The following is a 121,191-nucleotide window of genomic DNA, read 5'->3' as shown; positions in this document are numbered from 1 at the left end:
GTCACAACACCCACTCGCGTGACAGCAACATCACAGTCAGCAATTGACAATGTGATCACCAACTTACCAAGTGTCGCAGTTGAGGTGGTTAACACACAGCAATATCAGACCACTATGGCCAAGAGGCTAAAAATCAGTGGAGAAAAAATTTTAAGGGAGCCCAAAATCTCAAAAACAATAAGAGACACTAGGGCCACAAAATATCGCTCTCCTCAACGCATCTCTTTCCAAAGAAAAGTGGGAATTCTTGAATTGGTCTCAACCTCTAGAACAGAACTTTAAAGTTTTCACGGAATGTTTTAACTATCATTTAAAATGTGTGCTGTCCTCAAAAATCAATTAAATGTTGTCCCAAAAGGACTAACAATAAATGGATCACTAAAGGAATTTTGGTTTCGAGAGAGAAATTAAAATTTTTTCTCCGAAATTCAGAAAACACTTCAAATGAAGATTTTAAATTTTTTTTCCGAAATTACAAAAGAATTTACAGAAAGGTGATCAAAGCCGCGAAAGCATATGAATGTCTCAAAATCAATCACCTCGTCAAAAAATATTTCTAAAACAGTTTGGGGCATCATAAACAATAAAAACAAAACACAGAAAACAATCAAAATTAAAAATTGGGGATATGCTTGTGGAGGATGCGACTGAGGTTGCGAACGAGTTTAACAGATTTTTCGCATCTGTTGCTTGTGAGCAAAATCCTTGTCCACCACCTCCTCAAGTAAACCCACGCGTATACAGGGACCAGTTTCCTCACTGGCACTGGCTCCTGTAGTTGAGGAAGAGATCGTGAAAAATCATTCAGCAGCTCCCACCCAAAAAAACAAACGACATTAATTTGATGTCGGCGTGGCTTATAAAGAAATTGCTCCAAGCATATTGCCAAGCCACTAGTCCAATTAGTAAATCAGTCATTCGAAGAAGGAGTTTTTCCCTCTCTCCTAAAAATTGCAAAGGTGAGCCCAATCTTCAAAAAAGACGACCATGCTCTGCAAATAATTATCGGCCTGTCTCTATTTTGCCTGTTCTGAGCAAAATTTTTGAAAAAAATCTTTTTACAAAGAATGCTTCAGTTTTGAATAATCACAACCTTCTTTCTGAACACCAATTCGGATTTCAGAAGGGGCAAGTCGACAATTGATGCAATTGTGAGTCTTGTTGAAATGGTGGTTGAGGGATTAGAAAGTCGAAATCTCACTTTAAGTGTATTTCTCGACTTAACTAAAGCATTCGACTGTGTCGACCACGTGAAGCTGCTTGACAAACTTGAATCCCATGGCATCAGAGGCGTGCCTCTTCAGTGGCTTAGCTCATTTCTAAGCCGCAGAAAAACAGCTTGTTCAAATCTCAAACAAATTTTCCCGAGCCGTTGCAGCTGAGATATGGAGTCCCTCAAGGATCAATTCTCAGTCCAATTCTTTTTCTCATCTATGTCAATGACATAGACTCATCACTACTGCACGGGAAACTTGTGCAGTATGCTGATGACACAACACTTTGTTTTTTTACCAGCAAATCCAAAATGATTCTGGAACAACAAAGCTTTCTCGACGTCAACAGTTGTGTCCAGCACTTCAATAGCCTCAACCTCAAAGCAAATTCTTCAAAGTCAAACGTCCTGACTTTCGCACTGCGATCAGGAAATCTCAATGACGGTGCAGCCGTATTATTGGAAGACACAGTGCTGGATGAAGTCGAATGTTCAAAGTTTCTGGGAATATTCCTTGATCGAAGATTGACTTGGAATGCTCACATTGACCACGTTTTGTTCCAGACTGTCCTCAGGCATTTATGTCTTGAGGTCTTTAGCCAAGTACTGCCCTACTCAGGTACTGATGACGGCGTATTATGGCTTGATCTACCCCCACCTCACTTACGGTCTGGTGTTATGGGGAGCCTGCGCAAACAACCATTTCTTCCGAGCATTCAAAATTCAGAAGCAAGCGATTCGCATAATCGCAAAAATGAAAATTCCGAGAATCGTGCAAAGAAGCCTTCCAAAACGTTGCAACTGTTGACTCTGCCTTGTCTCTTACATTCTTGAGACAAGCTCATTTTGTTTGTCCAAATGTGCATTAACCCGGGGGCCGTGACATACACGAGTATGAGACAAGAGGCAGAGATGCCTACCGAACTGGAAGACACAGGACGGGGGTTTACGAACACTTGCCCTCCCAGGCAGGTATTCGGTGTTCATCAACAAGTTGCCAGATCAGTTAAGAAATGCCCCAACGCCTAAGGTGTTAAAAACTCGTTTGAGACGCTTTTTAGTGTCGCAAGCATTTTACAGTGCTGACGAGTTTATGGCATTCGACTGGGTGACCGCACAATTAGCCAAAACTGACTACCGGCGCTGGAAATGGGAATTATTGGCTGGATGAATGTGGAGTTGGCTGAAAAATTTGTACGTTTGAATGTGGTTTGAGGCGATGTGAAAGTTTTAAATTTTAGATATTAATTTTAGAATATCTTGACTATTGCTATACATGTGATTATGTCCTGGCAATAAAAATTGATTTGATTTGATTTGAAAAAAGTACTACCTAACTTTTACAATAAATTTAAAAACTGTTTCAAAACCTGTCTTAGTTGTCATTTCACAGAAGTATACTTCCTAGACTTGTGTATGTACTGTATACATATTTCCATAGTCGGGGAAACGAGGTAAAATCAACTAAGAAACAAAAGATATTTAATTCAGGCGTCGGAAATTTAATTTACACGTAAAAATGTGCTCAAACACATTCAAAGCCTGCGAAATTGTATGTGAAATCGTGGATGTTTACACCCTAGCCCCAAGTCAAGATTCAAGGGGTGCATGTGGTTTCCGGTAACAAATTTTTTAATATTTAAAAAAAAGTGTTGGTCACATCCCTTAAAATACCATTGCTGACGATAAAATAACGCGTTCTTATTCCAGGAATGTTAAAGTATCTTTTAGTCAGATCTCATAAGTGAAATAAATATGAACGATTTCGCTTCCAATACCTTTCAGATCTTCATCTATTTATTATAGGCTTGTATACAGTTATATTAAAATATTACCTATTCCGCACTCTATATAAACGTTTAGGATCTTTCTTTGGTACAAATACAGATAGAAAACTAATTTATCCTAATTTTCATTTTTAATTAACGCTATTAATACTCATTAAGTATATAAAGTATGTTTTCTACTTAAGATATTCTTGCAGTAAACCAGGTCTCGATCACTGCGTGGTACAATTCCAAGAAGTGACTACGACATTGAGATTAACCTTTCTAACTGTATACAATATTGCATATTTTAATAGTATAACTTAGATAAGTAATGTTTGACCCCTGAAGACAGTCGTTAAAGCTCTAACATAAAATAAAAGTCCTGCGACCATAAAAAGGTATCTCAGCACAGAGCGCGTACACCATCTCTGCATTGCAAATCAAGGATATTCTCTCAGCCTTTGATGACGCATCTTTATTGTCTTCGCAGTTACAAATTTGCAAACTTCATGAATAAAGAAGTGAAGGAAAAATAATTTTTCAATGAGGAAGTAAAAACCCCTTTTGATGGCCTTCTAGAGACTGTATTTTTATTCACTCTAAGCAAATATATCTTAAAGCGTCATCACTATATTTAGCTGTAATTAAGTAGATGGTTTTTTTTTTAGGAATAATACTAAATTTTATTTTAATATCATGACAATTTTTAATTATTTCATAAAATGTTCAAAAGTTAATAAAATTGGTGCCACAGAAATAAAAGTGACTGAAGATAGATACTGGTTTAATCAATCAGCTTTGGTTTCGTCATTTTTAGAATTGCATCTTTAGTTTAGCTTAAACGAGCATTTATTACAAAGTCCTGATAAATGAACGATAGGTTTGTGCAATATTTTCTTCAAAAAAAAAGTAAACTCGATTTGTTTCTTCTTTACAGAGTATATTGATCCACTGATTCATTTTCTGAGTAAAGTACGTAATATTTAGGTTAATTTCAAAACTCTTAAGGAGTTTTCTTCAAGGGAGCTGGATGGTAAATATTAAAAGATATTTTATTGCAGTTTGGGATTTTTGATTTTTTAATAATAAAATTATTCAAACATGCTAACAGTAAATACGCAACTGAGCTCCATTGTCGAGTTGCAGTTGTTGTCTCTGTCTCTACATTCAACCGATCTGTGTGAAGAGGTTTGTCCGATTTTATATGTTGAGTACATTTATGTAAAAATATAGGTAAACACTTTTTATAGAGGCTTTACACGACATAAAATTAAACTACAAAAAATATAAAACATGATTATTTAAAAAAATACTTTTTGACAGTTATCAGCTGATAAAATCATATAAAACAAAGTTCATATCAAAATTTTAAAAAGTGCCGTAATACTTATTTTTTTCGTCTAGGAGTATTATAAATTTTTAATAAGGGTTTATCAAAAACTTTATCCTAAATTTCTTGCAACTTTGATCATTTTTACTGTTATTTTACTCACCTCCGAGCTTTTTAATCGGGTTTTTTATTTTACGGTTGGCATTTCTTGTCTAGTTTTAGAGACATTAAGGTTTTAATTCTTTTTCTGTTTTGTAACTTTAAATGGTTAAGTAAAACAACCGTGTTTACCAGATCGGAAACTTTCTTTATTCAGCATTAAGTTCCAGAGTGCGGGTATTGTAAAACACGACCAATGTAAATCTATAGACACGAGGCAGAGGGCAAGTTTGATGAGGTTAGCCAAACTCTGCCCTCAGACTGCTGAAACTTTTATTATGAAACAAACTTGCTTTTAGTTGCGGTCAGTAAGATATGGTCTGAGTTCTGTTTCATATTGTTGTAAATTCAAAACGTTGAAAACTTCATTTCTATAATATAACAAATATTGTGTTTAAAAATGAATACATATTCCGTGTTTTTGTTTTACTTACATGTTTTTATGAATAACATTTGTTAAATCTTTAAGTAATGCTAAAAAGTGTAAATAAGGCAATTAAAACTGGTACATTAAAGGATATTTATTTGATACAATGATAGTTGTATTGTTTATATATATATATATATATATATATATATATATATATATATATATATATATATATAGTTTAGTATACTTACCTTATTTAGTAGTTATCTTTAACTACACATGTTAAATTATCCTCTATAATCAGTAACGTATTGGCCTTCATTACAACACTAGTGTCTTAATTATATCATTAAAGCACTAGTGTAGTAATGGTCTCATTACAACACCAGTGCCTCGATTTTATCGTTAAAACACTTGAGTATTACTGGTCAAATTAGATATTTTAGTGCCTTAATAATATTACTGATTCAATCTTGTGGTAGTGAATGTATGTGATATTAGTAACATTGTGCTTCAATAAACTTCAATAATAATTTAATATTAATGATATGATACCCGTAACTTAATATATTAGTAAGTTCAGAATTAATTGATTTTTATTTTATGTATATTTTTACCTTGTGATTTTAAATTTATAGGTTTTTTTACTAACCATTTATTGATGTAAAATTTAAAATTATTCTTTTTACGGTAGTGCATATGTTACAAATTTAGGTACGTTCTATTCAGTTACAAAATACTTATTCTATTCAGTAATATAGTGAAAGTACTTGAAAACTTGGAACCTTTACTTTTTGTCTGTTTGAAGCAGGTTTGTACCGTGGGATGGTCTGCTGCCCAATCTGCAGGATTTTTACATTCAAGAAACATGTTGTGGTAATACTGTACACACGAAAGTATCTTATCAGGTCATTGATATGCTTGAAAAGTTCCAAACTTGTCAGGTTCTCTGTAGGGTCTTGTGAGTGAAAGCATGTCTTGCAGCTAAGACATCAACAGCTCTTAACTTTAATCTTCTTTGAAATCCTCTTTGAGAACTTGAGGGGGAATTACCGTTATCTGAGACTTAACAAACTTGTCAGGTTCTCTGTAGGGTGTTGCGAGTGAAAGCATGTCTTGCAGCTAAGACATCAACAGCTCTTAACTTTAATCTTCTTTGAAATCCTCTTTGAGAACTTGAGAGGGAATTACCGTTATCTGAGACTTAACAAACTTGTCAGGTTCTCTGTAGGGTGTTGCGAGTGAAAGCATGTCTTGCAGCTAAGACATCAACAGCTCTTAACTTTAATCTTCTTTGAAATCCTCTTTGAGAACTTGAGGGGGAATTACCGTTATCTGAGACTTAACAAACTTGTCAGGTTCTCTGTAGGGTGTTGCGAGTGAAAGCATGTCTTGCAGCTAAGACATCAACAGCTCTTAACTTTAATCTTCTTTGAAATCCTCTTTGAGAACTTGAGGGGGAATTACCGTTATCTGAGACTTAACAAACTTGTCAGGTTCTCTGTAGGGTCTTGTGAGTGAAAGCATGTCTTGCAGCTAAGACATCAACAGCTCTTAACTTTAATCTTCTTTGAAATCCTCTTTGAGAACTTGAGGGGGAATTACCGTTATCTGAGACTTAACAAACTTGTCAGGTTCTCTGTAGGGTGTTGCGAGTGAAAGCATGTCTTGCAGCTAAGACATCAACAGCTCTTAACTTTAATCTTCTTTGAAATCCTCTTTGAGAACTTGAAGGGGGGAATTACCGTTATCTGAGACTTAACAAACTTGTCAGGTTCTCTGTAGAGTCTTGCTAGTGAAAGCATGTCTTGCAGCTAAGACATCAACAGCTCTTAACTTTAATCTTCTTTGAAATCCTCTTTGAGAACTTGAGGGGGAATTACCGTTATCTGAGACTTAACAAACTTGTCAGGTTCTCTGTAGGGTGTTGTGAGTGAAAGCATGTCTTGCAGCTAAGACATCAACAGCTCTTAACTTTAATCTTCTTTGAAATCCTCTTTGAGAACTTGAGGGGGAATTACCGTTATCTGAGACTTAACAAACTTGTCAGGTTCTCTGTAGGGTCTTGCTAGTGAAAGCATGTCTTGCAGCTAAGACATCAACAGCTCTTAACTTTAATCTTCTTTGAAATCCTCTTTGAGAACTTGAGGGGGAATTACCGTTATCTGAGACTTAACAAACTTGTCAGGTTCTCTGTAGGGTGTTGCGAGTGAAAGCATGTCTTGCAGCTAAGACATCAACAGCTCTTAACTTTAATCTTCTTTGAAATCCTCTTTGAGAACTTGAGAGGGAATTACCGTTATCTGAGACTTAACAAACTTGTCAGGTTCTCTGTAGAGTCTTGCGAGTGAAAAGCATGTCTTGCAGCTAAGACATCAACAGCTCTTAACTTTAATCTTCTTTGAAATCCTCTTTGAGAACTTGAGGGGGAATTACCGTTATCTGAGACTTAACAAACTTGTCAGGTTCTCTGTAGGGTCTTGTGAGTGAAAGCATGTCTTGCAGCTAAGACATCAACAGCTCTTAACTTTAATCTTCTTTGAAATCCTCTTTGAGAACTTGAGAGGGAATTACCGTTATCTGAGACTTAACAAACTTGTCAGGTTCTCTGTAGGGTGTTGCGAGTGAAAGCATGTCTTGCAGCTAAGACATCAACAGCTCTTAACTTTAATCTTCTTTGAAATCCTCTTTGAGAACTTGAGAGGGAATTACCGTTATCTGAGACTTAACAAACTTGTCAGGTTCTCTGTAGGGTGTTGCGAGTGAAAGCATGTCTTGCAGCTAAGACATCAACAGCTCTTAACTTTAATCTTCTTTGAAATCCTCTTTGAGAACTTGAGAGGGAATTACCGTTATCTGAGACTTAACAAAACTCTATTTTCTGATTAAACTGCCTCACCCTTTTGCCTCGTTCTTAAATGTTTTCTGCCAGCTTATATGGAATTTTAATAAAACATTGTTTAAAACTCTAATTGGGGTGGTACATACATTATTGTTCTCACAAAAAATGACTTAGCTGCTTTTTTACTGTAACACCTGGTCTCTAGAATTTTACAATTAATTTTCACGTCTATATCCTCTTTTTGGAGCTTTTCTTATCTTCAGTATGTGTAAAGGTGTGTCTTTCTCTTTTTAAATGGATTTCAATATACCATCTCTTGTTAGAGATTTTGAGATTAAGCACAAAAATTTAAATAACTAAGTTTCAACTAATATTTATTTCTCTAAACAATTGTTTTGATTTCCTTTTGAGTTCATGATATTATCTGCTTCTTTCTCCTTTGCTTATATTTACGATTTATGTTTAATAATTGTCAATGAATGGTAGTGAAGTAAAAGTTATTTTTAATTTCACCAATGCATAAGTCTATCCTTCTCATACAATAAAATACGTTCTGGCTAAATTCTTAACAAAGCCATAGCGCGTATCAATATAGATACTTTAACTACCAAAATATACATGGAATACATGACGGAATACAAATGACGAATACATCCGGGACTCGAACCCGGATCTTGCCGGGTGAATGTGCTACCAAAAAATGAAAAAAATGATGTTACACCACAGAGCCCTTGCTTTTTACGATTCAATTATTTTGTATTTGGCCGTTTCTTTCACATATTTGTTTAAATAACCATACTAACATATGATCGGAAGACCAAATACCTGTCAAATGACTTATATTTTCTCATTAAATGTGTATAAGTGGCAATAGCCTAATTTAATTTCAATAAATTTATATATTATATATATATATTTATATATTATATTATATATATATATATATATATATATATATATATATATATATATATATATACTATCAATGTGGATACTTTAATATAGAATAGATACTTTAACTACCAATATAGATACTTTCCTCATAAAATTCTATCATCTAGCAAGCGTTCTATATTTCATCTTTCTTCAACTGGAAAGATCATCCAAATAATTAGCAGACCCAAGCAAAATGAAAGCCAAACCGACAATCAGTAAATCATTTACAAAAAGCTAATCCACTATCACTCTATAGTTTTAATGTACAGCAGAAGTAAGGTGGTGTTTTTAATCTGAAGATTTTAAAAAGTTACTCCTTATATTAATATTAAACTGTACGCGCGAAACGCGAGGGAAATGTTGCAAGACGTTTGTGGGTGAAACAAGAAAGACCGAGTTGTTCCAAGTTAGACAAGAGTTGTTTCTTATTTAATAAAGCATCTGAGTCTTAATTGAGCCGCCTAAAGCCTCCAGTTGTCTGTTACTGCTAAACATAGATTACTGTTCCGACGTGTGGACTGTTAATGCAATTCAAGACGTTTCTTCTATTAATATTAACTCATTAACAGAGTAAACATTTACCGAATAGAAGAGGAAGTACTAAACAAAAAATTATATCAGCTAGCGTTTTCCTTAATATTGTTTATTTTTGTTATTTAAACAGCATAGTTCATTGCATATAATCAATCTTGCACTATGCAAAATATATAAATAACAGTTAAGTAAGAAAAATAACAACAAGCAGTAACATAGCCTACTAATTACGAATAACTTGACTTCAGATTTCAGGAGTCAAGTCGGCAAAGTATCAGATCTCAGATGCTGCACCTAAGAGGAAGGTGAACTGGAGCTATAACCCAACATTGGCATTTAAATTTTGATTGCACCAATGATCAGTGTAAACCATCTAGTGCAATGGAAATACTATTTAAACGCTGTTAGAAAAAACTACCTTATTGAACAAAGCTGTGAATGTTTGCAGATAAGGTAAAAAATCTGGTTAGTAACAATTTCATACACAATGTCAAGTGTGCTATAGTTAATGAGAAAAAAATGGATAATACACTCTTTCCCCTATACCAGAAGCATATACATACATATTTCTTGAACCATCAAAAAATCAAAATCACTTCAGTACCAGAAATGAATATACGAGTTCGATTCTAAAACGACATATGTGATCATTTCCTCGGCAAGTGCAACGGCATAATTCAATTGTGGGAACGTAAATAAATTAGGCCGGGAGTACATTTAAACGACCGGAACAGACTCATATTGACCACAGTAACATTTTATTTGTACGATATACTTTTGTCATTGGGACCGAAAGACAAACTCTATAACACTTGAAATGTCTTAGACCGGAGACAGGTTACAAGTGTCGGTAGTAGACGCTTGTTGACACAATGAGGTCTTGAAAACCAACATATGTATATATTGTATACATCAAGTAAATAAATTAGACCGGGAGTACATTTAAACGGCCGGAACACTCTTTTTAACCACAGTAACTTTTAAGTAGTTCGCAAGTTATATATTTTCTTCATCAAAACAAAGAAGCAAACTATAACTATGTCACCTGAAAAATCTTAGATCGAAAGTAAATTCAAATAGCCGAAAGACGTTTTTATGATCGAAGTTGGTTTTTGTTAGTACATATTTCCTTGACCGGGGCACAAGGGAAACTCTACAATGGTACTGAGAATATCTTGGGCAGAAAATGAATTTAAACAGACGGAATTTGATTCTTTATAACCAAATTACATTATCGAAACTTATCTAAATAAAGAAGTGTCCTGAATAATTTATCAACGCCTAGCAAAAACCATCAAAGATAGAGGCATGACATTGAATGAATGAATGAATTTTCTCTACTACGTCAGGACTGGTGTGAAAATTTAGATAACAAATTCATTGTAGCAAAGACATTTTATTTATTAAATAACCTGCCGCCAAACAGTAATCTTCCATGTAAACATTATAATATTACAACACAATCGTATATTCAATTAATTTAAGTACCATTTTAAATGCACTGATACTTATAGGCTTTAATTGAATTATAATTATTGTCAAGTATTTAGCTGTATGTTTAATACATTTTCTTTAAAAAACACAATAACTTATTATCTACTATAACGCGGGACCTATCATTTGTAATATCCTACTATTACTATTATACACTTTAAATAAATGGTTAAACTTAATTTGTATTCTGATTATAGTTAGAAATAACAAATAACTCAGTATGATATAAATGTGAAATTTAATGATGATAAATTAAATTGACATACAAGTTTGAATTTTGAAACAAGATGGAGGATACAATAATGGTAAATTTTTAAATACAATTCTTAATTTTTAGGGCAGGGTGGTCGTGCTGGCTTAACGAAATAGAAATATTGGGTATTTTATTTTATAAAAGATATTGTAATTTTGAAAAATAATTGTTTAAATTTTAATTATATTAAAATTGAATTATTAGCCAAATCGAATGTTCCTGGGTTTTATGTTCTTCCAATGAATCACTAGTAAACTTAAAAGGAATTTTCTCACCCAATGTCTGTCTTCTGCTTCTTTGTACTTCAGTGATAATAAGAATTTAATAAAGTAAACCTTTCAAATACTGCTGAATAAATGTAACCAGTTTCTTTATAATAATAATCTTGCTTCACTTCTTCCAGATCCCTCTCTCCTCTTCACCTTTCAAATATCTGCTCTCCTCACTCTTCAACAATCATCCCTGCACACTGTAATCACTGACTTTAGTTCACTTTATAACTTTTGAGTTTTATATGTAATAAGGTGAATTTTGATTAATTTTGATATATTTAATTGTGTATTTATTATTGTTTGTATTAAAATTTGAGACAATTTATAAATAATTATTCCTTAATTATTATTACTAATAAATTTCTAAATTAAATTAGGCCTAAGTATTGAAATGGATGTGAGATGGGTGTATGAAATGAGTCATTACAATATCCCCTCAGAAAATCATGTGAAATAAATGAACATGGTTTCGATACAATGACGAATGAATAGCAAATGATACATATAGATGTGTGATACTTAAAGAGAAGGATGAACCACATTAAATGAGTGAATTAATTGATGATCTTACATACTATTTTAATAAATTTAATTAACAAACAAACAATAGGGAAAAAAGAGAACAAAATTAACATTAGGGTTTAGGTAGTATTTAAGCTAAGCCAACGAACAAAGTTACAAGTTTTCTTAGTATACAATAAACAAACAATAGAGAAACATTAGATCAATGGCAAATATTAACTCAATGTCAAAGGGACATAGTTTTATTTTTGGAAATACACATTTAATGAATTGTGTACCGAATAGCGGTATACTTTCCACTAACAAATTATTATCCCTCCTGATAGGAAAATGTTTATATAGTATTGATTAAAAGTGTCTATGTCACTGGGTGTATAGTTGCACTGTTTATTTGGGAAATAGTATTAATTTCAACACAGGCCCCAACGCGTCAACTTCAGTATCTTCTGTAGCGTTGTTGACCGAGTTTTTATATGGCTTCAAAGAGGATATATGATAAGGTCCATATACATGCTCTTGGGATAAATCAGAAATTTGGGTAGGTCGATTTCCCGAGGATTTCTTGAATTATGAATGGTCCTTCGTACACTTCAAATAATTTTGATGTTTCACCAGCTATAGCTTTAGAAAGGTGATGGGACTTTACCAATACTTGGTCATTAATTTGGAGAGAAACTGGTTTTCTCTTTTCATTTATTCTTATCAGATCTCTTCTTTCTACTTTCTTCAAGTTTACGCCTTGCAATCAGTAGTTTGTGTTCGATTGGTACTTCTTCAGCTAGAGGTTTGATACATATTTTTCCCAAAATCTGATATTTCTTGTTCCAAACTGTAGTTCGTTTGGTGTGAATCCAGTTGATTCATGGTAAATTTCATTAAGACATTCATTTATAACAGGTACATATTTCACCCATCTCTTATGATTCTGTGAACAATATGTTCTGAGACAGCGCTTTATTTTCTCTAATTGGCCGTTCTGCCAAATTAAAACTGGGGTGATACACTGGACTGTATATTAATTGTATGCTGTGGGATTCAAATTTCCTGATCCATTCGTTACTTTAAATTGGGTTCCGTTATCTGATTGAATTCGTTTAGGAAAAACCGTAATTAGGAAAGTGATGGTGAAATAATTTATGTAATATACTTCTGGTTGTTGCTCTTTGCAGTGGATAAAGTTTAACGAATTTGGTAAATATGTCAATAACAATTAACATGTATTTTGTATTTCCTACACTAGTCGGTAAGGGACCTATGATGTCAACTGCTAACTGGTCATTCTTCTCTCTGCATTTAAACTCCTTTGGCTTGACTGTTGAGTGGATGGTTGTTGATTTTGCAGCGCTGACATTTATCACATGATGATAACAGTTGCCCTGATTGTTCGATGCATATTCTTGAAAATAAAATTTTCACGCAGTAACAGGAAACATTTTTTTGCACCACAGTGTAGATAATAGAGATGGCATTCTAGTATTAGTGGTTTAATTACTGATTCTGGGATGACTATAAGCCATTTGCCCTTACATTTTTGTAGTAAAGTGTTGTCATATAAACGATAATTAGTATATAATTGTTGAAATTCATTTGTTTCCATAGGTGACTGTAAAGATTTCTATAAGTGGTTGTAGTTTAGGGTCTTGATGTTGAAGCTGAGGTAAGTTTCGGAGTTGATCTTGTAGATGTTGGTCGGGAATTCTCTCGATGTAATGAATAGATAACTCAGTGAGGTTGTTTGCATCGCTTGACATGTGTTGTGGGGATATACGACTGAGAGTGTCAGCAGTAATGTTGTCCGTCCCTTTGCAATGGATTATTTTAAAGTCGTACTCTTGTATAGCCAATATCCATCTTGCTAATCTATTGTTTAGCAAACGGCAGGTTTTCAAAAAGGTTAAGGCGTGGTTATCTGTAATTACTGTTAACTTAACGCCATAACAATGTATCGACACTTCTGTAGGCAGTGGATTATAGCCAATAATTCCTTTTCGGTTGTGGTGAAACGCTGTTCTGCTGGTTGTAATGTGCGTGATATGAACATAATTGCAGCTTTTTCGTTATTGTCTTTTATTTGATATAGATGTCCGCCAATTGCAAATTCAGACGCATCGGTCTGTAAGTAGAATTCTTTAGATGGATCGGGGGGTGTGTTAGAGTGTTAGTTTTTATGAACAGCTGTTTAATTTTGTTGAATGTTGTATCATCATCTCTAGTCCAATGAAATTTAACCTTCTTTGACGTTAGCCGTAATAGTGGCTGGACTGTTTCAGAGAATTTATGAATAAATTTATTGTAATAATTTATACATCCGAGAATGCTTTTAATTGTGTACGACTTCTGGGAGTTGGGAAGTTTAGAATTGGATCAATCTTACTGTTATCCAAACAAGACCTTCAATTTGTTAGAGTAAAACCTAGGAATGGTACTGAATCTTTACAGAATTGAGATTTTCAAAGTTTATTGTCATGTTGGCTTCAGCTAGCTTTTTGAATATGTATTCTAGGTGTTGTAGATGTGTATTGAAATCGGGGGAAATGATACATATGTCATCAACGTAAATTGCTGTGAAAGCTTCTATCTCATCATCAAAACACGTTATCAAGAGCTCTTACTAGTGCAGCTTGGGAAGTAGAAATTCCAAATGGTGTGACTTTGTACTGGTAGGTCTTGCCTCTAAATTGGAATGCGGTGTATTGACGCGAAGTTTTAGTAAGTGGGATTTGCCAATATGAAGCCGTTAAGTCTACACTGCTTATGAATTTCGCGTTTCTACATTTACTCAGAATTTACGCTAACACTGCGGTTACATTCGAAATCTGGTTTAATTATTGCGTTTACTTTGGCGGGCATCTAAACACAATCGAATTTCTCCAGACTTTTTAATTACTGGGATGATAGCATTTACGTAGGTACTTTTGCTTCTCTCGATTATGTTAAGGTTCTCCATGCGTTGAATCTCAGCTTGTACAGCGTCTTGGTACGCTTGAGGTACTGGATAGGTTAATGATTTAAAATTTTTAGGATTTTCTATATTTAATTCGTGTTCATATTTAGTGCAACATCCGGGTTTGTCTGAGAAAACGTCCCTATATCGGTATAGTAGATTGATCAAACATTGTTTTTGTTCTTCATTTATGTAGTTATTAGGGATTAGAGTTTTCATTATATCTTCCACCGACATATTATCTTTGGATGATATATTGTGTTGTGTATCAATGTAATCATTATTCTCATTATTAATCTTGTTATCTTCCCATTGTTTATCATAGTGCCATTACTCATTAAATGTTGACATTGAGTCATTAAAATCTTCATAAGCATAACGCCTTGTTGAGTGGTGATTTCACGTAAGTGCTCTTCATTTATTGCCATTACAAACTTCATTACAACATGTGTATTGTTTATTTTCATATTTATTGTATTATTATTAAAGTTTAGCTCTGCTTTCCATAATACTAGCATATCCATTCCTAAAATCACTGGTTTGACAAGATGCGGTACTATAAGGAATTGTATGTGAGTAGTCTCGTCAGCTACTTGTCACAGGTACATATATTACTCTGTTGATTCGTTTTGAAATGTTTCCAATAGCAGTTTTAATGGTAGTATTGGCTAGAGGCAGTTCTTCAAATGGCTTTAATGATTGTTGGTTATCCATAAACCAAGACTCTGACAAACAAGTAATAGATGATCCGGAATCAATTAAGGCATTAGTTTCTACATTATTAATTTTGATGTAATTTCTGGACATCTTATTTGTATAGGATTAGTTATTAGTGGATGTTCTATTTTTTCATCAAAAAGGAAATCTTTATCACATATTATGTTGTTAACTTGAAATTCACTACTAGGGTTATAGTTTGAAGAATAATTCTGATTTAAATATCCGAGGTCGTTATTTTCTAGCGCTTGTAGTTTCGTATTTTATTTCTGGTGCGATGTTTCCTCGGTTCCGTTCTACAGCGCGCATCCGTTTCCCGCCGCTGGAACGTCTTCGCTGCGGTCGTTGCCGGTACTAGAAGGTGGATTTCGAGCATTTTCTCCCTGCCGCACGATAGTGCATACTTGTGCCTGTTCTGTGGTGGGGTAATGTCTATCGTTTCCTGGGTAGTAGTGAGTATTCTGTCGATTTTGGTAGTGGTCTTTGTATGGTTGTGTCTTACTCTTGAATTCATTATCATTACGACTGTTGTATGGGTGGGTAATAGTTTTTGTTATGTTGGTTTCGATCATTATAATGTTGATTTTGTCCGTGATATTGATTCCTTGGCTGATATGCTCTTTGTTCAATGTTATTATGTGGTGTGTGACTGGGGATTGGTGAGGTTTCTGGTGTATTGGCTTTATAACCAGATGAATTGTGATTTTGGGATGAAATTATTTTGTTCCGTTTTGGGCCGTCTCGGATGTCTTCTCGTTGAAGTAATCGTTCGAACTCTTTAATGGTGTTAATGTTTTGAACGCTCCGGCTATCCTGAATAATTTGTTCAAACCGTTCCGATAAAATGGTGACGATTTCTTCTTCGGTTATTGGTGGGGTAATCGATTGTAGTGTGATAACACGCTCGGTGAAGTATTCAGCACGAGTCAATGTTCCATTATTCCTTGTAATGTTCTGATTCTATTTTTGCACGTATGCCGCGTTTGCACATCACGACTCCAATATTTCGTAGTAAATTCTTGTGCAAAATCCTCCCAGTTTTTTAATATCGTGTTTTATTAATTGGAACCATCGTGACGCGTGACCTTCGAGACTACTTTCTAATATGTCAATGAGATGTTCAGTGTTAGATGTGTGTGTGAGTTTGCACACGACCTATATTTTTTTCGTAATACCTTCTAATTTTTTGTAAAAATTCCATTGGACTGGTAGAACGTCCGTTGAATTTTGGCACTTGTCTGTCTACAGAATCTCCTCCGGTACAAATGACTTGCAATGGTTCACATGGTTTCGTCTCAATTTGAGATTTAGATTTTTATATTTTCTAATTCACATTCATATTTATTAATACACTCGGGCTAGATTGTTTATTCTATCATGATTGTTTTGGGATTTGTGGTTGAATTTCATTTATAATGGTTTTGATTTGTATTTTTATTTGTTTCCGCGTTTTCATGTCGTACTTGGTCTATAGCATTTTTTATTTCAAAAGCAATTTTATTTTCTAGAGTTTGATTTTTGTTTTGTACCGATTCTAATATCTTGAACTGTTGGTTATTCATCTGTTGGTTTACAAATGCCTTATGTTCTTCAAAACTATGATTTAATTCTCCTCTAATGCTGTCAGTGGATTCTTTAATTTTCAGGTCTATTTTTTCACGGAATTGATCTTGATTGTCCCTTTATAGCGTTCAATTCATTTCGGAATTCAGTTTGATTATCCCGCAGTTCATTAATTTGTGTCTTGAGTGTCTCCCTACAAGATTTGATTTCATAGCTAAGTTCGATTTTAGTTTTAGAAATACAATCACTTATTTCGTTTATTTTTGCGTTTAGGTTTTCGTTTAACTCAGATTTAGTGTTAATCAAATTTTCATTAAGTTGTTTTAAAACCGTTCATGATAGCATGAAGAGCTGTCGATTGGGATTCGTCAGCGGTTTGTTTATTTGACCTGTCACTGCCAATGGCATCAACTGATTGAGTATAATGAGAATGTTCAACTACAACGTTTAGTGTGGGAGGCGCAGTAGCTCCATCTTCACGTCTCTGCAGGGAATCAGGGGAAATTTGCCGCGTAGGGTGTTGGTAGCACTGTTTTCATTCATCCGTGATTGGTTGTCGACCGCTGTGAGAATGTTGACTTGGTTTAGCGCGAGGAATTGTGGGAGTTTGTTCTGCTTCTTCACTCTGTTCGCTTTCGTCTTCGATACCGGGGATTAATGGCGTCTTTGTTTACGTTTAGCACTTGGTTATTTTCCATATTATCTGTTGGGAATGGGTACCGTTTAGGGTATCTTAAATTAAAATCACGGGACATTAATTGCGATAAAAAGATAGAATAATATTACAGGACTAATGTATTGTTAATTAAATCTTTATATAGTGAGTTATTAAATAACCTATAGCCTATTGACAGACAATATGAATAAATGACAACTAACTACGTACAGTACTTATGTCTAGGCTATTGTTACGATCTAGAAAATTGTCTCAAATCAAAGATTATAAATTTTTCATTAATCCACTACGTTGGACGCCAATTTTGTAATATCCTACTATTACTATTATACACTTTAAATAAATGGTTAAACTTAATTTGTATTCTGATTATAGTTAGAAATAAACAAATAACTCAGTAATGATATAAATGTGAAATTTAATGATGATAAATTAATTGACATACAAGTTTGAAATTTTGAAAACAAGATGGAGGATACAATAATGGTAAATTTTTAAATACAATTCTTAATTTTTTAGGGCAGGGTGGTCGTGCTGGCTTAACGAAATAGAAATATTGGGTATTTTATTTTATAAAAGATATTGTAATTTTGAAAAATAATTGTTAAATTTTAATTATATTAAAATTGAATTATTAGCCAAATCGAATGTTCCTCTGGGTTTTATGTTCTTCCAATGAATCACTAGTAAACTTAAAAGGAATTTTCTCACCCAATGTCTGTCTTCTGCTTCTTTTGTACTTCAGTGATAATAAGAATTTAATAAAGTAACCTTTCAAATACTGCTGAATAAATGTAAACCAGTTTCTTTATAATAATAATCTTGCTTCACTTCTTCCAGATCCCTCTCTCCTCTTCACCTTTCAAATATCTGCTCTCCTCACTCTTCAACAATCATCCCTGCACACTGTATCACTGACTTTAGTTCACTTTATAACTTTTGAGTTTTATATGTAATAAGGTGAATTTTGATTAATTTTGATATATTTAATTGTGTATTTATTATTGTTTGTATTAAAATTTGAGACAATTTATAAATAATTATTCCTTAATTATTATTACTAATAAATTTCTAAATTAAATTTAGGCCTAAGTATTGAAATGGATGTGAGATGGGTGTATGAAATGAGTCATTACACATTGCATGCCAGGATCATAAAAAATATCATTCACTCCGACTAGAAGTGCTCATTTATTTACGTGCAAAGACTAAGATAATAGCCATTACCAACTTTGTTTGACATCTGAAGCTGTTAACCATGAACACTGACATAATACATACCTAACCTACTTATGCTTCTAAAGTACATAGAGCCATATAATTTATTACACCATTTGTTAACGGAAAAGCTAAGGACTTCATCTCTAAGATTCATTCACACTGGCTTATAAAATTTGTCAGCTTGAACAATTCAGTAAAATACGATGGAGTGTTGGAGAGAATTCAAGTTATTTAACAGATAGTTGTAAAATCTTTTTCACTCTTCGACTTCAGGGTTTCAAAAATTGTTTTTAAAATTAAATCTAAACTGGATCAGGATTGGAATATTTTTCAGTGACTATCAAAAAAAATAAGCCCATAGTGTTCCTGTGTTCGCAGTTGCGTGTGAAACCGCGGGTAACTATTAGTTATGTAATAAAACTGAAATAAAACGTTTAAGTTTGTTCCCTGTATAATGTTAAACACTGTTCACCACTGAGAGAAAATTTGTTAGTAGGCGCTTAATTGCATTTCTGATCTCGGCTTTAGCTCTATTCTTAAAAAACGATTGCGGACTGAAAAAAAAACTTTTGCTCTTAGTGATGAAGAGTACTATTCTATAAAAGTACAATTATTTACAGTTAGGAAGAATTTATAGGATTTGTTACTTTGTGACATTTTCAGTTTAGGGCTGTATTGCTTTATTTGATCAATTCAATTCCCCCTCCTCCTTAGTGATGAAGAGTACTACTATTTCTATAAAAGTATAATTATTTACAGTTAGGAAAAATTTATAGGATTTGTTACTTTGTGACATTTTCAGTTTAGGGCTGTATTGCTTTATTTGATCAATTCAATTCCCCCTCCTCCTTAGTGATGAAGAGTACTACTATTCTACAAAAGTATAATTATTTACAGTTAGGAAGAATTTATAGGATTTGTTACTTTGTGACATTTTCAGTTTAGGGCTGTATTGCTTTATTTGATCAATTCAATTCCCCCTCCTCCTTAGTGATGAAGAGTACTACTATTCTATAAAAGTATAATTATTTACAGTTAGGAAAAATTTATAGGATTTGTTACTTTGTGACATTTTCAGTTTAGGGCTGTATTGCTTTATTTGATCAATTCAATTCCCCCTCCTCCTTAGTGATGAAGAGTACTACTATTCTATAAAAGTACAATTATTTACAGTTAGGAAGAATTTATAGGATTTGTTACTTTGTGACATTTTCAGTTTAGGGCTGTATTGCTTTATTTGATCAATTCAATTCCCCCTCCTCCTTAGTGATGAAGAGTACTACTATTCTATAAAAGTACAATTATTTACAGTTAGGAAGAATTTATAGGATTTGTTACTTTGTGACATTTTCAGTTTAGGGCTGTATTGCTTTATTTGATCAATTCAATTCCCCCTCCTCCTTAGTGATGAAGAGTACTACTATTCTATAAAAGTATAATTATTTACAGTTAGGAAGAATTTATAGGATTTGTTACTTTGTGACATTTTCAGTTTAGGGCTGTATTGCTTTATTTGATCAATTCAATTCCCCCTCCTCCTTAGTGATGAAGAGTACTACTATTCTATAAAAGTACAATTATTTACAGTTAGGAAGAATTTATAGGATTTGTTACTTTGTGACATTTTCAGTTTAGGGCTGTATTGCTTTATTTGATCAATTCAATTCCCCCTCCTCTCCTTAGTGATGAAGAGTACTACTATTCTATAAAAGTACAATTATTTACAGTTAGGAAGAATTTATAGGATTTGTTACTTTGTGACATTTTCAGTTTAGGGCTGTATTGCTTTATTTGATCAATTCAATTCCCCCTCCTCCTTAGTGATGAAGAGTACTACTATTCTATAAAAGTACAATTATTTACAGTTAGGAAGAATTTATAGGATTTGTTACTTTGTGACATTTTCAGTTTAGGGCTGTATTGCTTTATTTGATCAATTCAATTCCCCCTCCTCCTTAGTGATGAAGAGTACTACTATTCTATAAAAGTATAATTATTTACAGTTAGGAAAAATTTATAGGATTTGTTACTTTGTGACATTTTCAGTTTAGAGCCGTATTGCTTTATTTGATCAATTCAATTCCTCCTCCTCCTTTTAGCAATAAATTATATAACAGTTCCTTAAATAGGCACTCAGCTACTAAATATACATAAATTAAAACATTTAACACTTTCCAGGAAAAATAAGGATACCAGTTTCTGTAATAAACCAGATTACAGGACTAAATTGATCTGTAAGAAAATAAACTCTGTATACAGCAGTGCAGTACATATTTAACTAAACAGCTGTACATGTTGTAGTTATTTCGCCAACGAGAACCAAATTAATGTAGCTGTTCCACTGTGAGATCTACATCCTGTCCTAGTAATTAGGAATGTCCCTTTCCCATTGTTAAATGTGTACGCAAACACAACCCCCCCCCCCAACCGCTTCTCCACCGCCCACCACAAGATCGCATGTACGCGATTCTAACACGTAAACTGTTCAACTTGTAAACTCTAATTCCCTTTATCAAGTTTATAGTTGAATTTAATATGCTTTCAGATTATCTCTTAAACAGTAAATTATTACTTTCAAATCTCTGAGAGTTAACTTTTAATTCACAATACATTAACTCTTAGTATGCCAATATTAATAACGCTATAGCAGACCCAAGAATATCAAATTTAAAAAAAAAACTCAATCTATATCTAAGAAATTCAAAACTTTAAAATTACAAACATTCGCAAAGTTCTTTAAAAATTTTCAAAATTACACATCATGATTTCATAAAGGAAACAATTTACGTATTTCAAATGCAATATTTCACAATATTTATGAAGTCGCGTCACTCTAATAGAATTGATCACATAGAAGGCGGCAGGTGGTGATCAGAATGGGGCACATCACGCAACTGAAAGGTGTATGTTATAATTATTGTTCCAATCACACCATCTGATTCGACCTTGAGTGCTGATGATACGACCTTTGACACTGGTGATTCAAACTTGGGCTCTGGTGATTCAACCTTGGGTGCTCATGATTCAACCTTGGGCGCTGGTGATTCACCCTTGGGCGCTGGTGATTCGACCTTGGGTGCTCATGATTCAACCTTGGGCGCTGGCGATTCAACCTTGGGTGCTCATGATTCAACCTTGGGCGCTGGTGATTCACCCTTGGGCGCTGGTTATTCGACCTTGGGTGCTCATGATTCAACCTTGGGCGCTGGTAATTCACCCTTGGGCGCTGGTGATTCACCCTTGGGCGCTGGTGATTCGACCTTGGGTTCTCATGATTCAACCTTGGGCGCTGGTGATTCGACCTTGGGTTCTCATGATTCAACCTTGGGCGCTGGTGATTCACCCTGGGGCGCTGGTGATTCACCCTTGGGCTCTAGTGATTCAACCTTGGGCTCTAGTGATTCAACCTTGGGCGCTGGTGATTCAACCTTGGGCGCTGGGGCATTAGCACAGTGCACTAAGCATAAGGTGAAGTAGAGCTAAACTCAACATTCAAAATTGTCAACCCTCCTAAACCGTAGAAAACTACGTTATGTGTAGAAAACACAGTTGCTCCACCATATACTGGGATTGTGCCTAAAACACCGTAGCACACTCTATTATACAAACTGATGAAACCATGAGAACATCTCTTCATCTAGAACACTTAATTTTGTAGTCTAGGTGTCAAGGGTACAGAAAAGATGCAATGAGTTCGTTTTTAGCTTCTTCGTCACCTATTTTTTATCTCTTCAGACGGATGTGGACTCCAGATTGCAAGAGTGGTCTGTGGTACTCTTAGATTTTCCCACGCGCACTTAGTGGAAAGTGGCTGTAATAACCATGGTAAGTTTGTTGCATTCTTATTCATGCCCAAGTTCCACACCTGTTATCTAATACCTTTAAACGAGCACACAGCGTGTAGCTATTGAAAATGACGAGCAACGAGAGCGATGTCTGCAAGATTTGCGGCAGTGTGCGACACATCGTGTGGCTACTGAAAATGACGAGCAACGAGAGCGATGTCTGCAAGATTTGCGGCAGTGTGCGACATATCGTGTGGCTACTGACTGCAAGCGCAGTGTACACATGACTGACGAGCAACGAGAGCGATGTCTGCAAGATTTGCGGCAGTGTGCGACATATCGTGTAGCTACTGAAAATAACGAGCAAGAGCGATGTCTGCAAGATTTGCGGCAGTGTGCGACACATCGTGTAGCTACTGAAAATAACGAGCAACGAGAGCGATGTCTGCAAGATTTGCGGCAGTGTGCGACATATCGTGTAGCTACTGAAAATAACGAGCAACGAGAGCGATGTCTGCAAGATTTGCGGCAGTGTGCGACATATCGTGTGCTACTGAAAATGACGAGCAACGAGAGCGATGTCTGCAAGATTTGCGGCAGTGTGCGACACATCGTGTGGCTACTGAAAATAACGAGCAACGAGAGCGATGTCTGCAAGATTTGCGGCAGTGTGCGACATATCGTGTAGCTACTGAAAATAACGAGCAACGAGAGCGATGTCTGCAAGATTTGCGGCAGTGTGCGACACATCGTGTAGCTACTGAAAATAACGAGCAACGAGAGCGATGTCTGCAAGATTTGCGGCAGTGTGCGACATATCGTGTAGCTACTGAAAATAACGAGCAACGAGAGCGATGTCTGCAAGATTTGCGGCAGTGTGCGACATATCGTGTAGCTACTGAAAATGACGAGCAACGAGAGCGATGTCTGCAAGATTTGCGGCAGTGTGCGACATATCGTGTAGCTACTGAAAATAACGAGCAACGAGAGCGATGTCTGCAAGATGTGCGGCAGTGTACGACATAACGTGTAGCTACTGAAAATGACGAGCAACGAGAGCGATGTCTGCAAGATGTGCGGCAGTGTACGACATAACGTGTAGCTACTGAAAATGACGAGCAACGAGAGCGATGTCTGCAAGATGTGCGGCAGTGTGCGACATATCGTGTAGCTACTGAAAATGACGAGCAACGAGAGCGATGTCTGCAAGATGTGCGGCAGTGTACGACATATCGTGTGGCTACTGAAAATGACGAGCAACGAGAGCGATGTCTGCAAGATTTGCGGCAGTGTGCGACATATCGTGTAGCTACTGAAAATGACGAGCAACGAGAGCGATGTCTGCAAGATGTGCGGCAGTGTACGACATATCGTGTAGCTACTGAAAATGACGAGCAACGAGAGCGATGTCTGCAAGATTTGCGGCAGTGTGTGACATATCGTGTAGCTACTGAAAATAACGAGCAACGAGAGCGATGTCTGCAAGATGTGCGGCAGTGTACGACATATCGTGTGGCTACTGAAAATGACGAGCAACGAGAGCGATGTCTGCAAGATGTGCGGCAGTGTACGACATAACGTGTAGCTACTGAAAATGACGAGCAACGAGAGCGATGTCTGCAAGATGTGCGGCAGTGTGCGACATAACGTGTAGCTACTGAAAATGACGAGCAACGAGAGCGATGTCTGCAAGATGTGCGGCAGTGTACGACATAACGTGTTGCTACTGAAAATGACGAGCAACGAGAGCGATGTCTGCAAGATGTGCGGCAGTGTGCGACATAACGTGTAGCTACTGAAAATGACGAGCAACGAGAGCGATGTCTGCAAGATGTGAGGCAGTGTACGACATATCGTGTAGCTACTGAAAATGACGAGCAACGAGAGCGATGTCTGCAAGATGTGCGGCAGTGTGCGACATAACGTGTAGCTACTGAAAATGACGAGCAACGAGAGCGATGTCTGCAAGATGTGCGGCAGTGTACGACATATCGTGTAGCTACTGAAAATGACGAGCAACGAGAGCGATGTCTGCAAGATTTGCGGCAGTGTGCGACATAACGTGTAGCTACTGAAAATGACGAGCAACGAGAGCGATGTCTGCAAGATTTGCGGCAGTGTGCGACATAACGTGTAGCTACTGAAAATGACGAGCAACGAGAGCGATGTCTGCAAGATTTGCGGCAGTAATTACCAACATATAAATGTCCCGTTACTGCAGCTGTGCAATATCACGCCTTAGGACCATTTGAAATTTTGTGTATTCATTGCGGTGCATTGCATTTCCTGAGGAACGGGGAAATGCTAATCGCATAGATAAAAATTCTTTTGGTGACTGTTGTTTGCATGGACAAATTTTTCTTAGAGCAACCAAAATGTTCAAATGAATTAGTACGTCTCTTTTTAACCATCACCCATATTCGGAAGTTTCATAAAAAAAATAAGAAACAAACTTTTCTTGCTCTATCATCCTTTAATGCAGAACAACAAATAGCCATGGCAATTACAGTTTTATCGTTTGCGGACAAGTATATCATAAAATGAATCCCAAAACACGATTTACCACAAAAAATACCAAGCAAATCTCGGTTCCTTGATATTTATGTTACTATTTCAATTCAAAAATATTTATTCAAAGCCTACCTGAATGTGAAAGATTGATATTAAAAAGTTGGATAATTTAAGCTTGTTGCTCCTAATGTCTTCATCACTGAATGCAAAGCATCAGATAACAAGGGAAATTAAAAATAATCTATCGAGTTAGTCTTTACACACAAAAGAACTGATACTAAATATACCTACATACAAAGATAGTAAAAAAGGGATATTTTGCGAAAAGATTCCAAAACTCCATAAATAGATCAAATTGCCTACCACACAAGTTAGTATTAAACGGCTCATATAGTAAACATTTTACTAAAAAGTATTAACGTCAGCTGAAGACTTGTTAATGGTACAATGATAATATACAGGCTCCTTCAATTTTACTTTTGTAGCAGGAGTAATAAAACTTTGGAAATGGTTCAATACAAAAAAGTGACACCTTTTGATAACCTGCTGTATTTAATACTTGTACCCAAGAGATGGCAGATTTTATATCAAATTCACATTTCAGTAGTCTCCAGCCTTTTGTAACCTTAATTTCCTGTCACCAGGCCACAGCTTAGAATGTTAAAACAAGCTGATCATAGAGACATACATCTACTGTAATACAAGTCTTGGCTTTAATCCCCAAAACAATTAAGCAATTATCAGATATCTCACTTCAGAACATTGGCATATATAAAAGATTATTTTGGAGGGAGGTGACACACTGGGGGTTTAGGAGATACTAAATACCCCCCAATAACAGTAGCTTGGGAATCTTCTCCAAGGAAATCATTAACCTTTAAGACATCATAAATGTGTTCTGGAACTGTATTTGGACGTTCTTATGTTTGCTAAGGAGTTGCACCGTGATATGCACCAATCTTGCACATTACAATGATATGTAATAAATTTATTACATAGTTATCAATATTAGGGAAAAAGCTTTTCAAAAACCTCCATGAAAATCTGCCATGACTAAGGTATTCACCAGAGACCGCATTTATGAAATTGCATTTGCTCCAATAGAACTTATCACATAGGCAGGTGATAATCAGAATGGGGCAAATCACACAACTGGAAAATGGTTGTTCCAATTGTTTCCAATTGTACCAACTGATTCGACCTTGGGAATGGTGATTTGACCTTGGGCACAAGTGATTTGACCTTGGGCACTGGTGATTCGACCTTGGGCGCTGGCATTAGCACAGTGCAAATGAGCATTTTCAAGAAGCTAAACAACTCCATGACAAACACGTTTTTCACTACTGTTTGACTTTATTGAATTGCCACAAATTTCAGATTGTCAATGAATGTCAGCTAATTCCTAACTTTTTTGCTCAGAAATCTAGTGGCTAATCTGATCCCACAGTCAGCGGGAGAGTCAATGGACATTTTTAATTATACAAACAAATAAATGCAATACCTGGTCATGTAAACGCATCTGTGCAGAGTCAAGGGTATAGTTCGCAAGGGAGTGACACACTACCATGGCAGCAGAGTGAAACACTGTTTACTTCACAAACAAACCATATCCGGAAAAATCCTGTTTCCTTCACACCATGCAGCTCTTGGAATTAACAAGAAGAGAAGTACTAAACTGCAGAGACTTTTAATATTACAAAGGTTAAATCAGCCTTAACTCCAAAGTACTAATTTTATTAGTTTGATCGTAACAGGAGCATTAGGCTCCTTTTTTGAGATAGGGACATCAGAAGGTGACTTAGTTTTGTTTATATAATCTAAGTTTCCTGTTATTGAAACTAGTTAAATGTTATGCATCCAGGCAGTCAGTGGTGTGATTCGCATAAGCATTTATCAAAGATCAAAGGCTTACACTTTCTATGTAGTTTCTCTTGTCTAACTTTCAACAATAGATCTTTCCTCTTGAACTTCGATCCTCCAAAAAGTTACCTAACCCCTCATCTCCCTTCCTTTCTTTAACATTTTTTTCATAGGATTTGAGCAATTGCTACATGTTAGTTGCTCTTCGAGGATCCTATAATCTACCTTTTAAAGAATGGAAATCCAATGGATGCCAAAGATCATAAGTTCGGCCTCTGAACGTCACCCCATATTCATGCCATATTCAAAAAAGATTTCTTTATTCATAAACATTATTATCTGTTAAAAATGGTGATTGATAAAGTTTTATACATTATTCCTTATTCTATAACTGGTTTTTATTTTAACCTTCAATCATTATCTTCCAGATTCTGAGGGATGTTTATTCTACAAAAAATTAAGTACATTTTAATTGCCAAAATAAAAAAAATTTGGCCAAGATTTTAAAATTAAAAGTCTATGAGCACAAATGGACAGTTCACTTGTTACAAAGTTAAGAAAGGTAAAAATAACTAGTTTAGTTTATTTTTATATCATTTCAAAGAACTTATATTTTATTTCAAAGTTTTAGAAGGTAGAACCTGTTGGTTGAAGAGAATAGTAGTTGTGCAAAAGTGATACTACATGAATCAATAAATAACATTTATAAAAACTTATACTTTTAGCAAAAACGATAATGAAAATTAAATTAACTGTTATAAATATACTTTTTTATTACTCATTTTGAAGTCAGATTGATAAGTGTAGGCAGAATAGTACTTGATAGATTATAATTACTCTAACCATGATAGCAGAAATTAAAGTAACAAGTACAGTTTATAGAAAAAGTAGAGTTACTAGGAACACGTGGACTAGTAGATCTACTATAATCCAATCACTACTGTCAAATACTCAACTTGCCCACTTTCTATATATGTAAACACACTTTTTGTGCAGATTTTTAAATTTTATAAAGTTTCCACAACTTACCTTGTATGTGCATTTGAGAATTAGCTACACATTTCCCAGGTAATTTCCTCTTTTTTTAAAAAATAGGAACACACGTAAAATTATACTGTGCAATTCTACTACCAGTACTTTCCCATTTTGTAAATTCTTCCATGCTCATGATTTTTTTTATGTGTATTGTACCAGATAAAATTAGAATACATTTTTTTGCAAACTTTCTCTTCTAAACCTATTTTGCTTGAATCTTCAATTTCTTTTACCCTAATAGTACACTTTTATGAATCAAAGAAGCACTATAAGGCACTATATTCTCTCATGACCACATCAATATTTCAAAAATTAATGGAAATACTAATTGTGTCTGAATAAGTTGGAGAAACCTGACTCTGTGATTGTGTACCCCCAACACTGCTGTAACCTAAAAAGAATCTGACCTTCTCTCACTAAGTAGATCGGTGCCTTCTCGGGTTATGGGTCTGATTATGGTCACCTGAGGAAGCATCTTCACAGAGTTGGTATCCTTCGGGAGGGTCCGCTCTGTAGAATGTGTGACGAGCAGGAGGAAACTGCTGAACACCTGCTCTTTGACAGCCCTGCAATAGCAAGGGAGCGGTACGCCATCTTTAGTAGTTTGGACAAGGGTGGTGAATTTCTCCAGGAGGACCTGATCAGTTGTTTACAGTGGTTTGTACAACTGCTGAAAACGTAGACGGGTCGGCTTCATGGTGTGCTTCCAGAGTACGGAAAAGGCCTTTGAGGTTTAAGTGCATGGCAATAGGCCGCCCCATAAAAGAAGAACCTAAAAAGCATTATCTACCATCCAGTGCTCTATAGAATAACAACACACAAACAGGATATTAAATAAAAGTCCACTGATAGTCTTGCTTTTATTGACTTTGAATCAAATGCTAAGAACCTATACTTGATATAAAATTGTATGACTAAATATAACAAATTCATGAATTAAAAACAAAACACTTGAGTGTTTAGAATGTTTAGTTCAGAGAACTAGAAACTTAGGTGTGAAATCATTACTGAATTGGCGTGAATGAATTCTCAACAACTATTGTATGCTCTATCGAGAATAAATTACTATGCAATGAATTAATTACGTAAATATTCAAGCTCTAACAGTTCCAATCAGAATACAAAATAAAATAAAATAGCATTTAAATTAAGGAAACAAATTACCTTATTCCCAAACAATACCGTATTTAACAGTGAATATTGTCTGGCCAAATTATTAAGTCGATAATTGAAAGTTGGACAAGAGTTCAGACAGAGATACAAAACCTTCCCCTCACTATATACTGTAAATCTATTAAAGCATTAGATTGGGCTAGTATGGCGTGAACTTAACACCTAAAAAGTGTGAATAGACAATCAGAACAAATAAGATAAGAAGCTAAGAGCAATTTGCATTGTATAAGTCACAAACTAGTTGTCCGCAAAATCAACAGGAATTTCTCTTACAAAAGAAATTAGTCATAAACCACAACAAGTTTAGATGGGAGGGCCGAAATGGGAAAGAAGATGGATAAGGTTCAAAAATATCAAACGATAATTTATCTCAATCATATTTATTTTAGCTTGACACACTTTCAACTAATCATTAAACAGTACAGTGTGTCGACAAAGCCATGTTACACTTTTAATTGTTTATAAGTACTTTATTATTGATTACTTGTACGTGAAACAGATGTGAATTAAGACACCAGTTTATAAAGTTTTGTTTTTATTGATTTAGTTGTCATCTCGAAATGTCTGGTTAACGTCTTTTGTAACATCATCGTGATTCGCCTAAAATAAACGTTCGGTGTGCTCTTTCCCGAGACTGTTTATTGGTCCATTTTTCTTTGCTAAAAACACTAGTAACAGATTAATTTATTTTGATATGTTAGAACATTATGCTCATCAAATGGAAATTTGATTTTTTTAATATGATGGAGATTTTCCCACTATTACAGAATTGTTCGTGATTTTTTGAACGAGAAGTTGCCTGGAAGTTGGATTGGTCGAGTTGAGTGGAAGACTTGTCCATCACATTCACTTGACTTCAATAATTTATGGGGCTTTGTTAAAGTGAATAGTGAACAAATTCAAAATATTGATGCTGAAAGCAACGATTCCGAGCTGCGATTGAATCAGTTACCCAGAAATTCTGATCTGATCAAGGCATGGGAGGAGATCAAAGTTCGCTTGGACTTCTTCAGGTCTATTCATGGCTAAGTTAAAATGACTTAAACCATTTAAAGTACTCTTTGATCAAATGTTCATCTTATTCTTTTACTGTTACTTCTGTAAATAAAGTGTGACATGACTTTGTAGACAAACTGTACTATAAAAGTTAAACCAGCTTCAGCTAACCATATAAGGACCAATTGTTTGGCTGAAAATTAGGGCTTTCAGCCTATTCATAACATTGGCTGATAGTGACATAAACATTATTTACGTGTCAGATCACTGGTTATAAACATGAACAGCTAAAAACACAATGTGTGAAAATATTTATTACTTAGTCTTTTTAATCTTATTTAAACGAACCCATTTCGACCCCATCAAAAATTGTGCACCTGATGATAAATTTCTTTCTTAGAAGAATCCTCATATTGTGTGAAAAAACCTAAAATTGGACTGGAAATACCTTAGCATAATTCCTATATTTATTTATATCACTAATTTTGCATAGTAAGTTATAACTTAATGCGTAGTTTAAAACCTGAAATCTTGTTAATACTAAGAGAGTAATATTTTTTGGCAGTTTTTGTTTACACTTAAATTATGACTAATTACTTAAAACGAAACAAAATTAAACACTACAACTTAGTATAATATGCTTCCACAAATCACAAACTTCATAATAACCCTCGTGTACGTTAAAGTAATTTATGATGTAGTATTTGTCTCAGGTTATAAAATTGTAAAGATAAACTCATAAATTTTACAGTAATCGGGAACTAAAATATTTTTAACTTACATAAAAACGTACGCTTACAGAAAAATGTAATTTCAATCACACCCAAACAATCATTGAACCTGTCTATCCTACACTTTGTGGAAAGAGGATAATCATAATCTAGGTACACTTTAAACTCAGCCAATTCACTCCATGTCTTCTTATCTCTAATATATACACAGATGTCCATCACACGTGAGGTTGCGGGACTCACAGTCCGTACAGTTTCAGTGTCCGGTCCATGCTGGAGGAGGCGATGTACTGGGCGTTCCGGCCGAACCTCACTCCGGTCGCCATGGCCGTGTGATCGTTGAACACCTTCAGTTCCTGCCACTGTTTGCAGAGGTACACCCTGGAACATCGTTATTATATGTCACCTGTGTAACGGACCAGTAATATCACAAAATAATACTTGTAAGTAAGTATTGGCTGGGAATATCAGCAATCGGAAATCACAACCGCATCATCCAATCTGAATAAATTTAAAAAAATTAAAATAAACAAATTAATTAAAAAAACTGATATAAACTAAATCTGCATCTATAATAATGTAAATTAGGTCTTCATCAGAATGACAGGAAGTAGCGAGGGGTATGTAAGTCATGTAAGTAGGCCAAGAAGGCAAGTTAAGAACAAAATCACGAGGATAAAAGATAAATATACTCAGCTTGGTTTAGAATTGTGTGCTTTCAAAATGAAACGTTAACAAATCAAATTGGGATGAGAGTTTAAATTTGTATTTGATCATAACATGTCTGAGTTGTATTTTAAGTTGCGTTTATATTTTAATTGCAATAACATGTTGAAATCTTAGGAACATAAAGAATTTTTAATCAAAATTTAATAAGTGAATCAGTTATTTCTCTTCAAAGTAAATTAAAGTAAAATTTAAAGTGTTATTTCAAAAAATTCACATTGAAGAAAAGAGTTAAATCATTGAACTTAAAAAATTACTATAAGTATAATTTTATCTTGCTACATTATTATACACTATACGAGTATATGACGCACAGGTGAGCAAATATTAATAATTTTATCACACAATGATGCATCCACAGCAACTACTTGAAGACATTTTGATTACAAGATGTATTATATATATAAAAATAAAATTTGAACATTTAAAATTAATTGAACTTTAATTTGGAACTGCAACATCAACACTAATATTAAAACTTCAAGACATTGATGCATACAACAAGGGGCTTCCACATCCAGAACAACAACAAATTCGTCTATAAAAACTAATCTACATCACCTGAACATTTAGTTACCGAATAAAAAACTGTTGATATCAGATAAAAGTTGGTTTTCACATGATGTAGCACATGAAACCATATCGTGTGGATGTACAACTTCAATAGAGGTAATGTTAATAAAGATATAGTGTAATGACCTTGAGATTTACCCCATAAGAACAATGGCCTTTCGTGGGCTTTGATTTTTTTTGTTTTTTTTAGAGGAGAGACCGATCCCCTTTTAAGCCTTATTCTGTTCCTCCCTCATGGACTACTGGCCTGTGCGAGGATCTTATCAAACAGAATAAGGGGGAGAGTCGATACAGTACAAGGTTAATTGTACTGATAAAAAGTGCAACGATCACAGACAGGATTTGAACACACGCTAGCTCTAACTCAGACCCAAAGTCCAATGACTTAGAGCTCCCATGGGCACTCCCTAATTAATTAATTATCCCTCATTTTAAAGCTATAAATATATACATCCAAACACTTTTTCCTTTTTCTAGTAAACTGTATATTTTTTTTTATTTAAACAATAAAAATTTAAAAAGTTAGACTTTATAAAATTTAAAAATATATACGGCAAGGGTAAATTTTAGCAAACCCCTTTGCATAGGAATATTGAATTTGCTTTAGATATTATTGAATGATGTATTTAATATTAACCTTTTGAAGATTAAATACTGTTAAATACTGAATCTTTCCTACTTTGACTGTCAATAAATCTTTATCCATCTTTTTCATAGTCTAATCCCAATCAATTATGAGACAAATTCAATCTTGAATAACTTCCTTAATATTCTATAAAGTTTCAGCTATAAATGGCACATGCTTTTTGCAGTTTCTGAGTAAATTTTGAAATGCCAAGTTATTTACCGTCTTTACATAAAACCTTTTTTCACAGGTTTTGTTTATCTATATTTACCATCCATGCTGGACTATTGGTCAAGTTATAAACAATCTTGGCCCCTATGTAACTTTATGAGTATTCAATAACATTTAGAATTGAGGTCCTTTAAAAGTAATCAGAGACAAACTATTTTTAAATGTTAGTAGTTTAACATAGTGACAACTCCCATACTAAATCATCACTACAATCTTTGCCATGGTTGTTTGTTAAAACCTACGTTAGACCCCTCCACCAGTGTGGCCAGTTATTTAGCCACTGTATGGTTTGGCCTCCAGGGTGCGAGTCACACAGTCCAGTTGACTAATGAGCCTCCACTGAAGGGTCATTCATTACAAATTTAGCTTGGTTACACGCGTGATTTAGTGTGGAAACAGCGCATGAATTGAATAATAACCACTGTGTTTCAAAATACAAGTAACGACGAACATTTTCCCTTCATTCCCTCACTTAAGTTTTCATAAGTTTTGGAAGGGAAAATTGTAATCGTGCAATAATAATGCAATTACACGTCATGATAAATATCTGCACATAATTATAAGATATAAAAACTCTTTTTATTTTACTATTGGTGGTTCTGCAACACCTCACAACACATTGCATGATGTTTAGGTGGAAATCTTAAATAAAAACAAAATCAAGTTTTATATAAAAAATGAGATGAATACAGTGATGCAAAAAAATAAAATTTGGACAACCACAAAAAAGTTGTGGTTATTTACCATTTTTACAATAATCAATAAGCCACTTCATTTTATACATGTGTGTTTTATTCAAAAATTGACTCATAAATTAATTCAGAATCAGCAGGGCTTAAAAATCGTGGCTTAAAAAAACTTTATATGACGACCTTTTTTTTAAAAATGACCTTTTTAATCCTAAAGCATCCACTTTCCCTATTTAACGTAATCACATTGTATACTACTGTCAAGACTATGGGGGGTTTCTGAGACTGAACTTGCAAATGAAACTCGTGAGTAAAGAATTTTTGCGCAAGCAAGAGCTCGCTTTCATGTTTGTTTTCATGTTTATCTACAATCAATTCCATTGATTTTCTGACCATCACCAGGTCAGGTCGTCAGTTGACTTAAAATTATGTTAATCACTTTTATATGCAGGCAACTTATACAAAAACTGTGCCTCTATGCTGACAACCTGTTTGTTACTTTTTATTTTTAGTCATGACACGACTATTCATGTTTGTGTTCACCGGAAAACCTAGATGGTAGTCGGTAGAGTAACATGTTTTACTGAATTTATAAATATATGAAGTTCATTATTAACAAGCAAAATCAAAATATAACAATTTCAACACACTTATCACAATGTGCTGTCAAAACACATAGCCTTAGCTCTTGAGCACTGAAGCAATATTATATTTTGATATGTATTGTGGCCACATTAATTTTTTTTTTAATTTTGACAGTAGCCACCAGCTTTTTGATGTGGCAACCACATGCTACTCTGTAACTGGCTATTACTCAAGACTCCTGAGGTTGCACTTGATAGTCTTTATAAACACAAGGCTATACACGTAATTTAAATGTTTGTGGATTAATATTCCTATATAACCAATCACATGTATTTGGTTTGATCCATTATTCTGTATGGCTCTATCTTATAGCATAATAACTTGAAGACTGAATGTTTACCTACTTTTGCGGTAAGTACTTTGCAGTAATTTTCAACAAGTTTTGTTTTCATTTGCTCACACCACAAATCATTTACTAAATATTTCAAGGAAAAAGTATACTCCTACAAAACGTCAAAATGAAATTTACAAATTTACTACTGAATTCTGCTGGCAATCAAAACAATTACGGTGAATAGTTTCTAAATGTTGTAGATGTCCACTACATGTTTCTGAACTATTGTTCAATCCTAAGGTGGTTATTCGTTATTTTCTTTTTTAATTTTTGAACTTTGACAAACGCATGTGGAGCACTTATAACTTTTTAACCACTTGAGGAAGGAACGGTAGTTCCAAAACATGGAATTGTTTGAGAAGGAAGTTAGTACCATATTTTAGTTAATTACAAAGTTTCAGGGCAATAGACTATGAATTTGGAATTCTGGTGAACCATTACTAACTCCTAGCATAATCTATTGACTACTGCTACTCGCCTGACCAGCTCTTAGTTTATAAAACCATACTCACATACATTGGAAATACTCCAACCAAAAAAAAAGGTATCTAGACACATTCCAACCAAAACCACCATTACCTAGCGCTTAAAAATGGCTACCAAGACGTTCATTCACTTCCTTTGTAAATACATTCTTGAAGCTCTTTTCTTACTGGAAATTATATATTAATTTAAACAAACTCTCCAATAATATAAAGTTTTTATTTTTGTGAGGCCTTTCGTACTCAATGAGAACATCTTCGGACTCACACAACTGAATATAAGTAATAATAACAATAGTAACATAAACAATTTTGTACTAATTAAAAACATATGTCATTAAAAATACAAAGAGATAATATTCTATGACAGCACAGCATATATAAAAATAAAGTTGATATTTAGTTAAATCAAATAAAGTAACGGTGAATTTTGAAAAGGCCCAGGTTCGTTGTTTATAGAATATTATCTCTTTGTATTTTTAATGACATATGATTTTAATTAGTACAAAATTGTTTATGTTACTATTGTTATTATTACTTTTATTCAGTTGTGTGAGTCCGAAGTTGTTCTCATTGAGTACGAAAGGCCTCACAAAAATAAAAACTTTATATTATTGGAGAGTTTGTTTAAATTAATTCCTATGTAAAGTTTTCGAGAATGACTCAATGTATTTGTAAAGCGTTTGGTTTGATCCTAAACTTTTGAAAACTGTATATCTTAAGCCGACTGAAGTAAGTTACACACCATTTTTAATCGAACGAACAAATGAGTATAATAATAGTAGAGTTTGGTCTCCCACACTGGCTGGGTTGGTACTCAATGAAGTGCGAAGTGGACAATCTTCAACTGAGTACGTTGTAACACAGTGACAGCTGAAATTTGCTGTCTATCTGTGTCTGAAGAGATGAACAATGCCAAAAACCACCTCACTAGGCAGAAGGCACAGGGGTGCACCTGGCTTACTTGGGAAACTAAGTTTGAGCAAACAAGTAGGTACTCCGCCTAGTAAAGCTGATTTCAACACTTTGTGTACTTTCGCATTGTCTTCGAGTACCATCCAAGCCGGAGTGGAGTAGGAGACTAAACTCTACTACTAAAACCATCCTGGCTAAGACGATATGATAGGCTACAACTAGACATCTCTTCATAAGTATAAGCTGGAACTAACACACCAATCCAAGTGCTAAAATTAACCATTTTAGAATAGCAAGAATTTTATTGCTTTTTAACCTGTTGACGAGTGCAGCAAAACATACCCAAATGAGGGAGCACGGCATTTTCCGTTGCAGACTAATGACTGTCAGTTCGTTCTCACTGACTTACGACGTCTAGTGGAGATTTTTGGAACTTTTCAGTTGTTCCTAATAGTGTCGCTGTATTGTGTTGCTAGTCCTGTATCGTGGTGGCACCTGGTGATCTTTTAAAACTATTTTACAAAGGCGGGACACAAGACCCGCTACGTCTCCAAGGTCGCAATTTTTTAAAGCCACTCCCCCAGAATGACACAAAGAAGTGTAAACTACTCAGGCAGTGCTATGTGTGCAAACACACACCACTCGAACTGGACAAAGAAGAAAAGAAACCAGCTATGAATGTTCAACATGTGAGGTCGCCCTTTGTATATATCCTTGTTTTGAGCAGCATCACACACTAGCAAAGTTTTAAAACGAGATTATTGCTTTTAACAATCTACAATGTATTTTTATATACATTTAAACTATAATAAACAAGTTTATTTATTAACATTTAAAAGTTTTTTTTATTTTACTCCTTAAAAGTCTGTCACTGGTCAATGAGGCACTCAGTATGGACCGCCATAGCGGCACGGCAAATGCCGTGCGCACTCGTCAACAGGTTAACCCATTAGCCACTTAATATTCTTATACCTAACCTCCTTGTACAAATCCATTAAAAATATCCAAAAATTGCAAAAGTTTAGCAAAACTCTCACAAAAATTAATATTTTTGCTATTTGGTTGACTGAGCTATTAAAACAGGTTAGCTAATTAAACAGTTATAATATACTGTAATTTATAAGCATCTGAAGTATATAAATTCTTTTCATTTATAGAATCATTTTTAAAAATTTGAATGTTTTGTACATATTGCAAGCAATTTTCTTAGTACAAACACAGTTATAATCTATTATATTTGGTGATTTTGTGTAATTTTATAGGAAATTTAATTTTTTACGGTGAAAATTTTTATTTCATTTCTTTATCTTTATTTTTTAATTTTTGTAAAATGCAACATGGTTTTCTTAAACAAATCCTAGCAAACAGTGCAAGGTCATAGTATTATATCTTGATTCTCATTGTTTTTCTGGGGTTAATACATATTTATATGTATAGTACATGTTCTTTTGTTTAATTTTAATACGTAAACTTTATTATTTGAGCCCATCGTAATGTTTGAACAAATAACGTTTTAATAACGTGTATCGCCATCACAGTACCTTCTCGTGATCAGTGTTTTGGTACCGTGTCAGCTGTCACGAGATGGTATCGTGATAAGTGGTTAATGGGTTAAGTTTTAACCAAATTTATTTTTACCATAACTGTGTGATATGTTCTTACTACCCAACATGGCTGCTTAATGATTAGAGGAACTCCGGACAACAGACAAGAACTCACCTGATATCTGTGCCAGCCACGGCCAGGTAGGTTCCGCTCTGGTCGAAACACAAGTCCTTGATTTCATAACCGTCGTCCAGCTGCAGCGTCTTGAAGTTCTTGAGCTTTCGCAAGTCCCACAGTTTGACACAGGAGTCGTCCGCAGCCGTAGCGAGATAGTAACCGTTCTCAGAGAATGAGATCGCTGTTATGGGACCAGAATGACCTGAAAGTTCAAATGTCAATAAGTAAAGCACGAGATATTTTTTTCATATAAACTTAATTGACACAAGAAAATACTATTTATTATTATTCTTAACATGTAAATAAAGCTTTTTTTACTTTTTCCAAACAATATTCTATTGCTTTTAACAAATAAACGTAATATTCCTAGTTTTTCCACAAAATGTAATGGCTATTTTGTTATGGTTGTGTTAAGGTTGTAAAATATTGCTATTATATAACGATAGACCAAAACAATTGAGTAAAATATTCATCAGTATCAAACAATCCAGACAAACTACTAAATAGCTAATTAGTAATTTGTAATAGATAAATTAGTAGCAACTGAGATAAATTTGATTACTGCATTCAACGGTGTGAATTACTGGATAAATTGTAAAATTGTAGAATTGAGACTTCCAAATCTTAAATAGGTGTTTAATACTTAATTTATGAAGACTCCAATAAATTATGAAATTTTACTTTTGTGAGGCCTTTCGTGTTCAACGAAAAACTAAATAAAAACCACTTTTATTTCAGTTATGTGGGTCTGATGTGTTCATTGAATACGAAAGGTCTCACAAAAACACAATTTCATAATTACTGGAGTGTTTGTTTATAAATTAAGTATTTTATTCCAATAAGAAGAATCTGGTAGAATGTATAAATTTACTTGTTTCTAAATCTAAAAAATTCTTGATTCTTGATCTTTTAGTTTTGTCTAAAACATATTTTTGTAGAAAGTTTTGAGAGTGTTTTATAAAAATTTGAGTGCTTTGTGTTTGTGCAGTTTATTTTGTTTATTACTACAGGATTTGTAGGTAGAATGTATTTGTTATAATTTCTAAGACAAAATGTGACTCACCAGGGAAGTTGGCAACATTAGACTGTTCTTTGAGATCCCAGATTTTGACTTGCGAGTCGGAAGTTCCGGTGCCAAAGATGAGTCCGTCAGGATGGAACTGAGCCGTGGTCAGAGCTATACCCCCTGTCGAGCTCTCATCTGCCACCTATAACATCAGCAGGCTTCAGTTCATTCATTCTACAAGTAACCAAAACTTTATGAACTGTCTGAATTTGATCATCACCGTTAATCAGAGACAAAAGTCTTGACACAGTTTTTTATATACTACTTATAAGGATAAAAATAATATACAAGAGAAAAAATGCTAGGAATGTTTAACTATATTCAAGGAGGATTCTGCTAAACAGGAAATGTTTCTTCTTACAATTTGAAGCCCTACTGGTGAAACCAAAAAGCTGTCTGGCATTCTTTCCGTTAGAGCAGTCAAAAGCTGCAGAGAAGATTCGTTAATTAATTGATGTAATTTTTGTTGTTTCATCACTTTTTCAGACCCCTGAAATGTCTTGATAACAGGATGGCAGTCTAAAAATGGCATAAACGTATTCGTGAAATGATAAAACACTGTGAATTGCACAAACTTTAAAGATACCCCTACAGATGCTTTCCTCTACACCCATCAAAGACGACAAACGTGATAATGTTGAAGACAATTGTGCATTTGTACAGTCAAAAACAACACAGGAGTGTTCACATCAGTATTATTCATGATGACTTAAACATGTACAATGTTTGTTTCCACATGGTTCAGAAAACGATTCTAACTTAGCAAAATTACAAAAGAAGTAAGTTAATATCTGAGGAGAATATAATTTATTGATATAGGTAATAAAAAGTATGGCTTCATGTTAAGAAAATTGTTACAGATGATGGATCATATCTTGTCTTCTTTTCCATTCTCAAAAAATGTCCGTTATTTGTTAACCAAAAATGTAACCACAAATCTGACAAACCAGCTGTTTATCAGAAATAATCCATAACTTTTGACAGCATAACAGAAAAGTATCAAATGAAGAAATAGAAGTTCAATAAATACTTAGGAAACACGTGTAGAGGAAGAAAGAAAAGAATGAAAACCCTAAAAGGGCCATAGCATCTCCCTTACTTATGTACTTCTACAAAAGCCTATCAGATTTGTGGGTTCCTGTCCTCTAATTTTCTTTGTGCTCAGGAAGTCCTAAGGATCTTTTACCTTGATTTCACTAATAACAGGACAGTTCAACCACATTTGCTCTGCCGGTTTTTCTGCTTCACCACAGAGTCTGCTCTTATCAGTAGGTTGAATTCCACCTTCATCAGATGTCTCTTAGGACAAGAAGCTTATAAATTGCACTTACTTCAAAAGAACCTTAGCGCTGCTTCCGGAGTGACCAGAGATTCAGGATGGGTAAGGTTAGGGGGTAGGGGTCACCTCCAATTGAGATTCATGAGAAAGAATTAGGGCACTAATCTCAAAGTCATGTCCTCCCGGAAAAAGGGGAGGCCAGCTCTGAACCAGCCTCTCCAGTCAAAGCAGGCAGGGGGTGGCACACCCTTGTTGAGGCTACTAAGAACCTCTGATACTTAAGGAACGAACCCCACCAACTCCAACAGTCATCTCCCGCAGTAGACCAGACCTATTGAATTGCCCTTGCGCCCCAGAATCTCAACATGTGCAGTTCATGATGTGCCGCTCCTGGACATCCATGGTACATACCTTGGTGAGCACCCGGCCAGTGTGTATATCACTGAAGGCCCAGTGCTGGTCTGTGGATGTGGACAGCACATAGTCGCCAGTAGGGTGCAGAGAGAGACCAGTCACCGAGCCGTCATGGGCTCGCAACAACTGCAGCGGCTGTGAGTTGGGCACATCCCACACTCGGATAGTGGTATCCGGAGAGGCTGTTATCACAATATCCTGTAACAGACCACAGATGTTGATACTTTTCAAAGTTTCATAGATGAAGTTATATCAGATCATTCCTCTGATTAAAATTTAAATATGATTGGTAGTTCACCTGTTTTACACCGCAACACTCTAAAGACTAGGGAACAGTATTTCAAATTGGTGACAACCACGATGCAAAAATTTGTATTATTACTTATTTTTGTTTTTTAAAAGCTTAGTCAATGGATAATTTGAAAAAATAATATGATTTCAGACATTTGCTACCATTAATGTTTCAAAAATATATCACTACCTTTTAAGGATTAATCAATGCCATATATTGATTTGCGTATGTTTAACCTTAGACCTTAAGGCCAGAGCACTTAGCTACAGACAGATGTATGTTTTGGGTTTGAACCTACTTACTTTGCTGCTCATCCCCAGAAATTCTGTGATTCCATTTGTGCGGTGTAACCAAATTTCTCTAAAAAGTATTTTGTGGCTAGACAACAATGATTTGAGTGTTGGAGGATTCCATAAATACAAGTTTCTTACATTTTACGAAGTTCTTTAATTGTGATCGCTAAGTAAGTGTATCATAATTAATAAATGTTGTAATAAATAAAATTCTAAACTAAAAAAATAATTATAGAGCTCTTACATTTTAAACATTTTATTCAGAAGTGAGTTGGTTAGTGTAAATCAAAATAAGTTTATTGGAAAATCAGTTCAAAACTTTGACACATCTAAAGACATAACACAGCTATGGTGGGAAGGGCTGATTCAATGAGAATGTTGAATTTAGCTACAGTTCACCTTCCTCTTACATGCAGCATCTGAAATCTGATGCTGTTGTAGACTTGACTCCTGAAATCTGGAGTCATGTTCGTCTGAAGGGATCCAAAAATAATCCATAGCAAAGAATGAAACCACTAAAAAAAAACGAACCCCCCCCCCACCCTCACATCTTTTCGACATCAGAGACACCCAGACTACAAAAAGTAGTGCAATCCAGGCGAAGAGAAAGATGAACTGGAGTTAGATTCGACACACACACTAAGGGGTAAAGTTTCCTCCATCCATCAAGCTAATATTCTATTTTTGTGACAGTAATGAATAAAAATGTGTTATACTTTTATATCATTGGTCTGTATCATTTTATTAAATATATTTACTTGGAAATTAATTTCAATGTGTAAATATTTGTTGAAGGTGTCATTTGCAACTGTATAAACATGGCATAGTACATGTATCTGAGAAGTGTACGTTTTAAATCACATTTAATAAAATTATGTATGAGTTTATTTTTGATTTAATAACAATAAACTAATTGAATTCACACTTAGTAGAGCACATAACACAACTTAAACTTGACTTCACGAAGTTCATGGATGATCCTGTACAACCAATTATGAGGAAGTTGCTATTGTGATCAACAAAAACCTACACTATCTACGAAAGTCAATTCGACTTTCAAAATACTACATGGTTCAAAAATCAAACGTGACATAAAAACAAACCTCTTCTGGGTGGTAAACGACCCTGGTGACTTTCTTGGTGTGGCCCTTGAGTATGGCGACCACTTGCTCTGTATCCTTGTTGAAGACGGTGGCATTGCGGTCGTTGCCTCCAGTCAGGATCTTGCTGGTGTCTGCTGCGTGGATGTCCAGGGACAGGATACCCGGCACGCTGGCGCTGTGCAACCCCTACAACACAACAGTCAGCCACACGTGTCCAGTTCACAATCTATCACATTTGTAATGCATAATTCTATAGAGTGGATGTTTGTAATAATGATGGACATAGATGACTTGTGTTAGTAATACTGTCTCTTTTAAGTCTGAGTTTATATTAACAAGTAAATAAAATCGCCATAACTTAGTATTTTAACACAAGACCAGGATACTAACAACTACTGCTTTTTATGAGCACCAGATGTTCCTAACATGTTATCTAAGAAAAATAAAAATATAGTTACTGACAAAAAGTGGCATTTTTATCCTTAACTGACAAATGGTACATATTCTTTATATACCCAACAAAGCAGCATCTCCAACCATAACACGTTTTTATTTTGTTGACACTATAGGTTATCTTTAAATGGAAGTGTTATTTAAAAGAATATAAGAAGAATGTTAAACTACAAATAGTATTACTACCTATGTTTACTTCTAGAATCATGAGAGATGTCTCATTTTAGAACTAGAATTAATATGCATCTAAGCATTTTTTGTTTTTTTTCATGTTTTTATTGATTACATAGAAAAACAATCTTTTATACTTCATCCTTAAAATATTCAAAAAATATTAGTTCTACAGAAAAACTAAACAGTGTTTGGATGCATACTAACCATATCTACACAATTATACATTTCCCAAAATTCTATGATCTAAATTATGGACTTAGAGTAATGTTGTTCTAATGAAATAAAACTCAAAGTCGTTTCACTACAGGTGATTGTTGCTTTATAAACTTAACTGTACTAATTTAAGAAATTTTTTTCTTTATCAGCTGCAAATTAAATATTAGGTGGCAATATTAAAATAGATCCAAAATGCGTTTTATATTGAGTTCCGTAGCTTCAATTCAACATTCATAGCTCCAGCGTCATTACTGAAGGTGGCAATATTAAAATAGATCCAAAATGCGTTTTATATTGAGTTCCGTAGCTTCAATTCAACATTCATAGCTCCAGCGTCATTACTGATTTTCACTTCCACTCGAACTTCGTACCTCCAGAGAGAATATGCATTATCAGCTATTTACCAATAATACAGATGTATTACAGTATAGAGTTATTACTTAACTTGTCTACCTGGTTATCAAGCCGTTTTAAGCTTTGATATTATAAAAATAATCAGTTGTGATGTTGCATATATATTGTTCGTTATAACACCTTATGGCACTAACATAGGTTGTTGCTGTTGTGAATTGTGAATGCGATACAGTGTTTACTGTTAGTGATTTATGTTAGTTTAAGACATACCATTGTAAGCGTAAATATCTGGATTTATTATTCATTAATAATGAAAAGAGATCTTAATTAATCATTTTAATATTACGTTTATCACAAGAAACTAATCTTCTATAGACATATAAAGTTTATACATGTCTCAGATCTAAGTGGTCAGGTTAGCACCTGTAAAGTGCGCAACAGCTACGTGATACTGTCACCATCATAGGGTTTGGGCAACAACTGTTTATTTGTCACAACACAGGCTTGTAATGGTGTCTATAATATGTTATTCCTCTCCGATAATTTGAGTTTTAGCTGTAACAATTTTTACTTTAGTTTTTCGACTTGTTAATTTGTCCCCAAATATAATGGCTGACCAGAATCCATAAACAAATATATGAAGTCCAAATACGTTCATAACAATATTTTATTAAAAGCCAAGCATTTTCGGTTAAAAATTAAATGCAAATAGACTAGACAAGAAGCAGTCAGATAGGCCAAAAATAGGTTATAAAACATCTTAGAAAGTGCAAAAGTTCTGTACAAAAATCTGGTTTTATAAACTAAATAAACCAACAGTTAAAAAGACCTATACGTACTATAAACTACAACTATTACATGCTTAGATGTCTCTCTACTATTTAAAGACATATATTTTGGGAAATAATCATCTCCTCTTGATAGAATCTCCTTATGACAGTTTGTACTTTAAGATCAACTTGGTATATATTGACCTATTGAGATTGTTTCATAGACAATGTAGGTAACACACATAGGGATTTACACTTCACAAACTTCCCCACTCATGTATTTGTGAGATCTGAGGAATGCCAACTTGTACTCACCGGATGGGATGCTAACGTGTGGAAGTTGCGCACTGTGTCATGTGACACCAGGTCCTCGGGCACGGTCCGACCTCGCTTCTTCCTCTCCTGTGTCAGGACCGTGGCCTTGTCCTGCAGCTTCTGTATAATCTCTGGAGTCATGCCGGCCTGCTCCGTCGGTTGGGCCGCAACACCAGCTGCTTCCACCGCAATAGCCTGCAACGAGTTCTATTAGAGTGGCCGAAAACTCAACTAGAACCTATGCCTAGACACCATCTCTTTTTTTCTTTTGAAATTTATACATTTAGCTCTATAAGACCTTTCCACTGCTTTTGGAGTGACAGGTTATTCAGGATGGGTAAGGTTGGGGGTAGGGGCCGCCTCCTATCGAGATCCATGAGGAAAAATTAGGGCACTAATCTCAAAGTCATGTCTCCCCGGAAGAAGTGGAGGCTAGCTCTGAACCAGCCTCTCCAGTCAAAGCAGACACGGGATGGCACACCCTTCCTTGTTGAGGCTAGCAAGAACCTCTGATACTTAGGGAACGAACCCCACCAACACTAACAGTTATCTCCCGCAGTAGACTAGACCTACTGAATTGCCCTTGCACCCCAGAATCTCGAATTTGCGGTTAGTGATGTAAAGGTTACCCAGATTTAAGTGACATATTGGTTTTTGCTGTGCTAAGTGGTAGGTTCAACTGGAAGTTATAAACCAGCCAGAAGTGATCCCTGCTGGGTTCAGACAGCATCTCACTTGGTTACTTGACAACTGAACACAGCTGAATTGCAGGTAAAAGAGATAGGAAAAGCTAATACTCAAGAACTTTTTAATTTTTACAGTATCAACAAAACTATCTTAACTTTAATTTTGAACACTAACATGAAACTGCTCCATACAACTATACAATTCCATACTTTTAAATAATTTTACAATAAAAATAACAATAATAGATAACTAGTGCAGTGCCAAAGGCTAGTGACATTATTCACCAGAATATGATAAAAATAAAATTAAAACATACTCATATGTACTCTTATTATAATTTACTAGTTAGACTTCCTAGCTATTTGAACAATATATTTTAATCTTCATTTTTATATTTCTTTGAAAACCCAGTTTATTCATTACATGGTAAAGAATTGGAAACAAATAAGTTGAAAAATGAAGACCACCGCAACATTTTTCCTCAAACTACATTTTTTAAATAGAATGGGACAGCACATTTTGCACCGGAATGGATAGTATTACATGGCACTAAAAAGGTTAAATACGTAACGGTATTACTTACAGGCTGTGGAATACCGGCGGGAGGCTGCGCGATGCCGGCCTGGGGTTTGAGTGTGGCCAAGGCCTCACGCGCGGCTGTCACCTCCTTGTGAGTGAGTCGTCCAATCACACGACACGCAGCGTCGTGTTGGTACAGAGCGTGACTCAGCTCTTGCCGCGCAGTCTGCAGCTGCTGTCGTTGCGTAAAAACTGTGCAACATTACGGCATCCCACTCGTCCTGCAACGTCTTCAGGATAGCTGGTATACTAGTGGCTGACGGGGGCTTCGGCTTCACCACCGGGGTTGCTGGAACATTTCACAATTATTAAACTAACCTTGTGAACAAAGACAATAAAATTTTCCAAGTTCTGTCTTCCTGTTTTTCAGTTTATATATTTTTGTTCTCTTCTGGGGGGGTGGGGGGGGGGGGGGGTGGGGGGGGGGGGGGGTGGGGGGGGGGGGGGGTGGGGGGGGGGGGGGGTGGGGGGGGGGGGGGGTGGGGGGGGGGGGACCACAGATTGCTTTTTAATGTGTATCATAGTTTCTCCTGTGTTTTGATTACCTGTGTAAATATTTTCTTAATAAATATTTAAATACGAAACAAATCCTTCTTTGACCCGACCACCACAAATAGGGAACGGAACAACAGTTGGAATCAAACATCATTTACGTTATAAGACGAACGGTCCGACTGTTGATCAGGGAACGGTGGACTTAACTGTAGGGAAGGGAAACAGGAACGGACAGCGGAACGTGTAGTGGCGGAATGAGTGACGAGTGTGCAAGAGCAAGATTCAGGCGGAGAGGCTGCAAGTCTATCAGCAAGTTGTGCATTAATTTTGCATCAAAAATTGTTTGTTATGGAATAAATTAGTAATTAGGAAGGGAGATAGGTGCCAGAAATTTGAGAGAAAAATTAAGCTCTAAATGTGAATCATATGCACAAACATGTCTGAACGTGATGAAAGAACGGCATTGTGTAGCTGTGTCATCGTATTCCAGTCTGGGTTAATATATATCAGGATTTACACTGCAAAGGATCTCCAAGAAGATTGCCGAGATTTTGAATGGCCGTTACTTAAAAACTATCTATATAGCTAAACGTTTTGAACGTCAAATTGAAGTTCAAGTTGAATTAGTTACGTTTTGTTTTCCGAGTAGCATGGGAGGAAACGTTGGCCTTGGCATGCGCAAAACAGCTGCGCGGTGGCAGCCCGCTATTTAGTTATATAGTTTGATATTTACGACGCAACTGAAGGCACAGTTGTTCTGAGGTATGCAGAACTATTGAAATCGATTGTTAGTGTGCTACATCGGTTTCTAATTAACTATTGAGGTTGATTTTCGGCAGAAGATAAAGCAATTCGTCCCTGCTTTTGACTAATTCCATGACACAGGAAGTGCGTTGAAAGGAATTCAACTGGCTGGCCAAAAAAGTGAAGGCAAAATCAAAGAAACGCGATAATATTGCAGCAGAAGCCCGAAAAATCGATTGTTCGACGACGAAGTCTTCAGTAAATTACCCAAATCGACAGTCCACGATTTTAGTAACACATTGAGACGGAGAAATAGTAAAATAAATAAACGAATACCGCTTTGATATTTGCATAGAAACAAATTGAGCTCACATTTAAACGTATAAAATAAATGTTCTTTTATATAAAGTGTTTGTTTCTCAAACCGTTACATATTATATATATATATATATATATATATATATAATATATATATATATATATATATATATATATATATTATTAACCAGTTAGTTATATTCAGTACTCGCTCGCTGCTACAGCGTATTTTCAAACGGATGCTCAAGCATTACCGTGCAAATTTCATTCCATGGCCCCTTCTTAATATCGCTCCCATGGTTGTGTTTCCGGTCGGTGTTATATAGTTTCGTAAATAATTTCAGAGAAACTGATGATATGAAGAAAGTTTAACTATTTAATGGTTTTAAAAAAATTAAACGAACAAGTGGTTTCGGAGAATACTGACCGTCATATCCGTCTGATTCAAGAGTTTTTCTTACCAACAATCAATGAGATGGATGTGGAAGGCAGGACGGTGCTACATCAAACGCAGCGTGAGTGTCAATTCCAGTTTTTACGGAAACACTTGACTTGGACATTTTGTCTGCGTAAGGGTTGATCTGCATTGGTCAACACGGCCATCTGATTTAGCTTCTTGCGATTATTTTTTATGGGAGCTGTCTCAAATCACTGGTTTATAATGATCACGACCCTGGTTCAACTGAAGAACAACACACTTCAAGCTATCACCAACATACCAGTCAGCATGATGGAAAAGGGTGAACGAAACATCAGAGTCTCATTAGCGCAGTTGTTGACAACAATGGACACATTCTGCCAGATGTCATATTTAAAACTGAGTAAAAATTTAAATGTTGTATTTTGTGATGTAAATAGAACTAAACATATATCTTCATTACTTTCTTTTCAATAAATTTTGCAAATAAACAAGTTACTCTGCCCCACCCTATACTAGTAAGCAGTCTCTAAAGTGCTCGGTAAGGCTAATAGCAAAAAAATAATTTTGTAGCCTTTATCAATTACACGGTAAGAATATCTTTTAATTAGGTGTTCGAAAGGTATTAAGTGCTCATTAAAATTAATTTCGAATTAAAGGTTTATTATGGTCAAATGGTTTTTACACTCTTAACAATTAAATTTCTATATTCCTCTGTTTTATACATTGATTTTGAAGTACTGCATTATGTTTAATGTATGTCGTAAGGCATAAATCTATTTATAAATAATAAATAACAATTTTCTTATGATAAACAATACATGCAATAAAATATCCTAACACTGCTTTTGTTGATCTGACTTCTTAGATGACAATGGCACTGCCGTAATCTGAAATAAACAGATGCCATCAAAATATCATAGGGACGAAGAACCCCAAGCTTACCTGAGACTAATATTTACTTGATTATAATTTCACTTTAAAATAAAGTGATTTTTTAGGGATCCGTCAGATAGACAAGTTTTTGATCATTACCTAGAGGCATTTTGCAATGTTTTTTCTTGTCAGAGCCAACTTATTGAACGATCTCAAAAATTATTTTAACAACATTGTAGATGAAATACGATCAAGATAAGAAATAAAGGTTATGAAATTTGTTACACTTTAACAAACTTATAATGATTTTAGAGAAAACATGTTCACTCTTTACAAGCAAGAGTTCAATATGTGAGTAACAAACTAGGGTGTAAATATTGTGCATAGAACTGTGTTCATACCTGTTACAAATCAAGTCTGAAACCCTTAGACTTTCAGTCTTAAAAAAGAGTAACACTTTATAGAAATTTCACTATTGGCATACTCTACCAATAGGAATTAAACCCATTTGTCTACATTTTGAGTTTCTAAAACTCATATTTTTTAAGTTGTACACATCCGGATTTGCACTTGAATAAATTTTTAATAATTGCTAGGTACCATGTGAAGAATGATATGCACAATTAATCTGCACGCAATTAGAACTCGAATATTGTACTAATCGATTGACGAATCGTACATTTTGTTATTAGGGACTTGAGGTGGAATAAAACAAAAGTATCGCTGAGTCGACAGGCGTTTATTGAGGATCGATTTACAGAGACGGAGAGAGAGATAGAGAGAGAAATATAGAGCAAACATTATTAGGCCTTGTTACAATCTAGAGAAGTACTGTACGTGGTGGGAGGGGGAAGGTGGGGGTGGATGGGTGGAAGTTGAATGGGGGGGGAGTCAGGTACGTCAGGTTGTTTTTGAAGTGTCTGTAAAAATATTTGGGGGTTAGGATTTTTTCAAATTACAAAGTTACGCAATGTGTTAAGGAATAATAACCTAGAAACTTACTGAATAATGTATGTTTAAATAAAATTATAAAAAGAGTTTTTTGTTTAAAAATAGTTTGATTTTAATATTTTTATTTATTTATTTTATTTTTTCCCCTCCTTTTCGGCCTTATTATACCCGTCCTCCATAGGCCACTGGTCTGTGTGAGGATCTTATAAAACTGAATAAGGGGGAGGGGGATTCGGTACAGTATAAAGTACTGATAAAAAGTGCAATGGTCACAGACAGGATTTGAACCTGTGCTATTTCTAACTCAGACACAAAGTCCAACGTCTTAGACCGCTCGTCCCTCGGCACTCCCAACACAATATTTTGCATTAGTCGTATATTTTTGTTAACGTACTCATAACATTTTTGTTGCTTAGCATTGTTATGCACTTACCCATGTAAAAGTTTTAATAGAAAATTTCTTTAGATGTGATTGATTATTGCTTATTTAGAACCCTCATGAGATTAAATAACAACGTAATCTGTTACATTATTCACTTTAAAGTAGGAGATAGGTTTCTAACGTATAATGATATTGATTATTTACGGTGTAGGTATAACTGTTTAGAATCATGAAGAGAAGACTCCATATGTGCTATTTCGTCCTTCTTTTTTCTATTTTTGGTTTTTATAACATTATATAATAGTAGTTTTCACTGAATTTAACATAACGCTACAGTGGCCCACATGACGTGTCACTTTATCAGAACCAAAGAAATGATAAGCTTAAATATTTAAAAATTCCATTTTGCGTAGAAAACTTGCGATGTAAAATTACTGATGAATATTGGAAAAATACACTTTTATACTTTTTACATCTGAAAAAACCAGCTACTAACTACAATATGCATATTTTTCATCTAAGACAGTTTTATTTTTAGCATTAAAAATGAAATGTTACACTATATTTGGATTAGAAATTACGTTAGAATTTAAAATTGTTTGAACGGTCGACTTTTAAATAGGATACATTTTCAAAAATACTTACCAGTCCGTGAAAATAATTGAACAAATTTTTTTTAATATTAAAGAGGTTTTTATATTCTGATACTTTGTTCAATAAATTTCTGCACTGGGCCAAACATTAAAATAGGTACATTACCCATATCTTGATATGTAATAATCACTTAGTATTAATGCACTATCCACATGTTGAATTCGAATGTACTAATTGTTTGTACAATCGAAAAGTTATTCATAAAATAAATTTTGAGAAATTGAAATAAGTATTCAACCCAGTCAGGCTTGAGACAGAGTGTACACATGGTTGGTGGTAAGGGGGGGGGGGTAGGGATATAGGTATAACAGGAATTTAATACTAATGATATGTACCGTTTCAGAACATTCTAGACATAACTATACAAACATTTCTATAAGAGCATCAAAAGACATAAGCGGAAAGGTACAGAACAACAAGTCTTACAACTACTTATAACTAAGGAGTCTTATTTGCACCAAACCCACGCACACATCCGTAACACATTTAGACTAGAAAAACACACCAACTCTCATTTTCACCATTCGCACTAACACGCTTACACTAATTAGCGTTTAAATTACAATGAAAATAAACCATAACAACGGTGTGGTGTCAGCAGTTTGGTTTTCACTTAGTAGTAAAACAATTAACGTATACTTATAAAACATCTTATAAAACTACACTAAACAACGGCAAACAATAAGAATCCAATGCGCTGACTGCGAGGTGAGTGAAGAAACTAAAATAGAGAAGCGCACAAGTAAGATGCGTGGTGGGGACTATTCAGCCGTATTCCAGTTCCTGCGCAAGTACAGTCTGTATTGGCTTTTCTAAAAACATTGCTCCTTGAACCTCAAACTGTAATTTAACAGTAAAAATACAAATGACGGTTTAAAGCAAATGGAATGAAAAATCATTATAACATATATTTACTGAATGTACAAGATAACATAACGGGCTACATCGTGATTTTGTTAAAGTAATGTTTTATGTAATGCTTGCTTTTTGGCAAAGAGTTATGGAGGGAGATTCCCTCTCTCAGCAAATATAGTTTCTTCACTCACCTCATACCCAGTATCTATTGTCTACTAACCCTAACCACCTTGAGTATATAGATAGTAGTATTCAAGTAGAGAAGTCCATTGTGACAGAAGTCCAGACGGTATGAGACCGGCAACCGTATGTGCTTTTTAAATAATAACTAAAATTGTACAAGCTTTCTTGATTTAGCTTTAATTGACTTAATGGTGACCATAATCTTAAAGAAATGTTATTTACTTAATTAATTAATCATTACAGTCACTAACAATTGCACGGTTCTTTCTGATAATTTTAAATTTTCTACAATGTACATAAATGTGTCACCGAATAATTATAAGCTCGTCAAAATTTAAACGATTTTAATTTGATACTGGCAATGACTTTGCAACAAAGATCCCTAAACTCGTTACAAGTAAAATCTATTACTTAATTAATTGTTGTTTATATTTTGTCTATAATTACACTTTTCCCAAATATTATTTTCACATTGAAAAGCCCAACTAGATATATTTTAGTAATAAAGTGTCATACAGATAGTTCCGTTGATTGCGACAAAAGAGACCATTCTATAGAGTTTGTCTAGTTTATTCTTTTATGAAAATATAAGGTTGTATTAAAGGTGTTTGGACAAAAAGTATATTTTCTAACCTAGAACTTTCTGAGCGTAAACGGCAAATAAATAATACAGAATAAAGTAAGAACTTTCTCTTTAGATATTTCACCGATTTAATGTTTACTTATATCCAATATAAGAGTGTTTCAATTAAGTAAAGGAAATTACGTCCAGATCTCAAAAGTCACGATATGACTGCGCCGTTTGGCAGGAAATAATTTATTTACAAATATTACATCATTTAAGAAATGTGAACAAGTCTATCAATGAGACAATTTTTAAAACCTATGACCTCACTAAACACTTTCAGTTTAACGGCTCCCTAAGGTTTTTCATAGATAAACAGGATTTCCTTTTAAGACTTATTCTTCCTCCGTCCTCATGGGCTACTGGCCCGTGCGAGGATCTTATCAAAAAGAATAAGGAGGAGAGTTGGTACAATACAAGACGACGGTATAGATGAAAATTACTGCTGACAGGATTTGAACCTGTATTATCTCTTAACTCAGAAGCCCTAGATCTATGAGCAAACTGCCTCTCCAAAGCCGTGTGTGTAAAGCTATGTTCTTTAATGAGAGTTCAGGGATCGATTTCCAGGAAGGTCAGTGCAACATTTCAAATAGGTTTGGAATGGCTGTAATCGACGAGGCGTGAACACGGCCTCTTCACTCTTCAACTCGCACCAATGCTGAGGCCGCTTCGTCAGCAACAGCCTGTGGTATTCAGCACGTTCATGTTTTATTTGGATCAGTGTTAAAAATGCATCATTAAGATATTTCACATAAAACAAATATTTCATTTTAAATTATTTAATTAGGCGACGATGATCAAGAACATGATGTAGAATTTTAAAATATAAATATTATGAATGTATGATTTTATAAGAATTACTTACATTTTCTAAGCACGATTGCTCAGGCCCAGAAAGAGAACAATTATATGAACGTTTCAATTATTAGAACTCATTTTTAGAACTAGGAAGGACCTAGTAATCATGTATATAGTACACATATTTCGCACTATAGTTTAGTAACTAGATGGCCTAGTTTTTCATATTTGTATAAAAAAGGTATTTCAATACATGTACCAAACACCCCTAATGAAACAGTCAATTGTATATATTTTTGTATTAAAAAATATCGTCTCAAAAGTTAAAAGTCTGAATAAAATATACTAATATGATTGAACAACTCGTTCCGGTTTATCATATCGACAACTCTCAACCAGCAATACTGAAAACAAGAAAAACAACTCCAAACAAAATGATTTATTTAGTTCCACTTGCACTGAAGGATGAACAATAACACAGCAAATACTTATTTAGTACACAATAACTACATTTAAAATTAACGCTTTGTCACTCATGAACCACATACCGGTAAAATAACAAGATGAACTTAGCAATGGTAACTTGGCCGAGGTATAGAAGTAGTAGTGAATAGACTGTATCTAATGTGGGCATGAAGAATTCATGGCCTTGATGAAATATCTAATGAAAAACTCCGTATCACATACTGTAGCAAGATATAGGAATGGGGAATTTAATACGTGGATGTTCATTCAGATCTAAAGTATTTAGATATAAAAATATACTAGTTTAGTAAATCGTTAAGTTAATCGTAGTTCTAAACGCTTTCACTGAAAATAATTCTCATCTCATCGAAAGCTCAAAGCCATGAATTATTCTAACCAGTGCTACTTGAATCACTCAAGTGATCGAAGTAGCACCTGTCCATGCCCACCATAACCATCAGGTACCCGAACAACACTGTCGGAGAGTTTCGTAAACGCTCTAATCAATCTGTTTCCGGAATAATTGTTGTTCTCGATATAACAATCGGTTACAACAATCGATACAATAACAATCGATAACCAGGGTGTAAAGTTTTAATACTACATCAAATCAATGATAACTTTGTGGGGACAATATCAACCAAATAGTTTCTTTTTATGTAGTAAATAAATATTAAGGAGCATACTCTATAAAATATATTGCAAACAATTAATGATTCTAACTAAATATTCCTCTACACAAGTGATTTTTATTTTCCTATATGTAGCATTATATTCTTATGGTCCTTTTGACCTGGACTTTAATTATCGATTGATTTGTACGTGTTGTTAAGCTACAGATGATACCTTTAATATTAGATCATCATGTAAATAGCAATAATTAAACAAATATTTGCAAATGGAGCAAGCTGTTTTTTAAAGAAATTTAAATGTAAATAAATACAATATTTCAAAACCATATGTATTTATTTGGTAACAATGATAATCTTGTAATAGAAAATCGATTCACGTAAATCGATAGTTTACAGTAGCAATCGATAGTTCTTATTGACAAATCGATGCTCTAAGTGGTAGATTGATTGCGCCGTTTACGAAACACTACATACATTGTCTAATATATATTTCTTTCTGTATAATAAACTTTAGAACCATGTAACCTGTTAGTAATATGATATGTTTCATTCAGTCATCCGGTTCACTTAAATAAAACACTTAACACATTCCAACAACTTAAAGCTATTTACTGATGAGAAAACAATTATCCAGCAACTTAAGTTGGTAATTAAATTAGTGGACAGCTGTAAATTATTTTATATAATAAAGTAATATTTTATTCTTAGATTAGTTTAATAATTTCCATGTTGAAAATATCAATAAATGCTTGTTTTAATTTCAAACCAGTACTTCCTTAGCTGAGTTAAAAATACATCATCAGTCCTTTAACCTATTCAGGCAAATTATACTTTGTTACTTATTCATACAATTATAATTATTAAAATTCATATAACAATACAATCATGAACTTTGCCTTTATCACATTAATATAATAACTGATTCTTTAATTATTAAATTCCTATTGTAGTATAAAGTAACTTACAGTAGTTTTAATAGAAGTAGATGTTGATAAAAAGTCTTGTATGTAGTAATAAAAAATGTAAAAAAGGTTCAAGTGTATTGATAGTTAAAAAACATTAAGACGATTTTTAAATATTTAGATATTTTTAAAATAATAGTTTGGCAGTCGAGAGCCAATTAGCAGTATTTAAGCACACAACCGGATGGTTTTAAACCGATATAGAAATGTTCCGAATAATAAAATTGATCGTTGGCCTCACTACTTTTCTTGTGGTCCGAAAGGAAGGGTATAAAAAGGATTAAATATATGAAAAGATAATATCTCTGCTTGTATTTATTCAAACTTATAACCGAAGATATGATAAATAAATAATACTTGTATCATTGTCAGAGAACTTGATAAAGTATTTAAAGTGACCACTTTGAGGGTTTATAAATGGTCGCATACGATAATTTAAAGTTTATTTACACGTTAGACGATCTGATTTAGACGTGTAAAGTTATGAAATGTATTATCTGAGAAAGAAGTATTATTTCAATTTTTAACCCTTTATCTCCGAAAAAGCTTTCTATCTTATGAGAAACTTCTCTATCGGTTTAAAAAACCAGTTTGTGTGCAATTCAAATTCTTGGCTTCCAAACCATTATTTTAAAAATTCCAAAATTCTGGATATCCGTATTTGGGTAATCAAATAATTCTTTAAGCACCTTAATTTCCATCGATCCTCACATGGATTCAACTACAAAATTCAGAACAATTATGAAGTAATTTCTAAGATTGACATAAACAATTCAGGCAGAACTGCCGCAATTTTCTTCTTTATTTTAAGTAGCTTAAAAATTGCCTGGTGCCAAAATGTCCAACCTAAGGTTTAAAAGTAAACGAGTGAAAGAGTCATCGACATAGTGAAAGCACTATTCCAGAAGAAGCACACTCACACCTAATAGGGTTAATGTTAACAATGAAACTCAACAACTTCCAATGTGGAGTAGACTTTACAACTAAGACCACTACAATAAGGCACAGACCAACGTGATCTAGGGGTGTTGGAGCCAGCTTCAGAAGTTCAACGTGACAGAACTCTTCAAGGCTGTGCTTTAATGTGTTTACTTTCGTTTTGTTAGTTACACAAGAGATATCTCATCAAGAGCTGTAAATTGAGGCACGGCAAAAGTGAGCACTCAGCGCCATCTGTGGAGTGAGAGGTCAAGTAGCGGTTACGTAGCGCTGCCCTAGCGTCGAAACTGGGAACTAACAAACAATCCCGCAGACCACAGCACAACAGGCCCATATGGTGATTTATCTCCAGTTTAACTGATACAATCAATAATGGTTTTAGCAATTGACTTGAGGACTTGGTGAATTAAAATCAACCCGATTTGACAGAGATTCAGTCAGGTTTTAAATTTAAGTTGGGCATATTCTACCTAAATTTTGAGGTTAAATCATTTATATGGTCTCGAATCAACGAATTTACGTAGGTAACGTATTTAAATAACTATGAATGTTACTCGAATTTTAAACTGAAATTCTTCAGTTGCATAACACAATAAAATGAATAATTATTAATTACATAATGTTTATGGAAAACTAAGTAAAGAATTAGCAAAATTCCATGTTCAAGCAAATTTTAGATGAAGAAGAACAAAAAGAGACACCTTCCCACTTTTCTGACCAATGTACTTATCAATTCGTTATTAATATACTTATTTGTCATCGGCATTGCAATATTCATTTCGTAATTATTGGCTGATAAATTTAGCTTTTCTTCAGTATAACACGAGAAGATTATAATTAAATATTTTAATTTCATCTCTAGATTTGTAACCAACCAGCAGACACATATTTTGGTCCAGTTATCATTTGCTTGTTTATGATTTATATAATCCTAAAATCAAAATGTTCCGTTGGGTGTATTTTATTAATTAAAGAAACAAAGTAATTTAGTATATTTTTATCTTGCATAATTTTCAACACTGGTTTCATGGATGTATCGTTTGATCATTTTTACTTCAGAGTTAGTATAGAGATACACTTTCGAAATTCGACCTAGAAAAACATGAGCTATGCGGAGTCTATTAAAATATATGATTTCAATATTATAGGCAATTAAGTCCTTCCTATTTCCATTTTCGTATCCATACATCTCTCCAATCATCGTTGGTTCCAATTGTGTAAAATCCAGCTATTGCTAATTGATACATACAATGTTTTACTCACAAAGAAGTGTTTTGGAAAACCTCTGAATTTTAGAAGACACACTTAAAAATTGGAAATGTTTATAATATTGTGTATCCACATCATAGCAATATTACTCATTATGCCCATAATGTATATTTTGCATTATATTCATTCTAATATCTTGTCCGCAATTCCAAACCACCACCTCCCCAAAAGTCCACGTAATATATAAGCGGGGCTCAAAATTAACAATTCACGAACAACAGCAGTGAAGAGATTCTGACACGTTTGTTATTGCTCTTTGCAATATCAGTTTTCACAACATCAAGACCATACTTACTTATATACAAATAACACCAAGAAATTGAATGTAGAGTTCTTAAAAATATAGTATATTGCTAGTATAGTATGTACACGATCGAACCCCTACTTATAATATAATGATATGTTTCTTATCACAAATGAAAGTATCCTGGGCACAAGAGTAGAAATGATGAACGCTATCTCTTGAACAATATCAGTATGTTGATTACGTCAAAGTGTGTTATTTTGAAGAAAATGATGATTGTTATTACCATTGTACTTGTTATATATTACTGAATAAAATATCACGCAATTTTTACTCATTTTTTACAATTTTCTTGTAACTAGATAAATTCCTGATTCTTAATACTCAGTACAATATGTCCGAATTTATATTTTCAATTGTATTCTCGTGTAAGTATTCTCTCTAGAACTTAACTACTCTATTACATAACTCTCCATTTCATGAAGAATGTACTATAAATTCTAATATTCCCTCACGCTTTGATCAAAATATTGGTAAAAATAGAAGGAAATCATTTTATATAACTACCTAGCGTTAATGATAAAATAAACTATTCATATACGTTTGCATATAAATGACTAGAACATAACATAAGTCATGTAACATGTTTTTAAGTTTTTTAGACAGTTAAATGACAATTTTAATTGGATGATAAGCAGTATTGAAGTACATTCTTACTTATTTTATATTTCTTATTATTTTAATCATATAAATTTGACTTTATTCTTTCTGGAGAACTCAGGTAAAAACCTTTTAGTTCATAAAAAGCAAGAATTTATTAAAAAATGTCTCAAAGATTAGCAATAAAAAGTAGATTGTATTATTCATATTTGGGCGTCTTTTAACGTTGAAAAAATAAAGCACTGCTTTCTAACCTATCAGAATAGATTTCTAAAAAGAGATGGTTCTAAGAACGACCTTTACCCTTTAATCTACGTTATTAAAACTGCAATATGAAAATATACACTTCGTTGTGTTGCTGTCAGATATGTGTTTGGTTCTTAGAACTATGTTACTCTTATCTTATTAGTTTTACTGCACTTCTTTACTAAGTTCTCGCATACTACTTTGATTTGCCTCTAGCGAAAGCGAGCAAACCCTACAGGCAAGTAATCCTTCTGACTGGCTCCAACTGTACAAAATGGCCGGTCTAATTTACATTCAATGATATGTTTTAGTGATATGTATTAAGTTCCTTACAAAAAGTTATTCTTGTTTTGTGCTTGTTGTGTTTTCAGAGCCTTCCCAAGAGCTATCGATATCCTTCGTTAGCGTTAAATGGAGATATCATCAGTGCAAAGTATGTCAAACGTAGCCTACACCCACTCAATTGAGCTATGGGCAAAACCTCTTACTGTATTTGGTTTTTAAGTTCTGAGTGGATGAATTATTAAAACAACTATTAAAAATACAACAATGGTTCAAATAGCTTCGATATATATAAGTGCTATAAGAAGTATATTTTACTTTTAAGATGAAATTCATATACTAATGATTTAAACTGATTATATTTGGCTATACTTCAGCCAATTATGACATGCATGAGACCGGAATGTTTAGTCAGACCAATAATCTCCATTCAACAATTTTCTGTCTCAACAAAGGTCTTTAAGAAAGACAATATCTTGACTATTTAGTGATAAAAGTAACTAAACAGAGGATTTCAATTGGTGAATCTTAAGTGACGCAAATATTCAGTGATATGTACTATTGAGCAGTCTGTATTGAAGAGGTAGCTCTGTGGTATTTTGTTCGCGAAGACATCCTGAGCAACTGGGAAGGCTCTGAAAGGACTATAGCTCCACCGGCATTATTCTTCGGGCCAGCCTAAGTCCTCGCCCACCAGTTCGTAGAACTTCTGGTTGTGTTCGCTGAAGAACCGCCTGAGCTTTGATACGACCGTGGGGTCGACCCTGGGATGCTTGCGACCCTTGCTCTCTCGCAGACACTTGTCCGCTGTCTCGTTCCTCAGACAGAAGAACCCCTTGGTGTGATTGAAGTAGAAGTTGTGACGAGTGATGCGTGGCTCCAGGCCCAGGAAACGCTCTATCCTCTGCAGCTGCGAGACCGGGTCCTCTATCAGGTGATCACCATTCACTACCAGCAGTTGATGTCGAGGGAACACCTGTCCAGGGAGGAAGAAAATTCATGAATCGATTTTACGGGATCACAAATTATCTGAAGGAAACAGGATTTTTTCGGACTTTTTCCATCGCTCAGTGATACAAAAATTAGTAACATTACGTTTCGATATCTATAATCTGGTCTCTTCCTCAGGTGAATACAAAAATCAGTAAAACTACGTTTCGAGATCTGCAATATGGTCTCTTCCTGAGGTGAATACAAAAATCAATAACACTACGTTTCGAGATCTGCAATATTTCTCAGGTCTCTTCCTGAGGTGAATACAAAAATCAGTAACACTACGTTTCGAGATCTGCAATATGGTCTCTTCCTCAGGTGAATATAAAAATCAGTAACACTACGTTTCGAGATCTGCAATATGGTCTCTTCCTCAGGTGAATACAAAAATCAGTAACACTACGTTTCGAGATCTGCAATATGGTCTCTTCCTCAGCTGAATACAAAAATCAGTAACACTACGTTTCGGTATATACAATCTGATCCCTTCCTCATGTGAATAAGGTCTCCAAACGTAGTTTTACTGATTTTTCTATTCACCGGAGGAAGAGACCAGATTGCAGATCTTGAAACGTAGTGTTACTCATTTTTGTATTACTGAATGGTGGCAAATGTCCGGGAAAAAATCCCGTTTCCTTCACAATCTTTCCGTAGCCAAAAACAAAACTTAACCAAAGAATAAATTATCTATGGTACAGGTTTACGTAGCTAGGTTTAGATTGGTGATGTTTATTTTGGAACCTTTTCACGAATTCACGCATAGTTAAGAAACTTCACAAGTGTCAGAAAACTATTCTTATAACTTTTTAAACAATCACAAACCGAATAAATATTGTTTTTATCTGTCATTTTAATGATTGAACGAAAAATGCATTTTTAGTATGGCGTTTCATATGCACAACATTGGTACTAATATAGACGACTATTGGTATCATTTGTTATTATTATTTTAAAAATTGAGAAACTCCATCATTTAAGGTATAAACGGTAAAGAACCGTACTCTCAGTTATACACTTGTATTTCCTTTGAAACTGCTTAGCGTATCTTAAAAACGTGTTATTTTGGGTCTATTTTGAAAGCAGTTAAGAGGAAAATCTTGAACTAATTAAGAGGTGGCTATATTTAAAATGTTCATTTAAGAACGTATGGAAACATATGTATATATTACCACTGTACCAAATTTATTCTGAATCTGTCAGAAACTACGAAAATTATAGTAGTAATTGTGTTACTGCTGTGTTTATATAGTTCTCTAAATATTTTATGGATACCATCTTGACATTTTAAAACACATCGAAAATTTTGTAAGAACAAACATTGTCGAAAATGACGGTAACGTTCCCAAGCATTGTTTGATGCTTAACAGAGATATAATAAATCCTACTCGAAATTAATAAATGCTGTTATATTAAAATTTTAAGAGATATTGGACAATTCAGTAAACTTGTTTAAAAGTGTTTACATACGTGTCATGTTCAGCCTATGTTTAGACATGGTCTCGTACGTGGCTAACATATTAAAAAATGTTATTAGTTGAAACTAGTTTACAAACTCATCCAAGTTATGAGTAAATACCATCTCTGTGCCAAGTTTACTCTGAATCTATACATAATTCCGGCTGTTCCTTTATCTTGTTCCAAAACCGAAAACAGAAAAAATCGTAAAAAGGATATATAAATGTAAAGGAAGCGTTTTGTTTTGTTCGGAGTACAAAAGAACTGAATATTTGAATAAGCTAGCAATTGAGAGCTGTGCATTTTTAGCGAGTGAAAGACATCGGCACGAGTAGATATGAAATAACCTGAGGTAAGCCTGAAGCGCAACGCTTAGCTTTTTCCCGTTATTAGCTTACGACTAAATTGAACCTTTCCAGGCGTTTATTTATATATTTGTTAGGTTTATTCCAAACCGAACGACCAATTTCATTTTCAAAAACGTTAGCTATTTTTATTGAGAATAATAATTTAGATGAGGAGGAGATTATTTTTCACAGTTCAGAGTTCACAGTTCAAAAATCTTTGTTTGTACAATATATTACAAGAAACTCCTATTGCCAAGTGCAGTAATTACGTGTAACAAATTTTTACACATATAACATAAAAACGGTTTTATACTTTGGTCTGCTGCACATTAAATTAACAACCAAACTTGATTTATACAAATATTTGATTAAACTATTATTATTTGCCTGAACAAAAGCTTACACCACCTGTTACCACTACTACTAACAATCAAAATAAGGAAAAAAAATTAAATCTTATTAGTACTATTAACATAAAATGTTTATATAGCAAACAATTTATACAATATGAAACTAAACAAATGCCAACAGACTCCCAGCTAATACCAGCTCAAAGTTTCATATATTACAACCATAAAAATTAGTTTACATATTCACACACACACATTCACAAGCTAATAATAAGTACATATAAAAGTATTATTACAAATAACAATCGATTTTTATATAATCGATGAAAGTTAACTGATACTACACAGAAGTTAGAGACTGATACACCTTCTTCATTAGGAACACTTGGCATGTAGATTTCCAAAAAATAATTTTAATTGAGAAGGAATTCCTTGAGGAGAAAACGTAATATGGAAATTTGGTGTTCATCAGAAAATTTGATATTTCTCATGGTGGATAACGATTCGTCAGAACAAATGTTGCTTCTCAAGAAGGATAAACGATAAATGTATTTCATATATTACAATTATGAGGAGCTTATAAGGATAAAAATTAGATAATTATTGCCTACATTACCTCGAGCCACCGGTGTGTGAAGGTGTGATAGAGTGACACAGCCAGCGGTTTGTACGCCTCGTTGACGCTGCCGTCCGCTCGAAGTGCCAACTGCTCGAAGGTCCTCTGCGCCTGCGTAGTGCTGGAGGGCGTGGCCACATGACTGCGCAACTGCGTAAAGTCCGAGATCGCTCTGGTAACTGGCTCGCGCACGATCAGGAGCAGCTTCACACTCGCATTCATCGCACGGATACGTTCTGGCACCTACAACAATTGTGTAAACCAGCAAACAATTATATTCTGCGTAGTGCTGGAGGGCGTGGCCACATGACTGCGCAACTGCGTAAAGTCCGAGATCGCTCTGGTAACTGGCTCGCGCACGATCAGGAGCAGCTTCACACTCGCATTCATCGCACGGATACGTTCTGGCACCTACAACAATTATGTAAACCAGCACACAATTATATTCTGCGTAGTGCTGGAGGGCGTGGCCACATGACTGCGCAACTGCGTAAAGTCCGAGATCGCTCTGGTAACTGGCTCGCGCACGATCAGGAGCAGCTTCACACTCGCATTCATCGCACGGATACGTTCTGGCACCTACAACAATTATGTAAACCAGCACACAATTATATTCTGCGTAGTGCTGGAGGGCGTGGCCACATGACTGCGCAACTGCGTAAAGTCCGAGATCGCTCTGGTAACTGGCTCGCGCACGATCAGGAGCAGCTTCACACTCGCATTCATCGCACGGATACGTTCTGGCACCTACAACAATTATGTAAACCAGCATACAATTATATTCTGCGTAGTGCTAGAGGGCGTGGCCACATGACTGCGCAACTGCGTAAAGTCCGAGATCGCTCTGGTAACTGGCTCGCGCACGATCAGGAGCAGCTTCACACTCGCATTCATCGCACGGATACGTTCTGGCACCTACAACAATTATGTAAACCAGCACACAATTATATTCTGTGTAACAAGCCATTAAACAACTTTACATTCCTCAGTAAACACTGTTGTATTTCCGCGGTAAAATTAAACAACCAATTGAAGATAATTTATCTGAGTTTTAGCGTTAAGTTCACACAGTTGAACCTTCCGTGGAGAAAATAAGAATAAAACGAACACTTTTGAATTACAACACATTTTCCAATATTAATTTAATATTTCAGAATCGAGGATTCCATCGTCGGCAACATCACAAAAGAATGGAATCCTCGATTGTGCAAGGCCTCGCACAATTAAATTAATATTGGAAAATGTGTTGTAATTCATTGTGGTATTAAATGAAAGTATTTCCAATGCTCCAACAATCTTCATTCAAATCCAGTAGTGTCATAATGATAGAGATATTTACTCTTTCCCAGTTAAGAAATTAGGGAATTTCTATCCGAAGTGTCTGGGGCATTAAAATATAGCAAAATTATTGATGGCATAGCTCTTACCATAGTCTTCACCTTGATTAGAAAGTTATAACTTTGAATATACTTTTAATTTCCGTTTCCTACTATTTTATGGCTTTGTTAACTTCACAATTCTACAACAAAGGAACTTGTAAGCTGGATTCATATTTTGATCCCTATAGATAAAGAAGTGAATCATATGTATATATATATATATATATATATATATATATATATATATATATATATATACATATAATGTTATTACTCTACATTATAGGGTTATCTTTATTGTAGAATAATTAATGGTGAACTAAAATCCTTTTTAAGAAAATTAATTTTATTTCATACACGTTTTTCTGTATAAACCATCTTCAGTGAGTACATAACCCTCTAACTATTTATTTATTTATTATATAGTTAGAGGTTACACACTATGGTAATATATATATATAATATAATAATATATATATATATATATATATATATATATTATTTATATTACCGTTCTCTGAGTTTAGCAATTTTAAGACTCTGTAATAAATACCAGAAGCGTATTTAGAAACTCCACTTACACAAACCCAGAAAGATTTATAATTACATACCTGTATTCTTTGCATGGAAGAATAAATTTATATTTAAACAAAAAAGACGATACACAAAGACACAGTGTTTAAAATAAAATCGTCACATTATAAAAAAATGAATATTTATGAAATTGTAAATATCACAATTTTATTGACGTTACTTTGCTTATATTACACTATGATGTAGAAATTGTTAGTAAATTTGGTGCGAACCGATAAAAAAGGTTTTTACATTTGGAGATGTGTAAAGTAAACTATATGTTTGCATTGTTTTATTAAGGGTAAATTCTACACAAATGTAATTTTTAAATCAGAATATTGCACAGGTTCTGTCAGTTTGAATTCATCGACCCAGCACATTATACTCTGTGCAAGGGGCGACACGCTATGTCGCCACGACAGGAGACATCCGCCCGCTACTGTCGTGTCGTGTCGGGGACGTTGAGGTCAGATTATATTTGTACATTATTCTCCAGCTGAGGTTTTGATCTTTTTAAGGTCCTGACGACGCCGCATGCAAGACTGTTGACGGATGGCCAACCTGTTGTTAGGCCAAAACAAGCTACCGCTGTTTCTTCAGTTTATTATGTGCTGCTTACAATATAAAGCGACGCTTTGACCATTTGGTTGGAAGTTTCAATTTACTTAATTTAAAATGTTTTACATAGTGTTTTTAACGTTATGATACTGAAGTAAGAGTCAGGATACTAGCTGTTCTTTAGATTTGTAGCGTTATAACAAAATTGAGTAACTCTGAAAACTGAACTGTAGTTCCAGAGATAAGTGGTACAGAAAAAGATGTAGTGCCAACTTTATTTTACAAAATAAATAGCTTTCGTTATTCTCTTGAAATTAATGAACTTACTTTCAAGAATGGTAAATAAAAAAAATGTCAACTACAGAAAAGATACATTAAAGAAGATATCTTTAACAATACTTTCGGTGAATACTCTGCAAAGCAAATTCCAAAAACTTACTTCAGGCGTGACGAAGTAAGAGGGACTCTTCTCGATGGTAACCTGGTCCTTGAAGGAGTGCGGCATCTTGTGCCGGTACCACTCCAGGCCGCGGCTGTAGTTGTCGTCGCGGTCGAAGAAGTGCACCTCACCGGCAGCCTTCTGCACCCGGGGGTGTAGGAACAACATTTCCAGCAGAGCGCGTGTCCCGCATTTCCGCACGCCGATGATAATTGCCTGTCGAGAACAGGAAGGTTAGTGCAATATCTAAGGAGAGTTTGTTTTATTTCTGATTGTGGATCTTTCGGAGCTATAGAATTATGTGCTATGGCACTGAATGTTGATTTTCGGTGGTATGAGACAGATATTTTTCTATACTATGGAACAACTCAATTTTTCGGTGCTATGTAACAAAATCAATTTGTCGGTGCTATGGCACAAAATAAAGTTATCGGTGCTGTGGTATTAGGAGCTATGTTACCTGAGGGAGGCGACGGCTGGTGCGTGGGAAGTGGACATGAGTGGGGTAGGTGACGGCTTGATTGAAGCTGAGTGGGGGACTGCCTGAGGCCACTTGTAGTTCGTACACTGCTGTGTCGTACAGTGTAATGTGTAGGGTGAGGAACAGCGTGACCAGAGTGGCTGAGAGGAGAGCAGCAGTCGTGCGTGGCCTGCAGTCCGCGTGTGAGGCGCCACGCACCATCCCCCACACACATCAAACTGTAACATCAGAATGATGAGAAATACTGAATGAACATCAGAAGTAACCCAGTAGCCTTGCTAGTCCAGATACTTATCGCAACAGCAAGACTGTTCGTTGGAAGAAAGATATTTTGCTTATAAGCAGCCAGCTTGTCTGACTATTGTTGGTGGTTGCAAAGTCAGCGCAGTGGTTTGGAGCTCTGAAACATTCAGAGAGTGAAACAAATTTCATAAATGCCAACTAAATACTAAAAATAAAAATTATATAAACCTAATTCCATAATATTAAAATTTCAACTACGTATTCCTCGCCTTCAATAATTTTTAGCCCTTGTGGAGGACACCTGAAGTTAAAGTATGCAGCTTCCATAGTATTATTGTCTTATGGTGTAATACCGTGGAGCCCAATGATAGTTTTGAAACTGAAGTAGTCACACGCCAAGTACACGTTTTTCAGTTCAGTTCTGTTCAATTTAAAAACTCAATGTATAACAAACTGTCTTAAATACGTTCTTTCAATTTCAGCCAAGTGTGCTGAGAACATAAAATCTAACCACCTATTTGTTAGTTACGTATAACAGACCATCAGAAGTTTCACATTCTGGAAATACCTACTTATAAACTACAAGAGAGACTTGTGTATACTAAAATTAAACTAACAAAATAATATTCTGTGAACAATTTATCTAACGAAACATTTCTTTTAAAATACAATAAAATATAAAATACCAGATAGTAGCAAAATAAACTTGAGATTCTAACTTACATGATATTCAACTTTATAATTGGGAGATCAAATTTTGTTACTAAATTTGCGTTTTAGGAGTACTTCTTATTGGAATTAATTATACTTACGACGCCAAACTCAAGTTTCCTTTTTTAACATGATAAAATATATAACTTTCAATGTGTGACAGAATAATCAGTGAACGTTTATACAGGGTATTCAGAAAAGGATATCAAAACTTCTGTGAGTGATAGGATACTTAATTTAAAACAAAATTGTCATATAAACATCGAGAAATGTCTCGTTTAACCGATAACAGTTTAGTAATTTTTATAAAAACACCAACGGTACCTATTGCAATGAAATCCATCAATGCATAAGCAAGCGAACACTTTATAGATCCGCTTGCACAATCCGGGAGCAACAAACATGTCACAGCTGAGAGGTATCAACTACTTGTTAATATGCGCCATTTCTTTAATACTAAAGCAAATCACATCATTACGATTTACAATTTTTCTCATGTATTACTTAATATGCTCGAAGTTTGATAGCTGTAGCTTTACTACAGCTCCAGATAGTAATTTTTTTTATAACAAGTAGAAAGTGGCAGCTAGCGGCAAAACGAAATATTTCTCGACCTATGTTTACATGACTATTTTGTTCCAAATGATGTGTACTATCCACTACCCACAGAAGTTTTTGACACCCTTTTTTGAACACTCTGCTTATAAATAAAGATTTAAAAATGACATGTTGTGTATATTCTATCATAAATTGAAAAACATGTAATAACCTGTCTCAGGGTAGAACTTATTTGATGTTAGAGCTTGACACTAAATTTAAAAGATTACTTATGATTTTTTTAAATAATTTACATTGAAATCGGGTTATTATTACTAAAGTAAAAAGATTGTATTTTTTACCTTAATATGCATAACTTGGTACTGTTAAAAGAGTCCTAAATACGATACTTATTTACAAAAATACTTTGTAGTGCGTCAGTTTTGAATATTTTCACCTTAAAATATTTTCGTTACAAGGACTGAAATCGGTAACTCCCATACAATACATGAATGAGATGGTCCTCATTTCCATAGGCGGATTTAGAACTAATGAGTGCTCTCTACCAATCAATTTCAAAATAACATATTATAACCCGTTACAAAACATATTATAATATTCTATATACATAAAACATAAATAAATGTAATAAATTCTTATAGCAAAAATTAAAACAGAAACTATACTTAACACAGTAATAAAATAAAATACAAGACTTGCTATTGTTAATTAGCTATACGATTTTTATTTATTGACATTTAAGTAAATTGTTGAGTTACATTTGAATATTCAGCGACATTTAAGAAAAAGCCGAGTGATACCACCATATTTTCAATATACTAGCTTCACAATAAGATGAAACTTGGGACAATAGCTCTAAACGTGCAGCGTATACTTAAGGCCGGCATAGCAGTTTGTTCTAGCTAGGCCAGCTGCACACTGAATAAATAATTTGCTGCTGCAGCATTTTTAACTCTGGTAAATGCTGTGTTTGTGACATAAGTTAATGTCAAGGACTCACTGTTATTACAAGTTATTTTGTTATTGTTATGAATGTAGCCTGGGGATTATAAGGTCCGAACAGAATTACTAACGGTAAATGTCTAGTAATTAGGATCTCAGTCGTGTCAGACAGCTTTATGTAAGTAGAAATAGGCTTTATTTATACAAACACTAGAAGTTACCCGCGGCTTCGCAAGCAATTTTGCTTGGTTTTGCACCTGTATGAGCACTTCTTGTTCGATTTAATTATATTTCCCACGCTAATTTACCTTGATGACACGTTCAAGAAAATATGTTGACTACTATTAATGTATTGAAAATTGTATCTCTTTTATGTGCATATGGGTGTATGGTAGTAGGTCTATGTATTCTTGTATAGTTTGTATATAGATATTTGTAAATATGTATGTAGGTTAATTAGTGTGTTGTTATAAGGCAGTGAAGGATGCGTGTTTTTGTTGTTGTGATTTTTAATGTTAGTGTTATGTAGTAATAATTAAGGAATGTACATTTATAAAAATTGTGTATTAGATATATTTTGTACCTGTATGGGACAGATGCCACATGAGGCAGCATTGTTGGCTATATGATAATTTATTTGTAACTGAACTCATACCTTTTTTTTTGTTTTTATTTATGTTGTGCTAACCACACAACTGGAAAGTGGTTAGCATTAGTTCCTAAGAATATAAAATGTACATACAATTGTAAAATACTGATGGAAGAAATAAATTATTATTATTATTATATTTATGGTAGTTTAGTATTTTTTTACCCTAAATTACAGCTTTTTCCCTCTCTCCCAAAAAGAAAATATATATACATACACAGCTCTGAGAAACTTACTTTTGTCAAAAGACAACTTAGATAGGTTTCATAAAAGTCCTTAAATGTATAGTAAAAGTTAGACTACATTGTATCTTATATCTGCACTGCTAGCAGTTACCCGCTTCTCTAAAGGTAATTTAGTAGGCGTTGCACGTTTACGACCACTGCTGGTTCGAGTGAATTATATTTCACCGCCAATTTTGAGATTGCCTTGTTGAACGATCAATAAAATACGTCGCCTTCAAGAAGAGTTTATAATCATGGCCATTTTAATTTAGTTCGTTCTTAGTATGTTTTGTTCCATAGTAGATTTTGTTTTGTTTCCCGATCAATAAAATATATATCATATAGATCAGGGAAGCCTACTTCTGTCAAAAGAGAAATAAGATGGGTTGTTTATCAGAATTTAAATCTATAGTATACGTTTTTTGATATTTTAGAACATTTAGAGCTGTAGTTGGTACATTAGTTCTAATTATCCAATGAGATTTCATCTGACATAGTTCTTGTTAACTGCTTCAAATGGAGTGTTCGGAGTTAAATTCTGATCTTTTTGTGATTAGGACACTTTCTAAGGCGATTCGTACTTACCTAATAGCTGAAATCTAAATTTCTAATTCTCGATCAAAAATATACTCTTTAGACAATTTAATCACTACAAATGTAAAAAAAATAGAAAAAATAACCAACTTTTACACAGAACAGTTGATTATATTTGACAGGCTCACAACTTTAGAGGCCATAATGGCATTTTTCGCTACTTCAAAGACCATTGGGGTGTAGGCCGGAGGACTTTTGAAATTCATCCCAGAAACAGTAAGAATCTCCATATAAAATTTTTGTACAATCGGTTCAGTAGTTTACACTTGAAAACGAAAGAAACAAACAAAAGCACTTTCGCGTTTTTAATACTATTAGGATGATTTTTTAAAGAATGAGTCTCTTTGACACCACTGAAATATTCTAAAATAAAAGAGTCAAACTAAAACAATAAATGGTATCCTTTCAATCCCAGGATCAAGCGTAAAGCTTGTTGAAGGAGTTCCAGCCCCTCAATAACGTCTTCACTTTGTGAAACTTGATCCTTGAATTGCTTGGACTTCCTTATAAAGGTTAATGCCAGGGCAGAGCCAGCACTATACTTTACTCAAAGTTGTCACAGACTACGTTTACATACAATTAGCTTAAATTATCCTTCTTGAAATCAAACTATTTAAAATTGTAATTTTCAGAGGACGAAATGCATTTTGCCGTAATAGAACAAGAAAGTACTGGAGTTGCTTCAATTCCAACATGTTTCTAGTAACTCGACTGTCTTCTAGCACGTTTCTAAAGATTGTATGCCAGTAATTAGTTTATGTTTAAACGTTCTTGTGGAAATACTGTGTTATGAAACGTACAAGTACAGATTGCAACAAGAATGGTGTGGAAAATTGTGATTAAATTTTAAAAAGTTGATCATAGTTTGATAATACCATAGGGACTTATTCCACCATATTAGAAATCTCATAGTGGAGAATTAGGAGTTCTCTCTATGATATCCTTATCTACAGTAGATTTCAAAATGTGTATATTTTTCCCTTTACATCATAGCAAATAATGCCCTATGTCATAGTAATCTCATTGCAGAGTGTATTGTTAGCGATTCTCTCTACAATTCTTTCCTATGGCCCAACTTCAATTTAATATTGTGATGTATTTGTATGTACATTATAGCACGGAAAACTGTACGAACTTATCCTACAGTAATATCATCGCCGGGAATATTGTTAGGGATTCTTTTATAATACTCTTTTTATGGTACATTATAAATAAGATAATTTGAAATTTTCACTCTACCTCATAACGAAGAAACCCATAAACACACTTTTTCTCTAATGAGGGATATCATCGTAGAGAATCATATAGGAAACTCTCTATAATACTATTTCCTGAGATACATTTTAAAAACTAGATATGACATTTTTGCTCTACCTCATAGCGAAAAAAACCCATAGAGACTTATCCCATAATGAGGGATTTCATCGTTGTGAATCATATAAGGAATTTTCTCCAAAATATTTTTCCTGATATACCTAGATATGACATTTTGTTCATCTGTCTCATAGTGAAGAACACTAATGAGGACGAAACACATAAGTAGACACCATATCTAAGCACGTTTCTGATGGATTCCAACCAATATATTTTTCTAGTATTATTATTATGTAGGCCTACTGTAGATACTGTAATACTGTAACTACGCTTAAATATTAAAAACATTATTTAAATTCGAGAATAATCGTAATATGTACTTCAAATTTGTTTAATACTGTAAGGTAGGCCTGTTTTAAAGATAAAATAGTTTGTAAGAATAAATCTCAATGGTTATTCATTTGTGAACATAAATTGACTAAGCAAATTTAACTCTACACGTAAAATTAAACAAATGGTAATAGAATTAAGTATTTTACCATGTGCTTCGCCTTTAGAGTTGTTTATAAACAATACTACATTTGCCAAGATAAAAAAAACTGGTATAAGAAAAGTAGTTTAAAATCTTAAACAAGTTGAACACCACAAGTTATCATTCTCTGCTGACTCACCAGGGTTTGTGGTGCCCTGAGTATGGCCGTCAGTCCACTTCACTAGTCCATCTCTTCCTGAAACAACATGCAGAGGTTAGTGATTTGATCACTATTATATATTTAATTAATTTACAATTCTTCCCATACTTGTAATACTTTTTAAAATAATAAAATTAATTACGCGAGCCACAAACTTTAGGAAGATCTTACTTATACTGGATGATACTTATATAATTACGTTTTTAAGTAATTGAGATCTGCAGTAATCCGTGGCGTCTCATAGTCTAGAATTCTACTGAGAATAATCTCACAGTGAAGAATCCCACAACAAAAATCCCTCTGAAAAATTCTTTGCTGTTGCATTATTTTGTGTAGTATTGTCTTTCTAGTATTTACTCTATGATAAGATTTATAATTACGAACTCATAGATGAATTTTACCCAAGAATTTAATATTTTGTACCTTAGGAGTCCCTGATTTATTAGTCTCAATGACACTAATAATCTCATTAAACACATAGATTATTCAATACGAAAATGTAAATGCATGTAAATGCAAATTTTAAAAGGGACAGAAACGTGAACTACAATTTACCGATGTATAAAGTGTTTTCCCAAGGTCCACATGTCTTACCAGCAGACTAAGGACAAGTCAACAATTTGGGAATTAATTCTGTGTTTTACAGGGAAATAAAGTGTTAAGAACCACACTACAGTAATACAGATTTTACTTAAATATTTGGCTCCACCCAGTTGATGCCTAATGCCATATATGAGTATATCTCTGATGCAATGTTTCTTATAGGGAAGTGACTTTAGCCACTTGTATTACAGCTAGCCAGGTATTGTACAGATATTTAAAAAAGTTGACTGCGGTAGATGCCCTAGGAAGTAAACTAGTTAGGAGAAATTCCTACCACAGCCATCGTTTACGGTTTAGATATTTAATTGGATCGACAGTAAATTTATTTTAATTTAATTAATATTTATGTTAGTTATATTCATATTAAAGGAAAAAAGGACTTCTGTTGTAAAATCTTCATTAATTAACATCCTTGTAGTAATCATCAATAAGTTAAGTACATTTCGAGTTATGTTCAATAATCTTACTATTTACTAAATGTTGAAATATTCACAAATGAATAGAAATACGAGAGAAAAATTAACAATTGAACTTCTCATATGTACATTGAAACAGTAATTGATGCCAATTAGCCAATGGCGAGCGGATCCGGTTACTACTGGCTTGCGATTGGTCGATCCGCTCACTACTGCGCTCTGATTGGCCCGGAACTCAGTCAAGGTCAATCGATCCGCCCGGGTTGCACCGCACTGCACAATCCAGGTCATACGCGTTGTGTACATTGTTGCATCCGAATGTGGATACGTCTGCCTCTGGAGTTTTCTTAAAATATACCTCGAACAACAATGACCTTAAGAAAAACATGTGCGCCTTTTAAAAGCAAAAAGAAAAGCACTCATTGACAATGATTAATATATTTTCTTTAAGCATAATTTAATATTCAAATTAATTCAGGCATCATCTTATTAAAGAACAAAATAACTTCATATAATGGGGAGAAATGACAGTTTAGGTTGCAAAATAGTTTTTATAATGCTAATGTAGATAACAGGTATATCTCACATGGAATGTCGAGTTTTGGTTGATGCAGGTTAAAAATGAAGGTTGGCAAAAAAGCTCTGATGTAAAAATGTCATGAATAACGCCAAAACATTTATAACGAAGCGACGGTTAAAAATAAATACGCAGTGTTCCTTATTTTCTGGTACGGCTGGAAAATAGCTGGAAACAATAATTTTGTTTATTTATTTATACAAATCCCATACTAAAAAAGAAGCACAACATTTTTTTTAGTTTCTATTTTTTTAGTTTAATTTGAAGTACATTTTTAACGACTCTTCTTTTAAGGCGAGAATACGTGGAAAATAAAAAATACCGATATGATTAAACTATCGATCTCAATAATGATAACCAGGATGGTTCACTTCTGGCTGGTTTATACTTTACAGTTGAACCCACACTGGGCATAGCAACGACTGATGTGTCACGTAAATCTGGGCAACCTTATCCATGGTTAACATCCATATCCTGGAGCGGCACATCACTAAACGCTACAGCAGGAGATGACTGTTGGAGTTAGTGGGGTTTGTTCCCTAAGAGTCAAAGGTTCTTGCTGGCCTAGACATAAGGGTGTGCCACCCCCTGCCTGCTTTTACTAGAGAGGCTGGTTCAGAGCTGGATTCTCATTCCTCCAAGGGGATATGAATGAGATTAGTGCTCTAAATTCTTCCTCGTGGATCTCGATAGGGGCGGTCCCTACCCCCAATCTTGTCCATCCAAAAAGTAGCGCAAAGGTCCTTATAGGACTAGGTACAATTTCTAAGCTCCTTGTCGTAAGAGAACAAGAAAACAATTGTCAATATAACAGTGCAAATTTAGAACTGAAACTGATGTTGAATTACAAGGTATTTTTAGTAATATCAATCCATAAAGTAAAGGAACAAAGACACTTGCTGATCGAATAATGTGTTTATTGAAAAGATACGTACGACGCGCTTATGAACGTGTATTTCTGACATGAGTTTTAGATTATTAAACGCTGCATAATGATCTGTGGCAATAGCTTAATTCACTGTATCTATTTTAACTCGACGCGATTGTAAAATACAGCAGGGGATTGCAGTAAAAGTGAGGGCGTATGCTTCTCATTACTGCAGATATCTGAATTAAGATTTATGCGAGTAGCATTAGTACGCATGTTCTAAAACACTTAGATACGATAACAAGACTATCGTAAGATTTAGTGAAACAAAAGGCTCGACGATTTGTTTTAAATCACTTCCATACCGTCTGCATTCTTTACAAAAGGTCGAGGTCACTTTATACTGTTTTGAAATTAAATCGACCCCAATTGTACTTAAAGAGCGTAAGGTAATGTAGTTAAAAGAATGACAACTAATCAGTTTATGCAGCAATGTGTTGTTTTTAAAAATAGAGTCTTTTTTAATGTTTTCATAAATAAAGTTTTTATTGATGCGAGTATCCCTAAACTGTATGATGGTTTAAGCGCTGTTCAAAAATATTTAGCTTAATGCCAGTAGTTTTGAACTCGTCAGACAGACCAAAGTTTATTTCTTCCTTAATAAAAAACTCCTTAAGCGTACTCTGTTAGGAAATCCAGGACTGAATCGTATTGCTGCTAGTTCTAATTTTAATAGAATACATTTTGTCTACATGTAAAATAAATGTTAAAAAATAGATATACACTACTTATTCATAGGTCCAAAATACTACGATATAGGCTTTAAATATTTTATTTCGATACTGATAGTTTTATAACGAGTTAATTACTTTGGTTTACAATATTCTTCATAGGAAATAGAATACATTATTAGCTTGTCAACTGAGTATCAAATAACGAAATATATGATATGTTATTACTTAGTGGTTTCTGAAACAATTTTAAATGTTTTATGTATCTTTTAAGAGATTGCACTGCCAATAGTAGTTTTTTGTTATTTTGTTAGAAATTTGGAACATTAGGGCTCTGTCCCATTGTATCTTTAGTGTTATCCAAAATGGTGCTTAAAACATTTTTGGAGTCCCGGATAGTCTTAAATATAATATATTGCAAACTAAACAATACCAACTTTATGCTTTATGACCTATCAACAGGCGCAAACACACGTAAAGCTAGATAATAAAACATAGAATAATGATTAAAAAACAGTTTATATTATAAATATATTATTATATATATTATATATATATATATATATATATATATGAAAAATGACAGTTAAACTATGTAGTGTGTAGCAGAGTTTGAGTCCAGGCATCAAATACATGATGAAAGTCTTCAGAAAACTTTTTATTGTGATAGAAATTACTATTTTTTACCCAAAAAAGTTCAGGTAATTAAAAAATTTTCATTTTAAAACTGTGTTTGTAAGCACCTAAATATTTCAAAATACACTTCTTTTATATTGAGGCATAGAATAGAAGTGAGTGAAGGAGGAAAAGTCGGAGCTGTCATGCCAAAGGCACTAATGGCATTATGGCAAGCATAACGTACCCGTGTTCATTGCAAAGGGCATACAAAATACAGCATAATACAGAGTACAGCGTTTGATTAGTGACGTATGCCTGAATAATCGTCTAATGTCTATATTTACCAATAAAGATACACGTAGTACGGCAACCTGTTATTTAAGAAAATATTAAGTACACAGTTTTTGATCACAAGTGTACCGCAAACTGTAATGATAATAGTGTTGCGTATTATTTATAACTGTAATGATAATAATGTGGTGTATTATCTCTAACTGTAATGATAATAGTGTTGAGTATTATTTATAACTGTAATGATAATAGTGTAGTATTTCTAACTGTAATGATAATAGTGTTGCGTATTATCTCTAACTGTAATGATAATAGTGTTGAGTATTATTTATAACTGTAATGATAATAGTGTTGTGTATTATCTCTAACTGTAATGATAATAGTGTTGAGTATTATTTATAACTGTAATGATAATAGTGTTGTGTATTATTTATAACTGTAATGATAATAATGTGGTGTATTATCTCTAACTGTAATGATAATAGTGTTGTGTATTATTTATAACTTTAATGATAATAGTGTTGTGTATTATTTCTAACTGTAATGATAATAGTGTTGCGTATTATTTATAACTGTAATGATAATAGTGTTGTGTAGTATTTCTAACTGTAATGATAATAGTGTGGTGTATTATCTCTAACTGTAATGATAATAGTGTTGAGTATTATTTATAACTGTAATGATAATAGTGTTGTGTATTATTTCTAACTGTAATGATAATAGTGTTGAGTATTATTTCTAACTGTAATGATAATAGTGTTGTGTATTATTTCTAACTGTAATGATAATAGTGTTGCGTATTATTTCTAACTGTAATGATAATAGTGTTGTGTATTATTTCTAACTTTAATGATAATAGTGTTATGTATTATTTCTAGCTGTAATGATAATAGTGTTTTGTATTATTTATAACTGTAATGATAAATGTGTTGTGTATATTTTATAACTTACTACGTTATAACAATAGTGGAATGAAATAATTTAATGCATTAAGAAAAATATTCACACATTGCCATTAATTAATTTAAACAAAAAACTGTAAATGTGTGCACGTAATGCACTTGAAAATGGCTTATCTATTGTGAAATAAGAAGCGTTACTAATTTTGTTTGCCTTGTTTTGTGTACCAAATATGGTTTGTATTTGTATATACTATTTATTATGCTTACTATTAAATTATGTAATGTAATTTCTCTGATCTATGTGTCTGTAGAAAAAATTGAGGGAAAACTATTTCCCTATTTATTGGAAACTTTAGGGTCACCTTAAGTCACAAAAAGTATTGCTCGATTTCGGTAATTTTGACAACGGTATTCTATTAACTGTTTAGTGCTGTACGTATATTATAAATGTCACACTATAATTTAAATCCTCCAGCAACAGCAAACAATCCTATTATGTAAGTTTTCCTGCTTAATCCGCGTTTTCTTCAGCCAACCGAAACTACCAATAATATATTTACGCTTAGTGGTAAGTTGAAGAGTATGGATTGGTTAGCCTATAGATTAACTAATCAACGAGGTTGCAAAGTTTTTGATAATTTGCTATTAATTTATTTGTTGAATTTATTATCTTTATTGATAAGGGGTTACTAACTGTCCCTTTAATACTTTTTTTGAATTATTGCAAGCAATTTGGTTTATTAAACGAAATAGTAAATACATTTCTTAATTGTATAAAACATGCATGACAAAGGTAAAATTCCTTGGTGAAAATTTGAACTTTGAGTGTCGTTGTAAAATCTGTAGATGTGTGTAACTATGTAGATTGTAATAATGGCTCTCTTTGATTATACTGGCAGCAGCTAAGATGTAAAGAGTCTTATTCGTGGTTATGAGGTCATCTATAAAACAACCTGGAGATCAATGACTGTCAATAACCTGATCAGAAGGAATCAACACCGAAGTGTGGCCAAGCAGGCTAGTCGGAAGGAAATGACTGCTTAGCTGTCATTCATCCAAGAAGCTAGATTTTCTTGGCTCGTTTAATTTTACTAATGGGCAGCTAATTATTTTATAAACAATCTTATTTAAATAAATATGCCTCAACGTAACTAACTTCTTCGTAACTAATGTTCTGGCATTTGACTAGAAAACGACGCTATGAGAATCTCACTCTAGTGGTGAAAGGGTGAGGGATGACTTTTGGATACATGGATTTTGCTTTAAATGTGTTCTGGATGTAGTAAAAATCTTTAAACTTTAGCTTTAATAAGTAAATTTTTCTAGAGAATGTGTGTTGTAGATCACAAATAAAATTGAAATCAGATAGTGATTGAAACCAATAATGTACCATGTAGTCTTTGTGGGTGCAAGTAATTTAAACATTATGACTCAAAATCTATTCTCTGAAAGACAAATGGAATTCAGTGGTCTAGGACGACGGTCTTGGTTTGAGTAAGACAGCGCAGGTTTGAAATCGTGTCTGGGACCTTTTCACATTTTATCTTATCAGTTCTGTCAATCTTGTACTGCACCGACTCTTCTCCTTATTCTGTTTGATAATATTCTCGTACAGGACGGACAGGATAAGGCTAAGAAGGGATCGATCTCTCCTTACGAAAGGCTACAAACATTCTTGAAAAAAGTATATTAAAGTATTACGTGTTTGTGTTTGAAACACAACTCACATTATTCAGAATATTCATAAAGATCGTACAAAATAATGCATCTCTGTGCTGCATAATTTTTAAATATTATTGTAAGTATGATCAAGGCTGGAGTACGACACAACCACGTAATGTATACGATATTTATCTACTCCACGACACTTCCATCACATATCTGTTTTGAAATTAGAAGTTGAGTACAAGATAAACATACACATATTCACATGTTCCACCCAATTCAGATCTCTCTTGGTGTTGGGTTCATGGAATCGCTGATTCGGAAAGGCCGAACGTGTTGATCAAAAAAGCCAGCCAGGACTCTGAAAGCGGAGTTTTCGACTGATGTGAAATCCGATAACGTACTGAATGTGGTGACCCCTCGGCCACCACCTCGATATACCAAGCAACTAGGTCCATTAACCAATGAGAATGTTTCAGATTACCAATACCGTACCACTCTAGTTTTAGTAAATGGTGTTGAATCACACTCACTCTCTACCTATAGAACACGTTGTTCGTGGTAAAATACTCTAATTTGTAATGCCGTGTTATCATAGCTCGACCGGTATTTATATATACAGGTTATTAATGCAAATACTTTTTTTCTTGCAAATTGGCTAGAAATTTCGTCTTGTATATTTTTAGGATTTTGGATTTATTTTCAAGAACGTTGGCAAACTTTTTTTAGGAGAGGCCGATCCCCTTAAGCCTTATCTCGCTCGCCCTGTAAATGAATGTTATGAAACAGAATAAGATGGAGGGTCTGTGCCGTACCAGGTTGGCAGAACTGATAAGACAAAATGTTCATCGGTCCCAGACATGATTCAACCTGCTCTATCTCACTCAAACTTGAAGTCCGTCCCCTGAATCACTCTATTCATTTTTCAGGGAATAGATTTTGAGTAATATTTCAATTATTAGCTCCCATAAATTGACAATGTGGTACATTATTCGTTTAAATCACTGTCTGATATCAAATCAAATTATATACAGGTACGTAAAGGCATAGACAAAATTAATAGCTTATATGAGCTTCTCCTGAATTTTCAACTGTAAGTCTGTTTGACAGCAATACTGACATTTTCAACCTTACCGATTACCGATTAGAATATTGTTGTTACTGCCACTTTTATTATTATAAACACAAATTGCGCTTGAGAGTATTCTAAAATGTTACACCTATAATGTTACATCAGTTAGAGTTGAACTGCTCACAGCATCTTAGAGGCGAAATAAAAGTATTCGTCCGAAAGGTTCTACCAGACATAATATGATCATTATTTAAGAAACTGCACAGGGTATAACAAAAAATAACGTAACAAAAATAATTTGCTTGAAAACCAATTTTATAATACATATTTACAACTTTTACTTGTATAATGAATAGTTGTTGCATACATTTGTTTCGAGAATTATCCAACTCGTTCTTACCAAATTAAGAATGAAGGGTTTTTCACAATTCCAAGCCTCGCTCAATTTTTCCTGCCCCATGATTTTGAAGTTCTAAAAAAGTAGGAATCTATATACAAATATGCGTTATACAGAAATGATTGACGGTTATGACTACTTTTTGAGATGATCATTATTTCCTAGAAGCCAGTTTTTGACTTCAGGAGATCAAACAGCGCACTTAAAACAGTAAGAAAACTGTTACAAATATTCATTTATTCTAAAGTATGCTGATGATTTTTCAATAGATTTTTATGACCATTGATTCGGGGATTATTCACAACCATTTCAGTACAATCCTTGTCAGTTCGCTAGGAACAGAAATAATAGAACAAAGTTAGATTTTAACCCCCCCCCCCCCTACTGGCTCGACATTATAATGTCGATCTGACACGCACGTGTTTGGACAGTTAATTAGTACATAAATCAACATTATCACCACTACTTATATACTATTTGAAACATAAACAACTGATGATTTCAATGTTGAAATTTGTTTTGCTGGTTTTGCAAAACAGTGACGTCATAAATCTTGTCAGAAAGATCGTCTTCATCTAGCCATTTAGAAAATTAGTGATATTTCATGGATATGGTTTATAATGTTGGTTATAGCTTTGTTTTGGCTATACCATACTAAATTTGAGTCTGAGTTAGAGATAGCGCAGGTTCGAATCCTGTCTGTGACCGTTGCACTTTTTATCAGTACCATCGACCTTGTACTGTATCGGCTCTCCCCCTTATTCTGTTTGATAAGATCCTCGCACAGGCCAGTGGCCCATGAGGACGGGCAGAATAAGGCATAAAAGGAGGATCGCCTTCTCCTTTATTATAAAAAAAAACAATTTGGTATATTTTGGAAATATTTAGTGTATCAGTTATATTTTTTGTTAAAGTTTTTAAATAATCGGATCCATAGCAACAATTTTAGGCACGTTCCACCAGTTTTCAAAAAGCAAAGAAATTTAAAAAAAAATCTTGCTATTAATTCATTTATTGTTTTATAGTGCATATAAACTTCCAAATTTGTATATACTTTTTTTAGTGTTTTAGTGTATATATTTTTGAAAATAATCGTACCCGTAGTAACAAATGTAGTCTGTCGTGTACTAATTGTGGTCTTACAATATATATATATATAATTTTTCTGCAAAAGAACCTGGATATATTTTTATATTTTTCTGTAACTAGATAAAATGAAGAATATTAATTATAATTTACAGTATTAAAAAAAAAGAAACACATATAAAAAAAAAGTGTATGTATAATTTTTTATACCATGATTACCTCAATATAAAAATAGTATTACCATATAAGTTTATAATAACAATGTATTTTTGTACAAAATGTTTAAAGTGCGGGTAAAAACACAAAAAAATGGGCTAACATCTGAGTAATACATTACTGTCAGTTTCAGGGGTTTATACATACATTTTTATTTTTACTGTACTTATTATTTTCAACTTCCAAATAATATTATTCAATCGTAATTAACACAAAAAATGTAGGGGTAATTGAACTAAAAAAAACTTGCCATTAATTCATTTATTGTTTTATAGTGCATAAACTTCCAAATTTGTATAAACTTTGGAACATTTTATTGTAATATATTTTTGAAAATAATCGTACAATTACTAACAAATATAGTCTTTCGTGTACTAATTGTGGTCTTACAAATATATATATATATATACAATTTTTTCTGGAAAATAACCAGGATATATTTTTATATTTTCTGTAACTAGATAAAATGAAGAATTAATATTATCATATTAATAATATTAATATGAAATAATATTAATTTTAATTTATATTATAATTTACAGTCCCACCACTTAAAAAAAAAACGAAACAACAAAAAAGATCTTGTGTAGTCATCTGTTTAAAAAGTGTATGTATAATGTTTTATACCATAATTACCTCCATATTTTCTAAAAATATTAAGTATTACACATATAGGTTTATAATAACAATGTATTTTTGTACAAAATGTTTAAAGTGCGGGTAAAAACACTAAAAAATGGCTACCATCTGAGTAATACATTACTGTCAGTTCAGGGGTTTATACATACATTTTTCTTTTTACTGTACTTATTATTTTCAACTTCCAAATAATATTATTCAATCGTAATTAACACAAAAAATGGAGGGGTAATTGATTAAATTTCCATGTATAGATTATTGTACCTGATGTAATTATAAATACATTTACTTTAAAACTTGGTGTAATACATTGTTTCTAACATAAATGAAACTACAGTTTGTACGCATGAAGAGAACCGAAATAAAATCTGTGTGTATAAACAAGCGGTGAGGATGACAAACTGGAAGCTTTGTAATCACAGATTAACCAACAACAGTACTGTTTGCGTACAAAGTAAAACGTGGTTTATTAATTAATTTATTCAAAAAGCTTACTCCCAATATAATGTGTTATTGTTTGTATTGTTTTACTGTGTCATATATTGTCGATGTGTACTTCATAACTATCACAATAGTAATTACCATATTGCGTTGTCATACACCATGAGGATGTAGACAAATTTCAGATTTTCTGAAAATATTTAGTAAGCAAACAATACTCAACAATGGGCAGAGTGAACGGTTTTTATATTGGCTTCAGCACTCCAGTTGGAATCATGCACTGGCCGACACAGTATCATTTCTTAAGTTTTATAGTTAGTATTAATATATTTTAATCCTCCTGAATTTTTAAGTACCCTTATACTTTTGATAAATATGAAGTTTAAAACTCTTTAATCGCCCAAATGCAAGAGTAATGCCCATTACTTTTTAAAAGAATTAAAATAATCTTTGTGGACAAGGTGTGTAATTGAAGATGATTTGTTACTGAGAATGAAATGTACCTAGCTTATGAACAATGACAGTCTGTTGGATCTCTTAATCGAAAAATGTATTAATGATTTAGCTCATAGCGCAGGAGTAAGGCTATGGCTCTTTAAGAGAGAGGGTCACAAGTTCGATGCTCGGGTAGGTCAATAAATAGTTGTAGGTGGGTTTGGACCGTTTTATCCGTAAAAAACATTTAGTATTTTCAATGTAATGCCATTGCCGTAGAAAGAATTTCCCTTTTGAAATAAGGATTATCCATTGTCTTGAAAGATTAAAATATTTATAGTAATATTATTGAATTAGGCAATCCTGAAAATCTCACAGATATGGAAATTTCGTGATCCATTTTAAAATAATTGGACTTTAACTTTAAAGTGCAATTACAATGAAATACACAAATTTAACTGCAACATTTTATAAAACTTAAATGAATAGCTCCAACAATTTTAGTCATAGTTGAAACGTTTTAGGTCAGAGTGGAGGCCTTTGATAATTTTGAAACTGAAGTAGACAGGTTTGAAATACATGTAATTTCAATTTCAATTGCTAAGAGGTTCAAAAGATAAAAGAATGGCCCTGGTTCTTATTTTAACTTTAGCAAGTTTCCTTATTGCCACGATCAAAATTGTGTCCAATAGTGTCTTTTTTTGCTTCTTATTTATTTATTTATTTATTTATTTTTATTTATTTATACATCCCAACGGCAATGCCATTTTAAAAAATACAATGAATTGATGACATGCTAATAATTGGTAGAAACATACATGGATACAAAGAAATAAAATTGCATGCTTAAGATAACTACAAACAATTATATAAACGTGTTAAATAACATAATAATAGAATATATAATAATGATAATAATAAATACGGGTATGTAATAACATAATAATACAATTTGTTATATCAATGTAATAAATTGCAATATATAAGTAAAAATATAATAAACCAATAATATATACACAACAATAATATATGACGTAACAACAAATCCATTAATTAGATCACAAAAGTATAAACTACGACAACTGAAGTGCAAGTGTAAGCACAGTATTTATGAGTAAAAAAGAGCATGAACTGGGTTATGTAGGTCAGAGAGAGAAAAATGGCAGGAAGGGTCAAAGTAAAGGCAAAGGAAGTTTGGTCAGTGGATGGGGAAGAGTTATGTTGAGCTGCAGAAGGTGGTGGATAGTGTAGCAAAGAGTTTGGACAGCTTGGTTATCCTCATTCCTCTCAATCCACAGATAAGGACACCCATTTCTTTTTCAGTGTTTTCAGATTCGTGCAGAACAGGTCTAGCTCGGCAGGAACGCAGTTTCCAACGCGATGCAGTCTGGCCATGGGTCCGTTCTTCAGGTAGTTTGTCCGATAATATTTGCGAACAAAGAGTTCAGTTGACCTGGTAGTTGCGTGGAATTCGAAAGTTAATCATGGCAAGAAGATCAGGACAATCAAGGGATCCATTGATAAGCCTTGAGAGAAAAGCTAGATCAGCAAGCTCACGGCGAACTTCCAGCGGGCAGAGGTTGAACTGTTTCATAACGTCATCGACAGGGACCTCATGGAAAGGAAAGCCCAATGTAGTTCCAACGAGTCCAAAAAATCTCCCTTGAATCCTTTCAAGCCTGATAATGTGATGTTGGTAGTAGGGGTTCCAAACAACTGAAGCATATTCTAAGATCGGACGTAGAAGAGAGACTTATATAAGATTGAGAGTTCTATCTATGGCGAGAGTTCTATGAGAGTTCTATATAATTCTTGTAGTTTTTATCCCGTCTAAATTATTGATGACGTAGTAGCGTTTGCAATTTATCTATTTTCAAACTTTACTTTTTACTCAGACGCTGTGTAGTGAAGTACAAGTTCGCTATTGGCAACTAAAGGTTTACACAGTTAAGTAACACAACTAACTTACTTGCCCCTAGATAACTTAGTCACTATTGGGGAAGGGGGGCGGGCAGACAGAATGACCTCGTAGATCATGTTAACAGCGCAGTTAATGAGATAAACGAGAATTTAAAGGACCAATGGGAGCTCAGAAGTAGAGACTGCTAGCTCTCTAGCTCTCTAGCTCCAGCCCGTCTATAGTAGCTCACTTCATTACCGGTATCGTGTAACTTTTTATTTATAGAGTCATACATCTTTGTTTTTGAACTGTAATAGTCGTGCACCGTTAACCCATAATAATAACTGTTATTTATTTATTTGTTTTACATAGTGTCTCTTAAGATCAAGTAATTAAAAACGATTCCAAGAGCTGGTTGAATTACGATGGTATGGATGTTAGTCATGTACTTTTAGTCCTTTATTTTTATCATTATATGAGATTTATCGTTCTAAAGTAATGTATAATACACAATCAAGCGCTTTTCATTGTACTTTTTTAGATACAAACGATGAATGTCAGTCGTACGTGGTTGGTCTATTGTGACCTGTATTGTGTAGTTTAGTTTTAATAATTAGTGTAAATAAAAAAGGCCTATTCCTGCCCTCCTTCCTTTTTATTTCCGCCATCGTGTTTCTTTATGCCGTGACGATTGCCATTTTCCATTGGCCTCTGGTCAGTCGTAGGTGGTTGGTAAACGAATTCAGACGTATTGTGTCCTGTATTCTGTAGTTCAGTTTTAATAATATTAGTGTTGTGCTTAGTTATTTATTAAGAGTATGTTTCAGAGTTAGTGACGTTGACACACGACATGGTGGTTGTGATTCCTGACTTACCCGTGTCACAACGCTCTGGTATGATTTGTTTATTTTAACCTAGTTTGTAATTATGTGTTAGGTTATTTATTTACCTGGAGAAGAGATCAGATTGCAGATCTCGAAACATAGTGTTACAGATTTTTTATATCACTGTACGATGGCAAATGTCTGGAAAAATCCGGTTTCCTTCACAATCCTTCCATTGTCAACAAAAAACTTCAAGCAAACAAACGATGAAATATAAAATCGTCCGAGATTTTGTTCTGAATGGCCTGATGTGTCGATAAAACTATCCAGTTTTAGTGTGTGTGTTTATATCTTTATAATGGGTCAACTCCCATTATACAATGAGTAAAAATTAAAAGTAGTAAAACCCCAAAAGTCCAACATTGCTCTCAAGGGTATACACTTAAGATGGCGGCTTCTTAAGGACAGTAGAATATTTGAATAATTTATTGATACGTTAAGATTTTGTATAATTATTTATAATAATTTTGCATATTTAGATCATATATATTTCATGGTAGCTGGCGCTCATTAAACATTTATATTTGTGTCTAGCGGTTAGTTTTAAATATTAAAACATTTAAAAATGTGATCGGAGAAAGAATTTTAATATTTTGGAACCCTTTTGAAGCCTCCCATAGCGACCTCCACTAAAACTAGCGCGGGCTTACGAGCGATTGAATTTCTTAGGTGTTAAAACCCTATTTTGTTTTAAAATCTTAGTTTTTGTTTTCAATCCACTATGTGAAAAAATTAACTATGGAAAAGATAACGAAGCACGATATTACCTTTTCCAATTTTAATATTACTAAAACATTTAATTTTGCAGATTTGTGACATTTTCGTATGTCAGTTATACTTTCAGACACTGTAACCAAAACCAATTTGTATTACATAAATAAGGATCAATATTAAATTACATAATTTCAACGAAGACATACAAGGAGGTCACTTAGCTTGCAGCCTAACCTATTGTACCTGACTTCGATTAGTCGGTTATTCTTACCTAAATATATTCACTTGTTATCACTATCGAGGGCAGCACAGTATTATGTTAACCTCTATTGTGTGCGATAAGGCTAGACCCGGCAATCCAAGGAACCCGTTCATGTATTCAGGCGGCAGCCAGGCTGTTCCAACATTTACACCTTCCCGAACAACTTTTGTCGTGCTCCAGCCTTTTCACAGACTTTCTCCATCTTTAACACTCATGTTCTCTATTTTCGTGGCTTTCTAAAATACAACAAAGGTCTTAAACCGTGGATTTAAATTAGTTTGGCCTAAGGATGTATAGTCTGCTAAATTTATATGGAATATGTATTGTACTTCAAAATATTTTAAAAAACATTGTGCAAAATTTACTAAAATTATTCAGAAATACACGGGAAAATGATTCAGCGTTACCCAATTACACTATGGTAGGATGGAATAATCAATATTTGATACTTACAGTAACTAATTTTTCAAATCACATAAATTATAATCAATCATAACAGTGTGGATCCTTAACTACCAATAATGGCTTTTAAGTTTATAATTTAATCTAGTTTGAATTTTAAACTATGTAGGTTTTGAGCTACTAGTTTAATAATATTTTATATGTTAATAATTTTAAATAGAAGTATCATTTTTATAATAAATAATAACATATAAATAATAATTAATTAATCTAAAAAAATAATATTAATATATTAGTTGCTGTATACAATAATATAATATTTATTATTATTTATATTAATAATAATTTTATAATTGTTTTTTATAGGTTTTAGTATTTTATAAATTAAGTATTATTCATATATTTAAAATCACTATTAAATTATTTCTTTAATATTATGTTACTATATTTTTATATATAATTCTTGAATATATAATAGTAACTAAATAATTAATTAATTAATTAAAACTAATTAATTAATTAAATAACTAATTAATTTAACACAACTAATAGCTAATAAATTATAAATTTTAATAACTAATTAATTTTTTTAATTAGTCTAGGTCAGTCGGAAAAAAGATTTTATTAACAATTAATATTAATATGGTTTATTCTAGGTATATACAGAATTTCCAATTACATTATTGTACAAAAGCAGATTTCTCTAAGCTCTAGAATAACGAAGTTGTGATTGTTTTAAGGTTTGAAATACCAACATATTGAAACGAAATGGTATACCAAGCTGGTTGTTTGGAATTAAAATTGATTTGCAGTTGTTTTTGTTGTCGCTGTTAAGTTATTGTTAATGGAATAGTAGCATCACGCAGTTATTAACATTTTTGTTATGCTAATGATAATTGTTAATTGCTAATTGGTTTTTTGCGGTCGTCGATGTTTTTTCTTTTGTTTCTTTGCTAGTTATTAAAATTTTTGTTATGCTAATGATAATTTTATTGTTAATTACTAATTGGTTTTTTGCGGTCGTCGATGTTTTTATCTTTTTTTCTTTCTTTGCTATTTTTTTTAGTTTTTGTATTCATATTTATTATTGTTCTTTTACTATGCCATACACTTGGAGTAGCTTAGCTTATACTGTAGTGTGTTTTTGGTAGTCTAGTTTATTATTGTTACTTTTAATAAAGAGTATAAAGTTACCCTTATATTGTATTAATATTTGAATTTCCTTTTGAAGAGTTTTATTAATAATCTAAATATTAGTTTTAATTTCTTAATGTAAATCAATATTTTTATAAGGTACTGTGAGTACAGATCATTATATTATTTGTATTAATTACTCAAAATGTATATACTTGTGATGATAACAATTTTGCTATTTCTATTTTGTTATATGTGTATTTATTTTACTTTTATGCACTATAGTACACTGGAGGTAGCCGTTTGAAGAATAAATTAAATTAAAAAATGTTTCATAGATAGTTATGAAAAAAACAAAAAGATCATTGTATATGACCTGAGACATAAACCCTTTAAAATAATATTTCTGTACAATGGTTTAAGGTCTCACAAAACCTACTTCGGTCAGAGTCTACATTCCTTGCCCTTATAATCTACTTTCGGTCTAAGATATTTGCCTTTGTCTATATATATATATATACAACATATATATTATATATATATATATCATGATGCCACGTACATCAAGACCTGTGGAAATTAGGCTAAAAGAACATATTTATAATTGTAAAAAAGAAAACATTTAAAAATCTAAATTAGTTGAACATGCAGTAAAGGAAAATCATCATATAAATTTTGAATCATCTAGTGTAGTGTTTAAATAATCTTCCTTGACTAAAAGCAAATAAAATTTAAAGTGCATGTATGACAGTTTTAAAAGATAATTGTATTTCCCAACCTTCCGTAAATGTCAGTGATATTTTTATACCATTAGTGAAAAAAAGAAATCCATTCCAAAATTATGAATTGCAAACCATATTTTTCTACATAATTCTTTTATAATTTATTAGTTTTTGGTCTTTACAGTTAGTTTTAAGTTTTATTCTATTTTATCATATGTTTTTTTTTCTATTTGACACATATGTTTTTTCTTAAACAATATCAAACTGATGATGCCTTAACCGGCGAAAGCGATTTTTAAATAAATTTAATGTGGAAATATGAAAAATGTCTTTTCCATTAAAATAAGATATTTGCGGTGGCATAGTTGAGTTTTCCTTGAGTTGCAAAATATTCCGTGACTCTTCCGAGATTTTTTGTCTCTCCATAAAGATATTTCTTGGATTTCAACGAATATCAAATTCGGTGAATTTGTGTAGCCGTTCTCTAGTTTAGCGCTTAGCAACGCATTTAGCGATTCATTTTAATTCATAGGATAGTATAGTTTGGGTAGTAGCGCCTATAACAATTATTTGTAGTCATAGTAATAATTATTTACTATCCTAAGTTTTATAAACAATATTACAAGTTATTTGTGAACCATAGGTAAAAGTTTTTCCATATAAACCTGAAACTGTCAAATAAAGAACACGTACTTCATGTGGATAAACTAAAGCTATCATCACTTTAAGGTTTTTAAATTTCATGTTCTTTAAAGGATTTTTCAGGTTAGTAGTTTATCTTTCTTAACCGAATTTGCTTACCTATAAAATATATTGTACAACAAATATTTTAAAATTATTTTATATATTGCAAGTAATAGCAATACTTTTGAACATGTTTGAATAATCTGATAGTATTGTGCACTACAAAATCGCTTATTCAAATTCGAGGTACTTATGTGACTTGATTAAACATTTAATAATAATACAAAAACGTACTTTTTATAGAAAACAACGTGTTCCAATGGTTTGGCTGAGCATGCAGATGGTGTGTCACGATATAGCTTGTAAATACAAGTATGGTTGTTTTTAATTTAATCACTTAAAACGTTAACAACTATTATTTTTATGCTTACAATCTATTTGTTAATCCATAAATTCAGTTGAGGTTTGGTTAATCGAGAGTATAACTATAACAATTATTACAAATTGCTTTTCGACATATGTTTTATCTACACAGACTAATCGTTTGCAAGTCCTTAACAACAAAGGTTACTATTAATAATGTTACCAAATTAAAAGAAAAAAATACATTACGGTAGATAGTGAATGATCACTTCACATAGCCAACCACTTGTCACTGACTTACACATTCAGATATTCTTGGAATGTGCCTCACCCACTGAATGATGTTCTGATCCTATTTCTCCCGTCTCCACGTGTTTATGGATGTAGCATTCACAACGATCTCCTTATATCTCCACAAGTACAACGTAAGGGATTCAGTCAGATAACCACTGAGTTCAGCCAACTGAAGAACTTATCCCAATAATTCGTAGAATTCACATGCGACACAGCTCTGTACAACAAATAATCATTTTAATTGCATTTTATACTTTCATAAAAAGTTTATCTGCAGATCTTTCTGTGTTTTTATGCAAAAGCGATTTAATTTTTCAATTCGCACTACTAGCTTGCAAACTCTTTCTGTATTTATATCGTTATTGACGGAAAAATACATCACTTAAATTTAACCACTTTATTATTCGATCGAGATGAAATTTTGAGTCTACACAAAAATTTCGTGACATACTATTTTAAAACAATTGAAAACGATGGCTAAACACGATGGCAACGAGAAAATTTCAGAATAAGTTTAATGTGCAAAAAATAATTTTTTATTAGCATATTAGACTATAATATGATTGATATTAGTGTTAGATTATTTGCAATTACAATGAGAAATTGGGATCTTTGTACAAAAGTGAAACAAAGGGCTTTGGAATTTTTATCTTTTGAATTTTCTAAGCCTCAAATAAATATAAGAAAATAAATACAGTATATCATTTTCACGTTGGTATACGTAAGGAGTAAGCTTGTTGTGTATGGTGCATTGGAAATATATGTATTTTTGGTGCCGCTGTTATACACATAAAATCATCACCTAATAATAATAACAAATCGCGTATTTCATAAAACATTTTTTTACAACAATGTGTTGGAATCGTCAAATGTTGAAAGCTAAAATGTTCTCTCAATTCTACCACAACAGTCTCTTTCATCTCGTACATTGTTTGCAGTCACTCTCTCCTACTTGTAATGTCCAACTCTAGTCCCTAATCAGTCTGCCAATCGAGGATCTCCCAATTGAATGCCATAAACTCGGCCGAGTTGTAAAAAGTGTTTGCGACTAAAGTTGTCTTCAGACAAGCTTTAAATGCCTTCAGCATTGGGGAATTTTCAGCTAATTTGATAATCTGCTGAGAAATAGAACTGCTGTCTAGGAAGGCAAACGTTCAAACAGTACCGTCCCTTGTGCCCCAGTTCGGTAGTTGTTCCTGCCTCTAGTTACACAAGAGTGTATGTCTTATCTCTTATGGCATTACATTTATTAAAAAAGGACAAGCCTCTAAAATATAGAGGCAGGGTAATCTCAACAGTTTCATGTCTTTAAAATCTTGTCTGTACTGCGCAGTTTGGCAACTATTCGGATGGATTTCTTTTGAAGATTGAAGATTCTTAGACATTTAACTTTGCACAACCCCCAAAAAGTTGATCCGTAGGATATGTGGGTAGATTACTCCGTAGTATGCCGTCATCAGTATCGGGGTCGGGCCATACTCGGATAGTTTTCTCAAAACATAGATTCCTAAAGATAATTTGAGCAAACGTGGTCTACGTGACAGTCCCAAGTCAACCCTCGATCAAAATGTATTCCTTGGAATTTCGTTGTGTAGACCTTTTCAATCTCAGTATCGTCCAGTATTACCGTAGGACTTTTGTCTGAGTTTTTTGTCGCAAACAGAATTGTATGAGATTCTACTTTATTGAAGTGGTTTGAGATTGAGCTTATTAAAGTTACATAAATTACCAAAATCCGTCTTTGATTTGCATAACCTATTTATAAGGACTTAATGACAGGTGTATACAGTGCAAGACACAAAATCTCATTGGGGCATTCGGCACTTTAATTTGGAGAAAAATGCTAGGACGGTTTATGTTGGGACTAAACCCTTACAATTGCGTGTATCAGATACAGGATCTGCCATAATGATGGAAATTTTCGAAATTATAATATTCTCCAAACACTTAACATTGAGCCAAATAAATGTACATTTCATGGCTTACAGCCTACTGATACTTAACATATGAAACACACTTTTTAAAGAAGCAAAATAAGAGAAGAGGAAGAAGGAAGAGGAAACAAAGAAAAGAAAACACGAAGACAGAGAACAGTACATTAGGACGTAGCCAGCCAGCGTGGGGTCGTAGCCAGACACCACATAAATTTTCAGTAATGTTTCCATTACTTTTTTAGTAAACGATTATTTAAATAATACTTGCATGTACTGCTGAAAGATCGTTATCAACAAAGAAATGGGGGCCTTAGTCCCTGTCCTTTACGGGAAAATATCAGTTGTCTGGACCCACCGCCCCCAAAGTTTTTTAAAGCTACTTTCTTGCAGTGCTTATAGTTTTAAACACTAACAAGATTAATTAAAAATGGAAACGCGTAGCAATATTTTAGTTGTGATTTCCTGAAAATAGTATATTTCTAAGCTTTAGTACCAATATCTAAGTACAGACCTGACATTTTTACCACGTGTACGCAAGTAATTTGTGAAGGATCGCTAGTAAATTCGTGGAACTAAGTTAACTTTTGCTGACACGGTTATTGTTTTAATATGATTAAATACAATTTTGAACTTTCGAAACATTATTTTTTTATTTCAAAATTAGCTAATTTTAGAACAGGAGTCAAATAATGGTAACGTATGAATCAACCTACTAACGTTTAATTTTTTAAATTAATTTATTAAAGCTATTGTTACCCAAAACTTAGGTTTTTTACCCGTTAATAATAACATAACGACAGGAAAAGTTGCATATTCACTTTGAATAATTTTGAGTTACAAATTGTACAGTAAAAATCAACAAGATGCCTTAAAAAGTATTTTAAGATTAGTAGTTTTAGATAAGTGTGGTAAAGAAACTTGACATAATTATTCATTAAATTATCTATACAAATTTCAAGGTTGGAACTGCACCATTATAGTACACAGAGACAAGAATTTATGCAGAAATAGAGTTTCGCGCACAATTTAAAGCTGTAGATGATCTTTTTGAGGTTATTGCCACCCGATGCATCTAAAGTTTTGTTCATTGGGTTACGTTGCATAGCAATATTTAAGTAATAAATATTCCTGTGAGGTAGGGAGGGTACTGTAACACGAGGGTGCTGAAATCAGATCTTGTCCCCAAATTATAACATTAGCAACCAATTATTCTTTGATTTTATTTACTGTTTGAATAATCTACGTGTGTTAATATTTCACGTGTTATATCTCAATATGAGTTTTTTTTTGTTTTTATTATGGGTACTCATAAGACCAATGTAAAAACTTTTACTAACGCTCAGCCAAATACCATGGTGTGACATGCACTATCATCGAACACTGAGTTGATAGTATATGCATGAAGCTTCGTGCAAAATTTGAAGTTTATAGGATAGTATTTTTTTGGGATATCGTGCTGAAAGTCTGCCAAAACGACGGATAAAGGGATAAAATCTTGGGCTTAGCGGACGCTCAGCCAATCAACTACTTAATATTTTTTAAGGAATTATTACCAATCTACACTTTTATTAACGATGTAACATTTAAATCAACTTTATAAATGATCAAACATATTTTAATTACGATTTTATGATTTTGAATATGTTTGTGAAAATACCTATTTTCTTTCACTTACATTGTAAATACACGATGATGCAATTTCATTCTATGACATAATCATCTAAGTGCTAAATTGTTTGCAAAATATTAATATAAACTAAAGGAAATACCGTAATGTCCTGTAATTGATTATGCATTTTGTTACAAGCAAACTTTAAAGGGGTCAACAATACAAGTGAAACAATATTGTTATAAATTCATTTCAATAATTGTTCTATAAATATCTAAACTACTGTGTAAACAAAGTCATCTTGTAAAGTGCCGAACAAACTTTTTAAGACCTAATAAAACAATAATTTTTGTAAAAGGATAAGAATTGGTTTAAAACACACTAACCATTTAAAATTAATAGAGCAGGTGACGCATTAATTTTTGAGGTATTCATTAAGTGATTAAAACTATATAGCAAATTAAAGTTCAAAATAAAAAGTAAAATAGAAGTTTAACTGATAATAACAATTTTTAGCCAATATAATAACGAGATGAATATGTGTAACATGCTGTAATAGATATCTTAAAACTTCCAAAATCAATACCACCAATCACAATAAACATTCCGGTGTAGATTTTACAAAAAGTGAGTAAATAAGAAAAGACAGTGAACCAAATTGCCCCAACGAAATGAAATAACATGGAATTACCGCTCCCAAAAAGGGGAGCTCCGGATTGGGAGGTCTGAAGGGATGAAATGTTAATGAAATCGGACGGTGCACTTTGAGCTAATTGTTGTGTGGGCCAATAGGAACAGAGCAAGTCGCACCGCCATTGGTCGACAAGTCAAGGTCATATCGATCCCTCCAACCGGGTCAGATGCCGCCCCACATCCTCCTTTATTTTAGGAACCGTTGGATATTCTCACTTCCACTTCCGCACACGTGTGTCGGTGGATGTGTTCTCCCAGGGTGCGACACGTGTCACCGACCGACGCGTGTGGTGGACGTTTCATTTATCAGGTTTATCACACACTCCGATAGTCGTAAAACTGTTTCTTAAGATGTGCTTTCTGCAAATAAACGTCTATAAAACAATTCTGCTGTGAGCACTTTTTATCTCTTCTGCGTTGCCAAAATCAGTTTTTAGTTATTTATTTATTCACGGTAAACCCATTACACACAAAAATTGCACAAATAGGTAGAAAAAGCTGAATAGAATAATTAATAATAAAGAAGTTCAAAATAATTATGATTATAGTACAAGAATAATTTGAATTAATAGCATAGTGATAATAATTTAAATGCAGAGGACGCGACGTGATAATAATAACATATAACGTATTAAAAATAAATAATATATAACAACAATATAATAACAACGATATAAAATAAATAATATAAATAGCAATAATAGCAGTAAATAATGAGAAAATTTTTAACAAAAATTAAATTTAAATTTAATTTTTGTTTTTAATTTACATTTTAAATTTTTATTGTTTAAAAAATATTAATTTTCTTTTTAAATTAATGCCTGAGACTTTGACTGTAATTCAATGAACTTCCGCATTGTTATCATTGTTAACTATTGGGGTACCTAATTCTAGTGATTCATTCATTGCCATAGAGTACAAGTTCAATACATTTTTATATAACAGTAAAAAAGAACTTTAGGACGTGCACTATATCAAGGTTGAATTTATCTTCAATTCACCCTCCTTGTATTGCAGAGTCTGGCCTTGACTCCTGGAATCTGGAGTCATGATCATCTCAAACTCAAACTCAAACTCAAAAATCTTTATTTTTACAGTTTTTCAACCATTACAATAGTGTCAACCAAAAAATAAACGAAGTAATCCAGTACAACAGTAATTACATATGATTATCACATTGCACATTTCTATGGGTTACAATAAGAAAAGAGATATCTACAACCAGCTCGTTCCCATACCTATTTACATTCGATTCGTCATCAGGACAAGAAATCCCCGATGCTGTAACAACACCGCTGTAATAGAATTTTCTTTACCCCGTTTCCGAAAGAATTGAAATTATTCTCTGACTTGAGCTCCCCCGGTAGTGCATTGTAAAGCCTGATCCCATTATATTTAAGGTGGTGTTCATAAAAAGCAGTTTTATGTCCTAGGAACAGAGATTTTTCCCGATTCCCGGAGATCGTAGATGTGTGGAAGAGTGTCAGACTTGAACAAAGGTAAGTTTCTATGGACATACTTGACAACATGTAGAATGTAAATGGATGGAAAAGTTAATATGTTGTTGTCAGTAAAAAGAGGTTTGTAAGAAGAACGCCATGATTTCCCAAATATTATTCTAATTGCTTTCTTTTGAAGCTTGAATAATACTTTTGGTCCTTGTGCACTCAAAGCCCCAAAATTTCAATGGCAATATGATAAAGAAGGATACACAATGCCATAATAAGCAGTTAGTAAGACATCGGTACCAGCGAAAGCAGACAGGCGCCTCAACACAAAGATTCCCGAGCTAATCCTTTTACAGACCGCATCAACTTGCTGAGCAAAATTAAGAACCTCTGTCAACGATGATCCCAAGAAACTTAATGTTAAGACATGGTTCGATTGTATCATCACCAATTTGAAACATTCTGTTATCATCACCGACAGAACTCGCAATCTTAAAAGTCAACGACTTTAGTTTTTTCACTGTTTAAGAGTAAGCGGTTCTCCTGAAACCACTGCATTAAAAGCACCTGTCTCCTCATAAATAGCAACCTCAAGTTCATTGTGATGCCGAGCTGAAATTGAAAAGGTAGTGTCGTCTGCAAAAAGGCAGACTTTTCCTCTAGTGACCTGTTTGGGTAGCTCATTCACAAAGAGAAGGAAGAGAATGGGACCAAGCACTGACCCCTGGGGAAACTCCCCTAGAGACCAATGCCCGTGATGACCGAACCGATGTTAGACAGCCGATAGACAGCAATATGCCACTGCTATCCACATAAGGTATTTGAACCAATTGACCTCTTCCACCAAGATAGCTAGAAATCCACGAATGAGCGACACCTCTTAGTCCAAGACAAGACAGCCTACGTAACAGGATGTCATGATCAATCATGTCAAATGCTTTTGACAAGTCGAAAAAGATCCCAGTACTTTTCAAGCCAGAATCCAGGGACTGAACCACAGAAGAAACCAAACAATGCATGGCATCAGATGTCGATCTATTCTTCATAAACCGAAACTGATTCAAAGAAAACACCTGGTTTGAATTCATGAATGACAGGAGTCTTGTTAGGAATATGCGCTCAAACACCTTAGACAATGTGGAAGTGAGCGAGATGGGCCTATAGTTGTTACAGTCGTCCTTCTGTCCCCTTTTATGAACTGGTCTTATAATTGCATTTTTTAGTGATGAAGGGAACTGACCCAGGTTGAATGACAGGTTTATAAGATACGTAAGAGGTTTGACTATTGCATCAGCGACATGCTTCAATAGCTTTGGAGAGATTTCATCAGGTCCAGCAGAACTTTTAGGCTTTAGAGATCTAATTTCCCTCATCACCTCTTCTTCTGAGGTAGGAAAAATGAAGAGTGTTTTACTGATCATTTCCGGCTGTACAACTCCGTGCGACGACCCAATACTACTGCCTGTAGACATTGGTTGACCGATACTGGAATAAAATGAACTAAACACTTCAGCCACCCAGATTGGGTTCCACCATCCCTGGATCCTTTCTCGTCAGACAGATGGATGAAATAAGTTCGCTCACTGTTGGATGATTTAAGGTCGTTGATGATTTCCCACGTTGTCTTTGTTTTGTTGGTAGACTTCTGGATCCTATTTAACACAGCATCAGACTTGTTTCTTACGAATCTCCTTTTTTGTACATCCTTCTCAGTTGCCGGTATTCAGATCGGAGAGGGTGAGCTGCTTCTAGATGATTCGAGTCAGAATAGAGAGAATGCAGCTGATCCTTCATAGATAACAGTTTGTGGAGTAAGTTTAGGTTTCAAAGTTGAGTTTCTACCTTTCATAGACTTCCTGAGTAAAAGGGAAAGAAATATCTAAATAATATTTCAACTTATTCATGAAGACATCAAACAATGTATCAAGACCACCCAATTCAAAAACTTCACTCCAAAGCTCCCTTTTGAGATGAAAGTGGAAACTACGAATATTTTTGCGGTGTGAATTGACGTGATAACCTGTACAAAGGGCCAGAGTTCAAGTCAGCGACAGATAGGTTAAAAGTAGCTAACTGACCATGATGATCAGATAATGCGGTTAACACAACCTCACTGTTTACCAGCCGATCATCTGTGTTAGTAAAAATGTTATCAATCACAGTCTTAGAGTTTTTTACCTCTCTAGTGTAGGATGTGATTGTATGACGCAGATCAAACGAGGCCAATCATCTGAAGAGATCCAAAGAAAGTTGGCGACGAAGAAGCTTAAAACGAACCTTTACTTCGTTTCGACATCAGAGACACCTATAAACTCGTTAGAATTCAAAGAAAAGAAGAAGAAAGAAAAGAATTGGAGCTAAATTCATCATTCAAATTGAATCAACCCTTCCTACCATACCTGCGTTAGGTTAAGAAATACTCTATATATCAATATGCGCTAGAAGAACATTTAATAATGTGGGATGTACAAGTACCAGTGTATTCTTTGTCATCATATTTTACTCATATCTATTTCATACTGATGAGTATGCACTGCATCGTACTCTGTATTAATCTAATTAACAACAAAATATAACGCTTTAGGAAAACTTGTTTGATATTTCATACGTACGAATTGTACAACGAAATTTGTCTTTGAGTGAATTTTTCGAACTTTCACTTGGGCTACCAAGTGACGAAGTGTCTGATAATAAGGGTGCCATCTCACACCACTTCTGTGCCCTTCGTTAGCGAAAGTGTTAATGTCTTTCAACAAGATATTTTTGCTGAAAGTAAATAACGCAAAGCAGGAAATCTGCATCCACAGCGAAAAGAATTTCTCGGTATAATGTAGTGGTAAGAACGTGTGACAACCAAGGACGGTTCTTAGAACATATTAACATCACACACTAGAACTTTCCAAGAATTTAATTGAAAGTGGACGTTCCCTTTAGGTACATTTCATAGGCTTTTGATCATATAAGAAAATCTTGTTGCAGTTTTTCCTTAAATCGGCTTTCGTTCAGTACTGTAACTTTCAAATGACTGTTGGTGTTGTTTTTTGTAGGTTACGTTATATTTCGATAGAATATTTTCCCGGATTGCAACACTTTGTCTTACAGTTTTAAAAATATAAATTTTTAAGCAAAACACAAAGAGAGAGACAGGTGTTAAAATAATCACCAAAGCGCATAAACAATAAACTTCACGAAGCGCATCAAGGCCATTGTGGAACTTCCTGAATCACAATAAACAATATTATACCGTGAAAGTCATTTGTTTATTTGTTTTGCTTTCACGCGTAAAATATTCAAAGGATTGTACTGTAAATTTAAAAAGACATTCTTAGCTTTCCTGGGATGAATATAGGCATATTTTTATTTCGAAAATCTCTCAGGGCTACGCCCCACTGGTCACTAATACAGTGAAAAATCCCGTCTTAGTCTGTTAAGTTAAAAAATATTAATTGATAGAGTTTATCAAATGTAATAAATTGTTCTGTGTAAACATTGCTTTGTTACAGCACAAACCATTTGGTTTATTTATTTAACCACAATTTGTTTATAGTGTGTAAAATCTTTAAGAAGTGACCATTGGTTTTCACGTAATGTCCTAAAACATAATATGGTCAGAATTTGACTCCGAAGACTCCCTTTGAAGCAGTAGGCTAGAACTATACTAGATGAAAGTTCGCTGGATTGTGCTATTGAACTAACGTACCAATTCCAAATCTACATGTCCTAAAATAAATTATTTTTCAGTTTATAAAGAAACAAACCCGTAATTAGTTAACGTCACTTTATTTAAAATAGTGTGCGTATTCATTGCTAACGTACTTTTAACGTTATACTTTAGCAAACATTGAGTATTAGATGTAAGAGACAAAGTTACTACCTAACTTTTACTATAACTATACAATATTTAACGCATTTTATTGGCGCAAAACTTAACATTGGGTTCGGAAATACAAATCTCTCCAACCAGTATTAGTCATACCCTTGTAACGTCCACTAAAATGCGTACTGAGCAGCGGGTAACTGCTAGCAGTAACTTAGCGAGGATCACTTCTGGCTGGTTTATACTTTCCAGTTGAACCTACCACTGGGCACAGCAAAAACCGATGTGTCACTTAAATCTGGGCAACCCTATGGATGCCCAGGAGCGACACATCACTAACAGCAAATGTCGAGATTCTGGAGTGTAAGGGTAATTCAATAGGTCTAGTCTGCTGTGGGAGATGACTGTTAGAGTTTGGTGGGGTTCGTTCCCTAACTATCTTGCTAACCTCAACAGGGGTGTGCCACCCCCTGTCTGCTTTGACTGGAGAGGTTGGTTCAGAGCTGGCCTCCCCCGGGGGACATGACTTTGAGATTAGTGCCCTAATTCTTCCTCATGGATCTCGATAGGAGACGTCCCCTACCCCCTAACCGTACATAACATGAATATCCTGTCACCCCGGAAGCAGCGCTAAGGTTCTTACAGGACTAAGTGCAGTTTATAAGCTTCTTGTCCTAAGAGAGAAAAATAACTGCTAGCAGTGCAGATATAAAAGACAAAGTAGTCTCACTTTTACTACATTTAAAGACTGTTATGAAAACTGCCTTAGTTGTTTTACGACAGAAATATTATTCTCAGAGTTGAGTATCTATATATACATATTATCTTAATCTGGAAAGAGGCAAAATCAACTATGGGACAAAAATATTAAGAGCGGAGTAAATTGCAATGGCCATAAATATACACTTTTTAACACATTTTATTGATCGTGGCGAGAAGGCAAACTCAACATTTTATAGAAATATAATTCACTCGAACCAGAAGTAGACTACTCATACAGGTGCAAAACATATGAAATTGCGTGCGAAGCTGCGGGTAACTGCTAGTAATTTTGCACACTATAATTCACTAATATTGATAAATTATCAATGGTAGAATGATAAGGCTGGTAGGCTGTTTTAGAGCACGGTTAGCTGACTGGGTCAACTTGATCCTTCCCGTTTCTGCCCACCTGTCACCTGGGATTCCTGGAATTATTACAGGAAGGTGTTATACTCGGGAGCGGAAGGTTACGTTCCTGAGTATAAAACCTTCCTGTCATCCCCAAATTTATTTACTTATATTTAAATTATTGGTAACAATGCTTGTATTAACGTGCATATCACCTTAGCGATGTTCCTTTCGACTTTAATTTTGCGACGCATTTTAAAGGGAAAAAACGGTACAAACCCTTTTGCAAATATTTATTAATCTCACTAGGAATCAAACCCACGTCTTCTCGGTTATAAAGCCGCAGCTTTAACCGCATGCTACAGTGCAGTGAAGCGAAAGTTAGTGTTATGGTTGCTGCTGCCTACTTTGCACAGCCCAATAGATTGATATTTATCTAAAATTTTTGGTGTAGGCAGGGTAAGATGTTTTCATAAATGAGATGTACATAATAGAACACTTTTTTGAAGGAAAACTGTAATAAGGAATGTAATAATTGGTGTAATACCAGAAATGCTAGGATACGAAGTAATCTCACGTACTCGTACATTGTGATGTATGTGATGTGTGACAAAAGCAGGGAACTTTGAGTTTGTCAACACCGCGCACACCTCAGCTAATTGTGGGCTGGAAGTCCTCATTTACCCACCAAGTACTCTTTCATCCCCTCCAATTTTTCTGCGTTTTGACTGTGCTTCGCTGAAACGTACGTCAAATGTACGTGAAACCTAAAGCAAAATCTCGATATTGGCTGATCGTTATTCGTTTTAACAATTGAAGCATTCTTTGTTTAAATTTTACTAGTGACGATGGAAGGTTTGAATGGTTAATAGGGTTTCAGACATGCCATCATTATATGCACAACGTTTCGAGGATTGAAGTCTATCCTCTTCGTCAGGTGATGATATGATTAGTTCATTGAAAAAGAATACAAAAGATATTCGAAAATACCTGAAAATCACTTGGAATCCAATCTCGATATTGACAGATAATGCATAATATTGTTTTAAATTCTGAAGGATTCTTTGTTTCAAGTTTATTAATGACGATGTAAGGTTTGAATAGTTAATATGGTTTTGGACATGCCATGTCTCAAAATAAAGTATTTTTAAGTTTATAAAGAAACAAACCCGTAATTAGTTAACGTCACTTTATTTAAAATAGTGTGCGTATTCATTGCTAACGTACTTTTAACTTTATATTTGAGCAAATATTAAGTATTAGATATAAGAGACAAAGTTACTACCTAACTTTTACTATAACTATACGATATTTAACGCATTTTCTGGGCGCAAAACTTAACATTGGGTTCGGAAATACAAATCTCTCCAACCAGTATTAGTCATACCCTTGTAACGTCTACTAAAATGCGTACTGAGCAGCGGGTAACTGCTAGCAGTAACCCAGCAGGGATCACTTCTGGCTGGTTTATACTTTCCTGGTTTATACTATTATACTATTAATGACGATGTAAGGTTTGAATAGTTAATATGGTTTTGGACATGCCATCGTGATATGTTACACAACGTATAGCACAACTTTTCGAGGATTGAAATTTATCCTCTTCGTCAGGTGATGATATGATTAGTTCATTGAAAAAGAACACAAAACAGATCTGAAATTACCTGAAAATCACTTGGAATCCAGACAGGAGACAATTATCCCAGGCGTTGTCACTGCACAGGATGGAAGTCACCAGCACTGACATACGTCACACAAGCACAGGGGAAAGTGGGATACTGATTTTAAACACATCATAAAATTCTTCTGTAGCATCACTATTGGATTCTTCATGAAAAAAGGCAAGCCTTTTATTGATATGTTGATATGTCATGTTATTGTGTTATTTGTATTTCATAATAATTTGGACATGATGAGACAATTTACTGAAACTCGCACGAAGTAGTCTGCTGACAATGAGGCGATACCATACCACCGCTGACATAATTGAGGCGATACCATACCACCGCTGACATTAATGAGGCGATACCATACCACTGCTGACATTAATGACGCGATACCATACCACTGCTGACATTAATGAGGCGATACCATACCACCGCTGACATTAATGAGGCGATGCCATACCACTGCTGACATTAATGAAGCGATACCATACCACTGCTGACATTAATGAGGCGATACCATACCACTGCTGACATTAATGACGCGATACCATACCACTGCTGACATTAATGAGGCGATGCCATACCACTGCTGACATTAATGAGGCGATACCATACCACCGCTGACATTAATGAGGCGATACCATACCACTGCTGACATTAATGACGCGATACCATACCACTGCTGACATTAATGAGGCGATGCCATACCACTGCTGACATTAATGACGCGATACCATACCACCGCTGACATTAATGAGGCGATACCATACCACCGCTGATCACGTGTTGTTTAGACTATGGCGTATAAATGGACAGATTATGTCGCCTTGCCTAACGTCGTACTATCTCCAAAGCGGATGAATGAAATTAAATTTGTTAAAAAAATGATGATTAAAAAAAATTGAAATAGATGTTTAAAACATATCAGTAGTAGACAAAGAATTGATGTAGCAATCACGTTAACTGAACATTTATTATTACAAAATATTTTGTAAAATTATCAACCGGGTTTAGGAAATTCCTGCTGATCTGAAACAGTGAATGAATAAATTGTTAACAGTGTTTTATTATTTATAAAATCTATTGTATTAGGGAGATATCTTTTCTTTATACAATACTAAAATTATATTAAATAAATATAAAAATTATAAAATATAGTGGCAACTGTAGTGTATATATTGAAATTCGATACTAAGTGGTGGTTATACGTGAAAACTTTTTGTAGAAAAAGAGAATGTTACTACTGTTATTGAGAGAGTAAAATGAAAAAAATATAGAACTCCTCCTTGAGCCTATTTTTGTGTTACTATAGTAACGTAGGGCTCAGAAAAGTGTAGCCTTGTTGTGTATACACGTATATAACTGTAGTCAAGTTTTCCTTTAAAGTTTCGAAACAATTGTCAAACCAATAACCGCAACCGACTAGGAAGGCCGAATTATTTTCCTTATGTACTGAAAGCCTTCTTGCCTATAACATAGATAAGGGATGTGCAAGTAATAGATCAAAATTTATATATATCGGGTTGCCTTTAATAATTTTTGGGGTAACTAATAAAACAAATAATACATTCATTAATTTAACTATAATTGTTTTATATCATAGCTATTTATTAAAAGAGTTTTAGTTACAGTCCAGTCAATATCCGAAGAATATCAATAATATCAATATCGGGAACGGAAGTCCCTTAGCTACAGTTACTGCGTTACTGCCTGTCAGTCCATATTAACCCTGATCTCTATATGGCAGCCATTCGTAATATTACCGATTTTCCACGTGACCTCAGTTATATTTTGGCTTAAATGTATTTAGTTAAGATTTTACAAGTATTTCAACTTTATTTAAGCATGTAATGATAATAATTCAGTATTTTTATTCAACTAATTTTTCCTCAATCACTTACCACCTTATCAGCCTAAACTTTGCAATTGAATACACCAGTTTTATTGAAACCCCATCTATGGCTATATAAGCTTATTGTATTTTGAAGCTAATTTGTTTATTTTATGTAATTATTCATTTAAATTAGTAATATTTATTCTTAAATAAAGCCAATGTAGCTTTACATTAGCATATGCTCACAGGCACGTCAATACATCGAAAAAAATTGTAAAGTTTATAATATATAGATTTAAAACAGCTGACTTCTAATTTAATCTTAGTATAAATACTAACAGTACAAAAGCATATTATAAAAAAGAAAATTTTGATATGTTTATAATGATATACTATTTTTCCTTTTTACTAACCTCTTTATATAATTTTTTACTATTATAGATGAGTTAAAATTTATTTAATACACCTTTGAAGTTATTTTAAAAAACTAACAAAACGAATACAATATACGACAATAACTAATTTAACATTTTTACAGTTAATTCTATTTACGGGAAGAGGATTTTTCCGGATATTTGCCATCGTGGGCGATTTTTTAAAATTTTCTTATCACTGAAAGATACAACATTTACGGAAAATCCTATATGTGTATACCTGTATATAGGGCTCTGTGGTGTAATGGTAGCACACTCACCCAGCAAGTGAGAGATCCGGGTTCGAGTCCCGGAGGAGCGTATACTTTTTGTGGTTCAATGTTTATTGAAATTAAAATAGGATATTGTCATTAAAACAAATTTAATTAATGTAAATAAAATTCGTTCGATAGGTGTTTGGTCTTTTAATGATACAGGTATGTTTGTTTCGTTATTTAAACACATATGTGACAGAAACGATCAAATACAAAATAATGTAATTGTAAAGTTCAAGGGCTCTGTGATGTAGTGGTAGCGCACTCACCCGGCAAGTGAGAGATCCGGATTCGAGTTCTGACGGAGCAAGTCTTTTTTGTGATTCATTGTTTATTGAAATATGCACATAATATCTTTGAGGAAGGACAATTTTTAGAATAGAATTTGGAATTTAGAACTTAAATAGTTTAACCAATTTTTTCAAATTTGAAATTCTTTCCCTCCTACTCGCTAGCAAAGCCTGGTAAGGGAGGGGATTAGTCTACATATAATAATTACTAAAGGCATATTTTTGGGAGTTCCATTTTCTTTGATTATACCTTATTGGCTGGGCGTTAGCGAAGCTTATCACACGTAGAGTTGGAAAATTAATTTCTGTTTGTCTTTCTCTCTGTCTGTGTGTGTACATAATATTAAACAAATGAACTGCTCTAAAGACTAGTCATTTAGCATAAAGCTGAATTTATATATTGGCAACACTGAGTTTGATTATTGTGCATGTCACTCTATGGGATTTGGCTGAGCGGTAGCAAATATGTCTTATTGGTAAAAATGATGGAAACATTGAATAAGAAATCGAAGAAGAAAATGGAAGAATAAATAGATTTGTAAAACAAGCTGAGTACAATCATATGAATATTTGGATACATGAAGATAATCCATGCAGTAAAGAAGATAAATAATAGAATTCAAGTCAATGTTAAAAGTTGGCGACAAGATCTGATCTTAGGCAGAGCACTCTTGAGTTGAAGAACCTCCCTATCTCACCGGAACTTTTATTATTTAAACACAGCTCTAACTCAATAAACAAATATTTTGATGCATGAAGTAGCAACATATCTCGATAGAAATCATTGAAGATTTTATAGATTTTGAATGAATTTATTTTCTACATAGACAAGATTGAGTTATATGATGGTTCATGTCCAAAAATGAAATTTCGTTGATTTGGTGTCATTAAAACCACATTAATTAATGAGCTAGTAGTAGACGGACACGATTTCTTGTTATCTGCCGGGAAGATGTAACAATGTTTTCTGTATAATGTATGTCTGTTTATCTGACTGCAGGGCATTTCAAAAATTAATTGAGTTACGGACTTAAAGTTTTGCATTCCACAGCGAATCCTGTTACGTGACACGCGGTGTGGTGCACTGCAACCTTGTTGGTATTCTTAAACAAAGTGTACTGTCTAAATTTAACAGTTCTAATGAAACTTATAAATTTTCATTTGATAAATACACTATAAAACAATGTTTGTTTAAAATTTAATTATCTTATATTAGTTTCGACAGCTGTTTGAATTCAATGCGTGTTGGCAGTTTTAAGAATTATTAGCTTCCATCTTATCAAGGGTTATGAAGTTCGGGTCACAGTAACCCAAAATTGTTTAAAATTTAATTATCTTATATTAGTTTCGACAGTTGTTGGAATTCAATGTTTGTTGGCAATTTTAACAATTAGCTTCCATCTTATCAAGGGTTATTAAGTTCGGGTCGCAGTGATACTAACTTGAACTACAATAATTAAGCTTTCATAAAGAAGAAACGATTGTTTAAAGTCATGTAACACAGAAGTTGTTCAGACACGCCAACAAACAAATTAAAAATCAGATGACAGAACCCCCGAAACAGGAGTAGAATGTGAAAGGTTTAAGTGGAATGGTGAAGAGGGGGGTGGGGGCTGAGGGACGAACAAGGAAGAGTGAGAAGTAAAGGGCTAGTAGACATAAAGGCGGTCCTTGACCTTGGAAGCCCTTGACCTATTGCCCTTCCGATAGAAGTTCCTCGCCAAGAGCAAATTAGTTACAGCTACTCTTCCTAAAAATGCTAATTAACACCTCAAAGAATTCAAAGAGTTCAACCCTAATTGCAACTAATCCCCTGTTTTTCTTCGGTTAGTTTTACGGTTCCTTATATCTCTGACGTGGTAAAGGTCCGATTGTTGTTATCACTCAGTTGTAGACCGTACATACATTTCCATGTGATTTGCATGGAATTTAACCCAATAATTTACAGAGGTTCACCGAGGATTAAAATGTTCGATTCCTTTTTTCAGGTCCCCGTTACATATATTTTATCTTGTCCAATTAGCTACTCCTCTCTAATTCGATTAATTTTTTAATTTATTGAAATTATCTTCTTTTACTAAAATGTTCGTAATAGTTGTTAATTTGTTAGAGCCTACATTTTAGGGATCAATATTAAATTTGTTAATATTTCTCAATTTGTAACCAAGCAGTGTGACTTTATTTAGCTTGGTTAGTAGTATGTTTGAATAAACACAAAAACAATGTAAATTTTGAGATGTGTTTAGTCACAGAGGTAATCAGAAATAATACTCAGGACACCTTGAAATTAAAACACATACACACTCACAATACATCAATGTAAATTTTCCAATCATTAAATTAAAATTTACATATATGTAAATAAACAATTGTTAGACAAAATAATTAATATCTGAAATCATAAAATCAATATAGGTAGTTTAGCCCCTGGAGTTGAGAAAAGTTTTATGGTAACTAGTACTTATAATTAATTTTATTTTGTATTAACTTATATGATTTATTCTGTAATAAATATTAAGTAACAGTACTCATTTTTGTATAGTAATAAAAAATGAAAACCAGGACCCCCCTAGTTGGAGAAATAAACCTTTCAAAGTGTAGTAAAATTAATTATGTGCCCCACAGAAAAATTGATTACCTGGTTCTGTATCATCATGAAACAAGTAGAAGCAAGACACAAGGCATATGACACATCAAGTAAAGTTCAGCAGAGTATATATCGTGTATGTGTTCCGGATAAAACATGAAAGTCAGTCCACATTCAATGTGCAGTTTGTAGGCTGCAAATTGTCAGGTGCAAACATTACCTCATATCTCTCCTCCTCCCACAACTACATTCCAAGAATAATACAAGTTATATAAAATCGTGACTCTGTTGCAGAAACGTTGATTACCAGGTTTTGTATCAACATACACAAGGCATATGGCACAGCAAGTACAGTTCAGCTATGCAATGTATATATCGTGTATGAGTTATTGTGTGTCACGGATCAAACATGGAAGCCAGTGCCACATTAAATGTGCAGTTTATAGGCTGCAAATTGTCAGGTGCAAACATTACCTCATATCTCTCCTTCTCCCACAACTACATTCCAAGAATAATACAAGTTATATAAAAACGTATCTCTGCTGTAGAAAACGTTAAATTCCAGGTTAGTATCACCATGAGTAGATGAAAACACATAATGCATATGACACATCACGTAGCACACAGCTATGCAGAGTATATCGTGTATGAGTTATTGTGCGTCACGGATCAACATGGAAGCCAGTGCCACATTAAATGTGCAGTTTATAGGCTGCAAATTGTCAGGTGCAAAACATTATCTTATATCTCTCCTTCTCCCACACTACACTCAGTGAATAATAAAAGTTATATAAAAACGTATCTCTGCTGTAGAAACGTTAAAATTCCAGTTGTGTATCAGCACGAGTAGAAGACACATAAGGCATATGGACACATCACGTAGCATACAGCTATGCAGAGTATATCGTGTATGAGTTATTGTGCGTCACGGATCAAACATGGAAGCCAGTGCCACATTAAATGTGCAGTTTTATAGGCTGCAAATTGTCAGGTGCAACATTATCTTATATCTCTCCTTCTCCCCACAACTACACTCAGTGAATAATAAAAGTTATATAAAAACGTATCTCTGCTGTAGAAACGTTAAATTCCAGGTTGTGTATCACCATGAGTAGAAGAAACACATAATGCATATGACACATCACGTAGCACACAGCTATGCAGAGTAATATCGTGTATGAGTTATTGTGCGTCACGGATCAAACATGGAAGCCAGTGCCACATTAAATGTGCAGTTTATAGGCTGCAAATTGTCAGGTGCAAACATTACCTTACATCTCTCCCCCTTTCACCCACACTACACTCAGTGAATAATAAAAGTTATATAAAAACGTATCTCTGCTGTAGAAACGTTAAATTCCAGGTTGTGTATCACCATGAGTAGAAGAAACCATAATGCATATGACACATCACGTAGCACATACAGCTATGCAGAGTATATCGTGTATGAGTTACTGTGCGTCACGGATCAAACATGGAAGCCAAGTGCCACATTAAATGTGCAGTTTATAGGCTTGCAAAATTGTCAGGTGCAAACATTACCTTACATCTCTCCCCCTCCACAACCACACTCAGTGAAAAATAAAAAGTTATATAAAAAACGTATCTCTGCTGCAGAAACGTTAAATTCCAGGTTGTGTATCACCAAGAGTAGAAGAACACATAATGGCATATGACACATCACGTAGCATACAGCTATGCAGAGTATATCGTGTATGAGTTATTGTGCGTCACGGATCAAACATGGAAGCAAGTGCCACATTAAATGTGCAGTTTATAGGCTGCAAATTGTCAGGTGCAAACATTACCTTACATCTCTCCCCCTCCCACAACCACACTCAGTGAATAATAAAAGTTATATAAAAAAACGTATCTCTGCTGCAGAAACGTTAAATTCCAGGTTGAGTGTATCACCATGAGTAGAAGAAACACATAATGGCATATGACACATCACGTAGCATACAGCTATGCAGAGTATATCGTGTATGAGTTATTGTGCGTCACGGATCAAACATGGAAGCCAGTGCCACATTAAATGTGCAGTTTATAGGCTGCAAATTGTCAGGTGCAAACATTACCTTACATCTCTCCCCCTCCCACAACCACACTCAGTGAATAATAAAAGTTATATAAAAACGTATCTCTGCTGTAGAAAAAACGTTAAATTCCAGGTTGTGTATCAGCACGAGTAGAAGAAACACATAATGCATATGACACATCACGTAGCATACAGCTATGCAGAGTATATCGTGTATGAGTTATTGTGCGTCACGGATCAAACATGGAAGCCAGTGCCACATTAAATGTGCAGTTTATAGGCTGCAAATTGTCAGGTGCAAACATTACCTTACATCTCTCCCCTCCCACAACCACACTCAGTGAATAATAAAAGTTATATAAAAAACGTATCTCTGCTGTTAGAAACGTTAAATTCCAGGTTGTGTATCAGCACGAGTAGAAGAAACACATAATGCATATGACACATCACGTAGCATACAGCTATGCAGAGTATATCGTGTATGAGTTATTGTGCGTCCACGGATCAAACATGGAAGCCAGTGCCACATTAAATGTGCAGTTTTATAGGCTGCAAATTGTCAGGTGCAAAACATTACCTTACATCTCTCCCCCTCCCACAAACCACACTCAGTGAATAATAAAAGTTATATAAAAACGTATCTCTGCTGTAGAAACGTTAAATTCCAGGTTGTGTATCAGCACGAGTAGAAGAAACACATAATGCATATGACACAATCACGTAGCATACAGCTATGCAGAGTATATCGTGTATGAGTTATTGTGCGTCACGGATCAAACATGGAAGCCAGTGCCACATTAAATGTGCAGTTTATAGGCTGCAAATTGTCAGGTGCAAACATTACCTTACATCTCTCCCCTCCCACAACCACACTCAGTGAATAATAAAAGTTATATTAAAAACGTATCTCTGCTGTAGAAACGTTTAATTCCAGGTTGGTGTATCAGCACGAGTAGAAGAAACACATAATGCATATGACACATCACGTAGCATACAGCTATGCAGAGTATATCGTGTATGAGTTATTGTGCGTCACGGATCAAACATGGAAGCCAGTGCCACATTAAATGTGCAGTTTATAGGCTGCAAATTGTCAGGTGCAAACATTACCTTACATCTCTCCCCCTCCCACAACCACACTCAGTGAATAATAAAAGTTATATAAAAATGTATCTCTGCTGTAGAAACGTTAAATTCCAAGTTGTGTATCAGCACGAGTAGAAAGAAACACATAATGCATATGACACATCACGTAGCATACAGCTATGCAGAGTATATCGTGTATGAGTTATTGTGCGTCACGGATCAAACATGGAAGCCAGTGCCACATTAAATGTGCAGTTTATAGGCCTGCAAATTGTCAGGTGCAAACATTACCTTACATCTCTCCCCTCCCACAACCACACTCAGTGAATAATAAAAGTTATATAAAAAACGTATCTCTGCTGTAGAAAACGTTTAAATTCCAGGTTGTGTATCAGCACGAGTAGAAGAAACACATAATGCATATGACACATCACGTAGCACACAGCTATGCAGAGTATATCGTGTATGAGTTATTGTGTGTCACGGATCAAACATGGAAGCCAGTGCCACATTAAATGTGCAGTTTTTTAGGCTGCAAATTGTCAGGTGCAAACATTACCTTACATCTCTCCCCCTTCAACAACCACACTCAGTGAATAATAAAAGTTATATAAAAACGTATCTCTGCTGTAGAAACGTTAAATTCCAGGTTGTGTATCACCCATGAGTAGAAGAAACACATAATGCATATGACACATCACGTAGCATAACAGCTATGCAGAGTATATCGTGTATGAGTTATTGTGTGTCACGGATCAAACATGGAAGCAAGTGCCACATTAAATGTGCAGTTTGTAGGCTGCAAATTGTCAGGTGCAAACATTACCTTACATCTCTCCCCCTTTCACAACCACACTAAATGAATAAAACAAGTTATATAAAAACGTATCTCTGCTGTAGAACGTTAAATTCCAGGTTGTGTATCACCATGAGTAGAAGAACACATAATGCATATGACACATCACGTAGCATACAGCTATGCAGAGTATATCGTGTATGAGTTACTGTGTGTCACGGATCAAACATGGAGAGCAAGTGCCACATTAAATGTGCAGTTTTATAGGCTGCAAATTGTCAGGTGCAAACATTACCTTACATCTCTCCCCCTCCCACAACCACACTCAGTGAATAAAACAAGTTATATAAAAAACGTATCTCTGCTGCAGAAACGTTAAATTCCAGGTTGAGTATCACCATGAGTAGAAGAACACATAATGCATATGACACATCACGTAGCATACAGCTATGCAGAGTATATCGTGTATGAGTTACTTGTGCGTCACGGATCAAACATGGAAGCCAAGTGCCACATTAAATGTGCAGTTTATAGGCTGCAAATTGTCAGGTGCAAACATTACCTTACATCTCTCCCCCTCCCACAACCACACTCAGTGAATAATAAAAGTTATTATAAAAACGTATCTCTGCTGCAGAAACGTTTAAATTCCAGGTTGAGTATCACCCATGAGTAGAAGAAACACATAATGCATTTGACACATCACGTAGCACACAGCTATGCAGAGTATACCGTGTATGAGTTAATGTGCATCACGGATCAAACATGGAAGCCAGTGCCACATTAAATGTGCAGTTTATAGGCTGCAAATTGTCAGGTGCAAACATTACCTTACATCTCTCCCCCTCGCCACAACCACACTCAGTGAATAATAAAAGTTATATATAAAAACGTATCTCTGCTGTAGAGAAACGTTAAATTCCAGGTTGAGTATCACCAGTAGATAGAAGAAACACATAATGCAATATGACACATCACGTAGCATACAGCTATGCAGAGTATATCGTGTATGAGTTATTGTGCGTCACGGATCAAACATGGAAGCCAGTGCCACATTAAATGTTGCAGTTTATAGGCTGCAAATTGTCAGGTGCAAACATTACCTTACATCTCTTCCCCCTCCCACAACCAACACTCAGTGAATAATAAAAGTTATATAAAAACGTATCTCTGCTGTAGAAGAAACGTTAAAATTCCAGGTTGTGTATCAGCACGAGTAGAAGAAACACATAATTGCATATGACACATCACGTAGCATACAGCTATGCAGAGTATATCGTGTATGAGTTATTGTGCGTCACGGATCAAACATGGAAGCCAGTGCCACATTAAATGTGCAGTTTATAGGCTGCAAATTGTCAGGTGCAAACATTACCTTACATCTCTCCCCCTCCCACAACCACACTCAGTGAATAATAAAAGTTATATAAAAACGTATCTCTGCTGTAGAAACGTTTAAATTCCAGGTTGTGTATCAGCACGAGTAGAAGAAACACATAATGCATATGACACATCACGTAGCATACAGCTATGCAGAGTATATCGTGTATGAGTTATTGTGCGTCACGGATCAAACATGGAAGCCAGTGCCACATTAAATGTGCAGTTTATAGGCTGCAAATTGTCAGGTGCAAACATTACCTTACATCTCTCCCCCTCCCACAACCCACACTCAGTGAATAATAAAAGTTATATAAAAACGTATCTCTGCTGTAGAAACGTTAAATTCCAGGTTGTGTATCAGCACGAGTAGAAGAAACACATAATGCATATGACACATCACGTAGCACACAGCTCTGCAGAGTATATCGTGTATGAGTTAATGTGCATCACGGATCAAACATGGAAGCCAGTGCCACATTAAATGTGCAGTTTATAGGCTGCAAATTGTCAGGTGCAAACATTACCTTACATCTCTCCCCCTCCCACAACCACACTCAGTGAATAATAAAAGTTATATGAAAACGTATCTCTGCTGTAGAAACGTTAAATTCCAGGTTGTGTATCAGCACGAGTAGAAGAAACACATAATGCATATGACACATCACGTAGCATACAGCTATGCAGAGTATATCGTGTATGAGTTATTGAGTGTCACGGATCAAACATGGAAGCCAGTGCCACATTAAATGTGCAGTTTGTAGGCTGCAAATTGTCAGGTGCAAACATTATCTTATATCTCTCCTTCTCCCACAACTACACTCTAAGAATAATACAAGTTACATAAAACCGTAACTCTGCTACATTTTTAATGTTGCTGTCATTTCAACCTTGCACCGGTATAGTTTGGTTTTTTTCTACTGGATCATTCAAAAGTACAATAGTTGTTGTCACGTTATTTCTACAAATTATTATTTATGTGACTGTAAATGAGTAGCTCACTAAGGGTTTCAATTTTTAATGTGCTTAAAGATAACTAAACACTTTTAGATATAGTTTTAAAACTTGCATAAAAAAATTGTCCGTGTAACTCCAGCGAAATTATTATTTATTTTACAGCCGCAATTCAGAGCGCATCTTTCCGAAACTTGGTATGAAGTTCTACAAGTGAACGTTAAAAGTAACTTTCGTGGTTTCCAATGCTACCATGTTGTGCAGCCCGAGAGTCATAACCTTTTTATAAACAACAACTATAAACACAAGGTGGTTGGATGGAATTTAATCATAATTGGATTGTAAGTTCTGAGTGATATATGTTTACCCTTGTCGAGATTTCAATACTTTTTTGAGACAGGGGGTGGAGCCCTAGGATAAAATCCATAATCTGTCTACTCTGAAACCCTTTGGGTTGGATTTATTTCAATCACATTTGATGAATGTTTTATAAGACAACTAATAACCAAGGACGGCTCATAACAAGGTTTGGATCCAAGGAGGTGGGGACCTCAGGTCAAAAATATGGACACCTTGTGGTTACATGTATTGTAGTCGTAATTGACACGAATGTTCTATATGATGAATATTAAAAACGGAGAGATTTAAAGCGGCCTTTGAGACAAAAGGAAGCGGAGCTTTCATTAGTTCTTGTACGTACGTAATATATACGTCTTGCGGTGAGTGCCAATGGCCGAGCGGTCTAAGTCGTTGGCCTTTGGGTCAGAGTTAGAGATAGCGCAGGTTCAAATCCTGTCTGTGACCGTTGCACTTTTTATCAGTACCATCGACCTTGTACTGTATCGACTCTCCCCCTCATTCTGTTGGATAAGATCCTCGCACAGGCCAGTGGCCCATGAGGACGGACAGAATAATGCTTAAAAGGGGATCGGTCTCTCCTTAAAGAAAAAAAATAACCATATTGGGCACGAACGTTGTATGTGACAAAGAAGAACTAAGGATGGATTTTATGCGCCTTCTGGAAAATTGGCTTAAATTACGACCAAATTTTATATATGTAAAATTCCTCTTAGCACTTTGTGATTGGATTTATTTGAACAAACACTGATGATAAGATACATGTTAACCGAGAATGGAGTTTTGGTGCAATTTGAGACAATGGAATGGAGACCTAGAATAAAAAACATTATCTAAACAACTTAAATGGATATGATTGGATATTATTTAAACACAAATGTCAATAGAGTTTTATGGGATTAATCATAACAAAGGGATGTTATTTTTCTAAAAGGGTGGGAGCTGCTTGAGAACCGACTTCCAGAGGTAGAGAGGTTCTATAGAATGATAGTTTCCAGAGAGGTGCCAGAGGCAGCAGCTTGCTAGAGGACAAGGCCTAACAGAGTCCGGTGTATGCCAGAGGCCGAGGTTCTAGAGGTTCAGAGCTTCCATAGAGGTGCCAGAGGCAGCAGCTTGCTAGAGGACAAGGCCTAACAGAGTCCGGTGTATGCCAGAGGCCGAGAAGTTCTACAGGTTCAGAGCTTCCATAGAGGTGCCAGAGGCAGCAGCTTGCTAGAGGACAAGGCCTAACAGAGTCCGGTGTATGCCAGAGGCCGAGAAGTTCTACAGGTTCAGAGCTTCCATAGTGGTGCCAGAGACAGGAGCTTGCTAGAGGACAAGGCCTAACAGAGTCCGGTGTATGCCAGAGGCCGAGAAGTTCTACAGGTTCAGAGCTTCCATAGTGGTGCCAGAGACAGGAGCTTGGTAGAGGACAATGCCTAATAGAGGCTGGTCTATACCAGAGGCCAGGAGGTCCTAGAGACTGAAGACCCCCAAAGGCGAGGATCTTGCCGAAGCCGCCAGAGGTCAGGATGTTGATAGGCTGAGTGCAAATAGAGACCGTGGCATGCTAGAGGGCAAGATCTTCCGAAAATCGGGACTTACCAGGAGCTGGGAGAACCTAGAGACTAAAAGCTCACAGTGGCTGAAAGGTGCCAGAGGCCTTGCATGAGACTGCTGTATGCCGATACCTTCTAGAGGTGAGGAACTCCTAGAGGCTGAGAGATCTTGGACTCTGAGAAGTCCCAAGATTTTGGAACTGATAGAGGCCGGAAACTCTCAGAAGACGGGAGCTCAAGATGGTTTTAGAGTTAGTTTTATGTACATGTGCTTTCTTGTGGCTTGCACGGAACCAGTTGCTTCAGTGACGTAAGTTTCATTGTACCATCTTCAGGCCTTTCAACCAAAAAGTCTTGTTTTTTAACATTCGAGGAAACATTTTTATAACAGGTATTCAGGATTGTTATTTTTATCATACTATCACAAATATAATACCTCTTTCGTTATACTTTAGTTGGTTCAGGAAGTAACTTATAAGAGGAATCTGAAACATCAGCTGGCGTACTATTGTTCTTTTCAGTACGCTAACCACAAAACTTTTCATTGTTTCAGTACGAGTAAATAACATCTGTAATTTAAATAACATCAGGCCACAGAAAGTGATTAAGTGTATAGAAGTACTTCAGTACAGTGCATAGTTGGGAAGTTATTTTGACAGATGTACTTGTGTGGTTATTTTGACAGATGTACTTGTGTGGTTATTTTGACAGATGTACTTGTGTGGTTATTTTGACAGATGTACTTGTGTGGCACTAAACAGAGTTCTCTCTCGGGTTCTCGTTTTAATCAATTTATCAACAAGACGAATTAGAATCCCTGCTAAAATATTTAAACAAGCGTGAACTGGTGAAATATATGAAACCAGTACATGTAGAGATGTTTTCTATGGCTTTAGGTACGTAGCATATCAAGGGCTCACAAAAATAACATTAGAATACCTTCTCTAAATCATATTTTCTATTTTTTTTTTTCAGAAGATAACTTAAAAGGTTCAACTTATATATACACTTACCCGTATTTATTTAATATTTTATACATTTTTATGATGATTTCTTTTAGTAATTGGCAAAAAAATGGGATCAAAATCATGAAAAATATACTACATTTTTACTACATAGTAAAAAACACACTTTTTAAACTATATTGGTTATTGTTCTGCAATTTGGAAAGAAAAGTTAAAAATAAATAATAAAACGTTTGGTAATTATTTTGCAAGTTAAATTTGACAATATTACAGAAGGTAAGTTGACATACAAGAAATAACAGTATTTTATAATTTTCCAAACATTTATATTTTTGTCTTAGCGTCAGCGAAGCCTTTCACTCGAGGGGCTGGGAAAAGTTACTTTCAGTCTGTTTGTTCACACGATATCTCGAAAATTAACTGACGTTTAGACTTAAAATTATGCAATGAAGCTTTATTCCTTTGTAGAAGGAAGGTAGAAGGTTCAATGTAACGTTTCACTCCTTGGAATTTGCCTAATTATTATTTAATATTTGACATTGATCTAAAAAATTATGAATTTGTTTGATAATAACCATGGCAACGGAAAATAGCAGAATCAATAATTTTTTAAACAAAACTGTCTAGAATGTAATTTATTGTTCTGAACATGTGATATATATATTATATTAACACACATATGTAGTCTAACTACCCCAAACATGTAAATCAATATCTTCTGGTGACTGTGTGTATACTTTTATTCATACAGAGTAGAACATAAAGGTAGAAAATCAGAGTTAAAGTTAGTTACAGGTCAGTGCATTATCATTGTAGTAACCTTCATAGTACACCGTTACGTTATTTACAAACTGCTATTAAACGTAGCTACATGGAAAAAATGATAATGTTTCATTTGAATAGGTATCTCGAGAAAGACTGTAGACCCTTGCATGAAACCTTTTTTAATACACAAGAATGAGTTCTATGAGAGTGCAGTCCACCATTGAATATATCATTCAGTATGTTGAGAAGATTTCCTTTTTTTCTACAAAAGGTTGTATAAACATCTTTTGTGTAAAATTTTCTGTCTGTCTATCTATTCGCAAGGCATCTCTGTGTGAAATAAGACATAGACATTTTCAATCAATTGCTACAACAGCTACAAAACAATAAACCTTGTAACGTGATCTGAATTGACAATAATCATCATTTGGATGCAACTGGTATTATTTAATACCCAAAGCTTTAATCGAAACATGAAAAATGACGAGTATGTTATTTACATGGGTGTCCTCAACAATTCCTTGTCCTTACAAGGGATCAACCGCCATTGTTGGTAGTGAAGAAATCCGCTTTAAGCTCTTGATCTTGGTTTGATTAGAGAGATTTGTTATCCCTGAGTTTTCTTGATAGTATAATGCAATCTTCAATTTTAAGTCAACTCAGATCCTCTATACATTTTTTAAAGCTTCTTGAGTGCAAGAGAAGACAGGTATTTACATTTAGTGGGACCAGAAATGAGGGTGGGGTGATTTCTCTACTTTTCCTCAAGATAAATCAGTTCCTTACAATCTTAAAGTTGATGCGAAAGCTGAGTCTAGCTCCAGTCCATCTTTCTCTGACGTGTAGCATCTAAAATCTGACGCTGATGCAGATCTCAGATGCTGCCAAAATCAGCATTCGCATAGTATCAGCCCTTCCCACCATAGCTCCTTTACGTGTAGAAGACTCGGTTGTTCCACCGTGCTTTGGAATTGTGTCAGTCAACATCGTAGTGCGCTCAATTGTGCACCTGATGAGACAATGAGAATACCTCTTCACCTAGATTGCACTATTTCTTTTAGCCCGAGTATCTCTGATGTCCAAACGATGCGGGTGACGGGAGGAGAGGTTCGTTTTGAACTTCTTCGTTCTCTGTCGTCGACTGTTCTTGGATCCCTTCAGACGAACATGACTCCAGATTTCAAGAGTCAAGTCTGCAAGAGCATTATATTTCAGATGCTGCACGTAAGAGGAAGGTGAACTGGAGCTAAACTCAATATTCACATGGAATAAGGCCTTCCCACCATAGCTGCTTTAATATTAAAGCTGTTAATTGCCACTTTACACATGGATAATTACAAAGTTATAAACCATGTAGCGTACTAGGCATTATTATTACAACAGTACTAACTATAATTTTTCTATTTATCCATTTACTAATTACAAATTATACAAGTAATTTTGTATTAATAAATCGCGTTTAAATACGATTAGGAAAACTTTTAAAACAACTTACATCGCTGATTGAGCGCCTTTATTTTGTATTTATTTATACCAAGCAGAGATTGCTGCTTGTTCGATATAAATAATTATTCGATAATTTACACTGTAATTAACGCTGTCTTTTCTATATCAACTTGGCATCAATGTATATAACTTCGAACGAGCATCGAGGTAGAATGCACCAGGAAGGGAGAGGTCAATAAATTAAAGAAACCGAATTGGAGACAGTGATCAGACTATTCGATCATTTAACGGTGCTGCTCCAACATCGATAAGAGGTATCAAGCCACTGTGTTGGCCACTGAAGTTTATACAATCAACGTGAAAGAGGGTTGGGTTGTTGTAAAGGGGGTGGGTTGATAGGAAGGGTGGACACAGGGAGGGGTAGATTTCCTTGACCCTGATGCCTCTTCTACCTTTATTCTTTCCGGTGGCGGTTGTACACGAAATAACACTTCAGTCCTAATTCAAACACAATTTTCCTTCACTCAGAATAATTTAGATTGTGTAAAAGTACAACACTATCGATTTCTGTCAGTTAAGCGGTTTAATTTTAGATCTCATTTAATGAAGATCTCGTTACTAGTTGAATGGATTAATTTTTTATTTAGTAACAATTCGATACCGCCCAGTACTGCGAGGTTTATTAACCTCTGTTTTAGTTCACTATCATTGTAGAGGGTAAATTTTAATGTATTTTAAATTGAGGAAAAAAATTACAATTACAATATTATGTCTTTATTTAATATGATACTAACAAAAATATTGCATAATCTTTCAAATCAGACCTCCACCTCCACCAAAGCGAGATATCATGGGTTCGATTACTCTAGAAGTAAAATTTTCAAATGAGTTTGGGCAGCTGTTCCTTAATAATGTTTGGTAAACTCTAGTAAAAATGCTATTCGCATCGTAAAAAGGACTGAAAAATGTCTCCTTTAAAATGTATCTTTAAAAGTATATGGCGTATAAAACCTTATTGCTAGTTTTAATTGTCTTGAGATATTGATCAAAACTTTGATTAACATTTTTGTCAGCTAAAAATATTTTGTAATCTATAATAATTAATTAATATAAAATCTTTGTTTTTTTTTCGAGATTGTGTGTGTGTGTGTGTGTGTGTGTGTGTGTGTGTGATGCACATAAATGTATATATATATATATATATATATATATATATATATATATATATATTTGTATTTATTTATACCAAGCAGAGATTCCTGCTTGTTCGATATAAATAATTATTCGATAATTTACACTGTAATTAACGCTGTCTTTTCTATATCAAACTTGGCATCAATGTATTTATATATATATATATATATATATATATATATATATATATATATATATATATATATATAAAACAGGGAGGACAAAAAATTGATTTAACAAATAAAACACAACGATGACAACTAATCATTATCAATTAATTATTGCTACTCTACAGTATAAAGGAGATTTGTAAAGTACCAGAAGGTTCTTCTAAAATTCAATTAGCTAAATAAGACCAAGCGTATCAATTGGTCACCAAAATCAAATTTACCTTTTGTTCTAAATAAGCAATTAATGTCTGTTCATTGTCTCGATTACGCAAAACAAATTTTATTAATCCATATACTTGTTTTAAATTTAAATTTAGTATGTACATATAAAAAAGGTTATTTAAGTATAATATTGATTTTAGTTTTTAATTTTATATTTTTTATTAGTTTGTTTAATAACATTTTGAAAATTTTCAGAAAATATTTATAGTACAGAATTACAGTATACTTTTTATTTAAATTTATATTAGGATAATTCAGCTGATACAAAACCTAAAATATTTCTTGTTTGTATACACTTTTTAGTCTTTTTAAAACTACAAGTAAA

At 34.2% G+C, this 121,191-nt stretch overlaps 3 protein-coding genes across 3 annotated transcripts; 1 reads left to right on the top strand and 2 right to left on the bottom strand.

The window, feature by feature from the left end:
• The first annotated feature begins 23,110 nt into the window (after positions 1 to 23,110).
• On the top strand, positions 23,111 to 24,178 carry LOC124368056 (trichohyalin-like). Its single transcript, XM_046825329.1, has 2 exons — positions 23,111 to 23,615; positions 23,703 to 24,178. Exons 1-2 carry the CDS (start codon positions 23,111 to 23,113, stop codon positions 24,176 to 24,178), a joined length of 981 nt encoding a protein of 326 aa, XP_046681285.1.
• A 4,674-nt stretch (positions 24,179 to 28,852) lies between these two features.
• Positions 28,853 to 50,082, bottom strand: LOC124368055 (pre-mRNA-processing factor 19). Its single transcript, XM_046825328.1, is given in 9 exon segments — positions 28,853 to 31,287; positions 37,846 to 38,050; positions 38,912 to 39,056; positions 40,605 to 40,805; positions 42,296 to 42,481; positions 44,578 to 44,772; positions 45,848 to 46,033; positions 46,035 to 46,132; positions 50,079 to 50,082. Coding segments are annotated over 9 exon segments (1,362 nt in total). The 3' UTR covers positions 28,853 to 31,145.
• Positions 49,418 to 72,160, bottom strand: LOC124367422 (heparan sulfate glucosamine 3-O-sulfotransferase 5). The gene is made up of 5 exons (XM_046824227.1): positions 71,942 to 72,160; positions 66,015 to 66,253; positions 65,555 to 65,770; positions 62,606 to 62,848; positions 49,418 to 59,820 (listed from the first exon to the last, which is right to left on the bottom strand). Exons 2-5 carry the CDS (start codon positions 66,234 to 66,236, stop codon positions 59,506 to 59,508), a joined length of 996 nt encoding a protein of 331 aa, XP_046680183.1. The 5' UTR covers positions 66,237 to 66,253; positions 71,942 to 72,160; the 3' UTR covers positions 49,418 to 59,505.
• Positions 72,161 to 121,191: the final 49,031 nt, after the last annotated feature.

The sequence above is a fragment of the Homalodisca vitripennis genome, chromosome 8 (assembly GCF_021130785.1).
Source record: "Homalodisca vitripennis isolate AUS2020 chromosome 8, UT_GWSS_2.1, whole genome shotgun sequence".
NCBI classification, from domain to species: domain Eukaryota; kingdom Metazoa; phylum Arthropoda; class Insecta; order Hemiptera; family Cicadellidae; genus Homalodisca; species Homalodisca vitripennis.
The sequence above is the reverse complement of the archived record's forward strand: the minus strand, read 5'-3'. Positions and strand labels throughout refer to the sequence as shown.

Coding starts and splice junctions, on each gene's coding strand:
- LOC124367422 (XM_046824227.1), bottom strand. CDS start 66,236: ATGGTGCGTGGCGCCTCACACGCGGACTGCAGGCCACGCACGACTGCT. Junction 62,849..65,554: donor CTTACTTCGTCACGCCTGAA/GTAAGTTTTTGG, acceptor CAATTGTTGTAG/GTGCCAGAACGTATCCGTGC. Junction 59,821..62,605: donor TCACACACCGGTGGCTCGAG/GTAATGTAGGCA, acceptor CTCCCTGGACAG/GTGTTCCCTCGACATCAACT.
- LOC124368056 (XM_046825329.1), top strand. CDS start 23,111: ATGTCTGCAAGATTTGCGGCAGTGTGCGACATATCGTGTGCTACTGAA. Junction 23,616..23,702: donor TCTGCAAGATGTGCGGCAGT/GTACGACATAAC, acceptor CATAACGTGTAG/CTACTGAAAATGACGAGCAA.